Source organism: Carex rostrata, chromosome 6 (assembly GCF_964058835.1).
Source record: "Carex rostrata chromosome 6, lpCarRost1.2, whole genome shotgun sequence".
Classification (NCBI taxonomy): domain Eukaryota; kingdom Viridiplantae; phylum Streptophyta; class Magnoliopsida; order Poales; family Cyperaceae; genus Carex; species Carex rostrata.
The window spans coordinates 3,389,034-3,533,212 of NC_135923.1; the positions used below are offsets into that span (position 1 = coordinate 3,389,034).

Here is a 144,179-nt window from a genome sequence, read left to right on the forward strand (position 1 = left end):
TTTTGACATATAATTAAATTTTAGTATTTTGTTATTAGATAAAGGCATAATGAAGCCAAAAAAAAATGAAAGCATCCGAACCCAATTATGTAAATAACGTTGTTTTTTAGGCTTTGTTCAAGGGAACACAATTAAGTATTGGAGAAAGAGATTATAATATTTATTTATTGTACAAAAATACTTCATATAAAAAAAATCGCAAAGATTATCAACATTCTCATAAAATATATTTCTATCACAATATATAATATATCACAACATTTTTTACCATTTAATTTTTTTTTTCTATCATTGTGCGTTGTATAAAATGAAAGACAATTTTTGTTGTTCATATTTTCCTCTATTTTTAAAATCATATCTTTCAAATGTGGGACTTGGCTACGGTGCTATGGGTAGCTAAGAGGCCTCCCGTGCTACGGCTCAATATTCGACTTTTCAAAATTCTAACGGTCGATCCGAACCGTTCATCTTGTTCTCCATATTAATATGTGCTTGGAGACCAAATTTTACATTTTTTGGAAATTTTTTACTATTTTTTTAGATTTATTGAAAATCCCTGTTTTTCAAACAAATCTGGACCATAAAAAACAGCGATATTCAATAAATCTAAAAAAATAGTAAAAAATTTCCAAAAAATGTAAAATTTGGTCTCCAAACACATATTAATATGGAGAACAAGATGAAAGGTTTGGATCGACCGTTAGGATTTTAAAAAGTCGAATATTGAGCCGTAGCACGGGAGGCCTCTTAGCTACCCATAGCATATTAGGCAAATCCTCAAATGTGATATATACTATATTTATAGAGGAGGGTTCCAATGCCTCATTTTTTTTTATACCCCATCATACCTCATATTTTATATCTTCATTTTCATCATATTCAAAGTCTACATTGTCGATCCGAACCGTTCAACATGATATCCATACTAAAATATGGTTAGGGATGAAATTTTATAATTTTTGAAAATTGTTTACTATTTTTTAAGATGGATAGAAAATCACTGTTTTTTGAACGGTTCAAAAACAGTGATTTTGTATCTATCTTAAAAAATAGCAAAAAAATTCCAAAAGATATAAAATTTCATGTCCATGCATATTTTAGTATAAATATTTTGTTAAATGACTCGGATCGATAATTTGGACTTTGAAAACAAAAATATAAAATATGAGGTATGATGAGATATGAAAAAAAATGAGGCATTGGAACCCTCCTCATATTTATATTATACACTTGAAAATAATGAAATTTGATACACATGAATATATATAATAGTAATTGATGGAATATCAAATGACACTAAAATTATATAATATTTGACACACAGTGAATTCATAAGCAACAACATATCCATAAAAAAAATTATTTGCTAAAACTTTTTTATATTAATTAGAAATATATTGTCAAGATTGTGAAAAAAATAATTATTGTCAAGGATCTCAACCATCCGAAATTTTTTTCATATCCTCAAGGAAAAAAGAAATTTCAAAGTTGCCCTCACATATATTTTTTAAAACTACCCCTAACGCTGAATTTGCTGGAAAATCCAGCTGTGTGTGTATATATTAAAAATTTAAGAAGATGTGGCGCCATATTTTATTATATAATCATTAGTGTCTTTGTATTGAAATATTGATGAACTAGAATTAAGATTAATATATTAGGGTGTAAAATATCGGCGTATCATTAACGTATTTTTAATAAAATATCGATACATAAAAATTAACCAAGATTAATAAAACATCGATGCACTTGTGTTGGGATTAACTAGAGTATAAACATCAGTGTATCAAAGATGTTTTTGTAATAAAACATCGATACATTGTTCTAAACTTTAAATTAATTTCTGTATTAGGCATAAGTCTTTAAATGTTGGAGAAAAATATAATTCTAAGGACATCATTTAGGGCCTCAAAACTTCAATTGAAGTTGTTTCTGATTCTATGGTCCATTAATTATTCATCAAAAAAATTTATACAATAATAAACATTCTAAAATTGAGTATCAATATAAGGAGGAGCGTCATTTACTTTTTTGTTTTACTCAAACTAATACAGTATTTTTGTTATTTAGTCATAGTTATATATTATGAGGTTGATTTTCATCATTAAAAAATTAATTTATGAATAAATGTACTCCTCTATTAATCCCCCATCTATATGCTATTTGTTTGAAAAATTTTACAAAAAAAAATACACTGCTAGCTTTTCCAACAGTTGTTTATGAAGACAAGGCAACCGCTGGAAAAAGAGAGCGGTAGGGACAATTTTAAAATATATATATGTGAGGACAACTTTAAAATTTCCTTTTTCCAGAGGATATGGATAAAAATTTCGGTTCAACCATTTAATAAATATATCATAAAATAAATATGTGATGGAACTATCTTTCTTGGTAGGTTTGAACGGTTCAAACATGTCCACAACAATCAAAGGCTGATTCAACCCTAGGTATATCTTTACTAAATTAAAAAAAAAGAAAAAAAAAAGAAAAAGAAAGAAAAAGAAAGCAAAAGCTAATTCCTTTGTTAATCTAAAATTTAAGCTTAGCTGGACCAAAAATCAAAGCTGACATAGTGCCTTGCATTTAACACTTTTACTGCATTTCTCGGTTATGCTGCTCACGTTCTATCCTCTTAAATTAAAGCAAAAGCTAGCCGGCTCTTTTTTAAAAAAAAAAAAAATACCTTAAAAATATAATAATATAGGTTCGACCCAAATATACACAACCAAGATTTTGTCACAGGTGTATTTCATCATTTGCATCTTTATTTCACCTTTATACATCTTGTATTAGTATTAATCATAGTTCTAAATAACACGCTATAGCACCGTTATAACTTTTTTTTACCATAAAAACTATGATGCTATTGACATTATAGTGTGTTATTTCACAGCAATGCTATATGAGTATAGCGCTGTTTTTTTAGCCATTCAGCTATGATATGATAAATGTTATTTAAATATATATTATTAATCAATGAAAAATTGCAGTTTATTTCTGTCATTATTTTAGTTATATTTATTGGAACTTTTGGTATTTATTGGATTTTTGAAGGTTAATAACACAAAAAAGCATGAGCCTCTTGGAATATCAAAATTGAAATATTAATATTACATATGAAAAAGAAATTAAACAAACTGAAACTTAAAATATTTCCTCATGGATTGTGTTCAAAATTACATGGGGAGCATATTGAGTGTCGTGCATGCAATAAGCAAATCAACATAGTCTAATTAATTATATTTCATTAATGATTTTTAATTGTTTTCCTCTGCCCAAAACTGAATCTATCAATTATTTTATTTACATGCATTTAAATCCTTTCTCTCCTCTCCATCCTATAAAAACAAGAACACATAATTTGATTATATTTCTCAACAACAATTCATGGCTTCCTCAAGCAAAACAACAATTCTGGTTCTTTTCTTGCTTGCCATGATTGTCGCCGCCTCAGCCGGTAACCATGTTGCGAAGCGGCGATTAGATGACACCAATGTCACAGTGGGTTACATCAGTTATGGTGCACTGACTGCAGATAGTGTGCCGTGCTCAGTCACTGGCGCCTCATATTACAACTGCAAACCCGGTGCTGCTGCCAACCCGTACACCCGCAGTTGCACGGCGATCACGCAATGCCGAGACTAAACAATACTAGAAGGCAAACATAAATTATATTATTATGTTTTGGCAATCAATTGGATTTTTCGACATCGAAGTACATATCATCAAGGGGAGAGAGCTTGTACATGTTATTTGTGTTTGAGAAATGTATGTCTTATGTGCGTACGTACTTTTTTTTTTTGTTTAAAATAGTAATCAAATGCCAATAAAGAATATTTTTTGGTTGGCTATAATTTATGTTTGTTGTTATCTTTGTAATACTAATTTTGCTTTCATTGAGTTTTTTTTTTTTCATATACAAAGTAATGTAAGTTTTCAATTTTATATTTTTAATATAAATGCCTTGTAATTAAGTTTGATCATTTTGGTATATATAATGGCGTTATAAGATTTATGGGGTGTGCATTAATTACATAATTAAATATTACCATGGTGAAAATTAAGGAGCAACCAATCTCTCTCTCTCTCTCTCTCTCTTTTCTTTTTCTTTTTAAGGAAAGGAAAAATTAGGTTTATTATCTTATAAATCTCAATTAATTTTAAATTTCAAACTTGTGACTTTCTATTAAAAAAAATGTATTATATTAACCGCGAATTTATGAAGAAAAATCAATCTCTTAACCAATTACAACCTCTACTTGGAAAATATAATTGAGATATTTGCTTCAATGCAATGTGCAATAATACAATAATTAGTTTTATGAAATTTCGTTATATTATTAATTAATGTCATTTTACAAAAGCATGCAGTTATATGAACTGTGGCAGCCTCTGCCAGAAACTTCAAAAAAAAAATTAAAAAATAAATAAATAAACATGCAGTCTGAATAAGCTCATGTGAAAATTTTGAAAGACTTTTCTGATATGAATTCAGATTAGGTAAGTTACAAATCAAGTATACACGAATCATTAAGCAGATCAAACAATTTGACTGAATATCAAACTAAATTTGATCTAATGTCCATTAGACTATCCCACTCCATCAACAAATTAGTTAAAAGTTTTACTTTTTAATAATATTAAGGACATGTTCGTTCGTTTACTATGCGCGTGGAAAAAAAAAAATTCACTCAAATTTCGCAAAAATTTCATTCCTGTTCCCTTTAGATGGCGAATAGGCGCTAAATGTTTATCAAATGCAAGCTGGACTACTAAAAATTAAAATTGGAGAAATAAATTATATGGAAGCAGCTAACAGTCCTCCAACTCCAGTCCCCCAAAAATCCCCGGACTAATTCTGTAAACATCAATACTAAATCCTGTAAACATCAATACTAAATTCTGTAAACTAATTCAACAAATCCTGTCAACATAAAACTTTCAATTATGTGTGGTCCCCAATAACTTCCACTTTAACTACCACTTTAACCACCACTTTAACCACTTTAACTACTTTGATTGGGACCACTTTTAGACCTTTAACCAGGACCACATCTAGAAGATCTAACAGCTTTTCAAAACTAAAACTAACCATGACTACATTAAAACTTTGTAAACAAAAATATGTAAAAAATATTTGAGTTTTTTTTTCAAATTTTTTTTTCAAATTTTTTTTCAAAATTTTTTTCAAATTTTTTTTCAAATTTTTTTTTCAAAACTTTATATTCGAACTTTTTATTCGTAATTCTTATTTTCCAAAATTTATTTTCAAAATTTTTATTCGGAATTTCAAAACTTTTTTCAAAATTCTTTTTTGAATTTTTTCTTCAAAATTTTTTTGTCTCCTTCTAGATACTACTTTTAATTATTTTGAATTCTGTAAATCTTACTACATAATTCTGTAAACAGTTTCGTTTAATCCTATAAACCGGTAAAAAAAAATTCAATTTTTAAATTTTTTCAATATTTTATTTTATTTTTTAAAAATGTAGAAAAGAATTCGATTTTTTTTTCAAATTTTTTTTTTCCAAATTTTGTTTTCAAATCTCCTTCTAGATACACATAGTATCCTGTAAACATACACATATTATCCTGTGAACATACACATATTATCCTGTGAACATACATATATTATCCTGTGAACATATACATAGTATCCTGTGAACATACACATATTATCCTGTGAACATACACATAGTATCCTGTCAACATACACATATTATCTTGTAAACATTATCACATAACTCTGTAGAGAGTTTCATTGAATCCTATAAACTGATAAAAAAAATTCAAATTCAAATTTTTTTTCAAATTTTTTTTTTTTTTATATTTACATCTAAATGATACTTTCAATTGTTCTGAATTCTGTAAATATAATCACATAACTCTGTAGACAATTTCGTTGAATACTGTAAACCAGTAAAAAAATTTCAAATTTTTTTTGTTTAAATTTGCATCTAGACGCTACTTTCAATTATTTTAAATTCTATAAACCTTATCACATAACTCTGTAGACAGTTTCATTGAATATTGTAAACTAGTAAAAAAAATTCAATTATAATTTTTTTTTAATTCTATAAATCTTATCATATGACTCTGTAGATAGTTTCATTAAATACTGTAAACCACTAGAAAAAATTCATTTTTTTTTATTCTAGATCTAGATGCTACTTCCAATTATTTTAAATTTTATAAACCTTATTATATAACAATGTAAACTGTTTATTTGAACACTGCAAATCTAATACATGAATTCAAGTACAAGCATGTAATGGATAAATTCAAGTACAAGCATCTAATACATGAATTCAAGTACAATCTATCTAAGAAAATTATATAATAATATGATGATCCCATGTACAATTCCATCCAGAAACAAGTGACATTCAAACCTTTTAAATGGATAAATCAAATGAATACAAAACTCTGCTCCAGAAACAAAAAAATAATAAATAATTACCATTGCATTGCTCCTGTAAACTAATGGAGCAAATTTGGTAAACTTTAATACTAAATCATGTAAACTAATTAACAATTAAAGAATCATGTAGATATAATTCACCTTCATAAATAACATTTACTAACTTACTATATACAAATCAAAGCAAACATGAAAAAAATCTAACATAACACTACTTATAAAAGTATAGCATAATGATCAGGCCCAGTACATTTGACAACTCTGCATTGCCAAATAAGGCAGAAATTAAGGATACAATGAAGGATGATCATGTCAGGTCCTTGAACAAAAAATTTTACATAAAGAAAAAAACAAAAGAAAGAACAAATATTACTCAAAGTGTCGCTTCTTCCCTGCCTGGTTAGCACCTGATTCTCTAATCACCTGCCAATAAAGTAATTAGTTACTTAGCTTTCTCTCATCAAGCATAATAGACTATATTGCACCTCAGTTCTAACAGTGTTTGGAATACAGGGGCAGACTGGTAAAGTGCTGAAAAATAGTAATTTGTATTCTTAAGATGTGAATTTCCAAAATAGCTAATAAAGAGCTAGAAAATTCTATAAATGTAAAATTTGAGTCTAATTTATTTGTAAAATTTGAGAATACCAAGACCATAAATGTAAAATTTGAGTCTAATTTTGTATTCTCAGGTGGCCAGTCCAACTATCATTTCTGTTCTGGTTTCATTTGCTGGTCATTTAGGGTAGCTCTTGTTCCAGTTGGGTACTCATTATACCATACTTGTGTCAACTACAGGTACAAGCACTCAATCTTGTTTGTAGGTATGTCCAGAGGTCAATGTACACTTAATTGATCTCTGATAGTAATTGGGTTTGGTGTTTTGGGTCGGCACAACCATTTTTGACCCATAACAGTTAAGAAAAAGAAAATAAAAGGTTCAAAGATTAAGAAGAAAAAAATATCTGCAACACCAGGTAAGTACTGGTACCAGGCTGGTACCTAGTGGTAATCTTTTAGAAATATATCTTTTTTTTATTAAAACGAACAGCCACGATGGATGTAAGAAAGCTAAGCTCTCTTAGATTAGCTCCAGTTGCGGTGTTAAATAAGCATAGCCGGCGAGGTGATAATGATGGTGTCAAAGTTTGGCCTCCACCAGATAGCAACACACTCTCCAATCTGTAACAAAATACACATGACTCCTTCAAATTTTTCTAAATTTAAAAAAATTTAAACTATTTTGATAAATGAAATTACCTGCCAGTTTTGAGGAACAGAAGGAGAGTTAACAGCAAGTTTGCTACAAAGCTTTCTTTTCAAGCCCTCAATTTCTGTCCAGTAGAATGATTTTTAATTAGTTAAAAAAAATATTTACAAGCGAATTAAAAAGAAGGGCTTATGGGTAATTTTACCATTCTCTCCGGGTTTCAACCTTCCACCAGGAAGTTTGCAAAAGGTATTTCCAATCTGAAGCACTGAAAAATAATACCTGACAATACGCATTGAAAAATAATAGCATTCAAAAACGAAAATCTATTGGATTATCACAAGTTCTTGGACTGACGAGAAAATGAGAGATGAAGAAACAAATGCTGATGAGTCGGTACTTGGATTATGTTTCTTGACATGTTTTCAAGTGATGATAGCATTTATGATAATCTCATCTAAAATAACATGTCAAGAATTCTGTAAATCTAATGTATGAATTCTATAAGCCTAAGTAAAAAATTCTGTAAATATTTTGTATTTGTCGACTTTTCATCCAATTCCTCAATTTCTATAGGAAATCTTATCAACATATACCTGCACCTACTATACCAATCAAAAAGCATGACTATACCATACTAACATCAACCATTAACAGTGTATGAATCCATTCATCAATTACTGTATTAAAAAAAGTTAAATTAAGAAAAGTTTTTTTTTTTTTTTGGATCTTACATGGCCCGTAGGCCTAATTAACAAAAGTACAAACCTGAAAATGAAAGCTATTGAGACACCGAGCAATCTGCTTGAAGAGTGGGACCATGCATTTCTGAAGCTCAGCTACCTCGCATGTCGAAGGTGATGGCATGATGCCCCTTCTCGGCTAGTCCAGTGGTGATCCCAGTTTCAGCTCTGCGAGAGAGATCTTGCTCCTCTTCCTACTATCCTGTCATAGAATCACAATGCTATCCCTCAACTAGCTGTGTAATATCCACCCCTACTTAACCTTAAATTGTGAATATGTTGTCAACGAAGGTTCTGTTAAACCTTAAAACACATAATTAGCCTCAAATTACCCTCAACTATGACATCAGAACAAATACATTAATAGAATTTATGAGTATAAAATTATTGGAACTACAAGAAGCGAAGAATTCTGAAACTTACAGGCCGAGTGGTAGCAGCAGCATATAAAATAATTACCTCATAAATTTTCTAAATTTGCAAATTGCAACTCAGTGTAATTGTGCTGAAAATCACTGTCATACCATTTTTCGCTAGTTCAGCGAGTATATGACTAGCAGTCTTAGTGGCGGCCCGATCAGCGCCATGACAGGAGAAACTCCGCTCAAGCACCTCGACCTGAGCTCTGAGCTCACGCAAGATCGCCTGATGGGAGCGGCCACAATGGATCTCCCTTTCCTGTCCTTCCATTTCCTCGTCTTCCTCTTTTTCTTCCCCTTCTTCCTCTTCCTCCTCCTCCTCCTCCTCTCCCTGTTCTTCCTCCACCTCCATCGCTACTGCCAGATCCGCCGGCGGCTCCACCAAAGGAGGAAGAAGGAGAATCTTCTTCGTCTAGCTTTCGCTTCAGACCCTTTCTCCTCTGGGTTCGCTCGCACTGCTGATAATCCTCCATGGCAAGAGATAGATAGGTAGAGATAGCGAGAGGAGAATCTCAACTGAGAGAGGTTTGCTCGCACTGCTGATCGTCCTCCAAGCGCCCGACTAGCTCCGATCGAAGGTGCCCATGCTCGATTGAGATCAGCGGAGGCGGGGTATATCGATAGGAAATTTGTACGGGGAGAGATCAAAAGAGAAAACGGGAATATGGGAGAGAGATTCGAAATTTGTAAAATCAAAATCGTGCTGCGGTAAAGGAAGTTCTTATTTAAGGTAGTGTGGGAGATGAAACGCGTGAGAAAAACCGTTGCCGTTAACGTCAGTTGAAACCGCGTAAAAATAGTGGGCGGGGATTATCGGGGGACTGAAGGCCGGGGGACAATACCTTTTCTCATAAATTAATGCCTTGCATTCTACTCGTTTTAGCCTCTTTGTTGAGTGCATTTGTTGGTTGATGAGGTCCACACGTTTTTGCTCCCGTTTCAAGCAAAACAAGTAGTCTATAATAATATATATGGGTTAAAATATTATAGTTCTTTGGTTTTCTTAAATAAAATGAAATGAAATAACAAGTAATTAAGGCTACTTTAACAAAGGAAGAAGAGCTGTCTTTATCTCTTTTAATTAATGAAGGATAAAGGACCTAATCAACAGCTTCTATTAAATTTTGCAGAAGAACCCCTCAATGAAAAATTATTATATATTTGTTGGTTTATGTACACATTATTTTGTGGTAGTTTTAAATATATTTTGTTAACCAATCATTTGTTCTAAATTTTTTATTACACATTATTATTTTCAATTATTGCCAATTTGTCTATAACAATGGTCTCATCATGTTCTTAATACATTTGAATTAGAAGTACATGAAAATAGAGATAAGTGCAAATTACATATATATTATGGAACTTTTTTTTTTCTTAAACATATATTTCATTATATGATAAATTTTATTTTTGTGAAATAGAATTATAGAAGTCATCTTTATTAAACGGTTCAGAATATTGAAATCTATTGATTTTATTCCTATCCAAATAAAAAAAAAAGAAATACAAAATAATATAAATTTTAGTTTAAAATATTCCAAATGATAGATCATATCAAAATTAAAACTTGAAGCACAAACACCTGTCAATGGTGCTTTATAAAGCATCTTAACCTGCGCCTCTTTTTCTAATAAAAATACTAAGTATACAAGAAAAGCAACAAAATATAAATTAACATGCATATGTTTATATGTTTTGTGGTTTAAATCACTGTTGTAAAAGTCGTTGGCGGTAACCAAACCATTACGGATTTTTCTGATTAATCGGCTGATTATTTTCGATTATGACCGATTATTTTTTATTATTTCCGATTAATTGTTTGGCGGTACCTTGTTCGTCTGATAACCGCATCCGTTATTTACAACACTGGTTTAAACTAAGAAATTTCATACAAATTTAATAAATAAATATAGGGTATAAATATTCAAGGTTTAATTTTTGTTTCATGACCGCTCATATTTATAAGGTGTATTGAGAATTTTATTTGAGAACAACTTATCAAAAAAAGGAGAGCTTATTAGAAAGATAAGAATAGCACAAAATGCAGGGTTATACATGCTTTTTTTTGCTAACTAACAGATTCAAATTTCAAAGTCAACACGACAATGTTTTGAAACTTTCTACAAGCAAACCAACTTAAAATTTCCTCTCCAACCTCTAAACACCCATTTCAATTTTTAAATCAAACCACCCCCTCTAAATGATTTCTCTCTCTCTATAAACTTCTCTAAAACTTTCAACACCCAATTAATACTTCTTTGGAGAGAGAAATTTGATACAATAACACACAAAGGAATTCTTTCAAAAATGGCAACCACAACACATACCACCATTTGTGTTCTTCTCCTCCTAGCATTTGCCATGTACTCTGTGTCAGCCGGCGACATGGACTGGGTCAAATCGGGGCGGCGATTAGGCGATGACGCTGAGTTGGAGCTTGGTGGCATCCCCCGTCGTGCGCTTGATAGCACCAATGGCTACATCAGCTATGGCGCATTACGAGCCGACAGCGTTCCTTGCTCCGAACGTGGTGCCTCGTACTACAACTGCCAGCCCGGTGCCTCCGCTAACCCCTACACCCGTAGTTGTACCGCGCTTACTCAATGCCGCAACTAAGCATGCATTAAAATATATACAAGGTTTCTGTAGAGCTGTATTGTTTTGCTTTTTGTGTGCATTTCCTCTTTAAAATCTATAGTTAATTTGCATGAAATTCAAAAGATAATTTGATTGAAGAAACCATCAGTTGTTTGTGTATTGTGGTAGACAAATTAATTAATTTTATGAGGGTGTATATGCAAAAGGAATCTCTGTTAAATATTTGTGGAAATAAACTGAATTTATTTTGTTGTTCTGAGTATTTGGTGTTTAATTTCTTTTGTTGTATGACAATAGGTATTAATTAATTTCTTGTATCTAAAACTAAAGTGGCTTCTTATCTCATGTGATGTGCTTATGTTATTTTCAGTCTAATTTTTTTTTTTTTGCTCGGATAAATATATAAAATTGCTCTTTATATTTGCAAATTATGTTTTCTTGCTATTCACTGCAAAAGAATTTTTGTCACTATTCGTAAGAGTAAAAGTGTTTTTTTTTTTTTGTCAACGGTATTTTTACGATACTAGCTACAAGAATGGAAGAATATCCGTAAGGATAAAATTGACTATGTGCGAGGATATACCGACAAAAAGATTTTTTTTCTATTAGCGACAGTAGTATTTGTGAGGGTATACCGACAGTACTCTTGTTAGTAATACTGATACACTCAGAAATAACACTTTTTCTGTCAGTGTATCCTCACAAATATTCATTTCTTATCCTCACGGTGGTCTATTTTCGTAGTGATTTGAGCGATTGATGGAGCACAAAATCTTTTCAACATCATGTGTAGTTGAAATATTCTTTTCATATCCTGATGCGGTGCATTTGTATGGATATATAAATTTTAAACTTCAAGAGAAGGTATGGGAAGCACCACATATTTGACTTATGTTGCACCTAATTGTGAGAAAAGATATAGTCTATGGATGTATGGTTATAGAAGACTTTTTAGGTGCAATTTGTAAATATTATATTTGTCATAATAATAATAATATTTTCAAATAAAATCATACTATTGTTTTTCATTACTTCTCAAACAAATCGGCGAAGAACGAGAGTTGAATAATTTTATAAATAATTTCCGTATTATATTCAAATTATTTTAAATATATAAATTTATTCTTCGGTTTTCCCTTAACAATTTTTAAATTTAGTGTTTGTACTATATAAAATTTTCAAATTATATTTGTATTTGAATTCAAATTCCTTAAAAGAAATTGAATTCTTCTCTTTTAGTCCCTCCCTCACACAACATATACGCAATAGTCATGCCTAAATCAAAACAAAATCCACAGAAGTTGAAGGATGAAACTGCAAATATATATCGTACTAGTTTCACACTTTCACCTGGTCTGGAGATATGCAATATTAATTCAAAAATATTTTTAATTTTGCATTTGGATTCCAATTCGATCGAATAGCACGGTGTCCCCAATTCCAATGAATCTAGAAAGAAGTGCATGCTTTGGAAATTATGTTGCAGAATTTTCTATTTCTTTTTTTATAAATGAATTAATTATTTTGTCAAAAGTGAGAAAAATGAAAAAAAGTTGGATATATTAGAACTTAGAAGAACCGAATCAATAATTATATTTCTTTACCTATTTTTTAAGAAATCAAATCATTCATTGGTAAGCTTCAACTCACAGTTTGTATCACATAGACTTTGATTTTGCAACATAATTGTATTATCTTCTGGTTTTACAAAAAATTTATAATTGTATTAACCCTTAATATCTGATCCAAACTAATTCGATTCGGTTCAAAACCGACTAAACCGGACCCAATGAATCAAGGGTGGATTCATGATTTTTGTCAGGAGAGTTAAAAAAATATTGAATTGGATTTAAATAGTTAATTGAATTTAAACCCATTGAACTTGATAAAAAAAAAAAAAAACCAATGCTTTAACTTATATTTTGCAATACTCTGAATTATAATTTCTAATTTATGATGCCTTAACTTATAATTCTAATTACCAGTTATAATTCAAGAAATTTTTTTTGATTTCAACACTAAATTTAACCCGAATTACAAATCAAACATCTAGAGAGGGCAAAAAAATTTCTGAAAGGGAGGCAAAGTCGATCAGTACCAATAGATCACCACTAAAACTCGAAATTCAAAAGGGAAAAAAAAAAAAAAAAACAGCTGCCCCCGTTACATACTGGGTCCGCCCCTTTAATAAACGGAATGAAATCCGCTGCTATCCAAATTTCCTACTCTTCCTGCTATCCTCTCTATCTCTCTCTTCTTTATCTCTCTACCTTTTCTCTCCTCTCTCTCCTTCTCTTTTAAAGAGATTGATAGAGACACAAATGAAAAGCAGGAAGCTGCTATTCTTAGAAGAATAGCAATTCGTATCCGCAATGAACACCCCTAGGTCTAAGCACCGAACTTCTTATTTTTCAAATTTGGTTATCAAGTAAACATGGACAAAATAACTTAAACGAACTTGAAATAAAATTTTTTTGAAGGTCGAACTTGAAATAAATTACTTAAACCGGTCTAACTTTATACTGCAATGAGAAGCAGTTTCTTTGGATTTGTCATAACATCTAAGCAAAGATTATTATCATCTCAGGGTGGGTTGATAATTAGTCAGAACATATAGTTATAGTTAAAAGGAGAACGCACACAAAATTACAAATGTTTTCACCTCGATCAGAAGCAAAATTGGCCCACTAAAAATTTGGGCCAGTTCAGCCCACAAAAATAAAGTTTAAAAAACAAGTCCTAGTCTTGGCCCAAAACTCAAAGTTGGTTTTGTATGAGATGCTATTTTATTTTATCCAATTAAAACTGACAGTGCTTGCGGATTACCATCCACAGATTCTTTAACCAACGCAAATAGATAATATAACGTGTTATGGATTGGAAAAAATGGTAAGGCGGAGCTGGTTCTGTTACGGAATGCTGCAGTTACGGTACAAAACGGCACAACACGTGTGTCGAATATGTATTGTGATTTGCGTGTCTTGTGTCATGACTATTTTAGAAAATTTGACACGGCACGTCATGCGAAAGATCTAGTCACGGCACAACACATGGTCTACACGAGTCACGTGTAATTAGGATCGTTGGATCTTGTTCAAATGGTAAATCTTGAATAAAATAACTTAAATTATGATCAAATGATTACGCGATACACATGAGTCACGTTTGGTCGCAGCATGTTTGAGCAGGGCGTGACCATTCACGTGTTGTGACCACCCCTTGACGTTTTGATCACGGCACATGAAACATTAACTTGATAACGGTACAGAACGAGACTAAAGTCACAGTGCGTTAGTCACAGCACGGCATGCCACGTTTTTTCTACTCTATGTCTCTATTTTCTATTTTCAAAATTCAAACAGTCAATCTGAACCGTTAAACATGACCTCCATATGAAAAATATATCTCTATAACAAGTTTTACAATTTTTTGAATCTTTTTTACTATGTTCTAGATAGGTAAAAGACCACTACTTTCAAATAATGCATAATTTTTAAAACAGATAATTTTCTACCTATCTAAAAACAAATAAAATTTGATTGTTTGTAGATACATATTAATCAGTAATATGCATCTTACCGCATCCTCACTCATTTCCATTCTTTGTCACTTCATTTTTCTCGGGGAGGTAGGGTTTTAGAGTTTTGATCAATTCATGATAAATGACAAAGTTTAGTGATTTTTAACGAATTTTATTCTTAATTTTAGTTACGTAATTAAGTATTAAAAAGCAACACCTTTAAAAGGAATGCTCAGACGCTATCTTCATTGCATTCATTTGTTGTTAACTTGTTATTATTAAAACATTACTGGTTCACGATATATTTAATCCTCTGGAATCCGTTCAAAATCTCTTGTCATTAAATTTTCGGAATTTGGCCCTTTTAATATTATTTTTTTTGGTTCAAAACTAAATCAACAACTATTAAAATGAGGTAATTATCTAAGCTTTTAAACTAAATCACAACTCTTTTCAGCTCCTCTTTAATAAGATTAACAAATTCTCTCTATAGCTAATAAAAGTCTGATCCGACGGCTCACAGTTAAGATGCATGGTAATTTTAACGGCCCACATCATCGAATCCATATCCTCTAAATTCGCATCCTCTGAGATATCTCATATTTCGCATGACTTTTTAGAAAATCTCAACCGTTCAAATACGTTCTGCACGCATCTCAATGCTCAAATAATACTGGCCCCTGTGCTATCTCCGAATAGGCATCAGACACATCAGTCACGCAAAATATGAGATATCTCAGAGAGGTAACAAAATAATTCCACCAATCCGGTTGGAAGCGAGATGTATGAGACATCTTTTAATATTCGTGCAAATTTTGATCAGACGATCAAGATCTAAACAGAAACATGTTGTTAGCTTTGGTGATATGAATTCCACACCATCCACTACGAAAGTAGCAGTAATCCGAATCCAATTCCAAATCCTCTGTGATGACTGATGAAAATCGACTGAGGCTGTGTGGAACGTCACTGACATGCGGGAGGGGTGAGTAAATTGCTCATAACTCGTGAGCCGTTCATAACTCGCTCATTAAATGCTCACTTAAACTCGCTCATTTATCAACTCGCTTAAACTCGCTCATTTATTAAATGAGCGAGCATGAGCATGCCCCAACTCGCTCATTTAGGATTTGCCACATCTAATCCCTGCCACATTCAATCTCAAATAAATTTTTGTCACATCAGCCTTGCCTCATTAAATCCCGTGTAATATTCATAATTTCTGCCACGATAGCTGTTGGATTTTTATTAGTGCTGTTGTTAGTTTATGTTATATTATTCTATTTTTGTAATATGTTGATTATTGTCTATTGATGCTACTGTAAAAGTATTACACTTTGTTGGATGATACTATTAATTTTTATTATATTCTATTGTTGTTTATAGGACGATAGCTGTGAAAGTATCACTGTTTAAGTATTGATGATACTGTTGATTTTTGCAATATGATTCTATTTTTATTGAATTTTTATTATATTTTATTTAAATGAATTATGACAATTTATTAAATTTTAGTACTCATAACTCATGAGCCGCTCATAACTCGCTCATTTCCGACTCGTTCATTTATCAACTCGCTTAAACTCGCTCATTTACCAACTCGCTCATTTACTAAATGAGCGAGCATGAGCATATCCTAATTCGCTCATGCTCGCTCATTAATCACCCCTATGCGGGACCCACCTCTGAGAACGGATTTTTCCCTGATTGGCTGATTCCATTTGCGGTGCCACGCGACGTGGCCTTTCCCAAAACCAAAAAGAGGGGTAAATATTATAGAAAGAGCAGTCCTTGCTTCATACAGCGTACGAGTTATATACAGCCCTATTTTAATTGCATGGCCCCTACGCTGCATGAAGTAAAACCTACTCTGTCAATATGTAACCAAAAAGATAGGAATTCTCATTCTCTGAGATATCTCATATTTTGCGTGACTTTTTGGAAAATCTCAACCGTTCAAATACGTTCTACACGAATCTCAAATCCCAAATAATACTGGCCCCCTGCGCTATCCCGAATAGGCACCGGACACGTCGATCACGCAAAATATGAGATATCTCAGAGGAAACGCACTCAAAAGAACGGGAGAAACAAAAAGAGAACTCTGTATTGACTATTGAGAGTAGTAGATCATGAAAGCATCCCTCCCGTAAACTGTAAACTGTAAAATAAAAAAGAAATAAAGAATGCACCAACGCGAGACACGAAAACCTTTCTAAAGAGAGGTACTTTGGCGGCTGCTCCTCTCACCACCTCCTACAGTTTCTCATTTCGAGCTAATAATTTATTCTAACTTGACAGCAAATATATACTTAATTCCTACTTGCTCAAAACCCTAAAAACCCTACCTTCCCGACAAAAATGGAGGCTCCGAGCGAGTTCCCCTCCGTCACTCTCTCCGATCTCGCGGCTTCATCCTCCGCCGCGCCGGCGGATGCTGTCTTTGCCCTCGACAGCTCTGGCAAGACCCGACTGAGATTCGTACAAACGGGCTCAGTCTCAGTCGGTCCTTTGGTCGACTTCGATCTAGAAACGGCTCAGGTAGTGATAAAGTTTGATGCTTTGTTGTTTGGAATTGAGCTGAGAGACTTACACCATCTTCAATTAGCTGGCTATTGTTGTAATCTCTTATCTATAAGATCGAATTCAACGTATGTTAGAAGCATTCAGACGGCTTCACTCTGTACTGTAATTTACAATGTCCTTTCAGCTGAAATCATCCGTGGAATTTCATGTAAATTTTGCATTTATTCTTGCCGATGCAATCATATTGTGAGCCATTAGAGGTAAATGTATAATTCATAGTACAAAAATTTGGGCCCGATATTGCCAGTGTTTTGTACAGGTATTTACTTTTTTTAGTTGCAGTTAATTACAACAGTAAAGGAGCTTGCTTTTATAATGTTATAATTGGTTGTGTTTGATTATGTAGGTATTTAGAGTAGGTCCTGTTGACTTGTTGTGTGTCAGCGAAGAGTCAGAAGGCAATGCTACTGATGAGGTATTATTCTGTTGCATGTTATTATTTTGGTACCTCTCATATAGTTATAAATTTAGTATCTTTGCACAATTCAAAGTTGATGAAACCTTCAATTTAGATGAAAACAGAAGTTCTTGGAAACCCAGAGGAAGGGAAATTTGATAAGTCGATTGAACTAATACATTTCCCAATTGTTTAATTGAACAATTGCGGGATCAATTGGTTCTTCCTTTTTACTATTAAAGGTTTCTCACAAACATCTTCTTTTAATTAAGCGCGTTTATTTGTCTTTTGCCCGTTTCAGAGGTCATTTTCAAGAGCCTTTAAGGTTGGTTTTAAGACGAAGGATGAAAGCAAAGGCTTTGGTATAGCCTTTGAAAAATGGAAGAACAGGAGTTCAAAAGATGGTATGTGCTTTTTGTAAGATAAGTTATTATCCTTTCTTACCTTATTTATACAGTAATTAATTTGTTAAATCTTTCTTGCAGAGGCATTATTGGAAAATGGGTCGATAGTTCCCTCTAAAAGCAAATTCGACAGTAAAATAGAGGCCACCTCAGCCAAGATGTACTTCCATTACTATGGGCAATTATTACATCAGCAAAATATGCTGCAAGATTTTGTTAGGACAGGTTTAGAAATGTATTACTTTTTATATTTCTCTATAAGATTACTTTCAAAAGTCAATTGTTCTAACATATCCTTCTTCTTTTTTAATTTTTTCAGGTACTTATTTTGCTGCAGTAATAGAGAACAGATCGGATTTTGAAGGCCGTGTTGTGGTTGATGTTGGAGCTGGTAGTGGTATTCTTTCATTGTTTGCTGCTCAGGTAGGTAGACTCTTACATTTATTTCATGAATTTTGAGAAATATATATCGACAATGGCTGGTCTTGTATGAAGTTCAGTAAAAAAAATTATTGAGGAACTGAATTTTTTAGCTTTGTCATCCATTATGTCACATAGCTAATAAAGTATACTTGATTAAAATTACTTATTTATTTTTGTAATTTTTGTTGACTACCGGTGTAGTGTTGGTAGCATGTTATGAAAATTAAAAGTGGAAGTAAAAAAATAAACTAAAAGTATTGTAATGGAACGGGTGGCTCTCCTACTGATAATTAGAGAGTCATTTTGCAAATTTCCCAAATAGAAGGCTCACAATTTCACGGAACCAAAAACCAAGCTAGGATACAGGGTGATAGGATATTTTGAATAGGTAATAATAGTTTCCTTATTTTCATGGTTTATTCTATAAACGATACTACTTTATATGTCTTATGTTCAGGCTGGCGCAAAGCATGTATATGCTGTAGAGGCATCTGAGATGGCCGAATATGCGCAGAAGCTAATTTCTGGAAACCCTTCTTTGGGACAGCGAATCACGGTCTGGTTTAATAATTTATTGTACAATATCAAATTGATCTAAGTTATTTTATTAATTGGTGCTGATAATTTGTGGGTCTACAATAAACTTTCCAAAAGGTTATTAAGGGGAAAGTTGAGGAGGTAGAGTTGCCTGAGAAAGCTGATATTTTGATCTCTGAGCCTATGGGTATGCACTCAGACTCTTTTCTTTTCTTTTTTTATTTGCTTTCTAGTGATTTCTTTTAATCTGACAAAAGACGTTCAGACATTAAGGTTTGTGTTTCCATAAGTAGGAGTGTTTGTTGGGTCTGGTTTATTTGGTTTTCAACTGAACCAAAAAAGTTTGGTTAAATGATTCAATTTTTTGGTTTAAATGGATCGGTTCGGTTGAATTTTGAAATTACTTTGGTTTTTTATATTTGGTTCGGTTTAATATTTCAAAACCAAAAAACCCGAACCGACCGAACTCTATATGGTTTAAGTCCATGCTTTATGTATAATGTATGTAATATCAACTTGTATTTTGGTTTGGATATTATAGAACATCAACGTGTTTTGTATGGAATTGAACAATGTATGTAATGTCAACGACTTATATATATAATTCATATTTATTTCTATGATTATTAAATGTATGCATATGTATTGAGTTTTGACCTTTTAAAATTTAATCTCTCTTGTTTTGGTTCAATCAAACAAACCAAATTTTACTTTGGTTATTTTAGTTCGGTTGTTATTGTGACAAGTTTAATTCGGTTGGTTCGGTTATATTTTTGAAAACAAATTAAAATTTTGGTTTGACTATATTAATTCGGTTTTAAGCGAACTGAGAACACCCCTATCCATGAGAGCTTGTGGTATTACCCAGTTAATATGCTGATATTGCTATGTTGGTCCTGTGAATTAAACCCGTGAGATTTGTCTTTTATTCTTTGCTTAAAGTATGCATCTTTTGAACTTAATAGGAACCTTGTTAGTCAATGAAAGGATGTTGGAGTCTTATGTAATAGCAAGAGATCGATTCCTAACACCCAGTGGAAAAATGTTTCCTACACTAGGAAGGTACAATTTTGGTTACAAAACCTGAGCACAGTTAAAAAGCTGGTATACAACATCACATCGTTATACTGTTTTTCAGAAGATTTTGGACCATCCAAAAACAGTGATTTTGTACCTATCTAAAAAATTAGTAAAATATTTCCAAAAAATGTAAAATTTGGTCTCCAAGCACATTTTAATAGGGAGATCATGTTGAGCAGTTCGGATCGACTGTTTGAACTTTGAAAACAGAGATAAGGATGTGAGGCATGATAGGGGCACGAAAGTAATGGGGCTTCTTAACCCTACTAATATTATATTGCCTCTTTAATAGTTAATACTTAACAGTATACTGATATTGATCTGCATGTGTTGGTCCAGCCACTGATTGATAACTCTACATGCCTTTATGATAGGCCATCGGGTTCTGTGTTGGCACCTCTATTCTGAATTATTATGATAGGGGCATCGGGTTCTGTGTTTGCACCTCTATTCTGATTTTTATTTTGTACTGAATTGTAAGCAACTTTTTTCGAACATGTTAAACAGGATACATATGGCTCCTTTCTCTGACGAATATCTTTACGTCGAAGTTGCAAATAAGGTCACCTTTCATTTTTTTTATTTGCATGCTATTATGCCATCTTTTTGCAGCTTAAAGTTCATATCTTGAAATTATTGTTGAAATTGCAAATAAGGTCACCTTCCATCTATTTATTTGCATGGTTTTGAAACATCCTTTTGCACCTTAAAGTGTTAGGATACAAAAAGACGAACCAAACAAACTTAAAAGACCAAAATCTGGCGCTTTATCGTTCTGATGTCATGCCAGCAAAGTCTATGCTCCTGCTAAACACACTCGAGATAACATTAAGTTTCTATAATTTTGTATACAGGCCTTATTTTGGCATCAACAGAACTTTTTTGGTGTTGACCTCACCCCATTGCATGGGTCCGCTTTTCAGGGATACTTCTCTCAAGTTTGTTGCTCCCTTTATTTCTATTGTTTATTATTAGTTTGTTTCTTGATTTCTTTTTCCCATTTACACTAGTACCTATGTTGCAAAAGAAAAAAAAAATCACCCAACAATTTTCATTACAGAATTTAATGTTCAACATTCCCTTTGTCCTGCTTAAGTAACGCCCTACAATTTTGAATGTGTTTTTGTAGTAGGAAAAAATTTGAGGATGGTCTATCGTGTGACTTACCTGTTCCAGCAGTTGTTGGCTATTTTAGATATGAGTATTATAAATGGTCTCATCTTTAAAAGACTGTAAAATACTCGTTGAATTAATAGTTAAAACTATCAACAATGTCATGCAGCCTGTTGTGGATGCCTTTGACCCGAGGTTATTGGTCTCTCCGCCTATATTTCACAATTTGGATTTCACCCGTATGAAGGTAACCTTTTGTTCCAATTATGACTTGTTACGATGTGTTTTATAATTTTGTTTAACGCTCTGTTTGGTTTTGGTTAGGAGGAAGACCTTTACGAGCTCGATATACCTCTCAATTTCATAGCTTCGGTCGGAACCCGGGTGCATGGATTGGCTTGTTGGTTTGATGTATTATTTAACGGAAGGTAACTTGTGATATTCTATTGGTATCAATTGGATGGATAATGACAATGAAATACATTAAAACACCAAAACACAAAAATTCATTGTAACAGGAAATAAAACTTGAATTGAACAATAAACCAAATAAATAATAACTAATTCAATATGTATAAAAATAACACTTGAATGATGAAATGACATAGAATGACAATAAGGAAAACGACACTAACTTCTTTGATCACCAAATTTTAAGAGAAAACTATGTTCAATTATTTCAGAAATTAAGTTAAATGTATTTAATCTTACAAAAGTGTTTATCAATGATTAAAATCTAATTATGTCTAAATTAATTAAGTCAATAGAGCAGGTAACATCAGAACACGTGGATTACTTATTATTACAAAAATATACTTTGTCATGCTTACCACCCAAGGAATTTTCACATACCGATTAAAATCTCTTTCCTTGTTAACTAATGCCAAATTAAATGTATTGCTCTCTTTTATTTTTTTAATCATGTAGCTCAACTGATGCTAATTACACAAAAAACCTACAACTAGTGATGTTAATTTGTGTTTCTCATATTCTTTTAGACTTCCGGTTTAGAATATGTTAAAAAAGTGGAAAAAAGGGGAAGGTAGTTTGCAAGGAAAACTGAAATACTATGCATCACAAATTACATAACACAAAAGTATTGTTATTTTTTTTAATGCAGCACTGTGCAGAGGTGGCTAACGACATCGCCAGGATCTCCAACGACACACTGGTACCAGCTTCGGTGCGTGCTGCAGCAGCCATTGTATGTTATGGCCGGACAGCAAATCACTGGCCGGCTCCATCTTGTTGCGCACAGTGCACAGAGTTACACCATCTACCTTACCTTATCAAGTAAGTTTTCTTGGTTCTTTTTTGTTTCCTTTCGAGATTATGTCAATTGTTGAGCATAGGCCTTTGCACCATCCCTCTCACCTTATCAACCTTTCTGTTAATTCTTTGACTTTCTTTTTAATAAAATGTGAAGAAGCATTGGTCAGACTCAAACCAATACTTAAATTGGTACACACAAGAAAAAGGCCAATTCGACAGCTTTTTGTTCAATTTCACGCACAGCAAAAAAAAAAATTTGATAATTTTGTTATCATGTTTTGTTCATATATATATGAATCTAGGTTTTATATCCCAGGCCTAAATTGTTTCACAAACAGGTTAAGGATTACTGTCTTACAAACCTGTGCCATTTAGCTTATGTTCTATGTTTTATCTGCATTTAGTTGAGCTTCATGATACTAAAAATGGCCGATACCAAATTGGTCGGGTGCAGTATGGATCACAAATTACCGAACACCTCGTTGTGGTTTGTTTGCTACTTGCAAGAGCTTAGCCTAAACCAAAAGATAGCACTCTTACTGGCAGATATCATAAACATGTTGGATTTATAATTTATGATTGCCTGAAAATTGTTCTGGCTGTGTATTTTGACAAAAGCAAAAACATGGGGACCGGGAGCTGATCAAGGAGGCGTAGTGCAGACATCGACGGGTAAACTTGAGCTTAAGGAGCCATACTACCGACTGTCTCAGCCACAAGCATATGCCTCAGATGCGCAGCCGCAACAGCAACAGCCGCAGGTTGTCCAGCCACAGGTATCGTTTAGCAATTAACTTTGCTTTTCATGCTGTTCTTATTTTTGCCCTTACATTTTAACCATAACACCGCAACCCGAATGGTTTCTCTTTAAGTCTTTTCTTATTTGCTCATGGTCATGAGCAACAAGGACTAGTTTGATAAGTACTTTAAAGATTTAAAAGCAAACTGTAGAGATATTGTGGGCTTGCTTGAGAAATTACTATATATTAGTATTATCATAATGAGAAATTGCAATGGCAGCCAAAAAGAATAGGATCACAAAAGCTTAGGTGAGCTCTGTATACTGTTATATTATTAGTTTATTACTGATGCGATGTACTTCACTAGCCAAGAATTTTATGTTCTAAATTTTTATTTTTCAATTCAGTTATCAAGAAGTTCAAAGATGAATCATTTTGGTGTTTTCATTTTTGAAATTTTTTTACCTCTAGATGTTTGACAAAACTAAACTTGGAAAAATAAAAAAATTGAGCATAAATTCTTGTCTCATGAGATTTATCAAGATTGACAGTTTCTATCTGTGGTCGTCAAGTACCTTTTATTTATTTGCTGTTGCGAAATAGCTATTCTTGATTTTGTGACATCACTAAATACTTGTTTTAAATAGTATTTTTGTGGTATTGGAAATTGGTAGAAGCAAGCAAGCACCTATTATGTTTACTAGCAAACAAAGATGAAGTTGATGTTAATATTTGAAAATTTTATTTTGAACAGGATATTCACCAATTACAAGACGAGATCGATCCTTCCCTAAGCTTAGAACAACTTTAAGGTCTTTTATTTTATCAATAGCACACAGTAGTTTATCCCCAGTGTGTGGTGTAGTGTGATAAAAAAGACTGGATCTAAGTCTGATTCTTTTCAAAACACAGCTCAGATCTCTTTAACTTATTATGCCCTATGTATTGCACTTGTCACTTGTACTGTTTTAAAAAAAAGGTTTGCTATTTATTTATTGTTTGGTAGGTGTTTGTTATTTGGTTTTATCAGATTTAAGTTCATTTCATTGCTAAAACAAAATTATTTCCTTTAAAGACTTCAATTCATAGTTTCATACTACCACTGGTATGATATGGAATGATTCTCCATTTGCTATGCAATGGTTTGTAATACAAGTGCAATGGTGTCTGCGGTTTTTGATGAACTGGAGGCGAGAATTGTTGTGGGCTGTTCTTATTCGCTTGTAGAAGCGCCTCGAAAGCTCTCACAAGGTGCTTAATTTAAATGAAATAAAAGGTGAGAAGCTTCTTTCTTTCTCCTTATTTCAATTAAGGGTCTTATGTAAATACTAAATAGTGTTTTTTTAGTTTTTTCCAAGAAATAAAAATATTTATTTATATAAGTTGATTTAGATATTTAGAAACATTTAATTAAGTTATTTTTCGATAATATTTTCTTAATTGCTACTGTGAGTAAATTGCAAATAAAATATATTTCCACATATTATGTGATTTTTTCTTCCTTATTTTGTAAATTTGAGTATTTTTGTAGACATTATTTAAAATATGTGTACATCATTTTCTTTCCAATTTTAAAATTAAAAATTAGTACATATTTTTGGAACGAATTTTATTTATTTTTTAAAAGAAAGAATTTTTGTTTGCTTATTCAATTAAAAAAGAAGCTAAGAGTTTTGTCCTGTACCCCACAAAAGTCGGAGAATGTTAACTGGATACTGGTAAGTAGATAAACAACCAGTTGTTAAATAACAACATTTGCCACCTGCCACATAAAGAATCTTATTTGTTTTTTATTCTGCAATTGTGCACATCGCTTGGGGAATAACTTTTGTTTTGTGTTGGGTCGGATAATAGGACACACGAGTAGCCATTTTTCTATTTTATAAATAAATAAATAAATAAACAAACAAATTATCGGAAACAAGAATTTTTCTTTCGATTCCATAGACGAGACAGTTCGGTCTCATTAGATTTTAACAAATAATTCAAACAACTTTTTTTTTTTTAGACATGTAACAAATTTTTAAGTTAGATAATATATTATCGAATATATATTTATATATTGAAAGTGTTTATACTAATCTGCATTATAATAAAATTATTTACATGATTATATAGTACGTTATTAGAAAGATACCCTTAAATTTGTATTTTACTTTGAAAAATAGTATCATATGTTTGTTATTTTTTTAAAAAAAGATTCATTATAATAATCATATTTTGAGGAATTTAATATTTGTAATTGCGGATGAGTATATATGTATTAATTTGATGTATTGTGATTTAAATTTACAAAAATATAATTAATTTTATGTATAATCATATGATAATTATATAATGCATTAATTTGATGCATATCCATTAATTTAATGCATTATTTCTGCAAAATATGATTATTATAATGAACCTTTTTTTTTATAAAAATAACAAACATATGATTTTATTCCTCAAACAAGTAAAATATAAATTTAAGAGTTTATCTTTTTAATAACGTGATGTATAATCGTGTAAATAATTTCATTATAATGCGGATTAGTATAAACACTTTAAGAAAAAAAATATGTATTTCATATATATTATTTAACTGAAAATTTTGTTGTATGTCTGCAAATAGAGTGGAAAAATCGTGTTGTGCCGTGACTAACACGCTGTGACCAAGTTAATTTTTCACATTCCATGACTAAAATATCAAGGGGTGGTTACGGCACGCGAATGGTCATGCCACGTGAGTCACGCCGTACCAAAACGTGTTGTGAGCAAATGTGCCTCGCATGACCATTTGATCATAATTTAAGTTAGTTTATTCAAGATTCACCATTTAATCAATATCTAATGGTCTTAATTATACGTGACTCGCGTGACTATGTGACGTGCTGTGACTAGATCTTTCACGTGACGTGCCGTGTTGTGTCAAACTTTCAAAAGATGATCACGGCACACGAATGATCACGACACAGAACACGTGAGTCACGGCACGTATTTGACACGTGTACCGTTCCGTGACGGAACCAGCTCCGCTGTGCTATTTTTCCCACTCTATATGCAAATAATTTGTTATTTGAATTATATATTTTTTAAAAATATTTTATGCACTCATTAATGTCTAATGAGAAATAAGATGTCAAACTCGATGATGGTAAATAAGAGGTAGCGATAAAGCGGAGGAGGGAGGGAGAAATGAGGACTCATAAGAATATTTTGTTAATTGTTTTAGAGAGATATTTTGTTTGAAAATTTTAAAAAATAGAACAATTTGTAAAATTTCTCTAAAAATTATGAAATTAGCAGGATTCTTCTCTTCTTTTCTCTCTTCTATTAAGACTCTCACTGGCGAGAGGCTAATTGCACAAATGATTTTTTCACACTGTGTGATTGTTGATATGGTAAATGTTAAAATTGATGAGATCAAAGCTCTTTGGTCTCATTAACTTGCTCCTTCTGGTATCAATTGTTCAGTTCCATATATTTTTTGAATAAAAAAAAACAATTAATCTGATCATTTGAATTTTTAATTTTTATGAACAAAAATGCTGAGTCGTGACATATCCTACTTTATCTGTCAGCCGTACAGGTGTTTATCAAACCCGTAATTATAGAATCATCGCCTAAAACAGCATTTTTATCACTCTCTAGTCGCTTCTCGTGTAAAAGAGATCCTCAACTGGATTAAATGAGGCTGTAGCATGTAGCCTCCACTGTATACGGGACCGAAACTTCTAGATTTTCCATGTAAATTCTACCTCCGAATTGGAATTATCTGGTGACAATATAATTTTTAAGAGGACTCAAATGTTTCATTGCTTTATGTTCTAATTAAGGTTCTAAATAGCGTGTGATAGCGGCGCTATAGCGCCGTTATAGTAATTTTGGACCATAAAAGTTATGGCACTATCAGTATTATAGCGCGCTATTTCACGCTATATAGCCATAGCGCTATTTTTTTAACCATGCCGCTATGACGTGATAAACGCTATTTAAACTTTTGGTTCTAATTGTACTTTGATATTTTTATTTTTAATTTGAAAGTTGAAATGAAAGATATAAAATGTTCAACATGATATTTACATTAAAATATATTTAGAGATCAAATTTTATATTTTTTGAAACTTTTTTTATTATTTTTTAAGATAGATGCAAAATTAATATTTTTCAGAAAATCTAAACCTTATAAAATAATAAATAATTTCTAAAAAATATAAAATTTTATCTCTAAACACATTTTAACGTGGATATTATGTTGAGTGGTTCAGATTTTTTGTTTGAACTTTATAATCAAAGATAAAAATATTAAAGTATGATTGAGAAATGAAACAATAAATATTTGAACCATACTCAATTATTAATTAAATAAGACAACAGAAAACAATTATTAATTAAATAAGACAACAAAAAAACAAAAATAGGGTAAATGTATGACAAAACTGAATGCAAACTTGTGGCTAAATGAGGGCATTCGTGTACTTTAATTAATGGAGAAAAACAAACCGACAGCTTTAGCTGTCTTTTCTTGGGAATTTGTTTTTTTGAAGACAATGATATATGAATTTAAAATTATGCTAAGCTAATTTATGATTAGAAAAAAAAATATATGAATCGCCTTTTTCTCGTACATAATATTTTTACCCAAATTGCTATGTTTCATCTTAAAAATTGTTTATTCCTTTTCTTTTGTATTTTTGTTTAATTGTATATGGCTTTTTCTACTCACAGATGCAAAGAACTTGCAATGACATTTCAAATTGAAATATTAAATATAGCATTGAATTTATTCAAATAAATATCTTAAAAACAATATATTTTGTATGGAATGGCACAAATTTTGAAATTTGAACGGAAAGTCCTTTATAAATATTTAAAGATTAAATATTTGCTTATTTTAATTTTGATTTTTTTTTTAAATTAGTGACTTTAAATGTCTACTGACGATTTCATTGATAGAAAACATATTTATAGCGAGTTAAACAATCTTTCTTTCTAGATCTAAACTCTTTTATTCTCATAAAATAATCTAAACTACTTTAATTATATAATCATATACACTCCCAAACATTATATTATTTCATTTCCCACAGTGTTGCAAAATGCGGTTCTATGCGGCGCATATGCGGCCGCATATGCGTATGCGGTTGGAAACCGCATAGGAAAAAACATATGCGGTTCTGCATATGCGGCCGCATATTCGGCCGCATAGAACCGCATTATGTTTGTATGCTATGAAATTTATGTATTATGCTGTGATAACTGAGTTGTGTGATAACTGACTTGTGAGTTGTGGCCTGTGATAACTAATATGTTGACTACAGCTATTCACTATTTCACATTTATGTTTGTATTTTTATTTTTGTTGTGAGATTATGCATATAATGGTACAAATTATATATAAATTCTTATTTTAAAATCCGCATATATTAGTCCGCATAAAAATCCGCATACCTTCCGCATACCTTCCGCATATATTAGTCCGCATAAAAATCCGTATATGCGGTATGCGGTGCCCTTCCGCATACCTTCCGCATACCGCATTTTGCAACACTGAATTTTCCCATCTCTCTTCACCACCGGATTAGCTTTCATTCGATAGCCGCCACATTCTGAAGGCTGGATCTATTCATCGCCATGCTCCGATCTAAAATGAGAGTAGTGGTTCTATGCTTCGAGCTCTGACAATACTGCTCTCTTGATCAGCCCAACTCCCTCCCATCTCTTTTATTCTCCTCTCCATTTGAGAAGATCAAGACGAGAGAAAGATACCGCTTTGTCAGATGTGAAGTCTAAAAGAAGTGAGAGAGACAAAATAGAGGGATAGATAAGGTGGGAGGCAACTAGGGTTTGGAGCGCCGGATAATGCAATTTTATGCCACTTATATGTTAATCAGCTCTCTTGACTTTAAATTTGGCAATTTCCGGTATCAGTGAAAAAATGTAACCTATATTCCTGGGTAGGAAAGTTGAAATCAAACTTCAACAATTGTGATATGCATTGTTGCATTTTTGGATGCCCTCTAGAATAACTACTATTTGAGAATAGTATATAATAATAGCATTAATTTTGATGATAAGATAATAGTACTAACTCAAAGCTATTCAAAATAAGTTAAAAAGTTGTTTGGATGCACTATTTAAAATAGAGTTTGAAGGGAACAAATAGAGTAGAGGATTTGAAGCTATTCTTACTTTTTGTTGGAACAATCGACGCTATTTTGCTTGTTCCGAATTACAACTAAGATTGTTTGGATGACTCTAATTTAAAATATCACTGCTATTCTAAGAATAACAATTCTCATACCATCCAAACATACGAATTAAAAACTAGTTGGGTGACTATTCATAAATTTCTTCTTCATCTTGGTATGTTTGGTTGCAATGAGAATAGGCTATTCCTAAGAACAATATATTTGGTGTTTGATTGGATTATAATAGTTAAAACAGAGAATCAAACTTATTTGTTTTATTAGAACAAGTTATTTTCACAAAAAGTTGAAACAAGCTATTATAATAAGACAAACACTAATTTTGTTATTCTAGTTTATTCTAATATTGCAACCAAACATATATTTATAACTAACAGCCCTCGTCACATTACTAAAAATACTTTAATTTTATAAAATTTAAAATTTGTAGATCTGTTTTTATTTATGAGTATGTTATTGCACGTACACACATAAATAGATGAAAGAAGGGAGTTAGGCTAGAATGTTTTGGATCTTTAGCTCCATTAAAAAATTCCTAATTTTTTAAATTTAAAATAACTGCTTTAAGACGCTAAACATGATCAATTATTGGAATCTTAAATGAAAATTAAAAATTCAATTTTTCTAAAGTTTTTTTTTTTTTTTTTACTTCTTAGATAAAGAGAAAACTTGTTGATTTAAAAGTTCTGAATCATCTATTCGTAATAATTTTTTTCTATTAGAAAATTTAAGAAAGGTTCTACAAATAAAAGTTTCCCTTTACTAGAAACTATATGAAATGAAAATTATAATAATGAAGGTTGGAGATCAAAGTACTGGTCTTTTATGATATTTAATTTAAAGTTTTATGGAGTGTGCACAGAAAACAAGTTCATTGATTTACAAAGTGACAATATACGCGTTTAATTCGCGTATTAAATATTTTTTTAACGTTTTCAAATTAAATTCCGAATAAAATGTACAGAAACGTATAATACGTTTTATTCGTGAATAAAACGTGAGTCAGGAACTATTCAAGATAAAAAACGCGAAAAAATGCGAATTTTTTTTTGGGGATTCTTTTTTTGGATTTTTTTTGCTTCCTTATTGTACTAAATCATTTCTAATTTAAAATCCGTGATTCATTCACGAACTATTATTTTTTTTTTAAAAATCCGTGATTTATGGAGGGACTCCTATCTAATTTAAAATTTTACGGTGTGTGCAAAAAAAAAAGTCCATTGATGTTCCCAGTAGACCAGTAGAGAAAGTTTACAGGAAATCATCGCATGAATTCACTCCTAAGATCTCATTGGATCCCAGAAACAACCAACATTTTTATTTTTTACCATTTTCTAATATATTTTATTAAAAATAACCAAGGTTTGATTTTTTTTTTAAAATACCCAAGTCGCAGAAAATTCCTGAGACTTGAGTATTTTTTTTTACTTTTGTGCACTATAAATATTGGAGGTTTCTCTCTCCTCCCTCACAAATTCAACAGAAATCATTCGGAGAAAGAGAAGAAGAGAAAGAGAAGGCAATTTCGGAGGCGAAAAAGGGCAATTTCTGAAGTGATTTTTGGGTATTTTTTTTCCTGCAACTGCTACAATTGAAATTAGTAAATTGACAAAATATTTACCATTTACGAATGTAGTTTATTGGCCATGTCTATTGCCATTTCAGTACATTTTGGAGGAAAGTTTATAACTGACCAATGTGGAGTACATTACTCCAAACCTTCAGTAAATTCTATTGGGTTGAGAAAAATTTCTCATTTGAGGAGTTGTAATCGCTTATTTACAAAGCAAGCGGTTACAATAGGAATCATTAGGACTTAGAAATAATAAGTCGAATGGTCCAAAATAGAAGGTATGTCAGAGTCACATTGGGAGATGAAAGGGGATTGAGAAGCCTGATCGTGCAGGTTGTGAGGTCCGGCAATAATGGCTTCGAAGTTTTTGCCCGCAAAAGTTGCAGAGAGTCAGGAGCTGGAAGTTCAACCCAAAATTCAGTTACAGAAAATTATTAACCAAATTATGAACCACGCACTCCTTTATTTGTACTCGGACCAATGCCAGTACCAAAACTAGAAATATACAGATTCACCCCCACAATCTTCACCTTTTATCTCACCTATATCCGTGTATAGGTGTCCTTCATCCTTACCTATGCCTGAACCAAATCCTCACCCCAAACCGCCACTAGTACAGGAAGATCCAACCGAGTTTGATTTTGAATTTATGAACGAAATTTCGGAGGAGACTCTACAAACTTGGGATGAATGGGCGGAAGGAGCCTGTGACTCTGATGATGAAGAAGATGATTTTGATGCAGAAGATGACACACAGCCCAGTTTGAGGCAAAATAGAAATATGCCGTTAAGTGGCCGTTCTGCGACTCACCTGTTCGTAAACTTCAATGGCACATTTGCTTTTCGAGAAGCAGATGTTTCTTATTATAGTCATCAGATTGAATATAGGAGTGAGCTCACTCCAGACCAATACTTCGAAAACAAAGATAAACTGACGAAGAAGATCAGAGAGTATCATGTTGGCAAGAACCAGGAGATATATACGAAGAGAAGTGACACAAAGCGACCGGACAGAGGCGGACCTAATGTAGTCCAGGGGGCAACTGCCCCTCTGGATTTTCAAAAATAGTGAAAAATAGGTTGATTTCGATTTTGCCCCCCGTGAAAATTAGATTGCCCCTCTTTGGAGAAAAAGGGTCAAGTTCTTTCTCTTGATTGCTGATAAGAATAAGCCACTATTTCTCTTGAATTTTGTTGTTCTAAAAATCATATTCTTTAGGCCAATTTTCATGTATTGGTCTATGATGGTGTGGTGTACGCAAAATGAAGGGATCACATTAAATGAGGAGCGCAAATTAATTCAAATGGTGGCTCTATGATAGTGGGCCCCACTGGTCGGATTGCCATCTAACACACCCAAATATGCGTTAAATCTTGTAAAATCCATATAAAATCAACCGTTTGGAGGCTTTTCGCATTCTTCATATCGAAATTCTCGGTTTAATGCGTAGAACATTATTATATATTTTATTTTCAATAAATCCAAATCTCATTTTTGTGAATTTAAAAAAAATAGATTTTAAGACATTAAATCAACCCGATAAGCTAATGGGTTTGAACCCGATAAGATATTTGAATCTAATTTCTGCCCCTCCCTAGCAAAAATCATGCATCTGCCCCGGCGGCTGAAAGTTAAATGCAAGACTCCGGGTTGTCACTTCGTTCTTAAGGCAAAAACAACGGGTTATAGAGATGCATGGATGATAATTGAGCAAGACACGCACGCCTTATACATGCATGTCTGAGTACTCAAGGACCGACCATGTACAACTCACGACATCAATCATCGAGGATTGCATAAAGAAAGACCCTTGTATGAGCATCTAGAGTATCCCAAACTGCATAAGGGTCGCGTATAACACTATAACCCCGAAGTATAACTAACTTTGGAGGGATCGTGAGCTTGCAATAGCCCGACAATTTATACTATATACAACTCCATCAGGAAGTTTTTTTCTCCCAAAATATACACAATAATTTTACAATATTCACAAAACAAGCAGACAATTTTGATCTGTACAATAATGTTCAGCACATTATTATATTAAAACAAACAACAGTACAAAAATGATCTAATTTCCCTGACTTTCTATGTTATTTACCATTTTTTTCTCTTAGTACGACCTGAAAATTAACATGTCTATTTGAGGTTTTAAAAAAAGCAAAAAAGAAAAAAAAATTAGCCTTATTCCAAATCGCAGGACTGCAACTTGGGTATTTTAAAAAAAATATATATAAAATTTTGGTTATTTTTAATAAAATATATTAGAAAATAGTTAAAAAATAAAGAGAAATTTGAATATATGTTCATCATAACGTCATCAATTAGATATTAACTCATTAAAACTTTAAAATTAGTTATTCCCCATTCAAACTCATTGATTTTATTAATATACTCATTTCTTGATTTAATCTATTTAAAATACTGATTAATATTAATAAAAAGATAAAATGACAATATTTTCCTTCTCTTCAAACTACATGTGCGGTGATCCCGTCATCACCCCCCCCCCCCCCCCCCCCCCCACCACACACACACACACATTATTTTTCAACATTACAATTATAATTCAGATTATTTTGATTTCTTTGAGAAACTACGTTTTGATGGGAAACACTGTCAATATCTTTACCCACCTTTTGGCTCGTTTCAGCTTTTTTCTCATCTCTCTAGCGCACGAAGATGCATGCTAGTGTTGATTTGAGAGAGAACATTGCTGGAGTAGGAAAGCTTCATGCACGAAGTGATTGAAATAAATATTTTATTAATTTTTGTTAGTACTACATGTACAAATAAGATGTTATCTTTAATCACTGTGTTTAACAACTCTAACAATCTCCAAAATGTTTTAATTATCGTACAATAAAAATATTTCTAACAATCTCATATATAGTCTTGGACTGTAGCCAAATAAATTCCTAACCTTCTTACTCAGAGAAAAATTTGTCTGAAGCAATGGGAAATTTCATTTTTTGAAGAAAAGAGAGGAGAAAGGATGAGGGGATCACTGCACATAGTTTGACGGGAAGGGCAATATTATCATTTTATATTTTTATGAATATTAATCAGTACTTTAAAATAGGTTAAATCAAGAAATGGATATATTAATAAAATCAATGAGTTTGAATGGAAAAATAATTAATTTTAAAATTTTGATGGATAAATATCTAATTCATCTAGTTATGGTGAGCATATATCCAAATTTCTCAAAAATAAAAATGTCGGCAGAAACGAGATGCTCAAGTCCGAGGAATAATACTCACCTTTTGAGTTTGAATCCGATACGTTCGTTATATATTGACACAAATCTTAAAGTGATCCAGGCTTTAAAGTTTTGATCCGGATTCAAATTCAAATGGTAAGGTAATGCTGAGGATCCGACTCGGTCGAGAGGTTCGTTCATTAAAGTCTTAAAGACAGCGGCTCGTCGTACGAATTCGCATCCTCTGAGATATCTCAAACTTTGAGTGTTTTATATAAAATCTCAACTGTTTAAATACGTTATACACGAATCTCAAAGCAGATATAATATTGGTCCCTTTTTTGGTAAAATATTGGCCCCTTGCGCTATCCCGGAATAGGCACCGTACACGTGGGTCCCGCAAAAGTTGAGATATCTCGGAGGATACGCACTCCCGTCGTACTCTCTCGGGCTCTCCTTCTTTTAATTTCAATTGGATTTTATTCAAAAGGGTTTGGACAAATTTTATCCAGTCGTTTAAACACCGTCTGATATGCTCTGCCATCTGTTCGTACAAATTCCGATGCAGATTGAACGGTTGAGATTCGTTTTGGATAAGAATTTGTCCGAAGGGTTTGGACCAAAATCCAGTCCTTTTTAATTTTCCATCTAATAAGTGATCCCCTCTTTCTAGATTCTTCCCTCTCATTCGTTACTTTCTTGTCTTCTTTCGTATTTGAAGGTTTTAAAGGTTCCCTTTTTTTCAATCTTCATTTCTCAATTTCACGAAACTCACTGCAGAGTTCTTCTTCTCAGAGATGGCCGAAGCAGTTTACGTTACGGTAATGGATTGTTTTCTCCTCTGTTCTTATCACAAATCTCGATTCATTAATCGATTTTCGCTTATTAGTATGGTTTGGGTGACTTGTTTTGTTCCGTTTGAGAGAGAGAGAGAGAGAGAGAGAGAGAGAGAGAGAGAGAGAGAGAAAATTAGCTGTTTTATTTATGGTTTAAGAAATCTGAATCCTGATCTTCTCAAAATCATGAAAAAGGAAAATTCTTCTTGGCAAAGGATTTACTTTTCGTAACCTATTTTATCTTTTAATGTAGAAGAAACAGGAGCTGAAGTATCTCGATTTCCTCCATGTGGCCGCGGTTCAAGCCATACTATGCATAGCGAGTCTGTACGAGCTGGCTAAGGAGAAATCTGGGCCACTGAAGGGTGGGGTCCAGACAGTGGAGAGCACCGTCAAGTCCATCGTGGCCCCGGTTTACAATCGCTTTCACGATCTTCCCCTCGATCTCCTCTGCTTGGCTGATCGCAAGGTCAGTACAATTGTCTCTATCTCTGAGCGCATCTTAGCGCGATACTTGAATATTCTTCTTACAGTGGAGATCTCGACATCTCGTAAAAGTTCGACTTTAGCGCATGTTAGCATTATAATAGATCGGGATGGTGCCATGTTAGGGGGAACAGTACATTGTCCCTCTCACGTGCTCAGGTCCCTGCTCAGTGCTCAGCATCCTCACGCTCATGTGGCCATCGGATATTTTATTGGCGCACGATAGCAAGTGTGGCTATCGTGCGCCGAATATCTTTTCTTTTAGTCTTTTATTTTTATTTTTTTTGGGAATAATTAAATTATATATATTTTTTTTTTCTATGAAACACTACATCATTTTAATTATTATTATTATTTTTTTTTTTTTGACAAAACTGGGTATCTCCCCCACCTGTTTCATATTGAAACAATAACAGTTCATACAAAATTCAATGGAATAAGGATTCCATTGTGCAAAATAACCTAATCAACTATAGAAACTAGGAACAACATAGGATAAGCAGTAGAAATAGGCATATTACAAAACATAGCTAGAAGTCACTACTAGAGGAACATGTAGAACAAGCCATGTAATCATCGGAAGAGGGAGAACCAGGAACAGAAGAAGTAGATGCAAAATCAGAAGGCAGGAAACTAGAGGAGTCAGCCCTGGTTCTCAGATAATCATTTTCGTTACTTAGTACTATTGGAGTATGTAGACACTATTTATTTACCAGTTAGGAATAAACTTAGCAGTAGATTGCCTTGCTCGGTAGAAAGCTTTGGAAACAATCCTGTTTTTACTTTTGACTTCTTTTATTTTAAGGTCATCCGTGCTGTGCAGATAAGCTTTATCTTTCAAGAGTTGGTAATCAAAAGATTATTTTTTTTCTTGATCTAATTAATTATATTTTAATTTGTGTGAAGTAGCCTATATGAGGTATCTGGTTTTCTAGAAGAACACAGAATTCAGTACTCAGGGCCACTGAATTGACATCTGCAGGGAAACAGATAAGCTTGGAAAGGAATTTGGAATTTGGAGGTTCTTTATTTTACTGTGGCAAACTATTTAATTTATTATTGAAAATTGCATCAAAGGAGATAATTAATTAAATATATCTAGCTGAAACGTAGTAGGTCTAGCCCTTGTTCGTAATTTCAAGAAAACATTATTAAATTTGTTTGTCTACCAAACATTAATAATTAAATTTTCTTCTTTGTAGGTCACGCTAAACAAATGCTACAACCGTTTTTTCCTTTGCTTCCTTGTTTTGCTTTGAGTTGAAGCTATAATTTCTATTGGATTCCATTAACTTCTTGCTAGCTACCTATTCCAAAATAATCTAAATTAATTGAGAATATATATGATCTTTAATTATATATGTTGCAGAGAGAATGAAAGAATATTGAAGTTCATGGGATGCTGGTCGTTGCTGTGGGACCAGTGGGGGAACAAGTCTAAAAGACAAAACCAACACCAAACCCAATTTCAATTTCAATTTCATAATAAAGAAGAAAATTCAAAAGGCACAAAAAAGTAGATAGCAATATATATACTAATAAATAAATAGTACTACTGGTGGTTGGGCTGGATCTTCAGTGGCCCTGAATTGACTAGTTTCTCTTGTTCTATTCAGGGACTAATAGATATGTCGTTAGCTTGTTTTGACACTTTCTCTTGTTACTGCAGATGTTAATAGTTATTTTATTTTAGTGTAGTAGTTATAACTTGTTTGAGATTCTGCTTTATTAGTGTATATAATTAATTCTTCGTTTGATTTGTTCATTTCTAGAGAAGCCTTCTTGTGGAATTTCAATAAAAATATTTTTTTTTTCTAAGATAAGACTTGAAATTAAAGGTCAAACCATTGAAGTATCAAGATATCCTAATACCAAGCACAGTTTGATTAGTTCAAACGTATGCTTTTATATCTAAATCAAACATATGATTTATATCTTAAGATGCAAATAATCTAATATTATTATTTGGTTGTTTTATTTTTTCCAAGGGACCTGGCCACTGGCAAATAAGACTGTAGCTTTTAAGAAGTAATTCCACAATGCTGCTTCTATGACACAGCAGTTGGTAAACAAAACTGAGATATTTTATTGTGTAACAGGTTGATTCTGTTCTGGGTGTGGTTGAACAACACGTGCCAGCTACAATTAAGACTGTCACATTCCATGTCTACACAGCATTGGTAGGGTTCACTGTGGCACTGTGTGAATTCTTGAGTGATGCACGCAACTCAGGTCTACGTGCTGCATCGAAGGCTGCAGGTGACCGCTACAAGCCGGTTGCTGTTGAACTGTACAAGGACTATGAACCAACTGCTGAGCAATATGCTGTTGCCATCTGGCAGTACCTCAATCATCTACCCCTTTTCCCTCAGGTACTTACTTTCCCGGTACAATCGTGGAACTTGTTTTCTGAATGGAAATTAGAAGTACTGTTACTGCAGTCCTTCCTATAGAGGTGTCAACAGGTTCGATACGGGTCGGGTAGAAACATTTTCATATCTGCACCCGCAGAGTTAACGAAATTTTTTTTTATCTTCACCGGTACCCAATAAGCTAACAAAATAAAAACTTCACCCATTCCCTCAGCAAATATGGTACGGGTTGGGTAAATGGATAAAAGGGTGCCATTGACACCCTTACCTTGCTAAGTGTAAATATAACTACAGCAATTTAATTTTTATTAAGTTTAATTCTGCATCAACATGTTATATTTTTTCTGGGTAATAATAGGCTGCACACTTGGTGATCCCGACGGCTGCTCACTTGGCTGAGAAGTACAACCATGCTGTGGAGTCAGCAGGTGGACGTGGCATTGTAGTTGTGCAATACTTGCCTGAGATACCAATTGAGAAAATCGCCAAGGTGTTTAGTGGCAACAGTGTGAAGAAAGAGTGTACGGCTGTGGCCAAGCCCGAGGATTCCACTGACGAAAGCACAACCATTGCCGAGCGGGAGGTTGAAGTGGATCAACCAGCTCCTGAGGTGGTTGACCGTTCGGATGAGTAAGATGGAGAGTGCTAAGGTAATATGGGGCTTTTGCCAGGGTACTGAGCAAAAGAAGTTCCGAATAGTTTCCTTTTTACATCTGTGCTCTGTTAACTAGTTTGTTGTGTCAGGGTTTAGCTGAACCTGTGCTTCTGGTTTGTAAATAATGTAAGCACTTACCATCATTTTATAAAAATGAAAGTAAAATCTGTGCCAGTTTGTGTTTGGCTTTTCAATTGGCTTGTGTAGGAAAGTTACTTGGTAGGCATCTCTTTATATACGGTAGTGTTTGGCAACCATGGCTTAGAGCTCCTTAGTGCTCTAAGGAGTCTTAAGCTCATCGAACGGGTGCCCTTTATCAAGCTTAATGCTACCTCCTTAGTGCTCCTTTTGCTCACTTTTCTTAAGCTTGTTCAAGTTTTTAAGTTATGGTTTCACATGGCTTAAGCATCTTGTCAAGCTTAAAAGCTTTTTTAAGAAAATTACTTTTTAACTTTATTGCTGAAAGGGTGTCCCTTAGTGCAGCTTAAAATTAAGCTTCATATGGTTGTCGAACACGAAAGGTCCTGGTTCGAGCCTGGGCAGCACCACTTTTTATTTTATTTTTTATTTGTTGCAAATCGACTGATGACTGCCTCTAGTTCTTCTTTTGTTGATTACATGCTCTCATGGAACCATTTTTTGAACATCTTTTAGTTACAATTCACTCATTGTATTAAGTATCTGCTTAATTTATTATTAGATTAAAGAGGTAATAAGTCTTAATGGCCTAATAAATCTTATTATATATCACTTAATTGTTTGTTACTCTTAATTTCTATCTTCAACAAGAAATATATTATTCCATTTCATGTAAAACAGAAATTGGTTTCTCTATTTCTGAATCTGAACAACTAACTACAAACAATAAAACAAGAACGGCCTAATTGGTTTGGCTGATTGGTCTAATTAGTTATCTTCCATCATGCAGAAAATTCAATAAAAAAAAGATAAGGAAATGCTTCTCAGAAGGATTTGTTCTTCACAAACTTAGCATTGTTTACCAAACTTGTCCTTGTATTGGAAATGTTTTCTATAATTAAGCCTATTAATCACTGATAGTATATATAATATTGTAACAAAAAAATTACAAAATATGATAACAAAATGGGAAATTAATGCAACAATGAACCATGCTTTCTAAATTAAGTAGTATCTAATGCAACCATGGTTTTGAGTGGTGTCGAATAATTGCAAAACAAGCAAGAATCCAACATGATCCTTTGAATTATGCTTCCATTCTCCACCGTCATACCTCGACTTTCCCGGTTCCATAAATGCACCGCAAAGCTTTCTTTCTGAATCCAATGAAGCTTTTCTTTCATCCACTGTGACTCATTATTTGACTGTGATCCGGGTCCCCGAAACAACCCCTCAATCCGACTCCATATCAGCGGGTAAAATGCAATTGGTGGCAACACAACCAATTGATGATTGGTGTCATTGTAAGTACTGTTAATTACTCTACTGACAACTCTTGAGACGAGATAAGGCCCGTTATGACCCCATTTGTTGCCATCAAATGTTGAAGCAAATTCTCTTATAAACTCTAACACAACAGGATGCTTCTTGTCGAATATCATCACTGCATTGTTTAATCGGGTCCAATTATGCGTCACGCCATTTTCTGTTTGTGCACCAATACAGTTTTTTAAACTATAGAAGCTTTTCAACACTATCACATCTGTGTCTATATAGATACCACCATATTTATACAATACCAGTAAACGGATCAAATTCGACAGGTTTTGCCCGCTACTTCCCCCGGGTCCACCTCCCCTTTTCTCAGCTGTTCCAACCATGTCTCAGCCAGCGTGCCCTTGACAAGGTACTCGTAGTCGGGTGACAATGCAGCAACCCGAAACCCGTTATCTAAGAAAGGTCTTAAGAGCTCGGCACCTTTCGATGAATCCATTGTAGTAGAAATTATCAATAAGCACGCGTTCTGATGCCACTTGAACAAACTCTCTATGGAAAACAGTTCCCTTTTGCCAAAATATTCCAAAGGAGAGATCCAGGTCATGAAAAAAGTAAGGTTACAAGTTGCATTATTGTTTGAAATAAGGGGACTAAAGAATTCAGTGGCCCTCTGTGCAAATTGTTTCGAACGAGCACTGGGACGAAGAATCTTCAAAGAGATTCGCTTCTTTCGTGACATCTTGCGAGAAATGGCTGAGTGATATAAAGTTTGGTTTCTTTGGGGTACTGGTACAGGTACCTGTACCAGGATTGACGATGAGAGGAAAATGCTGGTTTTCAGATGTGAATTTTCTTCTACGTAACTGCAGATTGCGCGATTTTTGGTGCAAAGGAGATGAAGCTCTCCATTGCAAAAGAAAAGAAGAAATATGAGAGAAATAGTTAGTAAGAAAAGAGGAAGAAGGAAGAGGAAGGAGAAAAGCTTCTTGCTCTTTTGCTTAGGCATAATCAATTGATTTGACAATGTGCTTCTTTCTTTGATTTGATTTTCATCCAAGGTTTGTATTAAATGTGCGTGTGTCTATATACATACATATATATATAAATATGATATGATACACCATGCGACAATTAATTTTGTATATGTTTTTTTTTAATAGGGGAACGGATTAGTTAGACGTGCTATCCTATCACCTGTGTTCCATTTTAAATCTTGAGTCGTATATCTTTTTTTTTAAAATTTTAAAAAATCGAAGAGAATCCTATTTACAAACATACTATTTAATTATCTATTAATTAAGAATTCATTTTTTATGTTATTGCAATATGAGTATATGACTAAATGGAGTGCTTTCTGTACAGACATCAAGATAAATAAAGTAAATTATATGGAAACTATTATAATATACAGTTGGAGAGGATTCAAATCATGTGCAAAATTAAATATTGATCTACTAGTAGTACTCATAATAATTTAAATAACGGATATATTTTTAAAATCAAGCCCTATCTATTTTGATTGAGAATATTTGACATCTCAGATCAAAACGAAATAATCAAATAAAAGTAGCACCTCAAGAAATCGGATAATTCATAAATGAAATTATTTAGAAATTCAGGTTAAAATTCATGAAATAAAAAAAAAAAATTATGAATGTGTGTGTGTTTTTGATAGATGTTGTACTAAAGATAGCCTATTGGTTAAATATTCAACTAGTGAAAGGGTGCAATTAAATCATTCAATAAGAAAGAAAGTACTGAAAAAGTGGGCATTGAAATGTGTTTTAAATAAGGTTCTAAATAGCGATTATAGCGACACGCCGATATAGCGGGGAGAAAAAAAAACTATTGCGAATAGCGTAGCTACAGCGGACAGTGTTTTAAAATGCGGTCGCATAAACCGCATATGCTTATGCAATCGGTAGCCGTGCTCAGAATCCCATGCAACCCCTCCCATGCAGTTTTGAGCATGCGATCCGAATATGCGGATATGCACATTAAAAACGTAATATGCAGCGCATGTAATTAAAACTTCATATGGATTATGCGGAGTTTTACTATCCCATCTCAAATTCAAATCGAATCGCCTCTCATATGGTTGTAGTTGGCGTATTTGTTTGTGCTTGGTTAATTTGATAATTTGATTGTATTTTAATTAGAATTTATATGAAAAAATTATTGTATTTTTTATATACAATATGCACATTTCATGTTGGTTATGTGGAATAAATTCAAATATATGAATATGAATATATATACGTGAATTTTTATTTTAAAATCCGCATTCAAATCCGCATATGCGTCAGTGGCCTTCCGCATGCATGAATAAAACCTCATTTTAAAATATTGATAGCAGAAGCTATCATACATAGCGTTTTTTCCTTTTTCAAATTTTATATTCTATATTTCTACTGATTATCAACATAATTAATATTGGAGAATTGAGATAACAACTAAATGACAACTAATCTAAGTCTATATTTTTTATCAATTACGCAAATAAGAAGGAAAAAACATTATTTAATAGTTCATACTTTATATTGTTATATATTATAATAGACGAAGAACAATTAATTTTATAAGGTAAATGAAGTTAGTATATATATTTAAATATTTTATTTATTATAATAATAATCACAATCAGCTTTCAATTGAAACGAACAATAATAATTTTACAAATGAATACTATACAAAGAGCAATCAAAATGAAGAATTAATATTTGAATATTTCTCGATATAGAATGAGAGAATAAATCACAATATTTGAATATTTCTCCTTATAGAATGAGAGGATAAATCGCAAATAAAAACAGAAGTACCATAGTTTGGTTTAGCATACTTATCGTAGAAGACTATGTAACATTAAAAATAAGAGTAGAAGTATAGAAGTCCATATAAATTGCAAAAAAAAAAAAATCTCATGTAGCATAGCAGTAGCAATAGCGCCTCGCACATAGCGGTAATAGCAGTCAGCTATTACAGCTATAGTGCTCGTAGTTGAGTTAGCGCACTTTTATCTCATAGCTTAGCGTTTATGGTCCGGAAATTAATATATTTTTTGTTGAAGATAGAAATGGAATGGAATAATATATTTCTTGTTGAAGATAGAAATTAAGAGCAACAAACAATTAAGTGATATATAATAAGATTTATTAGGCCATTAAGACTTATTACCTCTTTTATCTAGTAATAAATTAAGCAGATACTTAATACAATGAGTGAATTGTAATTAAAAGATGTTCAAAAAATGATTCCATGAGAGCATGCAATCAACAAAAGAAGAACTAGAGGCAGTCATCGGTCGATTTGCAACAAATAAAAAAAAAAAAAAAATTGGTGCCGCCCAGGCTCGAACCGGGAACCTTTAGTGTTCGGCAACTATATGAAGCTTAAATTTTAAGCTGTACTAAGGAGCACCCGTTCGACAATAAAGTTAAAATGTAATTTTCTTAAGAAAGCTTTAAGTTTGACAAAATGCTTAAGCCATGTGAAACCATGGCTTAAAAACTTGAACAAGCTTGAGAAAAGTGGACAAAAGAAACACTAAGGAGGTAGCATTAAGCTTGATAAAGGAGCACCCGTTCGGTAAGCTTAAGATTTCTTAGAACACTAAAGAGCACTAAAGAGCTCTAAGTCATGGTTGTCAAACACTGCAAATATCATGATTAGTTTGTTGCAAAGGTAAAAATAATAGCTCGGTACGATTGCTGTATGTATTTTGTATATAAAATAAGTTTGAATCTTAATTAAACGTTATATTTGAGTGTAAATCATATTATATTCATATTGTGCATGGAGACATGATCGTATTTGATGATACTTTATAATAGTTTATATTTTGTTACGACATATCATATTACATTAAATCTACATCTTATAAAGGTAGCGGAATATTAAAACTATTTTAGTACTATTATGTCCATCTAATCGTTTGATCTTTTTTTATTTTTATTTTTATTGAGCTTGATTATCTTATCGAGGAGCCCAAATCGTTATATAAATTTTCATAACCAATTGTTACATAACAAGTTGGAGAATTTTTGGAGCCATATTTCGACACCAATTAAAGTAGGGGAGCAAACGGGTCGGATATTATCCGACCGTATCCGCATTCATATTCGAAAATTACGCACTGATATTTGATACGGATACATATATGATTTTGAATTTTAATTATCCGTATCTGAATAGTAGATATGTGTCATATAATTTACCATAAATTATGAAAATATTTATGCATATATCTATGGCCGGATATCTGATATCCGATCCATATCCGTATATATCTGCCTAATATCTGATCCGTATCCATATCCGAATATTAAAAGCGGATACGGATATGGTTTAAACACTATATATCTGATCCATATCCAATCCGTTTGCACCCTTAAATTAAAGTAAAATCCAAGAAATACAACAATTTCTATTCTTTTTTTTTTTTTACAAAAGTGGAGTCTTCCCATCGATTTTTTCTTAAATCGTAATAGAAAATAATAAGAAAGCAAGATGACTTTATATATTGCAAGAAACATAAGCAGTGTAACAAGGGTTCGGTACACCCAATGTTTTAAAATGCAGTTTTTATTCGGTATTTGAAAGACCACTATATACCGCATATGTGGTATGCGGCTGTATATGCGAATTTTTATTCGGATTTATATATGCGGTATATATCTAAATTTTTTCTTAATTAATTAACTTAATTGATGAATTAAACATGTACTGATGAATGAATGAATTACTCATTTCCTGATAAAGAATAAGATGGGTTTTACCAGTGGGACCCACACGCAAATCACACAAATCAGAATTAATATCAGAGAAGTTGCTCAATTTGTATTAAGTAGGAGTGTTAATAGAATTGTAAATAATTAATACATAGCGACGTGGCAGGAAGGAAGGCATCAAGGGAGTATTCGTCGGCCCAATATTCTCAGGCCCGCTACCATTTATTAATAAAATAATGAATCTATTGAAGAAGGAAAGAAACCGTCCGATATAATCAATGGGTTTTAGTCCCACAATGTCAAACCAAAACAGAAGCATCGGACAGGAGCCTATAAAACCAGCGCTAGGGGTCGGAAAGTAAATAAAAAATCAAGTAACTGGTCTAAAGTTTAGATAAGGATTGGAAACCGAATTTCGAATCATATTCAATGTTTAATCTGTATAAAATTTGTACGGAACCGAATATTCAACCGAATAGATTATTTCTATTCGGATTTCTACTGAATACGTATATACGGACAAATATACGGCCGAAAACACTGGGTACACCTCATGCCACACGGTACACTAAAAATCACAAAATTTAGAAAAACAAATGAGTATACCGGAATATAAATTCTATGTACACTCCTTTGGTCGAATTGGTTAAAAATCACATTAGAGGAAGAAAAATACAACTAAAGCAAGATTAAAGCAAGATTAAAGACAAGAAGTAGAATATGAGAAACAACCAGTATAACATGAATGAAAGACAACCAGTACAAAATAAAACGCAACTAAAAATAATGAAAGATAATTAGTAAAACATAAAAAATAACCAGTACAATGAAATACAATTAGAAGAAAATGAAATACAACTAGAAGATAAAATAAACGAAAGACAACCAGTAGAACGTAAAAGACAACCAATACAAAATTAAAGACATCTAGAAGAAGATAAAATACAAATAAAAAAATAAGAAATACAATTAGAAGAAAATAAAATCCAACAAGTAGTACATGAAAGACAACAAGTAAAACATGAAACACAACCGGTAAATGATGAAAAAAAAAACTAGAAAATGATAAAAAAAAAACTAGAAAATGATAAAAAAAACAACTAGTAAAACATGAAAAACAACTAGTAGAAGATGTAAGACAATCATAAAAAGATGAAAACAAATAGTAGAAGATGAAAGACAACCAAAAGAAAAAAAAACAATAAGTAGAAGATGAAAAATAACTAGTACAAGATGAAAGACAACCAATAGAATGTGAAAGACAACTAGAAGAAGATGAAATACAATTAGATGTAGAAGAAATACAACTAGAAGAAGATAAAAAAATAATAAATAGAACGTGAAAGACAACCAGTAGTAGATTAAAGACAACAAGTAGAACGTGAAATACAACTAGAAGAAGATGATAAAAGACAACTAGAAGAAGAAGAAATAAAACTATAAGAAAATAAAATACCACCAATAGTAGATGAAATACAATTAATAGAAGATGAAAGACAAACAGTAGGTGATGAAAGACAACCAGTAGATATTGAAAGACAACCAATAGAAGATGAAAAACAACCAATAGAAGATGAAAGACAACTAGAAGAAGATGAAAGAAAACTAGTACAAAATGAAAGACAACTAGTACAGGATGAAAGACATATAGAAGAAATACCCACTGCTGGTGGTTGTGTTGTGGCATGGTGACACATGGGTCATTATTGAGTGGTGGGGGCAAGGGGTTTGACACTAGCTCCATTGTTGAGAGGTGAAAAGACATTGCGCCAGTCGTTCTCGCCTATCAGAGGATTGCGATGGTCATTCGCACGATCCTCCAACTCAAATTCTTCGTCCGACGGCATCTCGAGTTATGTATTTGTAGCCATTATTGTCTTTTGCTCTTCAGGAACGGTCTGAGGAACGGACCGGGATGGAGACGCATTGGATGAATTCTTCTGGCTTTGGCTTCTTGTCACTTGTGGCATGCGGTGCTTGCAACCTATAAGAGAGCAAAGTAGAAGAGTTAGCTTCAAAAAAAATACAAAATAAGGAAAAATAATAATTTAAATAAGAAAGAAGATGAAAAACAACTAGAGATAAAAGAAAGACAACGAATAAAAGATTAAAAAAAAATTAAAAGATGAAATAAAATAAGTAGAAGATGAAAGATAACTAGAAAAAAATGAAAAACAACTAGTAGATGATGAAAGACAACTAGAAAAATATAAAACACAACCAGTAAAACATTAAAGACAACAAGTACAAGATGAAAGACTACTAGAAGAAGATGAAATAGAACTAGAGATAGAAGAAAGACAACCAGTTGAAGGTGAAACTTAACCAGCAAAACATTAAAGATAACCAATAGAAAATAAAAGACAACTAGAAAAAGATGATATACAAGAAGTGCAAGATGAAATACACCTAGAAGAAGAACAAATGCAACTACAAAAAGATGAAAGACAACCAGTAGAACATGAAAAATAACCAATACAAGATAGAAGACAACTAAAAGAAGATGAAATATAACCTACTAGATGAAAAATAACTGGCACAATAAGAAAGACAACCAGTACAACATGAAAGACAACTAAAAGAAGATAAAATACAATTAGTAGTAGATAAAAGACAACAACTAGAATGTGAAAGACAACTAGTAGAACATAGAACACAACCAGCAAACGATGAAAAACAACTGGAATAAGATGAAGACAACTAGAAGAATATAAAAGACAACCAGTAGAATATGAAAGACTAGTAAAAGATGAAAGAGTACTAGAAGAAGATAAAATACAACTAAAGATAGAAGAAAGACAACCAGTAGAAGATTAAAAATAATTAGTAGATGATGAATGACAACTAGAAAAAGATGAAAGACAACATGTAGAATATGAAAGACAAACAATACAAGATGAAAGACTACTAAAAGAAGATGAAATACAACTAGAAGAAAGAAGAAAGACAACCAGTTGAAAATGAAAGTTAACTAGTAAAACATGAAAGACAATGAAAAGAAGATGAAACACAAGTAGTACAAGTTAACCAGAAGAAGATGAAATACAACAAGTAAAAAATGAAATACAACCAGTAGAAGATGAAAAATAACTAATAGAAGATGAAACACAACCAGACGCTGATGAAAGACAACCAGTACAAGATGAAAGACAACCAATACAAGATGAAAGATAACTAGAAGAAGATGAAATATAACCATTAGTAGATGAAAGACAACTAGTTAAACATGAAAGACAACCAGTACAACGTGAAACACAAGCAGTACAAGATGAATGAAAACTAGAAGAAGATGAATGACAACAAGTAGAACATGCAAAACAACCGGTACAAGATGAAAGATAGATAGAAGAAGATGAAATACATCCAGTATTAGATGAAAAACCACCGGTACAACATGAAAGACAATCGGTACAATATGAAAGTCAACTAGAAGAAGATGAAATACAATCAGTAATAGATAAAAGAAAACATTAGAATGTGAAAGACAACTAGTAGAATGTGAAACACAACCAGTACACGATGAAATACAACTAGAAGAAGATGAAAGACAACTATAAAAAGATGAAAGACAACTAAAAAAAGATGAAAGACAACCAGTAAAAGATGAAAGAATACTAGAAGAAGATGAAATACAACTAGAGATAGAAGAAAGAAAATAAATAGAAGATGAAAAACAACTAGAAAAAAAAATATGAAATACAACAAATAGAAGATGAAATTGTCACACCTCGCGGCCACGGGTCGTAACAGTCCCCCGCCGTAAGCATACAACGCCGTGTATGTTTACAAGGAAATTAACAATTTAATTCAAAACAACAAGCAATATAAAACAAGTTTCTAATATATAATCAGAGTACACAGTTTGGACAGAAAATAATACAACAAAAGTATCTCATCCGGATACCAACCATGAGGCCTACCCTATCTATACAACAAAACATATCTAGGGTCATGTAATGGTAAGCTACTAAGGCCTACTACTCTCGTGCCTCTCCGAAATCAGTCGCACCAGTACCTGTAAAGTAACCCGAAGGGTGGGGGTGGGAATAAATTCTCAGTGCGAAATTTGCCACAGTTTAGATTATTGGACTTGCAATCATACTCCATATTCAACAATGAAACCCAAACCAAAACAATTGAAACAGATATAATTTCATAAATAACAGAATGCCAATGCTCGACAACAATTAATCAGATGAATCACAGTTAACGGAATTTCCAAGATGAATTTCAAACACAACACATATTTTGGCTTAACTCGATTCATTAGGGCTTGTAGCAATTACAGATGTTCTTTCGAGCTGGACCCTTTTATCAAACCCTCGTCTATAGGGTTACTGACACCTACAGACGTTCCACCGAACTTGACCCTTTATCTGACACCCATCTGCAATCGCCTGGCTTAACAGTTATTAAGGTCTGGTTCAAATCACATAAAGAAAATTCTCTTTAGAATCGTTTCCAATATTCGTATTATTCAATTGACCGTCCAAATGCATTAACACGTAGGAGAATGCCACCGAGCCACATACGTTACACACTAGTCACCCATGATTCCAATTCACACATCATAACATAATCACCCTCCCTCGTCCCAACCGGTACTGGGAAACATTGAGGGCCGTTCACCTAAGGCCATTTAGGATCCTGAGAATCAAAGCCAGCATACAGCCCGACTTTGCAAATTCATTGGATCCAAGTGCTTAACTTCGTAAATCCATTCACATACATAGTTCGTGGTGACTTTCAATCAAAATCAGATCATAATAGATCGACACAACCAACAACCATACCAGCATGCAAATCACTTAAGTCACATAAATTCGAGTTTAATTTGATTGGGCTATGCAAATGCTTTACACAATTCAATGATGCAATCAATGATATTCAACATGACAAACGAATAAACAGTTTAATTCCTGAAAATAAAGTATCAAACAAGTCCAAGAATCCCGCACCTGGTTACGACGAGCGTACCGCTTAATTAAGGATCGGACGTCTCGAATTGTCCCGCGAAGTCTTGCTCGACCGAGCCTACACCTATATTACACGTATACTAGGTTTAACCTTGGTTCATGATCGAGAGGTTTACTCGAGTTATATTAGGCTTACACCTTAACTAATCTCCTATCCTTTGGTACCAATTCGTTCGATTTCTTATTTCTTTACCAACCTTCTCTAAAATCACCCACAATTCCATCTAGGTCCTCTGGACCATATAAACTCTCACTTTGGTAACACTTCACTTATCAGTTCACTATTTTGGTTCTCGTAACAATTCGATTTACCGATTGGTTAAACCCTAATTTGGTCAAAACCTCAAATTAACCGTTAAACGTTCTAGAAATCCAAGATCAAGAGATAACCCTACCGATTACAAGTCTAATCGGTTGGATTAAACAAATCAATTCACGATTATGCCCGATTTCAGTTTTGGCACGAAACCCTAGAAATCAAAATCCACAAATCGGAAGGAAATCGGGAAAAAGATTGACAAATAAACAAGCAAGGAGTGTAGAGGAACTAGTCCACGAGCAATTCGAACACAAATCTCGGGTTTAAAACGAAAACCCGAGAAATCGAGAAAATTTGAGGTTTCGAAAGAGAGAAGGAGAGAAAGGAATACCGAATCGGAGAGTTAGGAGAGATCCACGGCCGCTTGCTCGGTTCCAACTTTGATTTCTCGCAACAATCGGGGCTTGAGCGGGAAAGGAAGCTCTCACGCTCGTTTTCTTCTCTCTTGGGCGAAAATCACATAAAAATGGGGAAAGTGGGCTGTGGGGAGAGAGAGAAGGTTCGATTTGAGTTTTAGGGTTAAAAATACCCTGAGTGTGGACGCACTCAATTCAGTGCGGGTCGGTCACCCGCACTCAGCACTTGGAACATATTTTCAGCAGTTGAAAATACACAGAAATATACACGAGTGCGGATGCACTCATTTTCAGTGCGGGTCGATCACCCGCACTCAATACTTGGCAGAATTTCGGCAGCTTGAAAACACAGAAAAGAATACTCCAGTGCGGACGCACTCAGTCCAGTGCGGACGCACTCAGTACTTAGTCAAATTTTCATGAAAACGACACTGAACAAGGGAAATGTCTGAGCGTAATGCGGACGCACTCAATTTCAATGCGGGTCGGTCACCCGCACTCAGTACTTAGACGGGTTTTGGAAAGAAATTCAATCAACACAGAAGAATACTCCAGTGTGGACGCACTGAGAAGAAATTCAGAAAACAACTAAGGAAAACAGAATCCAGTGCGGGTCAGTCACCCGCACTCACCACCAGTGCGGACGCACTGGACCTATAAAGGTTCAGAAATTCGAAATTCCGACGCGGTTTCGATTCATACTTAATTTACTTATTTAGGGGAACCTCAATTAAGGTTTAAACTTCCATTTTGTTAACACGATTTTCGATTCTTACCTTTAAATCATTAAAAATTAATTGTAAAAGTTTCGTAACGTAACATAAATACAACCAGAAAAAGATGAAAAACAATTAGTTGATGATGAAAGACAACTAGAAGAAGATGAAAGATAACCAGTAAACCGTGAAAGACAACTAGTACAAGATGAAAGACATTAGAAGAAGATGAAAAATAATTACAAGAAGATGAAAGACAATAAGTAAAAGATAAAATACAACTAGTAAAAGATAGAAAACAACTAGTAGAATGTGAATGACAAATAGAAGAGCATGAAATACAACCATTAGTAAATGAAAGACAATCACTAGAACATGAAAGACAACCAGTACTTGATGAAAAACAACTAGAAAAATATGAAAAAAAATTAGTACAAGATGAAATACAACTAATGGAACATGAAACACAACTAGTATAAGATGAAAAACTACTAGAAGAAGATGAAATGTAATTAGAGATAGAAGAAAGACAACCATTAGAACATAAAAGACAACCAGAAGAAAATAAAAGACAATGAATAGAAGATGAAAGACAACCAGAAGAAGATGAAAGACAGCCAAAAGAAGATGAAAAACAACCAGTAAAAGATGAAAAACTAGTAGATGATGAAAATCAACTAGTAGCACATAAAAGACAACAAGAAGAAGATGAAAAAAATAATTAGAACATGAAAGAAAACCAATACTAGATGAAAGAAAACTAGAATATGAAATACAATCAGTAGTAGACAAAAGACAACCAATACATCATGATAGACAACTATTACAAGATGAAAAAGAACTAGGAGAAAATGATATACAACCAGTAGTAGATGAAAAACAACCAGTAAAATGTGAAAGACAACTAGTATGACATGAAACATAAGCAGTACCAGATGAAAGACAATGATATCTCGTTATTTGATCCATGTTTCGATCAAATTTTATACCAAAACCTGTGTCTAAAACTACCAAATCGTGTCTATTTCATTGAATATCTATAGAATGTGGTACTGCTGCGTTTTTATTCTTATTTTGCAAAATACGGGCAAAATCAAGGAAGAATGTAGAATTTGAAGGTCTTCACACGGGTCGCGTCACATCTGATGCGGGCCATATCACACCCTGACCCGACCACTGACGCGACCTGTATATGATACTGAAATTTCAGGACCTGAACTTAAAACGATCATAACTTTTGACTCGTAACTCTGTTTTGAGTGTATGACCACTTTTTGGAAATCTTGCGAGAAGATCTACAATCTTAGCCAGAGACATAGGAATGCGGGCTGCGTCACATCTAATGCGGACCGTGTCAAGCATTTTCGGAAACAGATCCAAAATTTGGAAATAAGGCTAATTGAAGGAAGGTCGGCCAGGAAAGCTTATAAGCGGAATTTCTTGCATCTGAGAGCTCATTCTGGAGCTAAGGAACATTGCTAGGGTTTAGGGAAGACGGCTTGGCTTGGAGAAGAAGAAGAGATACCATCAATAGGATTGTATACTTGCAGTCTGAGTCACAGTGTAGTCCAGGTTAAAATGTATAGCTTATTATACTGAAACTTTGTTCTATACTTAGTGCAAATTTTCATGTTTTAATTTCAATATGTTATTTATATTTTTATTGTTAGGCCTTAATTTATAATTTTATCAAATTAAGGAGGAGTGCATGAATTGAGAGGGCCTCTCTTCGTTTTTAACATAAATATGTTCTATTTTCAACCCTTTTGACCATTTTCAAAAAAAGGAGAGGAATATTACAAGTTCATGCTATATTGGTATTCCATGACATATGACACACACACAAACACAAAAACAAGGGAAAAACAAAAAAAAATTCAAATTTTCTGTACTTTGTGGGAATAACCAATTTGTGCACTCACTTGATATGCATGTTTTGCAAATCGTCAAAAGGGAGAGATTATTGGTCTTGGGAGCCCTCGACTTATCCGTCAAAAGGAAGAGATTGTTTTGCAAAATATACATAATTGTATTTTACAGTTTTTCTTCTTGAGACTTTGTGCAGGTTCACAACCAATTTATGCACTCACTTGATATGCATGTTTTGCAAATCGTCAAAAGGAAGAGATTATTGGTCTTGAGAGCCCTCGACTTATCCGTCAAAAGGAAGAGAACCCTCTTCCAAGATACTTGACCGAAAATTTCGGAACCAAATCTGCTGCTTTTCTCATAAAAGCATGAATATGTATTTTTTTTTATATCCCAACTGTTCAAATGTGTTTTAATAGTTCAATTTGAAGATAAAATATGTTTCTTTTCTCTTCACTTCAAAATCTGAATGGTTGAAAATGTTTGAATGGTTGGATGAAGAAAAGTAGAAACCTGCTTTCTTGAAAGAAGAGTAACAAATCCTCATCCAAAAGTTTCACGAATGAACATATTATAAGATCTCCTAGTTAATAATTTAATATGATATGGTCTTAAGTACTTTGCCAAAAAATTTGGTACATATTTTCTACATTTATACTTGTAGGTTCTTTTTAATGATGTCTTATTAGTAAAAGTTGGAGATCAAATTATTTAAATATTAAATATTCACAGAAGTTTCTCATCTAGATCTCGAACATGCGACATCTCCTACAAATAGTATTATTTTTTAAACTAGATCAAAAGTTGTGTTTGTGTGTGTGTGTTTTTTTAAACTACAAAAATAACATATTATCAAAATTAACAGAGAAAGTATATGGTAATGTATTGCAAGTTTTTGCTTTGAAATTAATGCAATGCATGATTAAGCCGGTTAGTTAGCTGCATGGAGATAATTGTCCTATACTTTTGAGGCAGCGATGTGGTTTCAAGTCTCCATCACATTGGCTGTTCTATGTATATGCCAACTGAAAAAAATCCCTCATGAATAGACAATTAAAGAAGTAAAATAAAATAAAATAAAAGACTTGTGTTTACACATCTAACTAGATTCATGCTTGACTTAATTAATTAATGTTCCATTATGAAAGTGAAACCTCGTTAGATGTTATTGAATATGAAAATATTGCATCTTTCTTGTCATTCTTGGTTTAAGTTACTGAGCCTTAGCTACAACTTTTTTTAAGCACCACATTTAACCATCCAACTTAATTATCTCAAAAATAATACTTATAATTTTTCTTTTTCTTTTTTTAACGAAGTTTCCCCCAAAAACTAGTACCTAGTTCATCACATTGGCTGTTCTATGTATATGCTAATTGAAAAAAATCCTTCATGAATAGACAATTAAAGAAGTAAAAAAAATAAAAATAAAAGACTTGTGTTTACACATCTAACTAGATTCATGCTTGACTTAATTAATTAATTAATTAATGTTTTAAGGCCTTTTCTTTTATGAGACAAATCTGTGCTGGTAGTTTTCAATATTTAATATCCAAAAAAAAATGTCGCTACAATTTTCTAGGATCTATTTCCCAGCATAGCAATATTCATACTCTCTTTCTTTAGCTCGGAAAATGACTATATATATGTCTATACGCAACTGCAACAACCGAAAGGGGAACGAATCTGAGATCCGGTGTAGAAGTTGTATGATTAGTAATTTATGAATGATTCAAGCGACCCGTTATGTATGCAGTGCCACAGGAGACACAAAAGGGGTCTATATCATTTTAATTAATTAATTAATGTTCCATTATGAAAGTGAAACCTCGTTAGATGTTGTTGAATATGAAAATATTGCATCTTTCTTGCCATTCTTGGTTTAAGTTATTGAGCCTTAGCTACAACTTTTTTTTAAGCACCACATTTAACCATCCAACTTAATTATCTCAAAAATAATACTTATAATTTATCTTTTTCTTATTTAATGAAGTTTCCCCCAAAAACCAGTACTAGTTCATCACACACTAGCTAGTGTGCCAATCGTATAAAATTTTATAGTACCATGATATTTTTTTTTGCTGATAATGAAAGTTAATTTTATAGTATCATGAATTTTACTTTAAATTATATAAAAGCCATCCATATATGTATAAAAAGAAAAAGAAATGAGGATCAATTAACCCCATTATATATTGAAGATATTTATATTGAAACTTATAATGCATCAATAATAGAAACTTATATTGAAGTTCACTACTAAAAAATCAGAAGTCGGAAAAGAATTAACAAATCAAAAGAGAAAAAAAAAATTCCAGATAGGCAGCTGACTACTCCTGAGGCACTGTGGCTCCGCCACTATTTGAGATAATACCAAAAACCAGCATACTTGTCTATATATTTTTCAAAGTTTTCATATATTAATGAAAAGTGTCTATATCGTACTGATTGGAAGAAAAAATAGGTCGCGCCAAAATAACCATATGGTATAAAACATGGGCCGGATATTATTTATTGATAATTGAAACATCTGTTTCCTAGAAGTTACGACAGAGTTAGACCACACAGTTCAAAATCAGACGGTGCCGATCTGATTAAAAAATTCTGGTATCAAATATTATTTGGAATGTTAATTATTTGATCGGATGATCAGCTTACAGCTAAGGCATTCACTGATTCACGCTGCATCACTTTAATGTGCTATACTGCTAATTAATAATGACTCACATTTCGCCTATGGTTGTTGTAACATGGTACAGTAATGGCACTAGCTACCGGCATTATGCCATCCGTGCCAGTTTAAATATCACGTCCGTTAAAATATCCTTCCTATCAGCATGATCTGACGCATTCAGTTCAAATCGGACGGTTTTCATCACATCACATGACATATATAGTAGCAAACTATATATGGTTACATGCAGATACGGACCCGGTTGCCAAAAAAATTAAACTAGCCAAATTATGCATGGAACAATTAAATGCTTTAAACCATAAAGGCGGCGCCTATATATCATTTGAGCCCTTAAACACACTACTGTTACACTGTACCACCCTTGCACTAGCATTCCATCACTACTATATAAACTAATCCATATGCACCCAGTACCTCTTCATCTCACTACTCCTTCCTATTCTAGTTTCTGTCTTCATTAATTAAGCTGTTTTGATGGGGACACAGAGGATGAAACAAAACCTATTATTTGGGTTTTGTTTCGTGACATTGGCTTTTGGAATTGTCAGGGCAGAAAAGACCGTGACGGTGGTCGGCTCAACCGAATGTGTGGATTGCGTTGAGAAGAACATCAAAGTTGAACAAGCTTTCAAAGGTAGATATAGTAAATTTCTCATGCACAAGCTAGCATATGTCTGACAAGAATAAACATGTGCTCAGACTTATAAATCCAACCTTATATATATGTTTTCTATTAATTATTTAATAATGTAGGTCTTAGAGTTGCAATCAAGTGCAAATCAGCCAACGGCCAATATGAGACCAAGGGAGTGAGCCAGCTTGATAAATCAGGCAACTTCCACGTAAACCTTCCCATCGACCTCCTCCACGAAGAATCCGAAGGCATCACTACTCTCAAACCGGCATGCCTAGCCGAGCTAAGGGACCAATCCAACAAGGCGTGTCCCAAAGCCGACCCGTTAACCATAACTTTAGCATCAAAAGAGAAAGACCAGCACACATTCACCGTGGGTCAAGATGGAAAATTGCAAATCCACTCCGGCATTTGCAATTCTGCGACCTTCTGGCCACCTAAGTGGGACCTATTCCACAAGAAACCTTTCTTTTCCCATCCTTTCTTTACACCACCTGTACCAGAGCCACCCAAGCCACCTAAGCCACCTAAGCCACCTAAGCCAACTCCTGATGAGAAGCCAACTCCTGATGAGCCAGTGCATCCATGGTTCCAACCCCACCCGAAATTTGGTTTCCCTCCTATTGACAAGAAGCCACATCCTTGGGCCAAGTATTTTCAAAAGAAGCCTTTTTTCCCTCCTGCTGATACTAAGAACTAAATCGAGGTTATCAAAAAATGCAATTAAATGTGCTCTTTAGACTATCTAAAAAGGATGCATGGAATTGCAGATTTGATAACTAATTGCTTTTGAAGGGTCCTACTTAAGGGCTTCTATATATTATGGATTGTTGTGCAGTTGAAGGTGCTATTACTTATTAGTCTGATAAGGTTTATATATATATATATCTCTCTCTTGTGTATTTGGGCAAGTTGTATATTGCAATTTGTATTTGTAATTTTGCTATAGTTCATCTATTTTGAAGTTGATATATATATAGATCATTGTGTATTTGTATTTGTATTTGTATTTATATTTGTATTTGGATTCTGGAAAAAAAAAACAATTTTATTGTTCTAGTTTTTATTTGATTATATATAATTTCTGCCAAATACTGGACGGTCAAAATATACCAAACAAATCAATCAGATGCAGTCTGAAAGAACGTAAATGGTGTCAATTATGACAGAAATTTTTGGATTTATCTTGGGAATAATAAATATTACAATTAAAATTGAAAGGTACTGGCATTAACAGGGCAAGTTGCTCTTTATGGAATTTTGTCGAAGACCTCACATGTACAATAGAATATTAATTTTTCAGTTCAAGGACAGTACAAGAATTAGAGAGTACAAAATAGAAACGAAGAAACCAATAAGCGTTCCCTGAAGTAAAGATTGTAGCCAATTGTAAATGGAAAATACTGGAAAGTAAACTTCCAAGTTATGAGATTCTCGGAAGTATTTGAAGTTTTGAGATATTTACGGCACTACCACAAAGCTTCACACCAAATGCATGAACTTTTCCAGCTTCAACGTTTAAAAGTTTCTCGGAAACAGGGGCAGACCCAGGGCGATGTATTGTAAAATTTTATAGAAATTTACAGGATCAACTTTGTTCTTTTTAAAATTTTAAATGCGATGCAATTAAGCTACGATCATGCAATTTAATTTAGAGAAATATACACACACATATAGAGAGTGACTAATATGTATTCTGTAGCATATGGGCCGAAGTGCTACCGGTTCAAATTTGAAATTTCAAAATTAAAAAAATTTGATCTAAACCGTTCATCTTGTTCTCTATATTAATATGTGCTTGGAGGCCAAATTTTATATTTTGCTGAATTTTGTTACTATTTATTAAGCCACTCTAAAAATTGTTGATCCAACGGTGGCTCAACAAAGCAGTAAAATCAGCAGCCACCGTTGGATCAACAATTTTCAAAGTGACTTAATAAATAGTAAAAAAATTCAGCCAAATGTAAAATTTGGTCTCCAAGCACATATTAATATGGAGAACAAGATGAACGATTTAGATCGACTTTTTGGATTTTGAAATTTCAAATTTGAATCGGTAGCACTTCGGCCCATATGCTACCGAATGCATATTAGTCACTATATATAGAGTGAGTCTATGGTACTATGCATATTACGATTTGACACCGTGCTATGGCTCTATATTCGAGTTTTCAAATCCTAACGGTCGATCCGAACCGTTCATCTTGTTCTTCATATTAATATGTGTTTGGAGACCAAATTTTACATTTTTTGAAATTTTTTTACTATTTTTTTAGATTTATTGAAAATCACTGTTTTTGGATCGTCCGGAATTTTCAGATCAAGTGTTGGGGGTTTTATATTCTACTGATCTATGTTGGGGGTTTTATATTCTATTTAGTGCTGTTGTAAATTTAAATATTCGTATTCTCATTTTTATGTAACCTTGTTTAGTTGGAGGTTTTACTACTATGTGATTACTCTACATATTTTCCATCTTTTAATATGATTGTTAGTCGGCAATTGTCACTAACTTTAAAAAAATATCTAAATTATAAAGTTTTGATGGGCATATATCTAAATTTCTCTTTTTTTGGGTGTTTTGTACAGTATGAGATAATAACCAGTTTCGTACCAGTTCTTCAGTTTTGTATTTTGTGTTGTTTCTCTTGTGCTGTATAAATGAAAGATAAAAGTATAGATGCGCTATTTGAATAGATGAGGGACAAATGAATATCTTAGTTGTTAATTAATAAAGTTAGATGCTCTATTGTTTTTTCCATGATAATATTTTGTTATATGTATTTGTGGGACAAATAATAACAAGAATAAAAGTGTCATTTTTACTCGACTGAAATTATTTCTTTTCTAATATATAGACTTTTCAATCAAAAATTTGAGATGAATTGAATTCTTATTCATTTTAATGTCGATTAACAAAATTCAATTGAAAATCATCTCTATTGAATTCTATTGAATTGAAATCAATGGAACTCTAAAAACAATTGGTTCCGATCACAGCCTCCGTATAGAAGAGCGAATATAGTAAATTCATTGTTTGATGTACGAAAGCGATATGTTATGTCTACGGACACTATTACATGTTCAATCTTACATACTGACATTGGTATTTCTAGATATAGTAAATTCATCGGCTGTTCAAATGTGTTTTAATAGTTCAATTTGAAGATAAAATCTGTTTCTTTTCTCTTCACTTCAAAATCTGAACGGTTGAAAATGTTTGAATGGTTGGATGAAGAAAAGTAGAAACCTGCTTTCTTGAAAGAAGAGTAACAGATCCTCATCCAAAAGTTTCACGAATGAACATATTATAAGATAATTACTCCTAGTTAATAATTTAATATGATATGGTCTTAAGTACTTTGCCAAAAAAAATTGGTACATATTTTCCACATTTGTACTTGTAGGTTCTTTTTAATGATGTCTTATTAGTAAAAGTCGGAGATCAAACCATTTAAATATTAAATATTCACAAAAGTTTTTCTTCTAGATTTCGAACATGCGACATCTCCTACAAATAGTATTATTTTTGAAACTAGATCAAAAGTTGTGTTTTTGTGTGTGTGCTTTTTTTTTTAAACTACAAAAATAACATATTATAAGATAATTACTCCTAGTTAATAATTTAATACCGATATGGTCTTAAGTACTTCGCAAAAAAAATTGGTACATATTTTCCATATTTGCACTTGTAGGTTCTTTTTAATGATGTCTTATTAGTAAAGGTCTGACATCAAACCATTTAAATATTAAATATTTACAAAAGTTTTTCATCCAAATCTCGAACATGCGACATCTCATACAAATAGTATTATTTTTGAAACTAGATCAAAAGTTGTGTTTTTTTTAAACTACAAAAATAACATATTATCAAAATTAACAGAGAAAGTATATGGTAATGTAATGCAAGTTTTTGCTGTGAAATTAATGCAATGCATGATTAAGCCGGTTAGTTAGCTGCATGGAGATAATTGTCCTATACTTTTGAGGCAGCGATGTGGTTTCAAGTCTCCATCACATTGTCTGTGATCTATGTATATGCCAACTGAAAAAAATCCCTCATGAATAGACAATTAAAGAAGTAAAATAAAATAAAATAAAAGACTTGTGTTTACACATCTAACTAGATTCATGCTTGACTTAATTAATTAATTAATGTTTTAAGGCCTTTTCTTTTATGAGACAAATCTGTGCTGGTAGTTTTCAATATTTAATATCCAAAAAAAAAATGTCGCTACAATTTTATAGGATCTATTTCCCAGCATAGCAATATTCATACTCTCTTTCTTTAGCTCGGAAAATGACTATATATATGTCTATACGCAACTGCAACAACCGAAAGGGGAACGAATCTGAGATCCGGTGTAGAAGTTGTATGATTAGTAATTTATGAATGATTCAAGCGACCCGTTATGTATGCAGTGCCACAGGAGACACAAAAGGGGTCTATATCATTTTAATTAATTAATTAATGTTCCATTATGAAAGTGAAACCTCGTTAGATGTTGTTGAATATGAAAATATTGCATCTTTCTTGCCATTCTTGGTTTAAGTTACTGAGCCTTAGCTACAACTTTTTTTTAAGCACCACATTTAACCATCCAGCTTAATTATCTCAAAAATAATACTTATAATTTATCTTTTTCTTATTTAATGAAGTTTCCCCGAAAAACCAGTACTAGTTCATCACACACTAGCTAGTGTGCCAATCGTATAAAATTTTATAGTACCATGATATTTTTTTTTGCTGATAATGAAAGTTAATTTTATAGTATCATGAATTTTACTTTAAATTATATAAAAGCCATCCATATATGTATAAAAAGAAAAAGAAATGAGGATCAATTAACCCCATTATATATTGAAGATATTTATATTGAAACTTATATTGAAGTTCAGTACTAAAAAATCAGAAGTCAGAAAAGAATTAACAAATCAAAAGAGAAAAAAAAAATTCCAAATAGGCAGCTGCCTACCCCTGAAGCACTGTGGCTCCGCCGAGACAACACCGAAAACCAGCATACTTGTCTATTTTTTTTCAAAGTTTTCATATATTAATGAAAAGTGTCTATATCGTACTGATTGGAAGAAAAAATAGGTGGCGCCAAAATAACCATATGGTATAAAACATGGGCCGGATATTATTTATTGATAATTGAAACATCTGTTTCCTAGAAGTTACGACAGAGTTAGACCACACAGTTCAAAATCAGACGGTGCCGATCTGATTAAAAAATTCTGGTATCAAATATTATTTGGAAAGTTAATTATTTGATCGGATGATCAGCTTACAGCTAAGGCATTCACTGATTCACGCTGCATCACTTTAATGTGCTATACTGCTAATTAATAATGACTCACATTTCGCCTATGGTTGTTGTAACATGGTACAGTAATGGCACTAGCTACCGGCATTATGCCATCCGTGCCAGTTTAAATATCACGTCCGTTAAAATATCCTTCCTATCAGCATGATCTGACGCATTCAGTTCAAATCGGACGGTTTTCATCACATGACATATATATAGTAGCAAACTATATATGGTTACATGCAGATACGGACACGGTTGCCAAAAAAATTAAACTAGCCAAATTATGGAACAATTAAATGCTTTAAACCATAAAGGCGGCGCCTATATATCATTTGAGCCCTTAAACACACTACTGTTACACTGTACCACCCTTGCACTAGCATTCCATCACTACTATATAAACTAATCCATATGCACCCAGTACCTCTTCATCTCACTACTCCTTCCTATTCTAGTTTCTGTCTTCATTAATTAAGCTGTTTTGATGGGGACACAGAGGATGAAACAAAACCTATTATTTGGGTTTTGTTTCGTGACATTGGCTTTTGGAATTGTCAGGGCAGAAAAGACCGTGACGGTGGTCGGCTCAACCGAATGTGTGGATTGCGTTGAGAAGAACATCAAAGTTGAACAAGCTTTCAAAGGTAGATATAGTAAATTTCTCATGCACAAGCTAGCATATGTCTGACAAGAATAAACATGTGCTCAGACTTATAAATCCAACCTTATATATATGTTTTGTATTAATTATTTAATAATGTAGGTCTTAGAGTTGCAATCAAGTGCAAATCAGCCAACGGCCAATATGAGACCAAGGGAGTGAGCCAGCTTGATAAATCAGGCAACTTCCACGTAAACCTTCCCATCGACCTCCTCCACGAAGAATCCGAAGGCATCACTACTCTCAAACCGGCATGCCTAGCCGAGCTAAGGGACCAATCCAACAAGGCGTGTCCCAAAGCCGACCCGTTAACCATAACTTTAGCATCAAAAGAGAAAGACCAGCACACATTCACCGTGGGTCAAGATGGAAAATTGCAAATCCACTCCGGCATTTGCAATTCTGCGACCTTCTGGCCACCTAAGTGGGACCTATTCCACAAGAAACCTTTCTTTTCCCATCCTTTCTTTACACCACCTGTACCAGAGCCACCCAAGCCACCTAAGCCACCTAAGCCACCTAAGCCAACTCCTGATGAGAAGCCAACTCCTGATGAGCCAGTGCATCCATGGTTCCAACCCCACCCGAAATTTGGTTTCCCTCCTATTGACAAGAAGCCACATCCTTGGGCCAAGTATTTTCAAAAGAAGCCTTTTTTCCCTCCTGCTGATACTAAGAACTAAATCGAGGTTATCAAAAAATGCAATTAAATGTGCTCTTTAGACTATCTAAAAAGAATGCATGGAATTGCAGATTTGATAACTAATTGCTTTTGAAGGGTCCTACTTAAGGGCTTCTATATATTATGGATTGTTGTGCAGTTGAAGGTGCTATTACTTATTAGTCTGATAAGATTTATATATATATATATATTGTGTATTTGGGCTTGTTGTATATTGCAATTTGTATTTGTAATTTTGCTATGGTTCATCTATTTTGAAGTTGATATATATATAGATTACTGTGTATTTGTATTTGTATTTATATCTATAGATCATTGTGTATTTGTAATTTATATATAGACATTATTTGTTGGATTATGGAAAAAAACAAGTTTATTGTGCTAGTTTTTATTTGATTATATATAATTTCTGCCAAATACTGGACGGTGGACGGTTAAAATATACCAAACAAATCAATCAGATGCAGTCTTAAAGAACATAAATGGTGTCAATTATGACAGAAATTTTGGATTTATCTTGGGAATAATAAATATTACAATTAAAAACTAAAGGTACTGGCATTAACAGAGCAAGTTGCTCTTTATGGAATTTTGTCAAAGACGGTACCTCACATGTACAATAGAATATTAATTTTTCAGTTCAAGGACAGTACAAGAATTAGAGAGTACAAAATAGAAACGAAGAAACCAATAAGCGTTCCCCGAAGTAAAGATTGTAGCCAATTGTAAATGGAAAATACTGGAAAGTAAACTTCCAAGTTATGAGATTCTCGGAAGTATTTGAAGTTTTGAGATATGAGGAGGGTTCAAATGCCTCCATGTTTTTGTGCCTCCATCTCTTTCCATCATTTTCAAAGTTCAAACAGTCGATCCGAACCGCTCAACCTAACCTTCATACTAAAATATGTTTGGAGACCAAATTTTATATTTTTAGGAATTTTTTTACTATTTTTTTAGATAGGTACAAAAATACTGTTTTTAGATGGTTCAGATTTACTGATTTTGTACCTATCTAAAAAAATAGTAAAAAAAATTCTAAAAATATAAAATTTGGTCTCCAAATATATTTTAGTATGGAGGTTAGGTTGAGCGATTCGGATCGACTGTTTGAATTTTGAAAATAATAGAGAGATGGAGGCATGATGGAGGCACAAAAACATGAAGGCATTTGAACCCTCCTCTTGAGATATTTATGGCACTACCATAAGGGCGTGTTCGGATGTCACGGGATTACGAAATGGGAATAGGAATGGGAATGGGAACTCACTTTTGAAAAAGCGGGAACCCACGGGTACAAAATGTATGGGATTAATTATGGGAATATGAGAAAATGAGTGTTCGTTTGTACCATGGGATTAATTGTGGGAAATCTTTATTTATTTTTAAATATGTATATTTATTTAATTGTTTTAGTTTAGTTTAGTTTAGTTATAAATGATTTTTATTTAATTATTATTTTTGAATAGTATAGCGTTCTCTTCTGTATTGATTTTAACTAATTAAGTTAAAGTTAGCTTAATATAAAAAAGTAATTAAATATAAAATTATAATGAACAAAAAATATGCCATCATCTATTTATTTAGACCAATAATATATTGTAAATTTAATATTTTAACGGATTGTAAATTGTAACATTTGGTAAACATAATTTTTTCTTAAATTATATTAATGAAATTAAATAAAATTGATTAAATAATAATATTAAAAAGATGAACTATTTCTAATGAAAAATATTACTAGAATGGTACAAATAAAATAAGAAAATATTTATAAATAAATTAAAAATAAAAAAACAACAATTAAAAACACTTACAAAAAATAAACATTTAAAAACATTTACAAAAAAATAAACATTTAAAAATATTTACAAAAAAATAAACATTTATAAACAAACAAATGACACGTTCGATTGTCACTAAAGTTTTGTATATAGTTGCTCCAACATGCACTTTAATCTATTTTAAGTTTTGATTACAAATTGAGATGTAAGAAAAAATAGAAAATAGAATGTCTGGTTTCGGAAGATAGTCCCACAAGCCCCAGTGAAATTAAGAAAGAGGTATACATATATAACTTTCTCCATGTTCAAAAAATGTTACGTGCAATGAGAAAGGCCACGTGGAGAGAGAAGGAAACAGTCAGCCCATGTGATGAGAGAGAAGATTGGGAAAATGAAAATTGAGTCTGAGCTCATTTTTTTGTTCCCATAAAAATACACAGGTTTGGAACGTTCTTGGAAAAAAATGTGGGAAGTAATTGGGAAAAAACATGTCATCCGAACAGGGTAGGGAAAAAGTTGGGGAACCCAATCCGATACCCACCAAATTCCTATAATTTAGGTGCAGCCGAACAGGGCCTAAAGATTTTTTGTTCCCATAAAAATACACAGGTTTGGAACGTTCTTGGGAAAAAATGTGGGAAGTAATTGGGAAAAAACATGTCATCCGAACAGGGTAGGGAAAAAGTTGGGGAACCCAATCCGATACCCACCAAATTCCTATAATTTAGGTGCAGCCGAACAGGGCCTAAAGCTTCACACCAAATGCATAAACTTTTCCAACTCCCCAGTTTAATTTTTTCAAATCTTCCTCCGCATCTCTTGTTTGTTTTCTTCTCCATTAAGGAATTGGCATGCACACTTCCATTTTAATCCTTTTTTATTTTCTGGTTTGCTTTTTAATTTTCTTAATCTTGTTAATTGATATTTGTATCTTAAAACTTGTAGGACAAAATTATCTGATCATTATATCTAATATTTTTCATAATAAATTTGTTGGATACAAAACATATATCATAGTACCAAAATAGTAGTCACTATTCATCTCATAATGTTATATTGTTAATCAGAATATATCAATTCAAGATCAATAATTTTTTTTCTAAGCATATACACTACAACAGAACAAATATACTGTGACCGGTATCAGCGACCGGGTCTAACGCCGGTCGCAGATAATCATTTTTCCAAAAAAAAAAATACAAAAAACCAAATGCGACGACGCACTATCAGCGACAGTATCTGCGACCGGCGCCTTCACCGGTCACAGAAAATTCCACAGAACTAACAGATGAATCAAAAGAAAATAAGATGGTAAACAATAATTACATAAATATTATCTGTTCTGTTGATGAATCTGTATTAATGATCTTTGGTGATATGACCATTGCTAAGGATATGTGGGATGCTATTGTATACAAATTCGAGGGTAATGCCCAGATAAAGCAAACCAAACTCATTGGTCTTGAAACTAGATTTGAAACCTTTGATATAGGAGATAATGAATCAATTCAGGATATGTACAATAGGTTTTTACAAATGCAAAATGAATTTGTTGAATTGGGAGAACCTATTTCTAATAGTAAAATTGTATGAAAGATTTTGTGTGTGATGCTTAGAAAACCAAAATGGGTGTCAATGTTAAGTGCTCTTGAAGTTCTCTCGAGAGTACAACCTTTCTCTCCAGAAGAGCTATTCGCACATTTTCGCAGTTGTGAAGGAAAACTCCGTCAATCTGCTGAAATAGAACACAACTCTAAAACCATTGCTCTCCCTGCACAAAAACAAACCTTCCAATCACAAAAACCCTATACCTATCAAAATACATCTTCCTTTAATGATAACTTCGTAAATAAAATTAACCAAGAAACTTCCATAGACCCTCTTGTTATGTCCAAAATTATTCAAGAAATGCTTGAATTTGAACAACAGTACAACAAGAAAAGAGAAGAGAAGAGAAGAGCAAACACATTATGTGCATAGTTTGTCACATGGAAGGGCATACAATGAAAAATTTCTATAAACTCTTCCCAAGAGACAAGATTGAAGGAGGAAAGCAAGATAAGTGGCCGAGGTCCTCAACAAATAGATTCCAAGGTAAGAAAGTATTGAAAGCATTGCAGGCATTAACAAATGAAGGTTCCCACATGAGTAACGAGATAAGTCTGATACTAAGACAAGCAATGAGCAAGAAACCAACTTAGCTTTGATGGCTAACTGATGACTCTAAATGAGTACTACTAACTTTTAGTATATAAAATATATACTTAGTTACCCTAATTCTACTATGTCGGATTACAAGCGCATAATCCTACTGTGTAGTAGTGTCGGGTGTCGATCCACAGGGATAGATCTATTAAATGATTAACAACTTAGCACTAGTCCAGGTTCTTTGGTTTGTTTGGTTGTGTGACTTTTAATTAATGAATAATAATAATGGTGTGTAGGTTGATTTTACAGTTTACTCTGACAGATTGATAGGTGGAGATGCTAATTGCTGTAAGCCAAAGAATAGCAAGCCTCTAGGGTTTTAGATGAAATCCTTCTAATTATCTCAATACATATTTATGGCACTCATGTCTACCCGTATACAGCCTTCTGTCACTACCGCATACGGACCCGCATATGGTACTGTCACTACCGCATGCGGTATAAACCACCCCGCAGATAGAGCCGCATACCGATACTATTATTCTCTATGGATGCCTTGGTTCGGTTCTATGCGTATTTGAAAGGTTCTCCGACTCTAAGGTCGGCTTATGGGGAACAATTTTGGTTGTCACATGATGTAATATAATTAAACCACTCACACTAATCTAATTAATCACATTCCCCTATTACTCGCTAAGTAATAACCTAAACCCTACTATTACAAGTAATAAATAAATTTCTAATTATAAATCAAGATGAGATCTATTCTATATCCTTCCAAGGAAACCCACTGGGTTCTAATCCTAGTCTTTGAACCACTGTCAAGCCTCGTTAGCCGAAGTGCTCGGTACTTACTCATATACGTCTGTTACCAATATGTATGTGGAAGACATTGGAACATAGTATACAGAACTATGTATGCAAGAATATATTTCAATAACATTCAAAGAATAACGAAATCTCAAATAGACATAAAAAAACAATATAATAAAGAGATAATATAGAATTCATTACATCCAAACCCTAGAGAGGAGAAGCTTAGCTACTCAAAGCCATGACAAAATAAAAGAAATTATATAAGAAAGATATAACCTAAAACCTAGAGAAAAATACAAAAATACAAGGTAGCCCTAAACAAATTATTTCAATACCTTTAGTGTCATTATCAGCACCCTTTACAAAAATACAGTAGTCCTAAACAAAATTCATAAAGATATGATTGTTTCCATTTTTATTGTTGAAACTATAAAGGGTAAGGATAATGAAACAAAGGAAACAAAGAAATAAGGAAATAATTTAATTGCACGAATCAAACATAGCTATAAAGAGAAATAAGGAATCAGATTGCTAGAGATTCATTCAATTTTAATTGTGACAGACTATGTAGCAGACTGTGTGGCGAGTATATTTTTAACTAAATTTAGACTTCTACACATAAAATAGATGTATTTGATCAAAAGAAGACAAATTATGTAATTGGAGGGCTGATATTCAATTTAAAAATTCATCTTTCAATCTCAGTTGTTGATGGATCAGAACAACTACGTGCATAATATAAGAATGGATATATATATATAGGATTTGGCTAATATGCTATGGGTAGCTAAGAGGCCTCCCGTGCTACGGCTCAATATTCGACTTTTCAAAATCCTAATGGTCGATCCGAACCGTTCATCTTGTTCTCCATATTAATATGTGTTTGGAGACCAAATTTTACATTTTTTGGAAATTCTTTACTATTTTTTTAGATTTATTGAATATCGCTGTTTTTTATGGTCCAGATTTGTCTGAAAAACAGCGATTTTCAATAAATCTAAAAAAATAGTAAAAAATTTCCAAAAAATGTAAAATTTGGTCTCCAAGCACATATTAATATGGAGAACAAGATGAACGGTTCGGATCGACCGTTAGGATTTTGAAAAGTCGAATATTGAGCCGTAGCACGGGAGGCCTCTTAGCTACCCATAGCACCGTAGCCAAGTCCTATATATATATATATATATATGAGCAAAGCTAGGGTGTGATGTGCTCACCAAGAGGGTTTGATGAGCACAACTCCAAAAGTATATCGGATCAACTTCAAATGCTCAATCCAAACCGTTGAAATCTATGTACTTTATGAGTGATGCATGCGCATATAAAATTTTGAAACTTTCGAATTTATTTGCTACAAGATCAAGCAGTCAAAGAAATAAACCTTATATAAGTTAATTAATAAATTGTTTTATATATTAAATTTTTATCATTTCTTTAATACCAGAATTTAAACAGTCCAAATAATATTTGATACCAGAATTTTTTAATCAGATCGATCGGCACGGTCTGATTTTGAACTGTGTGGCCCAACTCTGTCCTAACTTCTAGCTAGGAAACAGAACAGATATTTCAATTATCAATAAATAATATCCCATGTTTTATACCATATGGTTATTTTGGCGCCACCTATTTTTTCTTCCAATTAGTACGATATAGATACTTTTCATTAATATATGAAAACTTTGAAAAATATATAGACAAGTATGCTGGTTTTTGGCGTTGTCTCAAGCGAGCCATAGTGCTTCAGGAGTAGGCAGCTGTCTACTTGGAATTTTTTTTTCTCTTTTGATTTGTTAATTCTTTTCAGACTTCTGATCTTTTAGTAGTGAACTTCAATATAAGTTTCTATTATTGATGCATTATAAGTTTCAATACAAATATCTTCAATATATAATGACCGGATACGAATAGTAAATAGATATTAAAATTCAAAATTAAATCCGTCTTAAACGGATATAGATACAGAATAGATAGTCCACGGATACGGATATAAAACGAATAATGATCAGATAATTTTGTCATACAAGTTTTAAGATACAAATATCAATTAACAAGATTAAGAAAATTAAAAAGCAAATCAGAAAATAAAAAAGGATTAAAATGGAGGTGTACAAGCCCATTCCTTAATGGAGAAGAAAACAAACAAGAGGTGCGGAAGAAGAATTGAAAAAAAGTAAACTGGGGAGTTGGCAATGTTTATGCATTTGATTCAGTGTTTTAAAATGCGGTTTTGTTCATGCATGCGGAAGGTCACTGCATACCGCATATGAGGTATGCGGACACATATGCGGATTTTCATGTGGATTTTAAAATAAAAATTCACGTATATATATATATATTCATATTCATATATTTAAATTTATTTTCACATAATAACATAACCAACAATAATTTTTTAATTTTTTTAATATAAATTTTAATTAAAATACAATCAAATTATCAAAACCGCATGGCAAGACTGCATGACCGCTTATTTCAGTCCGCATGGCCGCATATTTAGACTGCATGGCCGAATTTTTAATCCGCATGACCGCATATTCGGACCGCATATGCGGTCGCATAGAAAAACCGGATGGGCATTCTGAACACGGCCACCAACCTCATACGCATATGCGGCCACATTTTAAAACACTGATTTGATGTGAAGCTTTATGCATGGTAGTGCCATAAATATCTCAAAACTTCAAATACTTCTGAGAATCTCATAACTTGGAATTTACTTTCCAGTATTTTCCATTTACAATTGGCTTCAATCTTTACTTCAGGGAACGCTTATTGGTTTCTTCGTTTCTATTTTGTACTCTCTAATTCTTGTACTGTCCTTGAACTGAAAAATTAATATTCTATTGTACATGTGAGGTCTTCGACAAAATTCCATAAAGAGCAACTTGCTCTGTCAATGCCAGTACCTTTCAATTTTAATTGTAATATTTATTATTCCCAAGATAAATCCAAAAATTTCTGTCATAATTGACACCATTTATGTTCTTTAAGACTGCATCTGATTGATTTGTTTGGTATATTTTAACCGTCCAGTATTTGGCAGAAATTATATATAATCAAATAAAAACTAGCACAATAAAATTGTTTTTTTCCAGAATCCAACAAATAATCTCTATATATAAATTACAAATACACAATGATCTATAGATATAAATACAAATACAAATACAAATACAAATACAAATACAAATACAAATACAAATACAAATATAAATACAAATACAAATACAAATACAAATACAAATACAAATACAAATACAAATTTAAATACAAATACAAATACAAATATAAATACAAATACAAATATAAATACAAATACAAATACAAATACAAATTTAAATACAAATACAAATACAAATATAAATACAAATACAAATACAAATACACAATGATCTATATATATATCAACTTCAAAATAGATGAACCATAGCAAAATTACAAATACAAATTGCAATATACAACAAGCCCAAATACACAATATATATATATATATATATATATATAGCCATATATATATATATATATAAACCTTATCTCACTAATAAGTAATAGCACCTTCAACTGCACAACAATCCATAATATATAGAAGCCATTAAGTAGGACCCTTCAAAAGCAATTAGTTATCAAATCTGCAATTCCATGCATCCTTTTTAGATAGTCTAAAGAACACATTTAATTGCATTTTTTGATAACCTCGATTTAGTTCTTAGTATCAGCAGGAGGGGAAAAATGCTTCTTTTGAAAATACTTCGTCCAAGTATGTGGCTTCTTGTAAATAGGAGGGAAACCAAATTTCGGGTGGGGATGGAACCATGCACTAGTACAAAAAACCCCTTCACCGACTGTTAAAATACCCCTACACCGACTGTTATAGCGACATCAGTAAAGCCGGTGCCAGTGAAGGTTACCTTTTACCGACGCTTGAAAAAGAGTCAGTGTTGAGCACAACACTGACTGTTTTTAGAGCGTCAGTGTTGGTGTTTAACACTGACGGTTTTTTAAGCGTCGGTGTTGAACCCAACACTGACGGTTTTTTAAGCGTCGGTGTTGGTGTTTAACACCGACGCTTAAAAAACCGTCAGTGTTGGCGTTCAACACTGACGCTTAAAAAACCGTCAGTGTTGGTATTCAACACCGACGCTTAAAAAACCGTCAGTGTTGGGTTCAACACTGACGCTTGAAAAAGAGTCGGTGTTGATGTTAAAAATGTCAGTATATATATATTAAAAACAGTCGTTATTAGCTTTATAACCGTCAGTGTTGATATAAAAATTTCGGCATGGTTCTGTTTATATTTGGGCTAGCCTCCATATTTTTGCTAGCCATATATTACTATTTAACATTTATTGATGTTAAACAATGTATCATACAAATAATTTAGACAACATAATATATTCATTCACCAAAAGACACACAACATAATAGATTCATTCACCAGAAAACACGCAAATATGAAAAAAAATATACAACTAAACTATGAACAAAATATGCAAATATAACAAAATTTACATGACAAATATGAACAAAATATACAACTAAACTATGAACAAAATATGCAAATATAACAAAATTTATCAAGCATTACATGCCTTGTAAATAGATTAGTAGTTGTCCAAGAAAAATCTACACCATTGTCTTGTTATTGCATGAAGTTGCGTCGATGTATATTTTTTTGTCGGTAAATCACACTACATGAGTACATATTAAGTTAATTTTATCCAAGTTATATGAAAATTGAATCAAGTTCAATTGTAAAATACATACATCAGGAAAAACATCAAATTGCGTAGTGACTAGGTCTTGCATGTGTTTCATGACGTAAAATCCACACACCTTCCCACCTTCTTGCTTAGGGCTCTGAAATGGTCAATGTAAGTAAAAGCAAGCAATAAAAGAGGTTCTTCACCATATATGAAGTTTCAACATAAGTAAATTTAAACACATTAAGGGGCGTATAGATAACTGTATAAATTTGACTTTCAAAATTTACTGTTCTTTTTTTCTAACCACTTTAAACCACACCGGTCATGACTAAACCTCATGATATATCTCACACTTGTGCAACTATGCATATAAAATCATTACAATTAAAAGTCGTCATATCCAATGAGTTATTATGCATTATGCAATAAATAGACAGACTTAGATGTGAGCAGGATACAATTCAATTGGATCAGATCTGGTACTGATAAGCAGGCCAAATCTGGTAAGGATAAACAGGTTGAGGTCCATTTATCTTATTTTCTTAATAAAAGGAAGTTGAGTGGTGAAATTTTTTTATCACAACAAGCATAGACAAAAAAAAGGCTGGTACCACCACTCTGTACTTGTACAAAACACAAAGCAAGTGAACATAACCTATTTATTACAGTCTTAGAAATATACTATATTAAAAGTTCAGAATTCGAAGCATTGTCTGACAAGAGGAGAGAATTCCTCAATTCTGTTCCAGACATTATTTCTGCCTCTGTTATTTGCAAATCTGCCCCAGCCGAATGCATAGTGTCATAAGATCACATAAGGGTTAATCTGAAAAAAAAAAAAAATCCTGATTTCTGCTTTTGACACCAGAAAATTCACTGCTAGAAACAGCAAGTTCAAGAGTTATCATAAACAATGAGTATATACCCCTACCGGCGACAGTAGCTCACTGGATGCTTGCTGGCAGCCAGCCATTTTTGGTTTGTAAATCATGTTCAAACAATTGTAAAACATCTAATTGTTGCTATGGAATAAACTGTAATCATCCAGGAAATCCCACCCTTCAATTTCCCTTTCGTGGTCTCTTTGCACATACTTACATGTAAAACTAGGTGATCTTTTAAGAACTTCTAACCTTATTTCTGCAAGTGCCCTCCAGTCGATATTTGTTGGGGGTTCGAAGTGATCTCCTTCTTTCCCTTTTGCCTCCTTCACTGTTATCGGAAGCTGGAGCCGGGGTAGGCTGAGGCGGGGTAGGGGTAGGGTTTGTGCTCGGGGCGAGGGAGGCTGAGGCGGGGTAGGGTTTGAGCTCGGGGCGACGGAGGCTGAGAGCAAGGGTTGAAATCCCCGACGGAGGCTGAGGCGGGGTAGGGTTTGAGCTCGGGGCGACGGAGACTGAGAGCAAGGGTTGAAATCCCCGACGGAGGCTGAGGCGGGGTAGGGCTTGTGCTTGGGGCGACGGAGGTTGAGGCGGCCGGGGTAGGGTTTGAGCTCGGAGAGACAGCAAGGCGAAGGCGGAGAGCTTTGTGCTCGGGGCAAGGGAGTCTGAGGCGGGAGAGAGATAGCAAGGCAGATAGGTTTTGGGTTTACGAAGAGGGAAATCAAAATTATAAGGGGAAATGCTTCGCGTCAAGCTACCCGGGAAATGAAATTCACAATTTTAACTCTATCAAACTTTCTATTTATTTTTAAATGGGAAATAAAATCACTGACGGTTCACAACAAAACAGTCAGTAAATGGATAACACTGACGGCTTTAAAATAAACAGTCGGTGCTGGTTATCAACACCGACGGTTTTTAAAGCGTCAGTGTTGACACCTAACACTGACGCTTTAAAAACCGTCGGTGTTGATAACCAGCACTGACTGTTTTTTCAAGCGTCAGTGTTGATTATCAACACCGACGGTTTTTAAAGCGTCAGTGTTAGGTGTCAACACTGACGCTTTAAAAACCGTCGGTGTTGATAACCAGCACTGACTGTTTTTTCAAGCGTCAGTGTTGAAAAACAACACTGACTGTTATTTAATAAAAGCGTCGGTGTAGAAGTGTGCTACACTGACGCTTCGGTGAAAACAGTCGGTGGTTAAGGGTCGGTGAAGGGATTTTTTATATCTGGCTAATTAATTGCTTAAGAGTTAATAAAGCTGACATGCATGTTCATTTTGTTTTTTATTAATTGTTCGATAAAGACGAAAACCTGATCAAATAATTGTCTCTCATACAAATTTTCTCTCATAGATTTAAATAATCTAATTAGGATTTATTTTCCATAAAGATAAAGAATAAAATAATATATGACTTAAGATAACTTGATTGGAATACCTAAAAAAAAATATGCACATAGATAAATAACTAAAAAAAAATGAGGAAATCAGTTATCTTAGTAATAACTAAAAAAAATATGTACATAGAATAAAATAAAATATGCATGTTCACTTAGTATTTTCAATTAACTAGCGTTGCATAAGAATAATTTTCAACAAATATAGAAATTGCAACTGTTGCCATAATATTAACTAGCGTTACATAAGAATATCTTCACTTAGCGTTACATAAGCGGAAATTAAGGAGGCAGAGAGAGAGAGCTGAAAGGAGGTGAAGAGAGAGAGCTGAAAGGAGGCTGAGGCTAAGCAGAAAGGAGGCGAAGAGCGAAATAAAATTTACAAGCAGCTGACCTAGTTATACAGGGAAGAGGATAGCTTATAAGCGAAATAAAATCACTGACGGTTCCGTAACAAAACAGTCAGTAAATACCCAACACTGACGCCTCCCAAAAAACAGTCAGTAAATTTACTAACACTGACGGTTTTACAACAATCAGTGTTGCTAGTCAACAGTGACGCTCTAAAAACCGTCAGTGTTGGTAACCAACACTGACGGTTTTTAGAGCGTCACTGTTGACTAGCAACACCGACGGTTTTATAAAAAACAGTCAGTGTTGGTTATCAACACTGACGGTTTTTAAAGCGTAACTGTTGAATACAATTACTGACGCTTGAAAAACAGTCAGTGTTGGTGGCCAACACTGACGCTTTAAAAACCGTCAGTGTTGACAACCAACACTGACTGTTTTTTGTAAAAACCGTCGGTGTTGAGAATAAACACTGACTTCTTTTCAAGCGGCAGTGTTGAGAAATAATACTGACTGTTATTTAATAAAATGGTCAGTGTAGGGGTAGCAACACTGATGCTTCAGTTAAAACAGTCGGTGATGAAGGGTCGGTGAAGGGGATTTTTGTACTAGTGATGGATGCGCTGGCTCAGGAGTTGGCTTAGGTGGCTTAGCTGGCTTAGCTGCCTTAGGTGGCTTAGCTGCCTTAGGTGGCTTAGCTGGCTTAGCTGCCTTAGGTGGCTTAGGTGGATGCTTTTGCCCTGGCTTAGGAGTTGGCTTAGGTTGGTCCACAGGAACTGGTGGTGTTGGTGTAGGCTTGTACACTGGTACAGGAGTCTGGTAACCAGGTTGTGGGGGATTGTAAACTGGGACTGGTGGCTGGTAAGGTGTTGTAGGAGGCTTATACTCTGGTACAGTTGGTGTTGTAGGGGTTTGTAAACTGGAACTGGTGGCTGGTGCAGGTGTTGAAAGCTTGTGCATGAGAAATTTACTATATCTACCTTTGAAAGCTTGTTCAACTTTGATGTTCTTCTCAGCGCAATCCACACATTCGGTTGAGCCGACCACCGTCACAGACTTTTCTGCCCTGACAATTCCAAAAGCCAATGTCACCAAACAAAACCCAAATAATAGGCTTTGTTTCATCCTCTGTGTCCCCATCAAAGCAGCTTAATTAATGAAGAAAGAAAGTAGAATAGGAAGGAGTACTGAGATGAAGTGGTACTGAGTCCATATGGATGAGTTTATATATATAGTAGTGATGGAATGCTAGTGCAGTACTGGTGGTACAGTAGTGTGTTTACGGGCTCACATGGAGGTGCACTGAGAAAGAACAGCAGAGACAAATGATATATAGGCGCCGCCTTTATGGTTTAAAGCATTTAATTGTTCCATGCATAATTTGGGTAGTTTAATTTTTTTGGCAACCGGGTCCGTATCTGCATGTAACCATATATAGTTTGCTACTATATATATGTCATGTGATGAAAACCGTCCGATTTGAACTGAATGCGTCAGATCATGCTGATAGGAAGGATATTTTTAAACTGGATGGCATAATGCAGGTAGTGCCATTACTGTACCCAGAGGCGGAGCTACACTCATTCAGTTGTGTTGAGTATATGGAAATTGATCCGTTGCTTGCTTCAGATAAGCGTCGTTGCCTACCCTTATAAAAATTTCACAGCTTATATTTCGCACTTGTGTCGATATGTTGTTTCAGGGAGGAAGGAATGAAAAAGAACAACAATAGAAGGTGATTCTGACAAGTGGGGTCAATTTTACATGATTCAAGGGAATGGGCCGAATCTTATGGGCCTGAAGAATAGAGGATTAAAAGAAGTATGGAGTACAGTGATTTGCACAACAATTAGCTCTACTCAACTCCGTATTAAAATAAGTATTATATATAGTATAGTGGTTTGCTGCAAACCACTTTTAGGGCTTGAATAAAGAAAAAAATAGATAAATAAATGAGAAAATATTTATTTACCAAAATAAATGTATTATATTATATTGTGATTTTTTTGGAGCTAATATAATTTTACGACAAAATATTTTTTTATAATATTTTTCCTTTCTTTTAGTATAAAATAAAACAAGAGTTCTTCGGAAAAAATATCTATTTTTATTCAATTTGTTCAATTCCTACTAATTTTAATTATGATTTTCAAAACTATGATTCTAGATTTTTTACACCGGCATCTCGACTCATGCTTGACTGTAGCGCTCTAACATAAACCCTAATCCGCAAAAAAAAATTCTCACTAGGCAACATATATATTGTGTTATCTCATAACCTCTTTTTTTTGTATTCAATTTCTCACTGTCTAAGAAAGAAAAATCATGAGTTGCGCCTGTATATGTGCAAAGATGAGCTGGCAAATCTCTAGTTGTAACTGTTTTTTGCTTACTCCAGATGAAAATTCTGACTACGCCACTGACTGTACCATGTTACAACAACCTTAGACGAAATGTGAGTCATTATTAATTAGCAGTATATATAGCACATTAAGGTGATGCAGCGTGAATCAGTGAATGCCTTAGCTGTAAGCTGATCATCCGATCAAATAATTAACATTCCAAATAATATTTGATACCAGAATTTTTTAATCAGATCGGCACCGTCTGATTTTGAACTGTGTGGCCCAACTCTGTCGTAACTTTAAGAAACAGATGTTTCAATTATCAATAAATAATATCCCATGTTTTATATCATATGGTTATTTTGGCGCCACCTATTTTTTCTTCCAATCAGTACGATATAGACACTTTTCATTAATATTTGAAAACTTTGAAAAATAGACAAGTATGCTGGTTTTGGCGTTGTCTCAATAGTACATGTTTTTATATCTAACTAGGTGTCTTTTGGAAAAAGTTTTCTATCATCTGAAGTAGGGAAGAGTCTCTAAAAAAATATGTAAAATTATGTCTGTACCAAATACATAATTATTTTCTTGAGCAAAACCAGTTACAAACCCCGAACAAGTACAAAAGAAGCATCATCAATAATTTCCCACAGGAAATTACACAAACTTAATTAATTAGGACTTGCATGGAAAGAAAACTGCTTAACTTGGAGATTGTTAGGCCAGATGGTCAACATGCAACATGTTATATATACAACCTCAAAATAATATTGGCTGCAATCATCATGATATTAATATTTTTTTTTAACTCTGAGGATTATGTTCAACGAGGTGTAAGTGTACTGTGCTTTTGAAACTGGTGATCTCTTTCATCATACAAAATTGTTTTATGGAAAATTAATATAATTTAATTATTGATGGTTATACTAAGCAAAATCTTCAATTCAAATCAAATATTTCATCATAATTCTGATGGCCTAAAAGGAAATATAGCAAATAAATATATAGTATATATGGCTAATATATATACTTTTGTAAGCACTTAGGTCAAAATGCTTACGGATCAAATTTAAAAATTTTACATTCAAAACGTTGGATTATGTAGCTCATTAAATTGGTTATATATTAAACTTGTAGAATACCAATTTTTACTATTTTTTAGAATTTTTGAAAGATGCATGGTCCTTTTTGACATACCAACAACACATGCATCAATATGCGCACAAATCTTATTTAGATGGATTTTGAATTGAAAACATATGGGCTGAAATGCTACTAAAAGCATATTAGCCGGATATATATATATAAACCCAAGGGGTTATCTGTAAAAATAGTTTGGAGATCCGTTCCCAGATGGTAAGTGTTTTTTTATTATTTATTTGCAGAAAAAATGCCCTTAGTAGGGATGCAAACGGATCGGATACGGATCGGATAGTGGTAAAACCATATCCATATCCGTTTTCATTTTCCGGATATGGATACAGATCGGATATTAGACGGATACAGATACGAATCGGATATTAACCGGATACGGATACGAATATCCGCTTTTTATAATAGTGAATAACATAATTTTGTTCATAATACATATTAAATTATATAATATATATCTACTATTCGGATACGGATAATTAAAATTCAAAACCATATCCGTATCCGTATCCGCACGGATATTCGGATATTGGATATCTCTATTAAATTTTTGGATACAGAGTCGAATACGGTCGGATAATATCCAACCCGTTTGCACCCCTAGCCCTTAGGCTAATGGTAAATGTTTTAACCAGAGACAATAGGTATGTATCATGTATGTATCCGTATAAAGACTTTTTTTTTTTTTGGAGGAAAGACCCGTAGGTTTTGCATTAATTAATTAAAAAGAGAAGTTCAACAACTTAGCGTTACATTTTCCTACTTGCCTTAAGAATAAAATAAACGTTGCAGTTAAAGAAACAAAAGCATAAAAGAAAATTTAAATCCTATGTCTACATCTAAGAGCCCAATTAAGCGCGAGATGGCCCGTCCCTTCTAATTTGTAAAAATGGAATAGATCAGGGGTCTCCAAGTAACTATCCTTTTGAGCTTCTGACAAATCCTTCTCGCCTTACCATTGTGTAGACATTTTTTGTGTATAGCTAATGTTTAGGAATTTTTTCAATTATTTTCTAAGTGATGTTGTGTGAGAATATTTTTAGTAATCATAAATCCTAGTTTTTACTTAGTTTGTTCGAGGACAAACAAAGGCTTAAAACTTGACGGGGTGTGATAACGCCTATTTATATAGCGAAAATTACTAATTTTTAGTATGGAAAATGATGGAAAAATGTATGCAAAGTATCTATTTTTTTGAATTATTCAATGCAAACGTGTTTTTAGGTTATTTTGACAGATTTTGGAGAAAGTTGCGAATTTAGACCGAAAATATAGCAAAAACGTTATATTTAGGTCAATTACGAAGGAAACATCAAAATAGAACATCACATGAAGTATGCAAACACCTCACACGAAGTGCACAACATGCAACATAGTGAAATTCACTGAAATTCAGCTAAATCAGAGCCCGTATGGTATAAGCTATACCATATGCAGGTAAAATGCTTATGCCGCATGGGCACACGGATCCAATCCGTGGATTGTCTAGTTTGAATGAAATCTCGGTCGTTAAGCAACAACCTTCTAGAAGGACGAACCTACAAATGTGGCAGGCCTTGCTATGATTGGAAGTCTACTTTTAGCACTTCATTTATGGAAGAAATCTATGATTAGAACCTCCAAATATGGCATGTGAGACAATAATAGCCATGTAAATTCTATAATTGGCCTTCATGCTCTCCATGACTACACACTTAGGATTACTATATAAACCCCTCATATAATAGGATTGAATGTGCATGTTTCAGTTATGTAAGTCCATACATTAGAGTAGAATAGTGCGTGTAAATTCTGGAGTTGGAGAAGGGAAAGCGCTCGAAGTCCAAGGCGGAAGATGTTTATCTAGGTTTTAGGTTATATCTTTCTTATTTAGTTTCTTTTATTTTGTCATGGCTTTGAGTAGCTAAGTTTCTCCTCTCTAGGGTTTGGATGTAATGAATTCTATATTATCTCTTTATTATATTTATTTTTCTTTTATATCTATTTGAGATTTCGTTATTCTTTGAATGTTATTGAAATATATCCTTGCATACATAGTTCTGTATACTATATTCCAATGTCTTCCACATACCTATAGGTCTAAGGCCATCGTATATGGTAACAGACGTATACGAGTAAGTACCAAGCACTTCGGCTAACGAGGCTTGGCAGCGGTTCAAAGATTAAGGTTAGAACCCAGTGGGTTTCCTTGAAAGGATATAGAATAGATCTCATCTTGAATTATAATTAAAAATGTATTTATTACTTGTAATAAGTAGGGTTTAGGGTTATTACTTAACGAGTAATAGGGGAATGCGATTAATTAGATTAGTGTGAGTGATTTAATTATATTACATCCTGTGGCAACCAAAATTATTCCCACAAGCCGACCTTAGAGTCGAAGAACCTTTCAAATACGCATAGAACCGAACCAAGGCATCCGTAGGGAATAATAGTATCGGTATGCGGTTCTGTCTACGGGGTGGTTTATACCGCATATGGTAGTGACAGTACCATGTGCGGGTCCGTATGAAGCAGTGACAGAAGGCTGTATATGGGTAGACATGAGTGTCATAAATATGTATTGAGATAATTAGAAGGATTTCATCTAAAACCCTAAATGCTCCCTATTCTTTAGCTTACAACAATTAGCATCTCCACCTATCAATCTGCCAGAGTAAACTGTAAAATCAACCTACACACCATTATTATTATTCATTAATTAAAAGTCATGCAACCAAACAAACTGAAGAACCTAGACTAGTGCTAAGTTGTTAATCATTTAATAGATCTATCCCTGTGGATGGACACCCGACACTACTACACAGTAGGATTATGCGCTTGTAATCCGACATAGTAGAATTAGGATAACTAAGTATATATTTTATATACTAAAATTTAGTAGTACTCATTTAGAGTCATCAGTTACCCATCAAAGCTAAGTTGGTTTCTTGCTCATCACTTGTCTTAGTATCAAACTCATCTCGTTACTCATGTCGGAACCTTCATTTGTTAATGCCTGCAATGCTTTCAATACTTTCTTACCTTGGAATCTATTTGTTGAGGACCTCGGCCACTTATCTTGCTTTCCTCCTTCAACCTTGTCTCTTGGGAAGAGTTTATAGCAAGTTTTCATTGTATGCCCTTCCATGTGACAGACTATGCACATAATGCGTTTGCTCTTCTCTTGTTGTACTGTTGTTCAAATTCAAGCATTCCTTGGATAATTTTGGACATAACAAGAGGGTCTATGGAAGTTTCTTGGTTAATTTTATTTACGAAGTGATCATTAGAGGAAGATGTATTTTGATAGGTATAGGGTTTTTGTGATTGGAAGGTTTGTTTCTGTGCAGGGAGAGCAATGGTTTTAGATTTGTGTTCTATTTCAGCAGATTGACGGAGTTTTCCTTCACAACTGCGGAGATGTGCGAATAGCTCTCCTGGAGAGAAAGGTTGTACACCCGAGAGAACTTCAAGAGCGTTTAACATTGACACCCATTTTGGTTTTCTAACCATCACACACAAAATCTTTCATACAATTTTACTATTAGAAATAGGTTCTCCCAATTCAACAAATTCATTTTGCATTTGTAACATCCTATTGTACATATCCTCAATTGATTCATTATCTCCTATATCAAAGGTTTCAAATCTAGTTTCAAGACCAGTGAGTTTGGTTTGCTTTATCTGGGCATTACCCTCAAATTTGTATACAATAGCATCCCACATACCCTTAGCAATGGTCATATCACCAAAGATCATTGATATAGATTCATCAACAGAACTATAGATAATATTTATGGCATTATCGTTTACCATCTTATTTTCTTTTGATTCATTTGTTAGTTCAATGGAATTTTCTTTGGCAGTGGGAGTATATCCAGTTGCAACAATAACCCAAAGGTCAATTACATTTAGGTAGTTCATCATTCGTCTCTTCCAATGACTAAAGTTCCTGGTAGAGTTGGTTAACTTGGTTGGTTCTCTAACATGACTGATTAGTGCCATTATAGGATCTAATACAATAATCAAATTAAGTGTATCTTAATTTGATTTTCCTGCTCTGATACCACTTGTTGATCCCAAATGCACTTAGACGGGGTAAATAGGGTTTTTTTTAAACTTTTAATCTAAGTTATAAGTCCCTAGTGTGTCTTATAGTTATTCTTGACGAAAATTAGAATAACTTGGTTCTAAACTAATTTAATAAACAATAAACAAAAGAGTAGAGTTTAGAGACACTTGACACAAGAGTTGTTTACAGAGTTTGGCACTAACGCTTATGTCTCTGGGGTCTCCGACCTTCGAGATGGCGCACCTTTCTTTACCCAATGAGAAAGGAATACAAGGTGGAACCGATGAGCCCTTATAATCTTCTGAAAAATCACACGACCCGCGCACGGAATCAACTCACAAGCACTAAAGGTTTAAAGAAAACAATATGAGCAACAAAGGGCTCAAGGGTTACAAGGTGAGCAACAAGGCTCAAGGTAATAGTTGATTTGATCTCATAGGATCACTCTATGAGTTATTGTATTGATTGAATAAGCTTGAGATTGATTGTGAGTATTGAAGTTTGAGTGCACAAGCAACAACGACATTTTTTTAGATCTGGAAATTCGAAATATTGAAGTTGGAGGCGACTAGAGTAATTTTCTAAACCTTGGTATAGCTTCTATTTATAGAGAGCTGATAAAAATGAATTATGTGGTGCTGATCGTTGCAACAGTACAGGGACCGTTACAACGGTAGGTTAATTTGAGCAGACTTGGATTGAGGGAATCATAACGGTGGGAAAACTATGCATAATGGTGGATTCCGTTGGCAACGGTCTCTTCAACGGTAATCCTCTGGAATGCCGACCGTTAGGTGATGGTTCCGATCGATTTAAACCATCACAGACTCAGCTGGGGATTTATTTATTCTGTTGCAATGATAAGCCTCACTTAGATCATTCTCAAACTTATTTTACCAATTTTACATATTAAATATCCTTAATCTTGAGATGATGTTTCTACTGTCCAATTTCTTGTGCTTCATGACTACAACCTTGATATCATATTGCAATTCATTAATTCGTCCTTGATGTGTATTCATTGAATCTTCAGTTGTCATGAACCTGCACAATATCTCAAGAAGAAAAACTATAAAATGCAATTTATATATGTTTTGCAAATCTAGTCAAACAGACAAGTAGATTATAGCACAAGTCAACAGTTTAATCTTGATCAAACGATGAATTCTAAATAAATTAACTTTAATTATGAAAAATAGTTAAATGTGACCGACGTGACTAATGTGTTACGATCATCTTTTCAAATTTGATCACCATATGACATAACACGTAAAAATATAACATGATAATGGCATGGCACAACATGTATTTAGATCCCTACATATACCAATAAATTGGTATGGAACAAAACCAATACCAACATGAGGTCTATAGACCTTACAAAAAAAGTGACACAAAGCCTCCTCAAGTGCCACAAGGAGACCACGAGCTGCAAGGCCACACAAGGTGCCAGTGCCACAAGGAGAACAGGTTTTAGTTCATCATTTGTTTGTGAACACAAGATGATTTTGTTGGCTAATATGCACGTAAAACTGTGCCATCCTACAAAAGACTGGTACTTTTCGTGAGGATAAAAAGTGACTTTTCGCGACGGAGTACCATCATAAATGTGTTTTTTCTATCCCGAAAAGTGCCTACTTTGTTGTTGGCCATGTTTAGTTCCTTAATAGAAAATTGGATCGACATGGGATGGGCCTTGTGCTAGTTGAAATTAATTGGGAGTAGATTTCATATCAAGTATAACTAAATGAAAGAAAGTGTTCTTCCTGATGAACATTCAAGTACGGTAAATAACATTTGATTTGTTTACGGAACCAAGAATCAAAATTCCTTAATTTTTTTTTGTGTGTGTAATCGATCATCGATCAGCTCATTTTTATACCTAATCAGAACAGAATTGACAATAGAATCATCCTATGTGCTGAATTACAATTTACAGCTAGTGCATAATATATACCACTTGTATACACCAGGACAAGCTCAAATCAGACAGAAGGCACAAAGTTGTCATGATAAAGGAAAATGCCATACGAAGATGTTTCAAGCACCAACTATTTTTTATGAGTTGATTTTATGTGAAGATGCTCGTAATATACCCCTTCTTTAACTTTAGCTCCTAATTGTTACCATCCCAAGCTGCATCTGATAAGAAGGTGGATTTGGTGTAGAGATCGAAAAGTGGTCCATTTCCTGTAGCGAAGTTCTTGTTTTGCAAAAGCGAGAAGTCATTGCTTAGAAAATTCAAAATATATCATCAGAGAAGGATCCATGATCGCAGATAACAACCCAGAAGAAATGGGCTGCAAAACTAAAGAGAGAGTGAATCTTGGAAATCCTGCGCTGAGATCTTGATATTCCGAGCAGAAGTTGGCGCAAGAGTGAAAAATGATTTATTGACGGCCATATATATAGAGAGAGAGAGAAGGGGGGTTAAAATGCACCATCCCCTCATATTTTCATTTTCAAAGTTTAAATAGTCACTAGTGGAAAAACTGGAATCAAGATCAGCCTATCTGGATCGGTTATATGAGACAACCGATCCTAATAAGTACATGGATCGGTTTTCTTAAAAAAATGGATCCTAATAACTATTCAGATCGGGTTTTATTATCAACCGATCCTAATTTATGAACTATTAGGATCGGTTTTTTGTGGGAACCGATCCTGATACCCGATCCTAATACATAATTTACTTTTGGAAAGTAATACATATTTTGTTAAGAAACTAGAAAGATAATTTTTTTTGTATTCCTAGAATAAACATATGAGTTTACTGCTGCAATTGAAGAAGTTAAGAAGGGATCACTGGAGTGGATGGGGTCCCATAGAGAGGCTAGAGGTATAAACAACCGATCCTAATATTTCATTAATTAGGATTGGTTGTTAATATAGCCGATCCTAATTCCAGTTATTTTATAAATTACTTTATAAATTAGTTTAATAAATTATGTTATAAATTATTTCGATGTAGCATTTGGCAAACTAGAAGAAGAAAGAGATACATTTCCAGATAATAGTAACATTGAAAAAGAAATTAGTTGATTAACTGGAGAGTACATAAGATTGAAGCAAATTGAGCACTCCAGGAAGTCGGTATGGATTGTGGCTATCTCATTTTCTTCTCCAGTCTCGTTTTGAGGAGATGTAGGATTCAAAGTCTTTCATCCCTTGGTTTTACTCTAAGATGGAGGATTCAAAGTCCTTACTTCTTTGATTTTACTCTGAGAAGACGGAATATTCAAAGTCTTTCCTCCTTCGTTAGTCTTTCTCCGCTTGGCCATTTCGCCTTCGCCTTCTATGTCGTCCAAGGATAATTTCGTCATTGCAACCATTCAGAGTGTGGAGAGAGAGAAAGCAAATGAAATATGTGATACCGACCTTGGTTCATATGTTTATTCTATGGAATCAAAAAAAATTATATCTTTCTAGTTTCTTAAAAAAATATGTATTATTTTCCAAAAAGTACAATTGCAGAATTTTTATTAGGATCGGTTGTTGCTCCCAACCGATCCTGATACACTAGACAGTGAGAAGCGTGCAAGTTATTCTTCGAAATTTGTTGTAGCTTATTTCTATTCATGTTGAATGTAGATTTTTTAGCTTATTTTTTAATTTGTAAAGTCATTTTTCCATGTAGCTTACTTTATTTCATGTTATAACTAATTTCGAAGATAATATACTAAAATCTATTTTTTAAATATACAAAAATAATTTATTAAAATAAATTTTAAAATGTCATACACATACACATTAAATTATTTTAAAATGCCATACACATAAATAAATTTTAAAATGTCATCCACATAAAATTATTTACAATAACTTTTTTTTAACTCATCTAGATCGGTTGTTGACTAAATAACTGATCCAGATTGTTTTAAATTATATTTTTATCTTTATTTTTTAATTATCTGGATCGGTTTAACATTAAATAACCGATCCAGATAATATCTGGATCGATTTTATTGCTAATAACCGATCCAGATAGTATCTGGATCAGTTATTTAGTCAACAACCGATCTAGATGGGTTAAAAAAAAGGGAGCACCTAGCTATCCCCCCCGTAACAATCCCTCATTTATCCCCCAGTCATTAACTACTTGAATAACTACTAACTACCTAGGGGGACCACTTACTATTTGAGGACCATCTAATATTTGAAAGATTTTACAACTAGCGCGTGCAAGTATTCATCTATAATGCATTAAGTATTCATCTATAACACATCAAGTATTCATACCTAAGATATCAAGTATTTAAAAAAAAAACTGGACACGTTTTTAGAGGTGGTTTTTTTTTCTCCGTTCAATTTAATCAATATTTTTTACGATCGGTGAGGAATTTTGCAAATCTAAAACCACGAATGTTTTCTACATAATTTTATCTTTCAAATGAGATCCATGATGAAATACTTTCGAGTTGTCCGTTGCACAAGTATTCATTCTCATCGAGAAAGTATTCATCCTCATTGTGCAAGTGCAAATAGAAAAACTTAACACATCACTCATCCATCTTTTACACGTTTTTAGAGGTGATTTTTTTTTCTCCGTTCAATCTAACCAATATTTATGACGATCTGTGATGAATTTTGCAAATTTAAAACCACAAATGTTTTTTACATAATTTTATCTTTCAAATGATATCCATGATGACATACTTTCGAGTTATCCGTTACACAAGTATTCATATCTCATCACGCAAATATTCTTATCTCATCGCAAATATTCTTATCTCATCGTGAAAGTATTCATCCTCATCGTGCAAGTGTAAATACAAAAATTGGATACATCACTCATCCATCTTTTACACATTTTTAGATATGGTTTTTTCTTCTCTGTTCAATTTAAATAATATTTCTGACGATTTGTGATAAATTTTGCAAATCTAAAATCACGAATGTTTTCTACACAATTTTATCTTTCAAATGAGATACATGATGATATACTTTCGAGTTATCCGTCGCACAAGTATTCATATCTTGTCACACAAATATTCATACCTAAGATATTAAGTATTCATTCATACGCATTGAAGTATTCATTCTAAGACATCAAGTATTCATTCGTATACCTCTATTTTTTTTTCAAAAAAAAAATTATATCATTTGTTAGTACACAGTAGCATAATTCATCATTAATAAAGTTTTATTCTTTGCAAATAACTCTCTACTTTATGAGGAAAGAGAACATAGACATGAAGAGATTAATTCCATCCACATATACAAAAATATTTTGATACGGTCGGCAGTAGTGGATCTGACCCGACAGAGGCATGCTCAAGTATTCATTCATACACGTTGAAGTATTCATTCATACATGTTGAAGTATTCAATCCCGGTAGAGGCGTGCTTGATTGGGATGAAGTGATGGATGATCTCCGGCAGAACATCCGTTGAAGCGGGAGCTGCAGGCATAGATGGAAAAAATGGAGGCGGAGGCGGAGGTGGAGGTGGAGGTATGAGAGGGAGGGAGCTTATCGTATTTACTATTTTGAGGTGGGAGAGGGTGGGAGGTGGGAGAGGGAGAGAGTTTATCGATGAAAAAACGGAGGCGGAGGCAGAGGTGGGAGAGGGAGGTAGAGGCAGAGACAGAGGTGGGAGAGGGAGGTAGAGGCGGAGGTAGGAGAGAGAGGTGGAGGCATAGGTGGGACAGGGAGGCGGAGGTGGAGGTGGGAGAGGGAGGTGGGAGAAGAAGGTGGAGGTGGAAAAGGAAGATGAAGGTGGAAGAGGAAGAGAGAAAGAGGAAAGAAATAAAGGTTGTTAGAAATTGTAGTTATAGTTAAAATAGAAAGTTAGTTAATTGGGGGATGAATGGGGGATGGATAGGTGGGGGATATTATGTTACACTTAGGGGCACCTCTAATTGCTCAAAAACTGAAATTAAATTGCAATTGAAAGTAAATAGATGAGTTTAGAGAAATTTGACACGCGGGATGATAACGGAGTTCGGCAAAACAAAGGCCTACGTCTCCGGGGCTTCGCAACCTTGTGTGGTGCGCCTTTCTATTACCCAATACGAAAGGATTACAACTTGTGAACCGTTGAGCCCTTACACACCAAGCGGGAAGTCAAACGGCCAACTCAAAGAGATGAGAACAAGGTCTCGATTGTCTAGAAACACAAGAGAAACACTCAATAGATCACTCTAACCTAATCTATATCAAGATTAGTGAAGTAGGTTTGAGGTTGCTTGAGGGATTTTGAAGTTTTAAGCTCTCACAACAATGGAGTAGGCTAAGCTCTCAGAAAATCGCTTTTAAAATGATTAGGGTCGACTGAGATCATTTGGGAAGAGATCCCATCACTCTATTTATAGTGTCAGCTCAAAAATGAGCTATTTGACATAAAACGTTACCAACGTTTTATAAAACGTTACAACGTTTAATTCAAATGTGATTTTAGGGTTTTAATTTTCTGACAGCTTAGCAAAACGTTATAACGTTTGCAAAACGTTATGACGTTTTAACCTGTAAAAACTTGATCAAAATAGAAGTTATTTGAAGCTTAAATATACTTGAAACGTTACAACGTTTTATAAACGTTACAACGTTTCATGTTGGTACAGTACAGCTGTGCTTCAGTAGTTCTGTAGCTATTAAACGTTACAACGTTTGTATAACGTTATGACGTTTGTAAAACGTCACAACGGTTGTATAACGTTATAACTTGATTCTTCTTCTTTTGATCAGTTTGTTGTTTCTGACCAATATAAAACGTTACAACGTTTTGAAAATGTTACCAACGTTGTATCACAATTTAATTAACCTCACACATACTTTACCAAGTTTCTGATTTTACAATTTGTATTCTTGATAAAAGTATTCATGATTTCTTTAGTCCAAGCATATTATACTGCAGTTCTTACTCTTCTTGGACCTACATAATCTCAAAATAGAAGAAATCGTAAAATTCAATAATTGTATGTTTTTGCAAATTAGTCAAATAGACGTAAAAGATTATTGTATGAACAACATATTATAATTACCCTAAAAAAAAGTTATTGTAAATAATTTTATGTGGATGACATTTTAAATTTTATGTGGATGACATTCTAGATAGTATCTGGATCGGTTATTAGCAATAAAACTGATCCATATAGTTATTTTATATATTTTTCAACTTATTCATCTGGTTTTGTTTAAATAGAATATAAAAAAGAATTATTTAAAAATTACATATTATAAAATAAGTAATTTATTTGATAATTTTGTTAATTTATTTATTTTTAAATAAATTACATACAAAAATTATTTTATAAATTGGTTTATAAATTATTTTATAAATAATTAGAATATAAAAAGTTAATAAATTATCTTGTTAAATATAACCTACAAAAAATTGGTAACATAAAATAAGTTTTTAAAAAATAAGATATGAAAAATAAATTTATAAATTACATACAAAAATTACTTTATAAATTACATGAAAAATTATTTTATAAATTGGTTATAATTATTTTACAAATATTACATACAAAAATTTTATATTTATACAATATTTAATTATCATTTCATATTCTATTTTAAACATCATATATGTATTTATTTAAACATAACCATCCAGATAATTTGAAAATTTTATAGCATAACCATTTGGATCAGTTTTATTGCTAATAACCATCCAGATACTATTTGGATCGGTTATTAGCAATAAAACCGATCCAAATATTTTGAAAAATTTTATAACATTACCATCTGGATCGGTTTTATTGCTAATAACCGATCCAGATAGTATCTGGGATCCAGATAGTATCTGGGATCGGGATAGTATCTGGATCGGTTATTAGCAATAAAACCGATCCATATGGTTATGTTATAAAATTTTCAAATTATCCAGATGGTTATGTTTAAATAGAACATAAAAAAATAAGTATTTAAAAATTACATATTAAAAATAAGATATTTATTTAATAAAATATTTATAAATTAGAATATAGAAAGTTAATAAATTATCTTAAAATTGAAGCTAATAAATTATTAAATCTTACAAATTATTTCTAAAAAATGGGTTTTTTTTTTTAATAAATGATCTTGTTAAATATAAGAACCAAAAAAATGTGTAAAATTATTTTAAATTATTCAATTAACCGAGGACAGTATCAAGGTCGGTTGTATGACAAAAATCAATCCATATAACTATCTGGATCGGTTTTGTAGGGTTTAGGGTCTAGAAAACTATTTTTAATAAAAAAAATCTCAAAAAATATATCAAGATCGGTTTTATGGTTTTTAAAAAAACCGATCTAGAAAACTATTTTTAATAAAAAAAAATCTCAAAAATAATATCAATATCGGTTTTGTTGTAAAATCGATCCAGATGCTAAACTATCATAATCAGTTGTACATACAAACCGATCTTGATAGTTTAGTATCTGGATCGGTTTTATTGTAAAACCGATCTTGATAGTGTACAATATGGATCAGATTTTGTTTTTAAATTAAAACTGATACTAATTATTTTTTTAATGGGTATTAAAAAATGGGAGGAAAAACTATTAGGATCGGTTCTCAAATATAACCGATCCAGATAAGTGTCTATTAAGATCGGTTGGTTAAAAAATAAAAACCGATCCTGATAGTATCAGTATCGCCTTCATCAGGATCGGTTGTATTCCGATACTAATATGCCTATATAACCGATCCTGATTCCATATTTTCCACTAGTGAGTTGATTCGAACCTTCCAACGTGTTCTTCATATTAAAATGTGCTTAGAGACCAAATTTTACATTTTTTGAATTTTTTTTACTATTTTTGCAGATTTTTTGAAAATCATCACTTTGCTTAGAGTGTGCATTTTAACCATCCTCATATATATATATATGAGGAGGGATCCGATTACACCCTTTTTTGGTGACACCGGATTACACCCTATGTATACAAAATCCAAACAGTCGATCCAAACAGTTCAACTTATTGGATATGTTAAAATGTGCTTGGAGATCAAATTTTATATTTTTCTGAATTTTTTTACTATTTATTAATATGGGTACAAAAATTCAACGGTCTGAATATAGCAATTTTGTTAAATACTTAATAAATAGTAAAAAAATTTCAAATCAATGTAAAATTTGATCTGCAAGCACATTTTAACATATCCAACAAGTTGAACAGTTTGGATCGACTGTTTGGACTTTGTAAACTTTGAAAATAGATAGTGTAATTCGGTGTCACCAAAAAAGGGTGTAATCGGATCCCTCCTCTATATATATATATATAGAGAGAGAGAGAGAGAGAGAGTTAGGCTGGGGTGCTATGGATAGCATAGTGGCCTCTATGCTACGGCTCAATATTCGAGTTTTCAAAATCCAAACGGTCGATCCGAACCGTTCATCTTATTCTCCATATTAATATCTGCTTGGAGACCAAATTTTACATTTTTTTGAATTTTTTTACTATTTATTAAGTATTTTACAAAATTGTTGATCCAAAGGTGGCTGCACAAAACAGTAAAACCAAGTGGCTTAATAAATAGTAAAAAAATTCAGAAAATTATAAAATTTGGTGTCCAAGCAGATATTAATATGAAGAATAAGATGAACGGCTCGGATCGACCGTTTGGATTTTGAAAACTCGAATATTGAGCCGTAGCACGGGAGGCCACTATGCTATCCATAGCACCCCAGCCTAAGAGTTAGGCTGGGGTGCTATGGATAGCATAGTGGCCTCCCGTGCTACGGCTCAATATTCGAGTTTTCAAAATCCAAACGGTCGATCCGAGCCGTTCATCTTATTCTTCATATTAATATCTGCTTGGACACCAAATTTTATAATTTTCTGAATTTTTTTACTATTTATTAAGCCACTTTGAAAATCGCTAATCCAACGGTTTTACTGTTTTGTGCAGCCACCGTTGGATCAACAATTTTGTAAAATACTTAATAAATAGTAAAACAATTCATAAAAATGTAAAATTTGGTCTCCAAGCAGATATTAATATGGAGAATAAGATGAACGGTTCGGATCGACCATTTGGATTTTGAAAACTCGAATATTGAGCCGTAGCATAGAGACCACTATGCTATCCATAGCACCCCAGCCTAACTCTATATATATATATATATATAGTGACTAATATGCATTCGGTAGCATATGGGCCGAAGTGCTACCGGTCCAAATTTAAAATTTCAAAATCCAAAAAGTTGATCTGAATCGCTCATCTTGTTCTCCATATTAATATGTGCTTGGAGACCAAATTTTATATTTTTCTGAATTTGATTACTATTTATTAAGACACTTTGAAAATTGTTGATCCAACGGTGGCTGCTGATTTTATTGTTTTGTTAAGTCACCGTTGAATCAACAATTTTTAGAGTGGTTTAATAAATAGTAAAAAAATTCAGAAAAATGTAAAATTTGGTCTCCAAGCACATATTAATATGGAGAACAAGATGAACGGTTCAAATCAACTTTTTGGATTTTGAAATTTCAAATTTGAACCGGTAGCACTTCGGCCCATATGCTACCGAATACATATTAGTCACTCTCTATATGTGTATGTGTGTATGTGTGTGTGTGTGCGCGCGTATATATGAGGGTTCAAATGCACCCAAATTTTTGTGCACCCAAATGCACCATATCTTTCAAATCCTTTTTCTCCGTTTTCAAAGTCTGAATAGTCAATCCGAACCATTAGATGCGATCTATATATTAAGATGTGCTTGGAGACCAAATTTTACATTTTTTGGAATTTTTTTACTATTTATTAAGCCACTTTGAAAATCGCTGATTTTACATTTTCTGGACCATTGGATCAGCAATTTTCAAAGTGGCTTAATAAATAGTAAAAAAATTCCAAAAAATGTAATATTTGGTCTCCAAGCACATCTTAATATATAGATCGCATCTAATGGTTCGGATTGACTATTCGGACTTTAAAAACAGAGAAAAATGATAGGATGCATTTGGGTGCACAAAAATTTGAGTGCATTTGAACCCTCCTCTATATATATATATATATTTCTCTAAATTAAATTGCATGATCGTAGCTTAATTGCATCGCATTTAAAATTTTAAAAAGAACAAAGTTGATCCTAATCTGTAAATTTCTATAAAATTTTAAAATACATCGCCCCCGCTCTTACTGGATCCGCCCCTGTTTCCGAGAAACTTTTAAACGTTGAAGCTGGAAAAGTTTCTGCATTTGGTGTGAAGCTTTGTGGTAGTACCGTAAATATCTCAAAACTTCAAATACTTTCGAGAATCTCATAACTTCGAAGTTTACTTTCCATTTACAATTGGCTACAATCTTTACTTCAGAACGCATATTTGGTTTCTTCGTTTCTATTCTGTACTCTCTAATTCTTGTACTGTCCTTGAACTGAAAAATTAATATTCTATTGTACATGTGAGGTCTTCGACAAAATTCCATAAAGAGCAACTTGCTCTGTTAATGCCAGTACCTTTCAATTTTAATTGTAATATTTATTATTCCCAAGATAAATCCAAAAATTTCTGTCATAATTGACACCATTTATATTCTTTCAGACTGCATCTGATTGATTTGTTTGGTATATTTTGACCGTCCAGTATTTGGCAGAAATTATATATAATCAAATAAAAACTAGAACAATAAAATTGTTTTTTTTCCAGAATCCAAATACAAATATAAATACAAATACAAATACACAATGATCTATATATATATCAACTTCAAAATAGATGAACTATAGCAAAATTACAAATACAAATTGCAATATACAACTAGCCCAAATACACAAGAGAGATATATATATATATATATAAACCTTATCAGACTAATAAGTAATAGCACCTTCAACTGCACAACAATCCATAATATATAGAATCCCTTAAGTAGGACCCTTCAAAAGCAATTAGTTATCAAATCTGCAATTCCATGCATCCTTTTTAGATAGTCTAAAGAGCACATTTAATTGCATTTTTTGATAACCTCGATTTAGTTCTTAGTATCAGCAGGAGGGAAAAAAGGCTTCTTTTGAAAATACTTCGCCCAAGGATGTGGCTTCTTGTCAATAGGAGGGAAACCAAATTTCGGGTGGGGTTGGAACCATGGATGCACTGGCTCATCAGGAGTTGGCTTAGGTGGCTTAGGTGGCTTAGGTGGCTTGGGTGGCTCTGGTACAGGTGGTGTAAAGAAAGGTTTCTTGTGGAATAGGTCCCACTTAGGTGGCCAGAAGGTCGCAGAATTGCAAATGCCGGAGAGGATTTGCAATTTTCCATCTTGACCCACGGTGAATGTGTGCTGGTCTTTCTCTTTTGATGCTAAAGTTATGGTTAACGGGTCGGCTTTGGGACACGCCTTGTTGGATTGGTCCCTTAGCTCGGCTAGGCATGCCGGTTTGAGAGTAGTGATGCCTTCGGATTCTTCGTGGAGGAGGTCGATGGGAAGGTTTACGTGGAAGTTGCCTGATTTATCAAGCTGGCTCACTCCCTTGGTCTCATATTGGCCGTTGGCTGATTTGCACTTGATTGCAACTCTAAGACCTACATTATTAAATAATTAATACAAAACATATATATAAGGTTGGATTTATAAGTCTGAGCACATGTTTATTCTTGTCAGACATATGCTAGCTTGTGCATCAGAAATTTACTATATCTACCTTTGAAAGCTTGTTCAACTTTGATGTTCTTCTCAACGCAATCCACACATTCGGTTGAGCCGACCACCGTCACGGTCTTTTCTGCCCTGACAATTCCAAGAGCCAATGTTACGAAACAAAACCCAAATAATAGGTTTTGTTTCATCCTCTGTGTCCCCATCAAAACAGCTTAATTAATGAAGACAGAAACTAGAATAGGAAGGAGTAGTGAGATGAAGAGGTACTGGGTGCATATGGATTAGTTTATATAGTAGTGATGGAATGCTAGTGCAAGGGTGGTACAGTGTAACAGTAGTGTGTTTAAGGGCTCAAATGATATATAGGCGCCGCCTTTATGGTTTAAAGCATTTAATTGTTCCATAATTTGGCTAGTTTAATTTTTTTGGCAACCGTGTCCGTATCTGCATGTAACCATATATAGTTTGCTACTATATATATGTCATGTGATGAAAACCGTCCGATTTGAACTGAATGCGTCAGATCATGCTGATAGGAAGGATATTTTAACGGACGTGATATTTAAACTGGCACGGATGGCATAATGCCGGTAGCTAGTGCCATTACTGTACCATGTTACAACAACCATAGGCGAAATGTGAGTCATTATTAATTAGCAGTATAGCACATTAAAGTGATGCAGCGTGAATCAGTGAATGCCTTAGCTGTAAGCTGATCATCCGATCAAATAATTAACATTCCAAATAATATTTGATACCAGAATTTTTTAATCAGATCGGCACCGTCTGATTTTGAACTGTGTGGTCTAACTCTGTCGTAACTTCTAGGAAACAGATGTTTCAATTATCAATAAATAATATCCGGCCCATGTTTTATACAATATGGTTATTTTGGCGCCACCTATTTTTTCTTCCAATCAGTACGATATAGACACTTTTCATTAATATATGAAAACTTTGAAAAAAAAATAGACAAGTATGCTGGTTTTTGGCGTTGTCTCATTCATTTAGTGGTTCGTGCTCATCAATGCATACAGACACACACACACACAAGGCTAGAGGGACCCTTTTTCTTTGGAGAAAAAATTTAGTGGGTTTCGATTTAAGAAATTAAAAAAACATTAATTAATAGAACAGTTTGGTGTATAAGTTACTCTTAATTTTGCGTTAATCATCCAAATAAGGAAGAGGTATGCACAGAAAAACGCACTATGTTATTCATTACTGTTTATTTGATTTGTTAATTCTTTTCAGACTTCTGATTTTTTAGTAGTGAACTTCAATCTAAGTTTCTATTATTGATGCATTATAAGTTTCAATACAAATATCTTTAATATATAATGGGGTTAATTAATTCTCATTTCTTTCTTTTTTTATAAATATATGGATGGCTTTTTATATAATTTAAGAAAAATTCATGATACTATAAAATTAACCTTCATTCTCAGCAGAAAAAAAATATCATAGTACTATAAAATTTTATACGCTTGGCACACTAGTGTCTGATGAACTAGGTACTAGTTTTTGGAGGAAACTTCGTTAAAAAAAGAAAAAGAAAAATTATAAGCATTATTTTTGGAAAACATCTAATTGTCCACAGCTTGTTGTCCACAGTTTGTCCACAAAAAACTGTCATTTGACTTGCGCCAATCCTGCAAAATTACTAATTCAATGCTGTAACTTGTATAACAAATCTTATAAAAAACACACTTTAAATTTCAAACATTCAGCGGGACCACTTTGTGTACTTGCAACTTGCACAACTTGTCAAACTAACTGTACTTGATGCGGGACCACTTGATGTACTTCTCTAACTTACAGTTAATGACAGTTTTAAAACCTTCTAAAACATTTTAAAATTGAACCACTTCTCAAACTTGCAGTTTTTTCAAAATAATCCCGAAAATTATACAAAATTATTTTTTTGCATCAAAATTAATTTTTTTGAATCAAAATTAATTTTTTTGAATCAAATTTTCTTTTTCAAAATTAAAATTAATTTTAATTTTTTTTCCTCAATTATTAACATTTATATATGCATCTATATCCTATAAATTAAAACTACACATGCTGTAAAACATAAATATGAAAACTATAGAATTTCAATACTATAAAATTTTCAAATGTAAACTATAAAACTAACAGATGCAAACTATAAAACTGTAAATCTGAAAACTAAAACACTATAAAACTGAGATAAATACACTGCAAAATTCAAAACTATAAATTTAAAATATGTAAACAGTAAAACTAACAGATGCAAACTATAAATCATCAGTACATCAAATATCACAACCACATTGTTAAACATTAGTAACTGTTCACAAGATTAATACTGTAAAATCATAAGATGAATACTGTAATATTAACTGGGTGAATACTGTAAAATGACAAGATCAATACTCCATACCGCCTCTTTATCATCTCTTTCCTCTAGATTTTTATAAGATGAATACTATAAAATTACAAGATGAATACTATAAAATTAACATGGTGAATACTGTAAAATGATAAGATCAATACTCCACATCGCCTCTCTATCATCTCTTTCCTCCAGATTTTCACAAGATGAATACCGTAAATTACAAGATGAATATTGTAAAATTAACAGGGTGAATACTGTAAAATGACAAGATCAATACTCCATATAGCCTCTCTATTATCTCTTTCCTCCAGATTTCCACAAGATGAATACTGTAAAATTACAAGGTTAATAATGTAAAATTAACAGGATGAATACTGTAAAATGACAAAATCAATACTCCATATCATCTCTCTATCATCTCTTTCCTCCAGATTCCACAAGATGAATACTGTAAAATTATAAGATGAATACTCTAAAAAAATTTAAGGTGAATACTGTAAAATGACAAGATCAATACTCCATATCGCCTCTCTATCATCTCTTTTCTCCAGATTTCCACAAGATGAATACCGTAAAATTATAAGATGAATATTGTAAAATTACTTGCATCTTGGAAAATTTAAATCCGTAAATAACTCACTCAATTTAAATTTCGCCGCTGCTCTTCAATTCAAATCGCAAATGATGAAGATAAGAGCTGATTCGTCGTGTTCTTCTTTCGAAAATGAAATCAAATATTGTAAAACAAAATATCGAATACTGTAAGTTCTTAAATCAGAAAATTCAAATCGACGACATTACAAAAACGATCTATGTAATTTTGAATTAAAATATTAAATTCAAAACAAAAAATTCAAATCAGACACGATCGTAATCAGATAGATCGTTTTTGTATTTTTTTTATTCAAATAATAAAATTAGTTACCTCCTATATATAAATCGCATAAAACGATCTGAGTCATAAAACGATCAGAGTTAGAGTCAGATCCGGTCAAATAAATCACATAAAACGAGGATATATGCTATCTGATCTAGTCAACTTCAACATAAATCACATCGCAATAAGATAGCATGGATAGTAAAAAATTCAAATAAAAAAGTCACGAATCTTCAAATCGCATAGATCGATCCTGTAATTTCTCATTCATGTTGAAGTTAAAAGTCTCGAATCTGTACATCTTTGTGAGAAATCAGAGCAGTTACTGCCGTCAAGGTCGCCGCTGCCGTCGCTGCTAAATTCGGGTCGATAAATGATCGGAGATGTTTCTAGGAGAAAGAGAAAAAGGTCAATTTTAAGATGGAGCGGCAGCGAGGGTTTAGGCTTTAAAGAGAGATGGAGACTAGATTTTGTCTTGATCGTAGGAAAAGGAAATAGAGACAGAGGTTGTTAAAATTAGTTAAACGAAGAGCGGATAAGGTATGTGGACAGATCGTGGACAAATGTGTGTGGATGAAAACCTTTTCTCTTATTTTTGAGATAATTAATTAAGTTGGATGGTTAAATATGGTGCTTAAAAAAAGTTGTAGCTAAGGCTCAGTATCTTAAACCAAGAATGGCAAGAAAGATGCAATATTTTCATATTCAACAACATCTAACGAGGTTTCATGCACTTTCATAATGGAACATTAATTAATTAAGTCAAGCATGAATCTAGTTAGATGTGTAAACACAAGTCTTTTATGTTATTTTTTTTTACTTCTTTAATTGATTTTCTGGTAAACTAAACTCTATATTATCCCAATTGAATTGTCTATTCATGAGGGTTTTTTACTTTTTTTTTCAGTTAGCATATACATAGAACAGCCAATGTGATGGAGACTTGAAACCACATCGCTGCCTTAAAAGTATGGGACAATTATCTCCATGCAGCTAACTAACCGGCTTAATCATGCATTGCATTAATTTCACAGCAAAAACTTGCATTACATTACCATATACTTTCTCTGTTAATTTTGATAATATGTTATTTTTGTAGTTTAAAGAAAAACACACACAAAAACACAACTTTTGATCTAGTTTCAAAAATAATACTATTTGTAGGAGATGTCGCATGTTCGAGATCTAGATGAAAAACTTTTGTGAATATTTAATATTTAAATGGTTTGATCTCCGACTTTTACTAATAAGACATCATTAAAAAGAACCTACAAGCAGGGCCGGTCCTAAAAATTTTGAAGCCCGGAACGGAATAAAAATTTGAGTTATTTATATAGGGGTGTAAATGAATCAGATATTATCTGATTTCGTTCGGATCTAAATTCGGAAAATTACTTAAATTATCTTATTTGTATTCGTATCCAAGATTATCGGAATTTGTATCCATATCCGAAAAGTTATAACGAATAAGACCGGGATATTGTTTAATAATTAACTATCTATATCTGCATCCGTATTCATATCCAAAAAGTTACAACGGATAAGGATACGATACTTTAATAATTAACTATTTGTAACTATATGTATCTAACCGTTTACACCTCTACTCCACAAAAAATGATTTGTTAAATACCAATGATTTATTACTTCTATTTTAGTTGCATAGTATTGATATATGATCGTTAATGGAGCTGGTTCAAGACTCTCTTTGTTTTTTTTTTTTTTGTTCTATATGCTTAGAAAAAAAAAAATTATTGATCTTCAATTGATATATTCTGATTAACAATATAATATTATGAGATGAATAGTGACTACTATTTTGGTACTATGATATATGTTTTGTATCTGACAAATTTATTATGAAAAATATTAGATATAATGATCAGATAATTTTTTCATACAAGTTTTAAGATACAAATATCAATTAACAAGATTAAGAAAATTAAAAAGCAAATCAGAAAATAAAAAAGGATTAAAATGGAGGTGTGCATGCCAATTCCTTAATGGAGAAGAAAACAAACAAGAGATGCGGAGGAAGATTTGCAAAAATTAAACTGGGGAGTTGGAAAAGTTTATGCATTTCGTGTGAAGCTTTATGGTAGTGCCATAAATATCTCAAAACTTCAAATACTTCCGAGAATCTCAGAACTTGAAAGTTTACTTTCCAGTATTTTCCATTTACAATTGGCTACAATCTTTACTTCAGGGAACGCTTATTGGTTTCTTCGTTTCTATTTTGTACTCTCTAATTCTTGTACTGTCCTTGAACTGAAAAATTAATATTCTATTGTACATGTGTGGTCTTCGACAAAATTCCGTAAAGAGCAACTTGCTCTGTTAATGCCAGTACCTTTCAATTTTAATTGTAATATTTATTATTCCCAAGATAAATCCAAAAATTTCTGTCATAATTGACACCATTTATGTTCTTTAAGACTGCATCTGATTGATTTGTTTCACTACTAGAATTCCCAGTAATGGCAACGGTGGGATTGGGCTTGTTGCAACGGCTTACCCTTGCTATAGGCCCCAAAAACGCCATTTGCAAGCGTTACGCTTGCAATAACTACCGTTGCTTTAAACCTCCATGCAAATGCTCAATTTCTGACTTTTTGCAAGCGCCTACGCTTGCTAAAATATTTCCCTAGACTTTCTGCGTGGTCAACTGAGTATTAGCAAGCATACGTATCGTAGGCCCCACTTAGTATTTGAAAGGATGTCCCTCGTGGGTCCCACCTAGTTATTAGCAAGGATATCATTTGTGGGTCCCACTTATTATTTGCAAGGATGTCACGCATGGGTTCCACCAGATTATTAGCAAGGTTATCAAACATGGGCCCCACCTGACTATTTGCAAAGACATAATTAATACTTTTTGCATGCTCTAATTCTATAATCTTCCCTCATTGTATCAATCTGGTACCACCCCGATACCAACCCAGTACCAACCCAATAAACTGTTACAATTCCATTGAACCAAATTTACATAAACACATTTAAATATAAAGATATAACATTTAATAAACATTAATCAATATAGTACAATTATTATACATTGTACCAATATACATTACAACAACAGTAATGAAATGAACTTCTAAATATGCCCAAAATACATCGACCACCCATTTAACAATTTTTACAAAATAAATTACAGTCAAGAAATTAGTTGCATAATTCTGAAATTTGCCATTAGCACCAATCATCAGAAGCAGCATTTAAGAATGTTCAAAATAGTCTTCGCAATCAAATACCTAATGAAATAAACAATCAAAATATTTAATAAGTGCTAAAAGTGACATCACTGATATATATCTTTTATAAGATAAAATTTTCAATTGAACCTTATTAAATGAACAAAGACAACATATTTTCTTCTTTTACCTTCTATCGTGAACAGAAGCAAGCATTTGATTGTCATGGTTCAATGAAACATCACGGGTACCAACTTCATTTCCTTCTTTTGTAGCACTTTCCATATAAATCACATAAACCTTGTGTTTCAAGAAAAATAATTAATGTTAATTAAGTAGAGAAATGATAAAGATTTCTGAGTAATAATGTGGTTACCTTAAATGGTTGCATAACTCATAAAATGGTTTCATTATGTGATTGAATATGTCAAGTTGAAACAATTATATATCCAAACACAAACCTTTAGACAAATAGAGATGTGGGGTGGTTTGCTTTGATTCTATCAAACGCTTTGCAATGGCACACGACATAGCCACTGTCTGCTAGTCCAAGAAAAAAAGAAGTCACAGAATACATGTAGGTTTCACTTGGCTCGGTTTTTTGGAAATCACAGAATCAGATAAGGTAGAAAAGGCACATGTAGGTTTCACTTGCATACATGCCTCTACCATGCATTAATCCAACAGATCGGTCTCACTTGCATTAATCCAACAGATCGGTCTCACTTGCAATGGCACACGACATGACCATATATGGTTACAGGATTGATGACAAATTGAATCTAGGTTGATTTAAGTTGATGATTAGTTACATACTTGAGAACAATTTAGAAGTCATTTGGGCTTAAATGAATTGCAATTACACAACTAACAAGAAAGTTCAAATGCAACGTAGTGAAGTAGTTGATCGATTAAAGAATTTGGGGGGCAATTTCAATTAGTCTGGTATGCATGAAGAATTTGGGGCTTACGATACTATGAATGGATGAGCCCGTCAACTGCTTGTAGAAAAGCATCTTTGAGAAATTCCTGCAATCGAGTTGCAACCTTAATTCCTACAAATCTGTTATGCAATGGTTTTAGTAAATAGTTTGATTAATCAATAAAAATTCAGGCAGTAATTATTCTAGAAAAATAATTAAGGAAAAAAATGTGAAGGCATACCTCAATGTGCTCGTCAGCCCCGTACCTCGTCAACCGACCAGCCCCGCACGCCCAAATCTAGCCTCGCCTGAGCACATGCTGCACGTCCGCACCAGGCCAGCGATCGCACCACCTGAGCCGCCTCCAGCCTCGCACGAGGGTTTGGTGGTTGGATTATATGTGTGCGGGGGGAGGCAATGAAAGAGGGGGCGTGAGCGCGTCTTTGCTGTGATCAATGCTAATAGGCGCCGATCTGAGGCATTAGAGCGAAAGAGCGAAAGAGCGAAAGAGAGAAAGAGAGAAAGAGAGATGGCGGAGAGCTTTTAGAGAGTTAGATTTTACCGTAATAAGGAGAATCTGAATTTTTAGGAGGGAAATGAAAATTTAGGAAGGAGCCGAAATGAATGTTTGGAGAGAAATGAAAATAAACCCTAAGTTCCCCAAGTCCACAACAGAGAAGAAAAATAGAAGATGCTCTGTATCGTAATATACTCCAAGGTAACATAATATTTTTGTTTAAATCAGGATCGTCTAAGAAGAGTTTTGCACGAATATTAAAACATCTGGTGTATCATTTAAAACCGCATCTAAAAAGCAATATTATATTACCTCAGAGAATAGGGACTTCTTACCCACAATCTCTAAAATAAAGACATCAAGACCATTCATTATCTATCGAACGGTTTAGAGTTTGATATTTACTAATTGGATAATTTATGTACAACAAATAATATTTAAAAAATTCAAAAAAAATAAATTTTAATTATTTCCATCTTATATAGCCAAATAATACTTATTATTATCATTTTTATATACATTCATCATTATATGTCCCTTCAAATTTAGAAAACATTTTCGGACCATTCATTTTCACGCGGAAAATCAACGGTCGATCTGTAATAAAATCTTTCCAAATTTGTTTTAAAATGATCAAGGGAGAACAATAAACGGAACCAACATAAAAGTTTGGAAGTTTTATTATGTATGGTCTTCGATCCAACACGAAGTGTTTATGGCCATACGATACTTCAATTTTCAATTAACTAGATGGATGGGTAAATAAAAACAAAATTTTATCAAACTTAGATACAAGACAATAAATGTAGTGTTTTTTAATTTAAACGGTTCCGATCGACCATCGGTGACATATTCTCGTGCATCTTCATTAACTCACGAAACAAGAGTTTATGTTTCATGTTCATACATAGAAGATATGAGTCAAGTAAGCAACATGCATGTAATGCTATACAATTTAATGTGTCAAAATCAAATAATTAAGTAATAAATATGTTATAACATTAATTGTTGCATAAATTTCATAAATAAATTTCATTTTTTTAATATTATTTGTTGTACTTTTAATTTTATCTGACCAGAGAAACCATAAAAATTTTAAAAATATTTTTTTCATATTATTTGTCGTGCGTGAATTACCTAATTATATTTTGTTTCATTTTCATAATATTTTCTAAAAAATTGTTTTTCTGAAAAATATTTTGATTTAAAAAAAGTCACTCAACTTAATTTATTTTATCAAGTATCAATTTTTTTAGAAAAGCGGTAAGGATTTAAAAAACCACTCAACTTAATTTTAATCTATGCATATGTAAATCATAGAAAAATAGTAAGGATTTTAAAATCTTCTTTTTAATTATCTTATATTATTTTGTAGTATATGTTTTATCTAATCTATACATATGTAAATCATAAAAATTATTTTGTTAACTTTTAATTTTATTCTGACTTTAATAATTTGACCTTGTAAAATACCACTCAACTTAATATATTTTGCAATAAATTTTAAATATACAAGTGAAATAATTTTAATTTCTTCTCAAGACTAATATGAAATTTATCTGCAATTTAAATTCAAGACTAATATGAAATTTCAGATTGAGTTCCAATATCTGTCGTGTAGAGCCTTAACTTGTTTTTATTTTCTCTTCTTACCACCCGCCTTCTCCTTTTTCTGGTGGAGGAGTTTATCGAACTCAAAATTTTGATTCCCTCCTCTCAAATTTCACTTCTCCCTCTCTGAACTTTTGTGAAAATTTATTTCCCTCTCAATTTTCACTAGATACTTCTCTCCAACCAAGCCCTAAATCCCCACCAAACCATCCCCGCCAATACCTTTTACAGTTTTGAATTTGTAGCACTCACTTCCCGACAGCCCCGATAATTCATCCAAAGAAGCAATTAGACGATTCTCAATGGTGCCTTTCCCTCTTCAGGCTGCACCCCACTTCCCCAATCAATCTCACCCTCCCCTCTTCAGGTTGCGGAGCCCAGATAAGATATCTGAGCTTAATCCCCTTTGGTCCTCCTGCTAAGGATACACAAATTGGTGAGTAGTAAATTCAAGATCAACTAAAATTAATTGGTTAATTGAATTTCTTTGTTACTGTTGTTGTTAATTTGGCTACACTTCCACTATACTCACGAGGTGTTTGATGAAATGCCCCGTTGAATCATGTGCATTCTTAAGTCTGAGTGGTTACATGATAAACTTGCTGAGAAGTACAAGGTCAAGGTATAGTGCATTGACAGTGATGCTGTGGTACTTAACTGGTATCAACCTTGTGAGACCAACATCTGCACAAAATTCTCACAAGCTTTAATTATACTTTGAGAATTTAGGTTTCTACAATCTAATTTCATGCTTCTCTTTGCCAAATAGGGAACCGAGGCTCTGGCCAGACCCCACTAAACTGGGAGACTCGAGCTAACATCACCCTGGTAGTCTCCCGTAGACTCCACCACATCCACTCAGGGGGACTGTTGGAGAAATTAATACACTAATGTCTACTGGTACAGTATTTTCTATGACCAGTCCAGATTCTGAGAAATTATGGACTGTTGGAGAAATGTGTACAAAAACAGATGTTACCTTTCTTATTTTTACTTGATATTTTGTGGAATTACATTAGATATATATGGGAGGGTTATGTAAAATTTTGAAGGGGTACTGTGTGGGAAAAATGTGAGACAAAGCAATTTGAACTGGCACACCAGCTGCTGTTCAGAAAGCTGCAGCAGGTTGCGTCAAGTTCGAAGGCTCCAAAACTGAGTCTCCCAAAGACGCATGACCATAAAACTTTCTGAGAAACTGGGATTGAAGTTTACATTGTGGTAATGTTTTATTGTTTCTCCAAACTGGTGCGATATACAAACATAGAAGCCCTTTATGTTATTTTTTTTTATTGTTTCTCTGTTACATATGGACAGTATTTTTTCTTATTGTTATCGTACCAGTTGTATATATGGTCAGTATTTGTCTCAAATACATTAATCTCCTGTCTCAAATACATACATTAATCTGAAAGTATGGTGAATTTACTATCGATTCAAATGAAGATAATCATGGGGGGGCTATTCTATTAATTTGTGGGTTGTATACAATACATTAACTTCATATGTACACAGTGGGTACTCAACAAAAAGAAAATCAAATTTTTAATTGGTAAATCAATACATGTATGTGTTGTGGCAATTTGGTGAATTATTTGTGTATCTCAATTACTTTGTAAAGTAGGATGTAATATTTTTTGTTTTTTTTCCTTCCATATATATATTTTTTTATGGAATCCTGTGTAATATTGAAAAAAAATATATTACCACCTCTAATCCAGTGTAATATTGTTTTGTGTTAATGCATCCAGATTCTTCATTTATCTAATATCATTTACCTTCTATACAAGTAAATGAATACAATATTGAACTGTTGACCTTTTGATGAGCCTTCAACTACACAACCACTGGGATATATACACCTTGTTTTATTTTAATTTGTAGTCTCATTAGTTATAGGATAATACTAATTTTTGTTGTCTCCGTACAAGGGTGTCTCTCTGGATAATACTAATTAACGTCTTTTACAATAAAATAATATAAAATGCACCTTACAAAACATTAGCAAGGGTGCCTCCTGCAAATAGTTAGGACCTTCACAACTCAAAAACAATTGCAACGGCCCCCCTTGCAAATAATAATGACCTGCACAATAAAATAATGTAAACAGAACCCTTTATTTTATTTGCAACGGTGCCCCTTGCAACTAGTGTGTTGTGACCGTCTGGGACTAATTTGCAAGTACAATAGGAGACATTAGCAAGGGTAAGTATAAGACATTAGCAAGCATGCTTATTTGCAAGGGGCTGCCGTTGCAAATATATTAATTTATTCGGAAGAAATCAGAATCTCAATTTCTATTGCAAGGGCTCTTATTACCCTTGCTAAAACCACCTAGTACCGTTGCCATTACCGGGAATTCTAGTAGTGTTTGGTATATTTTAACCGTCCAGTATTTGACAGAAATTATATATAATCAAATAAAAACTAGAACAATAAAATTGTTTTTTTTCCAGAATCCAAATACAAATATAAATACAAATACAAATACAAATACACAATGATCTATATATATATATATCAACTTCAAAATAGATGAACTATAGCAAAATTACAAATACAAATTGCAATATACAACTAGCCCAAATACACAAGAGAGATATATATATATATATAAACCTTATCAGACTAATAAGTAATAGCACCTTCAACTGCACAACAATCCATAATATATAGAAGCCCTTAAGTAGGACCCTTCAAAAGCAATTAGTTATCAAACTGCAATTCCATGCATCCTTTTTAGATAGTCTAAAGAGCACATTTAATTGCATTTTTTGATAACCTCGATTTAGTTCTTAGTATCAGCAGGAGGGAAAAAAGGCTTCTTTTGAAAATACTTCGCCCAAGGATGTGGCTTCTTGTCAATAGGAGGGAAACCAAATTTCGGGTGGGGTTGGAACCATGGATGCACTGGCTCATCAGGAGTTGGCTTCTCATCAGGAGTTGGCTTAGGTGGCTTAGGTGGCTTAGGTGGCTTGGGTGGCTCTGGTACAGGTGGTGTAAAGAAAGGTTTCTTGTGGAATAGGTCCCACTTAGGTGGCCAGAAGGTCGCAGAATTGCAAATGCCGGAGAGGATTTGCAATTTTCCATCTTGACCCACGGTGAATGTGTGCTGGTCTTTCTCTTTTGATGCTAAAGTTATGGTTAACGGGTCGGCTTTGGGACACGCCTTGTTGGATTGGTCCCTTAGCTCGGCTAGGCATGCCGGTTTGAGAGTAGTGATGCCTTCGGATTCTTCGTGGAGGAGGTCGATGGGAAGGTTTACGTGGAAGTTGCCTGATTTATCAAGCTGGCTCACTCCCTTGGTCTCATATTGGCCGTTGGCTGATTTGCACTTGATTGCAACTCTAAGACCTACATTATTAAATAATTAATACAAAACATATATATAAGGTTGGATTTATAAGTCTGAGCACATGTTTATTCTTGTCAGACATATGCTAGCTTGTGCATCAGAAATTTACTATATCTACCTTTGAAAGCTTGTTCAACTTTGATATTCTTCTCAACGCAATCCACACATTCGGTTGAGCCGACCACCGTCACGGTCTTTTCTGCCCTGACAATTCCAAAAGCCAATGTCACGAAACAAAACCCAAATAATAGGTTTTGTTTCATCCTCTGTGTCCCCATCAAAACAGCTTAATTAATGAAGACAGAAACTAGAATAGGAAGGAGTAGTGAGATGAAGAGGTACTGGGTGCATATGGATTAGTTTATATAGTAGTGATGGAATGCTAGTGCAAGGGTGGTACAGTGTAACAGTAGTGTGTTTAAGGGCTCAAATGATATATAGGCGCCGCATTTATGGTTTAAAGCATTTAATTGTTCCATAATTTGGCTAGTTAATTTAATTTTTTTGGCAACCGGATCCGTATCTCTAACCATATATAGTTTGCTACTATATATGTCATGTGATGTGATGAAAACCGTCCGATTTGAACTGAATGCGTCAGATCATGCTGATAGGAAGGATATTTTTAAACTGGATGGCATAATGCCGGTAGCTAGTGTCATTACTGTACCATGTTACAACAACCATAGACGAAATGTGAGTCATTAATTATTAAGCAGTATAGCACATTAAGGTAATGCAGCGTGAATCAGTGAATGCCTTAACTGTGGCCTAACTCTGTCGTAACTTCTAGGAAACAGATATTTCAATTATCAATAAATAATATCCCATGTTTTATATATACCATATGGTTATTTTGGCGCCACCTATTTTTCCTTCCAATCAGTACGATATAGACACTTTTCATTAATATATGAAAACTTTGAAAAATATATAGACAAGTATGCTGGTTTTTGGTGTTGTCTCATTCATTTAGTGGTTCGTGCTCATCAATGCATACAGACACACACACACACACACAAGGCTAGAGGGACCCTTTTTCTTTGGAGAAAAAATTTAGTGGGTTTCGATTTAAGAAATTAAAGAAACATTAATTAATAGAACAGTTTGGTGTATAAGTTACTCTTAATTTTGCGTTAATTATCCAAATAAGGAAGAGGTATGCACAGAAAAACGCACTATGTTATTCATTGCGGTTTATTTGATTTGTTAATTCTTTTCAGACTTCTGATTTTTTAGTAGTGAACTTCAATATAAGTTTCTATTATTGATGCATTATAAGTTTCAATACAAATATCTTTAATATATAATGGGGTTAATTAATCCTCATTTCTTTCTTTTTTTTATAAATATATGGATGGCTTTTTATATAATTTAAGAAAAATTCATGATACTATAAAATTAACCTTCATTCTCAGCAGAAAAAAATATCATAGTACTATAAAATTTTATACGCTTGGCACACTAGTGTCTGATGATGAACTAGGTACTAGTTTTTGGAGGAAACTTCGTTAAAAAAAGAAAAAGAAAAATTATAAGCATTATTTTTGGGAAGCATCTAATTGTCCACAGCTTGTTGTCCACAGTTTGTCCACAGAAAAACTGTCATTTGACTTGCGCCAATCCTGCAAAATTACTAATTCAATGCTGTAACTTGTATAACAAATCTTATAAAAAACACACTTTAAATTTCAAACATTCAGCGGGACCACTTTGTGTACTTGCAACTTGCACAACTTGTCAAACTAACTGTACTTGATGCGGGACTACTTGATATACTTCTCTAACTTACAGTTAATGACAGTTTTAAAATCTTCTAGAACATTTTAAAATTGAACCACTTCTCAAACTTGCAGTTTTTTCAAAATAATCCCAGAAATTATACAAAATTATTTTTTTGCATCAAAATTAATTTTTTTGAATCAAATTTTCTTTTTCAAAATTAAAATTAATTTTAATTTTTTTTCCTCAATTATTAACATTTATATATGCATCTATATCCTATAAATTAAAACTACACATGCTGTAAAACATAAATATGCAAACTATAGAATTTCAATACTATAAAATTTTCAAATGTAAACTATAAAACTAACAGATGCAAACTATAAAACTGTAAATCTGAAAACTAAAACACTATAAAACTGAGATAAATACACTGCAAAATTCAAAACTATAAATTTAAAAGATGTAAACAGTCAAACTAACAGATGCAAACTATAAATCATCAGTACATCAAATATCACAACCACATTGTTAAACATTAGTAATTGTTCACAAGATTAATACTGTAAAATCATAAGATGAATACTGTAATATTAACTGGGTGAATACTGTAAAATGACAAGATCAATACTCCATACCGCCTCTTTATCATCTCTTTCCTCCAGATTTTTACAAGATGAATACTATAAAATTACAAGATGAATACTATAAAATTAACATGGTGAATACTGTAAAATGATAAGATAAATACTCCACATCGCCTCTCTATCATCTCTTTCCTCCAGATTTTCACAAGATGAATACCGTAAATTACAAGATGAATATTGTAAAATTAACAGGGTGAATACTGTAAAATGACAAGATCAATACTCCATATAGCCTCTCTATTATCTCTTTCCTCCAGATTTCCACAAGATGAATACTGTAAAATTACAAGGTTAATACTGTAAAATTAACAGGATGAATACTGTAAAATGACAAAATCAATACTCCATATCATCTCTCTATCATCTCTTTCCTCCATATTCCACAAGATGAATACTGTAAAATTATAAGATGAATACTGTAAAAAAATTTAAAGTGAATACTATAAAATGACAAGATCAATACTCCATATCGCCTCTCTATCATCTCTTTTCTCCAGATTTCCACAAGATGAATACCGTAAAATTATAAGATGAATATTGTAAAATTACTTGCATCTTGGAAAATTTAAATCCGTAAATAACTCAATCAATTTAAATTTTGCCGCTGCTCTTCAATTCAAATCGCAAATGATGAAGATAAGAGCTGATTCGTCGTGTTCTTCTTTCGAAAATGAAATCAAATATTGTAAAACAAAATATCGAATACTGTAAGTTCTTAAATCAGAAAATTCAAATCGACGACATTACAAAAACGATCTATGTAATTTTGAATTAAAATATTAAATTCAAAACAAAAAATTCAAATCAGACACGATCGTAATCAGATAGATCGTTTTTGTATTTTTTTATTCAAATAATAAAATTAGTTACCTCCTATATATAAATCGCATAAAACGATCTGAGTCATAAAACGATCAGAGTTAGAGTCAGATCCGGTCAAATAAATCGCATAAAACGAGGATATATGCTATCTGATCTAGTCAACTTCAACATAAATCACATCGCAATAAGATAGCATGGATAGTAAAAAATTCAAATAAAAAAGTCACGAATCTTCAAATCGCATAGATCGATCCTGTAATTTCTCATTCATGTTGAAGTTAAAAGTCTCGAATCCGTACATCTTTGTGAGAAATCAGAGCAGTTACTGCCGTCGAGGTCGCCGCTGCCGTCGCTGCTAAATTCGGGTCGATAAATGATCGGAGATGTTTCTAGGAGAAAGAGAAAAAGGTCAATTTTAAGATGGAGCGGAAGCGAGGGTTTAGGCTTTAAAGAGAGATGGAGACTAGATTTTGTCTTGATCGTAGGAAAAGGAAATAGAGACAGAGGTTGTTAAAATTAGTTAAACGAAGAGCGGATAAGGTATGTGGACAGATCGTGGACAAATGTGTGTGGATGAAAACTTTTTCTCTTATTTTTGAGATAATTAATTAAGTTGGATGGTTAAATATGGTGCTTAAAAAAAGTTGTAGCTAAGGCTCAGTATCTTAAACCAAGAATGGCAAGAAAGATGCAATATTTTCATATTCAACAACATCTAACGAGGTTTCATGCACTTTCATAATGGAACATTAATTAATTAAGTCAAGCATGAATCTAGTTAGATGTGTAAACACAAGTCTTTTATGTTATTTTTTTTTTACTTCTTTAATTGATTTTCTGGTAAACTAAACTCTATATTATCCCAATTGAATTGTCTATTCATGAGGGTTTTTTACTTTTTTTTTCAGTTAGCATATACATAGAACAGCCAATGTGATTGAGACTTGAAACCACATCGCTGCCTTAAAAGTTTGGGACAATTATCTCCATGCAGCTAACTAACCGGCTTAATCATGCATTGCATTAATTTCACAGCAAAAACTTGCATTACATTACCATATACTTTCTCTGTTAATTTTGATAATATGTTATTTTTGTAGTTTAGAAAAAAACACACACAAAAACACAACTTTTGATCTAGTTTCAAAAATAATACTATTTGTAGGAGATGTCGCATGTTCGAGATCTAGATGAAAAACTTTTGTGAATATTTAATATTTAAATGGTTTGATCTCCGACTTTTACTAATAAGACATCATTAAAAAGAACCTACAAGCAGGGCCGGTCCTGAAAATTTTGAAGCCCGGAACGGAATAAAATTTGAGTTCTTTATATAGGGTTGTAAATGAATCAGATATTATCTGATTTCGTTCGGATCTAAATTCGGAAAATTACTTAAATTATCTTATCTGTATTCGTATCCAAGATTATCGGAATTTGTATCCATATCCGAAAAGTTATAACGAATAAGACCGGGATATTGTTTAATAATTAACTATCTATATCTGCATCCGTATTCATATCCAAAAAGTTACAACGGATAAGGATACGGTACTTTAATAATTAACTATCTGTAACTATATGTATCTAACCGTTTACACCTCTACTCCACAAAAAATGATTTGTTAAATACCAATGATTTATTACTTATATTTTAGTTGCATAGTATTGATATATGATCGTTAATGGAGCTGGTTCAAGACTCTCTTTGTTTTTTTTTTTTTTGTTCTATATGCTTAGAAAAAAAAAAATTATTGATCTTCAATTGATATATTCTGATTAACAATATAATATTATGAGATGAATAGTGACTACTATTTTGGTACTATGATATATGTTTTGTATCTGACAAATTTATTATGAAAAATATTAGATATAATGATCAGATATTTTTTTCATACAAGTTTTAAGATACAAATATCAATTAACAAGATTAAGAAAATTAAAAAGCAAATCAGAAAATAAAAAAGGATTAAAATGGAGGTGTGCATGCCAATTCCTTAATGGAGAAGAAAACAAACAAGAGATGCGGAGGAAGATTTGCAAAAATTAAACTGGGGAGTTGGAAAAGTTTATGCATTTGGTGTGAAGCTTTATGGTAGTGCCATAAATATCTCAAAACTTCAAATACTTCCGAGAATCTCATAACTTGGAAGTTTACTTTCCAGTATTTTCCATTTACAATTGGCTTCAATCTTTACTTCAGGGAACGCTTATTGGTTTCTTCGTTTCTATTTTGTACTCTCTAATTCTTGTACTGTCCTTGAACTGAAAAATTAATATTCTATTGTACATGTGAGGTCTTCGACAAAATTCCATAAAGAGCAATTTGCTCTGTTAATGCCAGTATCTTTAGTTTTTAATTGTAATATTTATTATTCCCAAGATAAATCCAAAAATTTCTGTCATAATTGACACCATTTATGTTCTTTAAGACTGCATCTGATTGATTTGTTTGGTATATTTTAACCGTCCAGTATTTGACAGAAATTATATATAATCAAATAAAAACTAGAACAATAAAATTGTTTTTTTTCCAGAATCCAAATACAAATATAAATACAAATACAAATACACAATGATCTATATATATATCAACTTCAAAATAGATGAACTATAGCAAAATTACAAATACAAATTGCAATATACAACTAGCCCAAATACACAAGAGAGATATATATATATATATATAAACCTTATCAGACTAATAAGTAATAGCACCTTCAACTGCACAACAATCCATAATATATAGAAGCCCTTAAGTAGGACCCTTCAAAAGCAATTAGTTATCAAATCTGCAATTCCATGCATCCTTTTTAGATAGTCTAAAGAATACATTTAATTGCATTTTTTGATAACCTCGATTTAGTTCTTAGTATCAGCAGGAGGGAAAAAAGGCTTCTTTTGAAAATACTTGGCCCAAGGATGTGGCTTCTTGTCAATAGGAGGGAAACCAAATTTCGGGTGGGGTTGGAACCATGGATGCACTGGCTCATCAGGAGTTGGCTTCTCATCAGGAGTTGGCTTAGGTGGCTTAGGTGGCTTAGGTGGCTTGGGTGGCTCTGGTACAGGTGGTGTAAAGAAAGGATGGGAAAAGAAAGGTTTCTTGTGGAATAGGTCCCACTTAGGTGGCCAGAAGGTCGCAGAATTGCAAATGCCGGAGTGGATTTGCAATTTTCCATCTTGACCCAGGGTGAATCTGTGCTGGTCTTTCTCTTTTGATGCTAAAGTTATGGTTAACGGGTCGGCTTTGGGACACGCCTTGTTGGATTGGTCCCTTAGCTCGGCTAGGCATGCCGGTTTGAGAGTAGTGATGCCTTCGGATTCTTCGTGGAGGAGGTCGATGGGAAGGTTTACGTGGAAGTTGCCTGATTTATCAAGCTGGCTCACTCCCTTGGTCTCATATTGGCCGTTGGCTGATTTGCACTTGATTGCAACTCTAAGACCTACATTATTAAATAATTAATAGAAAACATATATATAAGGTTGGATTTATAAGTCTGAGCACATGTTTATTCTTGTCAGACATATGCTAGCTTGTGCATCAGAAATTTACTATATCTACCTTTGAAAGCTTGTTCAACTTTGATGTTCTTCTCAACGCAATCCACACATTCGGTTGAGCCGACCACCGTCACGGTCTTTTCTGCCCTGACAATTCCAAGAGCCAATGTTACGAAACAAAACCCAAATAATAGGTTTTGTTTCATCCTCTGTGTCCCCATCAAAACAGCTTAATTAATGAAGACAGAAACTAGAATAGGAAGGAGTAGTGAGATGAAGAGGTACTGGGTGCATATGGATTAGTTTATATAGTAGTGATGGAATGCTAGTGCAAGGGTGGTACAGTGTAACAGTAGTGTGTTTAAGGGCTCAAATGATATATAGGCGCCGCCTTTATGGTTTAAAGCATTTAATTGTTCCATAATTTGGCTAGTTAATTTAATTTAATTTCAGTTAGCATATACATAGAATAGCCAATGTGATGGAGACTTGAAACCACATCGCTGCCTCAAAAGTATAGGACAATTATCTCCATGCAGCTAACTAACCGGCTTAATCATGCATTGCATTAATTTCACAGCAAAAACTTGCATTACATTACCATATACTTTCTCTGTTAATTTTGATAATATGCTATTTTTGTAGTTTAAAAAAAACACACACACAAAAACACAACTTTTGATCTAGTTTCAAAAATAATACTATTTGTAGGAGATGTCGAATGTTCGAGATTTAGATGAAAAACTTTTGTGAATATTTAATATTTAAATGGTTTGATCTCCGACTTTTACTAATAAGACATCATTAAAATTAAAGAACCTACAAGTACAAATGTGGAAAATATGTACCAAATTTTTTGGCAAAGTACTTAAGACCATATCATATTAAATTATTAACTAGGAGTAATTATCTTATAGTATGTTCATTCGTGAAACTTTTGGATGAGGATTTGTTACTCTTCTTTCAAGAAAGCAGGTTTCTAATTTTCTTCATCCAACCATTCAAACATTTTCAACCATTCAGATTTTGAAGTGAAGAGAAAAGAAACAGATTTTATCTTCAAATTGAACTGTTAAAACACATTTGAACAGCCGATGAATTTACTATATCTAGAAATACCAATGTCAGTATGTAAGATTGAACATGTAATAGTGTCTGTAGACGTAACATATCGCTTTCGTACATCAAACAATGAATTTACTATATTCGCTCTTCTATACGGAGGCTGTGATCGGAACCAATTGTTTTTAGAATTCAATAGACGAGATGATTTTCAATTGAACTTTATTGATCGACATTAAAATGAATAAGAATTCAATTAATCTCAAATTTTTGATTGAAAAGTCCATATATTAGAAAAAGAAATAATTTCAGTCAAGTAAAAATGACCCGATTTTTTTATTTATATCCAAAAAAAAATATAAATTTAAAAAACTAACCCAACTGCCTGTTAATTTCCAAATCTACTCAAACCGGAAAAAAAAATTTCTGGTTTCAATACCAATTTCGGGAAAAAAAATTTCCGGAAATTGGATCCTAAATCCGGATTGGGTAGATTTGGAAATTAACAGGCAGTTGGGTTAGTTTTTTAAATTTATATATTTTTTTTATATAAATAAAAAAATCGGAAAAATGACACTTTTATTCTGGTTATTATTTGTCCCACAAATACATATACTTATAACAAAATACTATCATGGAAAAAACAATAGAGCATCTAACTTTATTAATTAACAACTAAGATATTCATTTGTCCCTCATCTATTCAAATAGCGCATCTATACTTTTATCTTTCATTTTTACAGCACAAGAGAAACAACACAATCAAATACAAAACTGAAGAACTGGTACGAAACTGGTTATTATCTCATACTGTACAAAACACCAAGAAAAAAGAGAAATTTAGATGTATGCCCATCAAAACTTTATAATTTAGATATTTTTTTAAAGTTAGTGACAATTGCCGACTAACAATCATATTAAAAGATGGAAAATATGTAGAGTAATCACATAGTAGTAAAACCTCCAACTAAACAAGGTTACATAAAAATGAGAATACGAATATTTAAATTTACAACAGCACTAAATAGAATATAAAACCCCCAACATAGATCAGTAGATGCTAGCAAAGGCTCCTCTAATTCGACCTGTTAGTGCCATGCTAGCTCTTGTCGCTACAGGAGCAATAGCCACTGTTGCACTTGTTTACTGGTTTCATGAATCAGGGTGTGCACTGTGCACCACCTTGCTTTTTTTCCATGAGAAGATTTTCCGTAGGAGAATTTACTATATTCGCTCTCAGACACAAAATCTTGATTGGACGAGATCACAGCTGGTGGGGCCCACGCAACCGGTACTTGCCAGCTCACGCGTGCTAATCACCCAATCCCTCTCCTCTTGTGCGGGCTTGTCTACGGACTATTTCTAACAATTATGATAACTCGAGTCAGTTTTGTACCCGTCAGTTCTCAACGGTTAACCCGTTACACCATGGAATACATAACCTGTCAACAGAATATCAAAATTGTCGAGATTACATCTCCAATTCAATACCATCCTGTTTGCACTGCAACCACAATCTAAGCTGAGATTATGAAAAATAAATTTAATGAAACGAGCAAGAGAAGAGGGTTGGTTTTGGTAGAACCGATGGGTACGAGGATCATTTCGTTTGAGCATACCATCACATACCTTGCCCCATATAATAATACAAAAATCAAGGACTTATATGCTTTTTAAGACATTAAATCTCATTCCACTAAAGCTTGCATAGTTTAGGTCACCGACTGCACTTGTATACCATTCGCCCAATAATCCTATTGTCATATCAATATCATGCCCAACAAAATTAGCACATATATATAAAGCTTATTCTTTAACAACACAGATATATAAAGATATATAAAGTTGTTTTTGTCCGATATATCGTACAGGTATGGATCTATTATTTTACTATTTATTTATTAAGATGGTTTGAAAATCGTTATTTTTCAATGATATAGAATTTTAATAAAAACAGAGATTTTCAAATCATATTAATAAATAGTAAAATAATTCCAAAAAATATAAAATTTAGTCTCCAAGTACATTTTAATATAGATTAAACATCTAATGGTTTGGATCAACTGTTTGGATTTTGAAAATCGGAAAACCGAGTCGTTTGTTCCGGGACTAGAAAAAAACGTTTTGAGCTTAGTCATTCTTTGTATATATATATGTACATATCTATATGTATAACTCTTTTAAATTACTAAAATCTGTGAAGCAAATTTAGTCAAGTACTTGATCGAAGTATTGACTCAGTTTCCAGATGACTTCTTACAATTACACAAGAGAAAAAATGTGAAAGAAAAGGAAAATGTGATGTGCAAAATATATACCTATACAGTACGTGTAATATAATTGAGTTCTTACAATGTTCCTACAACTCGATTTGTGATCTCTTGAGTTTGGTCTCCTCCAAAGAGTCTAGCCACACCAAAGTCGGATATCTTTGGGTTCATCTCTGCATCAAGCAAGATATTGCTTGCCTTCAGATCTCGGTGAATAATTCTTAGTTGAGAATCCTCATGTAGATATAAAAGCCCTCTTGCAATTCCACAAACGATCTTGTACCTTTTTCCCCAGTCTAGTAGGTGCCGCTTCTCAGAATCTACAAAAGCAGATGTCGAGGACCTTATTTAGGACTAGCAATGTAATTTTTTCCAATATTTTCAACTACTATACATATATGAGGGTTCAAATGCCTCCATTTTTTGTGCCTCCGTTATGCCTCCATTTTTTTTTAACTTTAATAACTCAAAATTTAAAACTTAAAAGTCAAAATAAAACTGTTAGATGTGATCTATGTTATTTTCTCTATGTTCTCATAAAATATTATCATATTTCAATTTTGTTTTTATATGAATCAATAAGTTCAAAAATCAACGTCTAGAAATCATCCACAATAGTGCATTTTTTACAAGCTCTTGATGACAATCAAAATAAAATTGAAATGTCATAATTTTTCACACATGCATAGATAAAATGATGTAGATCATATCCAATGGTTTTATTTTGACTTTTAAGTTTTAAATTTTGAATTATTAAAGTTTTTAAAAATAGAGGCATGATGGAGACACAAAACTGTTACTGTTACTGCTTACTGTTGATTACTTAGCGTTTAGTTCTTTGTTTTCTCGTTTTCTTTTAAGACATGGGACTTCCTATGGTCTTCTCCAACCTTTTTTGTAAATAACTCTTTTTTATATATATATATCTATCAATCTGTTGGCGACACTTCGCCACCAACCATCAAAAAAAAAAAAAGATGGAGACACAAAAAATGAAGGCATTTGAACCCTCCTCTACATATATATAGCTATCTATAATTTATAGAGTATATGATGTATATATGCCCAAAACTCTGCATTTCCAAATAATTAAAGCCAATAATGACAATCTGGGAAACGAAATTAACAAAAAGACAGTATCTACAGAGTTGGTTGGTATGGGACTAAGGATTAGGTTTAACTATTTTTGTCAACGTTAATATACAGTACTAATTGGTTTGAGCAATTGGATCAAACCTAAGCAAAAACTGAAAATTCACCAAACAGTACTTCAGATTATTAACGATATGGCTGTTGAGCGGTAGTCTGACAACTGACATACTGAGCAAGAACCGGGCCAGAGATGGTGGATTTGAGCCAACCTAGCAAGAACCGGTCTTGCTGATGCCTGGTGAGGAACGCCGGATTGGTCATGGACCGATTGTCAACGGTAATTTGGCTAGGAGGAGGATCAACGGAAGCATCAAGGTAAGTCGTAAGATCATATCCATCAATGATAGGCTCGATTTGAGAGCGCCAAGTAAGAAAGTTAGTCCTGTCGAGCTTCGTGGAGATGGGAACAGTGATGTGAACCACCGATGCTGATCCAATTGGGGTAGAGGGGTTGAGGAGGGAAGTTTGTGAAGCTTGAGACATGTTGTCAGACTTGAAAAGAAGAATGGATCAGGGGCTCTGATACCATGAAAGGACTAGAGATAGAAGAAGAGATAGAATGATACAAATGGTATTTTCATTAAGGACGCTGATAACAATCCCCGCAGCCTCCACCCCGCATTTATCCCCGCAGATATTGTCAAAAAAAATATGGGGGGACCGCTCAATCATTAATGAGCGTTTAAAAAACTGCGGGTATTTAACTTGAAGCATCAAAGTATTTACCTTGAATTTGTCAGGTATTAAACCCTCTGCAATGATCTCTATTTATGAAAGAATAAATCAATCCATTAATTGTCCCCACACAAAATTTTCTTTTTTTTTTGAATCGTCCCCGCACAACTGGTGACCATTAAACATAGGGGGACCGCTCAATCATTAATGAGTGTTTAAAAAACTGCAAGTATTTAACTTGAAGCATCAAAGTATTTAACTTAAATTTGTCAGGTATTAAACCCTATGCAATGATCTCTATTTATGAAAGAATAAATCAATTCATTAATTGTCCCCGTACAAAATTTTCTTTTTTTTTAATCGTCCCCGCACAACTGGAAACCATTAAATAAACAATCCCCTCATCCAATGATAAATACTCTGAGACATAATGATAAATATTTTATGTTACATAGGTAAATACTTTACATTATATGGATAAATACTTTGTGTTACATGGATAAATACTTCTCAGGCATACTTGCAACTTTCAGTAAAACATCCATGATAAATATTCTATGTTACATGGATAAATACTCTATGTTACAAGGGTAAATACTTCTCAGAAATAATGATAAATATTTTTTTGAATATCAATTAACAGATAAGCATTTATTAACGGAGATTGTTATTAGATAACAGTATAATTAATGCGGAGATTGTTTTTAAAGGAATAATTAGTGCGGGAATTGTTATTAGAGGAATGCATAATTAATGCAGGGATTGGTATTAAATGACAGTCTAATTTAATGTGGGGATAAAAGGAAAATTTTAACGAAATTAGTGGGGAGATATATGGCAATTAAGGAATAGAGAGAGTGTGGGAAAAATGGGGGATGAGAGTGGGGGGTTTCATATAATTATTCTTTCATTAATTGATTATTAACTGTTACAAAGTCGCACAGTACATGTATATGTAGGAAAATATAAAGCTACAGCTAACCAACTGATTTGTGTAACTAATTACTGTTACAACTAATCCTCTCTATTACTCTGTTACAAAAATGTTTGACTGAGTCAAACCTATCCTATTCTATTATACACCATTTTTTTATACGGCTCAACCGAATTTTTTTCAAATAATAAAATTAATATGAAATTAAGTTATAAGAACTTTTATTATTTGAAAAAAAAAAATAAAGGGCGGGCTTGCTAAATCAGTATATTGTTTTCTAACAAAGAAAAAAGGTTTGATTGAAAATGAGATTTTCACGACCATTATTCCTATTTTAGCAATCAGCATGTTTCGTTAATTATTTTATTTCAATAAAAAAAAAAAGTTAGTTATTTTATGATTAAATATTTAAAATGCATCAGAGTATTTATGATAATAATAAAGTTTACACCATCTTACTTAAAAAAGACATACAAAATTGTTAATTAATGCTGCGGCAGAAATTATTAAATCGGTATGTCACTGCATATCTATAAATAAAATTACAAAATGTGTATTTGAAAACTTAAAAAATTGATGAAAAAAGTACGGAAGGTATTTCACAAAAAACATATCCCTTAATGACATCTGAATAAAATATTGATGACATGTTTATAATTTTAGTGTTAAATTTTAATAACTTTTAGTATAAATTGTCACAACTGTGAAAGTATTTGATGACAAACTATCAATACTATTCCAAATTGATTTATGAGGAGGGATCCACTTACAGCATTTGAAAGTTACAACATCTTAACACAATTTAGTTTTGCAATTTTTAAAATCTAAATAGTCGATCCGAACCGTTCAGCATGTAATCTTTATTAAAATGTGCTTGAAGATCAATTTTAAAAATTTTATAAATTTTTTTACTATTTATTAAGTATTTTACAAAACTGTTACTTTTAGATAATTCTGAACCACTGAAAAACAACAGTTTTATAAAATACTCAATAAATAGTAAAAAATTCAAAAAAATGTAAAATTTGATATTCAAACACATGTTAGTACATGTTACATGTTGAACGGTTTGGATCGACTATTTAGACTTTAAAAATCGCAAAACCGAGTTGTGATAAGATGTTATAATCTTTTGTAAGTGGATCTCTCTTGATATATTTGGGCTGTTTGCTTTTCTTTTTGAAAATGAAAATGAAATCCAACCAGATATCTGGGCTATACTGGGCTGAAAATCTATGTAAGATGTATGTTCGTTAAAGGCCCGCAAAAAATATCTAGTTTGTGGAGGTCTGTTACGAAAAAAGCTCATCCCTTTGGAGTTGTCTGACTTTGAGTGCTAACCCCTCCCAAGTAAAACCCTTTTGAAAGTAAGGAGAGGCGCTACACTGCGCTACTCTGCTAGTCTGCTATAGCCATGGCGACTGGCTCAGCTCTAACCCTCCGCCACGTGTCACTTCCACCTTCCATCTCCACCTCTCCTTCCCCTTCTCTCTCATTCTCTCCTCATTCTCCATCATCCAAGAGACGACCTCGGAGCTCATTAATGGTGTCAGACTCGCGAACACCTATCACTCCAGTTCAACTCAATAGCCCGTTTATGCCAAGTCTCAGTTCAGACGATTCGTTTGACCTCTCTCCCAAATCGCGAAAAGCTCCCGACAATTTGCCTCTTCTTGACGTAGTTGCGAGCTCCACCTTCAACTCTAGTTTAACTCGCTCAAGAAAATCTGTCGAGGTAAATTGATGGCAATTGCAATGGCCTGGTTTAATTACTGCATCTGTTCCAAAATCAGTAGATTTGTAAACTAGACTAGAAAAAAACTTGGTTACTTTTTGTTTATAGAATTTTCCCTTCTAGGAGCTAATATTTTTATTTTTTTGGGTTTTATGTAAAAGTTTCACGTTTGCCTACAAAACCTACATTCGTGTGTGAACTGAGATTTATCATCTTTGCCCCTTTAAACCATAGTGACAAATGAATTATTCGGGTTCCGTTCGGCGAGGTCAAAACTTCGTGATTCGGGAATAATTCGGTTATAATTCAGGAATGATCCGGAATTATTCAAAACAGAGATCTCAGTCCTATAAGGAAGAAAAAAAAATGTTCTGGTAAAAATTCGGGAAAAGTTTGTATTATTTGGGAATAATTCGGTCAACGTTTGGTCAACCGAATAATTTGGCATTCGGTTTGTCATCACCAAAAAAATGAATTATTCGCGAATCTTGTGACTGTGCTTTAAACAGGAGGAAATAAACCTATATCCATAGCCTGTTTTTTGATGTAGTATGTCTTGTTTCTCTTTCATTAAGTAGAGAGAAAAAATAGAGATACCGTGCTATTGTTTCTCTTTCATTAAGCAGATGCTAAATATAATATTTTCGTCTCCTTTTTAAACTTAAATCTTTGTGCAGGGAAGTTTTTTTTATTTTTGTTATAATCATAAGATAAGAGGTTGTTTTAAAAAAGAAATGTTCTTGTTTCTCTTTCAATCAATGTTATCAGAACCGGACCGTACATTGAATGGTTTATTGGTCGAACCGGTAAACCGATTGGTTCAACCGCTAGTTTTTTAAAATAGTTATAAATTATTATTTCAAAGTCCATCTAGATATACTTACATTCTCATCTAACTCTTCTAATGATAAATAATGAGAATATGCATTGTCTTAGATAAAACATACAACTCTACCTAAGAATAACATGTCAGTAGTGTATCAGTGCTTCGCCGGAAATGTTCAGTTAAGCATTTTGTCAAACACAGCACTAGTAAATACTAACACTAAGTGTTAATCAAATACGAGTAGTTCAACTATCATATACAAACATAAATTCATCAATTAGTGTTAGTATTTACTTGAGAACTTACAGATTGGGCTTTTGGCTAACGATATGGACCATTGTTGCTTCAGCTTGAGTAGTCTTTTTAGGTTTTTTGCTTGAACTTTGAACCTTATTGAGAATCTGAGTTGGTCCATGTGCTTGTGGTGGGGATCATGTCTCCGTGAGTCTTTCCAATTATTTGCATATTTTGATCTCTTTCCAATCGCATGAAAGAAGAGAAAGGAAAGAGTCAAATGAAATGAGATTTTCGCGAGGAGATATAAAGTTTTTTGGCTCAGTTGAGAACCGATTTTTTAAACACGGTTTTACTAGGTTTTTATTCAAAAGTCGTTAAAATGACCCGGATTTTAACGGTTCTGATGCTTATATGGTCTAATTAAAGAACCAAACCGGAACTACGGTTCCGGTTTTTTCTGGCCGAACTGGCCGGTCCGGTCCGGTTTTGATAACACTGCTTTCAATAAGTAGAGAGAGAAATATGTATATTGTGCTATTGTTTTTAAATTTTTTTTGTGAACAGCATAGGGAAAGGAGGATGTTTCTGATGCTTATAATGTTTTATAGGTTGAGCAGGATATTTCTTATTGTTAAATGTGTATATGTAATATATTTCAGATTTTGTATGGCATTCTTATGAAATTACTCTTTTTATATTATAACTGATTAGTTGTCTTTTCTAGGTAGTAACACGTACTCGTCCTCGTATTGATGAATATAAGCATTTAAGCATGCCCCCACCTGATCTTGATTCTGATCTTCTCTATCACCGTGTCGTGTACCTCAACTTACCGGTAAGAGAGAGAGAGAGAGCAATAAAATTTGTGTTGCATCTTTTCTTATGAATCAATTGGTTCGGTTCTGATACCTGTACTGCACCAAATAAATTTGCCATCAAACCCAAAATCTTTTAGCCTATAGTGATTTGATTTATTTGTGAAATCTCTCTCTCCATCTATCTATCTCTCGCAGTTAGTACCAGCTGTCACTGAACTGATAGTGTCAAGTTTTCTGTACCTTCAAGCAATGGACCCAAATGAACCAATCTACTTGTACATCAGTTTCTCAACTGGTACATTAAATGAAGATTACGAACCAGTGAGTAAATTCTTTTATTTATTATTTTTATTCTTGATTTTCTGACGTTAATTTCCTCTTATTAATGTTCTCAAGTATATGTGGCATATCAGATTGCACTAGAGTCCGAGGGTTTTGCAATTTATGACTGTATGATGAGTTTAACAAATGAGGTATTTGTTTAATCATTATAGGCTTACAATATACTTTTATTAATACAAAATGAAAAATGTTCTTTATGGATATCGTAGCTGGGCTTTATTATTATGGTTCATTATTTCACCAGTATAGCGCATTACTGTGCCAATAATATATGGAATCTACAGTTGGTTGTTGGCTATACAAATAACTACGAGGGGAGGGTAAATTTTAAGTCATTTTTTTTACGTGTGTTAGTCATAAGGGTGTTTATTGGGTCCAGTTTATTTGGTATTCAACTGAACCAAAAAAGTTTGGATTAAATGGTTCGGTTTTTCTGTTTTAATGGATCGGTTCGGTTGAATTTTTGAATTACTTCAATTTTTCATATTTGGTTCAGTTTAGATTTTTTAAAACCAAAAAGACTGAACCGACCGATGTGTAATGTCAACTACTTGTATATATTTGGTTCAATTTATATTTGGTTCGGTTTTTTATATTTGGTTCGTGTTTTTTTTATGGAATTGAACAATGTGTGTAATGTCAACAACTTGTACATAATAATTCATATTTATTTATGTGATTATTAAATGTATTTGTGTATGTATTGAGTTTTGACCTTTTATAATTAAATCTCTCTTATTCCGGTTCAACAAATCAAACGAAATTTACTTTGGTTATTTTGGTTCGGTTGTTATTCGGTTGGTTTGGTTATATTTTTGAAAACCAAATAAAAATTTTGTTTGACTATATTTAATTCGGTTTTAACCGTAATGACCCAATGAACACCCCTAGTGTTAGAGATACAGTAGGAGCTGTATGGTTAGAGATGTTGTTAAACACAATGAAATAAGAATACAATCATTTTATTCATTCCTTTTCAACAAATATCACGTGATTTGTCTTCATATAACTAAATATTTAAATGATGATATGTGATTTATATTGTAGGTGCATACTGTGCTACTTGGTACAGCAGTTGGCCATTCATCTCTCCTTCTTGCAGCAGGAACTAAGGGAAAACGTTACATGATGCCCCATGTAAGAGGTGAGAGCATAAACAAGGCCAACATCTTTTTTGGCTGACATTTTACTTAAAATGGCAAAAATTGAATCTTATTTAGCTTGTATTTTTTTGTATTTGTTAAAATTTCTTGGTTGACTATTATGTGTCTCAGCTTTCCTTCAACAACCACGCATGCCAGCATATGGGGAGATGCCAGCTGCTGATTTAGTTAGACGCACTAGAGAGGTCTTTACTATTGTTTAATTTATATGACTATATTTGTTGGGTCTTTTTGCAAGGAAAATTTGCAAAAAGAGGCCTCTGCATTACAGTGTTAAAAAACTGGTATGGACCTGTTGATGTGAACTTAGTAGTGACTTTTGCATTTCTCCATGCCCAGGGGTGAATCTTAAGGTAGTGTAGGGGGGTGCTTTGCGACTCCCCTGATTTAAATTTTTTTTTTAATCATGTGTATACAAGTTAAATTGAAATTTAATTTTTTTTAAGTTTTTAGATAGTTCAGCCCCTTCATAAAATGTTAAATGTGTGCTTGTAGCATAGTGGTGAAAATTTCACTTTGTGGCTGTGGAGACTTTCTAATTCCAGTGACAACATATTTTGCATTTTTACATTTCAGTCCCCATATAAATTTTTTTGTTCCGTCACTGTGCATGCCGCTACTACAGCTTAAAATTTTTAAAATTCTTGTTTCTTAATGCAGGCCTTGATTCAAAGAAATAAGTTGATAGAACTTCTAGCGAAGCACACCGGAAATGTTTGTGTTTCTCTTTAAAATACTTTCATGTCTACAGTTATCATGAAATTTATTTGTTCTATTAATCTATTTTACATGAACTTGATTGCTGTCATGTTTCAGTCATTTGAGAAAGTAGAGAAAGTGATGCGGCAAACCTACTCAATGTACTTCGAGGAGGCAAAGGAGTTCGGCTTAGTAGACAAGGTATCATCACTTAACAGAAATCCTTCAATTAGATGAAATTTTCAATTAACGGGTCCTTGTTAGTAATTATGGATGTTATACCCGATATTTTAGTGTCTGGTGCGTGGTGACAAAATAAGGGCTGCTAGGCCGACTAAGAAGCAAATGCTCCAGCGGGCCAAGATCATTGAAAAAACACAATCCTGAGTTTAAATTATAGGGCATTGGATATTCCTTTTTATTATAACATAATACTTATTTTTATTTTCAATTGGTTTTTATTGCCTGTTGTCTCATTAAGTAGTTGAACTTTCGAATAATTGAAATATGTTAAAATCCTTTTGTTTGTAATTTTTGTGATTCCTTCTCTTGTTAATTTTGCTAGTTGGTTAATGGTTTTAAAAATGGAAACAAATAATGTCTCCTAGACAGTGGTGTATGGTTGAGGCCTAAACTGTGAAATAAGGGATTTGGCTTCGTCCCTGAATAAATAGACATAAAATCGAAATTGCACCAGTTAAATCTAGAGATGAACAAAACTTAAGCCATCTAGACAGATGATTTGAGTTCAGTTCATCTCTAGGTCTAACTTTTGCAATTTTGATTTTATGTCGATTTATTCGGGGGCGAAGCTAAATTTCAAACTATGCTAGTTAAATGTGAATAGAGCTAATTATATAATTTTTTTATACTATGAATGGAAGTCAATTTTACCACATATAAACACAAATTTTGAATAAAAAAATAATGGAGTTCAATTGACCCTGATATGTTGTTAGTACTTTTTGGATTTATTTTTTTCATATCCTCTCACAACTTCGTAGAAGCTACGGAGATTTTCAAAAAAAAAAAAAAAAGACTTCCTTGACCTTATAACCTTGACCAATCAGTTAGGGGAGAAAAGGGGACACGTATCCTCTGCATTAACGTACCGTTTGAGTTAATTTCTGAACCGTACAATCAGAATTCAGACCAATCTGGCCCAAGCCTATAACGCACGGGACCTTTAATATTAGTACAGATCTCAATCGAACGGTCCACATTTTAACTCAAAATTTGATTTAATGCAGAAGATATGAATTCGATAAAAGGCGTCTCTAAAGACCGATAGGCATGTGGCCTGGACATGATAATAATTAATTGTACCTTTAAACAATATTTTAAGGGATTCAGGGGACAATTCAACACTCGTAGACCGAGTTTATCCATTTTGTTTCCCAGGGTTGGATTGTTGCTCCCTTTGGTGGTAATTTATGTGTAGCCAGATAGACACCACCAATAGATGATCAACAAGTTTTAAAATCTTCTGTGGATGGATCTGTGGAGCCAAAATGTTGCAACTAAGGAGAAAGAGAAATGACCCATTCTATGCGAATACTAAAATAGAAATGGCTTAACTTTTTACATTGAAAATCAGTATTTTCAAACTTTTATTATATTCTAAAAAGAAATTAATGGTTCAATATTTTATATAAAAAAATAGATAACAGGTAACTGTTTTATATTTATTTATTTATTTTTGAAGAAATTTAGAGGTTGAGCTTGAGCCTTCACTCTCTGTGATAGAGCTTTGCGCCCGTAACTATTAAATTATTTTTTAAAATTAAAAATGAGGAGCTTGCTCCACCCACAATGATGAATATCAAGAAAATTTGATCCTTTAATTTTTGAACTTACATATTACTTAATACATAGATCAAATAAGTAACTGACAATTTCTTAGGAGTTAATTTAGATTGTTTTGTAACACTGGAACTTCTGTACTACTTTTATTTAATTATCAATACTTACGGTTTAAAGAAAAAAAAAATTGTCCGAGTTCAAAACCTTTCATACAAAGGACATTGTCTTTACTAGATCAGAAACTAATATTTAGATATTGAATCTTAGCACACAAAAATTGTTCAGGTGACATCTTAGGTGGAAATAAATAGTTATAAAAGACATTTCTTTCCTTGAGTTGCTGTACGAATTGCCATACAAATTTTAGTACAGAGAATCCGTATGAATAATCATCTTCAACGTTGAACCATAAAAAACACTACTTCAGATCCAACCAAAAGAATTGGAGCTTAAAATAATTTTTGCGTCAGTTTCTTTGCCACTTTTTGCATAGATGGCTGGTTTGGGAAGTTTGGAAGCTCTCGCTTGCAACCCGTATTTTCTAGACGGTACCGGACCGTGTACAATACTTTCAGCCGAACTACAGTGAATTTTTTTATAAACCATAATTAGATAAAGGGCTTTTATGAAACCAACATTATTTTTTTTTTACAAAAATCATAAAAGCCGAAATGTCATTTCAGTTCCGAAATAATTTTTTTTTGGAACCGAAATGATAATTCGGTCCTGTATATTTTTACAATTTTTCAACGTATTTTTTTCTCGAAATCTATGAAAACGGCTGGAATGACATTTCGGTTCTTACAGTTTTTGTAAAATAAAAAATAATTATGTTGGTTTCATAAAAAAAAATATATAATTATGGTTTATAAAAAAAATTCAATTACAGTTGCATGAGTGCATATTTATTAGAATATAAAGAGGATTTATTTTGAAATTCATGTCAGATTAACAACTCATATTTCATTCTAATCAGTACGGTACTGCACTGGATCTGAATTCCTTTTGCTTACTCAGTGGAGGATGTCTGAATAGTGAATATAGATGGCCATGCTGTAATCACAGGACCTATTTGAGGTGTTATGTCCATTATTGGACACACACATATGGCCCTTCTAAGGAATTTTGAAGGCATTTTCTTCAAAAAAAAAAAAAAAAAAATTCAGGGCCAAATAGACCTACTGATACTTTTTATAAGAGATGGATTTAGTTTTTCTTCTGTATTGCTCAGCATAGTCATAAGGTTCGCGAATTATATCTAAAGAATTTGTTTTTTGGTGATACCGAACTGAACGCCGAATTATTCTGTTAACCAAAATTTGACCGAATTAAACCCGAATAATTTGTGAATTTTTATCAAATTTTACGAATTATTCGCGAATTTTTCCCGAATTTTTCACATAACATTTTTTTTTTTGGATTTTTTTTTTGCTCTATTGCAGGACTGAGATCTCTGGTCTAGATAATTCTGAATCATTCTCGAATTATATCCAAATTATTCTCGAATTACGAATTTTTGACCTCGCTAAACCGAAACTGAATAATTCATTTGTTACTATGGTGCTCAGGACATCAAGTTAGCAACAAAGTCCTAAAAAAAAGCATTCAATTGTGATGAATATATTTAGCAACAAATAAATTTCTCAACTTTCATAATAAATAATAATTATATGAATCCCCCACTCCCATCCCCCTATAATTCTTCTATCTTTTAAACCTCCATTTATGTGGAATTTTGCAAATGTCATCCACATTTTTCACGATTTATGTGGAATTTTGAGAATCTAAAACCACGAACGTATTTTACACAATTTTATCTTTCAAATGAGATCCATTGTGACATACTTTCGGGCATCGTCACACAAGTATTCATACCTCATCGTGCAAATATTTATACCTATATTTATAAGTATTTATCCCCAATAGTGTTTAACTTCCATAAACTAACTTAACTAACTAGTTTAATTAAATTTATTTAAAATACTGTGGTCTTCCAAGTTTAATTAAATTCATAAGTATAAATACTTGAAAGATAATAAATTAATACTTGCAAACTAATATATTAATACTTGTATGTTTAACTTGATATGACTATATGGGGGGGACCACTCAAACTACATGGGAAGAATAATCATACATGTTTTTAGAAGTGAGTTTTTTTCTTTTTTCAATGTCGTCCACATTTTTTACGATCTATGAGGAATTTTGCGAATCTAAAACCACGAACGTATTCTACGCAATTTTATCTTTCAAATGAGATCCATTATGATATACTTTCGGACTAATCGTCACACAAATATTTATACCTCATCGTGCAAGTATTTATACCTATAGTTGTAAGTATTTATCCCCAGTCGTGGATCCCGCATCTCCGCATCAATCTTTTTCAATCGTCCCTGCGTCAGCCTTTCTCTAACAAAAATAACTGATCACATAGGTATAAATACTTCAGTGCATAGGTATATTTGATATTAATACTTTTAAATGTCAACAGTGTCATATGTGTAAAATACTATGTATAAATACTTAAATGACGATGTATAAATACTTGCGTGATGACGAGCTCGAAAGTATGTCATCATGGATCTCATTTGAAAGATAAAATTGCGTAGAAGACGTTCGTGGTTTTAGATTCGCAAAATTCCTTATAGATCATGAGAAATGTGGACGAGATTGAACAAATAAAATTGGAGAGATAATGGGGGGATGAGAGTGAGGAGACAATTATCATGTCCCAATAAAATAATGGCCACTAATTGCTTCTGTAATTTGCTACAACAAATATTTTCACAAATAATATTACTAATGAAAAAAAAAATTGTTGCACAATGTTCTTTTATTGTGGTAATAACCTTATCACTAATTTATAATCAACGTTGATGAGATAAATTATCACATTTTCAGTTGCTATAAAAATATTTGGTCGAGTTATCATTTAGTGGTATTTTCATAAAAACCTATTTAAATATATTTGAATTTTGTATGACCATTTCATTTTATCCCTCTCGCAATCGGAGATGTGACTTCAAAAAATTTTGTTTATAGAAATTATTAGAAAATAATACAAGGAAATAGATCGACTGCCTGGAATTTTGATCTCATAGAAGGAGTTGATTTTTTCTATTTTTTTAGACGATTTTATGTGACGTCGGTTGGGTGATCCGATTTTTTTTGTCACCATCTTCTAAAAATAAACAAACTAAGTTGACATAGTATTTAAAAAAAAAAAGTGAAAGTCATTGATAACGCGCTCTTTGTTTTTTTTTTTAACAAGTCATATTTTTGAAATCTTCTTAAAAGCGGAGCATATTTAATCTATGTTTATTTTCTAGGTGAGGTGCATATTAAATATGCATTCCTCGTATCTTTACAAAAATTGAAAAAACGATGTCAACTTTGTTTATTAATTTGTAGCAGATGGTAACAGAAAAAACCGAATTGAAAAACGATGTCAACTTTTCGTTTTTTAGAATTGCCTGAAAAAACTGTAATTTTTTTCCAGTTTTTCTATAGGATCAAAATTTTCAGGCAATCCATCTATAATTCTATATTATTTTATATAATTTCTATAAATAAAAAAATTCTATGTGGCTCTGGCTTGAACAAAATAAAAATAATTAATGAAGGCTGTAACCTGGAGATGTACCTTCCTCATGTCAATGTTCCAATCCCAATCATTGTACTTTGTACAAGTCAGCAGTACAATTGGCAAATAGCAGCGTGTTTTTATCACCTAATTTTCAATCTCCCTCCATTTCAAAAATCAGTGACATCTCCAGTTCAAATAGATACCTACATCTGAAATTTTTTTATAACCCATAATTAGAAAAAAGATTTTTATGAAGCTAACATGATTACTTTTTTTTACAAAAATTATAAGAACCGAAATGTCATTTCGGTCTCTTTTTTATTGGGACCGAAATGAGATTTCGGTCCCAGCCGTTTTCACAAATTTTGAGAAAAAATACGTTGAAAAATTGTAAAAATACCTAGGACCGAGTTGTCATTTCGGTAAAAAAAAATAATAATAATTCGGGACCGAAATGACATTTCAGTGCTTATGATTTTTGTAAAAAAAAAAATAATCATGTTGATTTCATAAAAATTGTTTTTCTAAATATGGTTTATAAAAAAAATTCCCTACATCTTGCTTGCTTTTTCTGGACTTTTTGTTGAAAATATTGTTTTTGTAGTTATGGTTGAATGAAATCTGGAGATGTGAACAGCACATGCGGCTAGATTTTGTAGCAATCATTTATTGTTTATTGATTAATAATTTAATATGTGGTAGGTTTGGTTTGATGATTAGTACAGATTAATTTAAATTCAGATATTTGTAATGGAAACTTGACAAGTGCAAATATTTGAGCCTTTTGAGGTCTACAGTGCTTGAAAGGGTATAGATAAGGTACTGATTCAACTTTCAACGCTACCCAATCAGCTATCAGTATTTTTGTTCTTGAAATTTATATTAATATCCAAAATTAATAATTAATTTTAAAACATATCTTCTTTTGTGCTGGAATTCGAAATTTATCCAAACCGGTACTATTTTTCTCGGTTTCTAGTTAACTTTTTGACAAAAAAATTTCCAGTTTGAAACTAGTCAAAACTCAAAACTGGTGAAAATCTCACCGGATTCTAACACCGGCAATTTTATTGTCGGTTATTAAGTTTTTTTTTTTTTTAAAATGTTATAATTTATTTATTTTTTGTATTGAAATATTAGAAATATTTAATATATTTCTTTGAAAATAAATGAAATACTATACAATTTGATTTATTAGAAAGACTTCGATAAATAACTTGGATCAACACTTTTCAAGACGGATTTTTCGTGGTTGTAAAAAATATTAATATATTTTTTTGTGTGTTATTAAAAAATAAAATAAAAAATACTTGAATTATGAGTTGTTGATTCCAGTTCAAAAGTTACTTCTAGGTAAATACAAAAAATATTATAATCCTTCTATTTTTGAAGAAACCAAAAAGTCTCTAACCAATCAAGATATTAAATAACTAAAAGTTTTTGGTTTTTTCAAAAATAAAAGGATCACAGTATTTTTTGAATAAAATAGAAGACATGCACTGAATAAAATTCCATGGTAAAAATTCAGAAAGGAGAGAAATTAAGTCATTGCCTAATCTCGGTGCACAACATGATAATAAATTCTCCGCTTACGTGGCATGGTATTTTTAATTTAACACCAACCTCTTGAATATAATTTACACGCAATTAGCGATGGCGTAATCTTGTATTATATGCAGAAATCATTTGTCGATGATATTTGTGATTACTTTTACGTGCCTAAATATCTCGTGCATTGTCTTGTCAACGTGATTTGATCACTAATGCAAAATTAAATAATTGCTAAAATCCGATTTAATTTAGTGAGGAAATTAACGGGTCCGGATCCCTTAAAGCGACCCAATATTTGGGTTTTGGATCAGGACCGTCCGATTCGAATCCCAAAGCGATCCGTCGCTCGGGGTCACTTTGAGATTTGAATATGTCGCTTGAGATGTGTGCACTCCACTTCGGATGGATTGTCGTGGATTCGAATCGAATGGTCTCAATCTAAAACCCAAAAATTTGGTTACTTCACTGAATTTGAATTCAAAATTAACTGCATTGCTATTGGTTTTATCACAGTTAGTCATGATATGTCACATCACGTATGGGGGTCATATAATATGATATATGTGCTGCCTCACATTTTCATTTGCACTAAAAATAACACGTGTTTTCCTCTGACCTAAAATAATATGTCATGGCACGTCACGCAAATTGATTCGGTTACGTTAGATGACAAACCTTTTCAACATTGTTTCCTTATTTTAATTTATTTTGTAATAGTTTCTTATTTTTTTAACATTCTTTTTAGTTTTTTTTTTCTATAAACTAATAAATACCTGAGAGAAAAAAAATGATATGTCATGTCACGGTAACACTGATGTGATCATTATTGTGATGTAACTGCTTTTCACCATTTTAATCGCATCATGTAAAATAACATTTTAATTATGTGTCGTGTCATAATCAAATCACAACGTATTAATCACTCCGCCTTACGTCACTCCACATTTTTCCTTCACTGCTCTAAATAAATGGTTTTATTGTATTTTTTTTCTCCTCACACAGTCACACATAGAGGTTTGCTAAACCCCTAACGGGTGGAGCCCGTTTTGCCCGGCCCGTACCCGTTACCCGTGGTACCCGTACCCGTTGCCCGGGTACAAACGGGTAGACGGGTAGACGGGTACGGGTAATAAACGGACCGGACACCCCTATTTTGAAATAAACCCATTGTACCCGTACCCGTCTACCCGCCAACCCGTACCCGCCTACCCGTACCCCTATACCCGCCTACCCGTACCCGTACCCCTTTACCCGTACCCGTATCCCTTTACCCGGTTGCCCGTACCCGTTACCCGTTACCCGTACCCGTTATCCGTTACCCGTACCCGATCCGTACCGCAAAATTCAAATTTTTTTGAATTTTCCGCCGGTTCAAGACGGGGCCCGGGCCAGGTCAAATCAAACCCGGCCGGACCCACCCGGGTCACCTCAACCGGTGGTTTTTTTTTTTTTTTTTTTTTTTTTTTTTTAATTTCAAATTTTATTCCCTCTCCAATTTTTTTCTTTAAATACACCCCTCTAATCCTCTTCCTCTCCACACTCAAATTTTCAATCTCTCAAACTCAATCTCAAATTCTCATTTTTCATTATTCTAAATTTTTAAATTTATTGTTTGAAAAACATATGGTTGTAATTTAATTCATTTTACAAATACGCAAACGGAATTAGAGGTTCGCTAAACCCGTGACGAAATTACGAAGGTATCGAAATTACAAAGTTGTGCACCTCCCGCAAGATTTCTCCGCGAAATTTAAAGGTTAGATTTATTTTATGTTAGATTAATTTATTTTTGTAGAGTAATTTAAAATTTCATATTAGATTAATTAATTTTTGTAGAGTAATTTATTGTTGTAGATAAATGTATAATTTAAATTGAATGTTAGATTTAGTTTATGTTAGATTTGTTACATTTATTTAATTTATGTTAGATTTGTTAGATTTATTGAATGTTACATTTATTTAATTTATGTTAGATTTATTAGATGTGATTATGTGAACTTGTGAAATAATTAGATTTATTTTGAATATGTTAGATTTTATTTTTGAAATTCGGATTTATTTTTAATAGGTTAAAAAAATATGTTAGATTCATTTTTGTGAATATGTGAAATATTTTGAATATGTTAGATTTATTTTATGTTAGATTAATTGATTTTTGTAGAGTAATTTAAAATTTCATATTAGATTTATTGTTGTAGATAAATGTATAATTTAAATTGAATGTTAGATTTACTTTATGTTAGATTTGTTACATTTATTTAATTTATGTTAGATTTATTAGATGTGATTATGTGAACTTGTGAAATAATTAGATTTATTTTGAATATGTTAGATTTTATTTTTGAAATTCGGATTTATTTTTTATAGGTTAAAAAAATATGTTAGATTCATTTTTGTGAATATGTGAAATATTTTGAATATGTTAGATTTATTTTTGAAAATGATAGATTTATTTTGAATAAGTTATATTTTTTGAATATGTTAAGTAATTGTATTTATTTTTGAATATGTTAGATTTTTTTTAAAATAGATTAGATTTTATTTTTGTTTTTTCCGGATTTTTTTAATTTTATTTTTTTCTGTTTTTTTTAAAAGAAGTTGTATTTGAAATTCATTATATAACTAGGTTAGATTTATTTGTTGAATATGGTAAGTAATTGTATTTATTTTTGAATATGTTATATTTATTTTTAAATAGATTATATTTTTTTTCTGTTTTTTCCAGATTTTTTTAATTTTATTTTTTTCTGTTTTTTTTAAAAATAAGTTGTATTTGAAATTCATTTTATAACTAGGTTAGATTTATTTGTTGAATATGGTAAGTAATTGTATTTATTTTTGAATATGTTATATTTATTTTTAAATAGATTATATTTTTTTCTGTTTTTTCCGGATTTTTTTAATTTTATTTTTTTCTGTTTTTTTTTAAAAGAAGTTGTATTTGAAATTCATTATATAACTAGGTTAGATTTATTTGTTGAATATGGTAAGTAATTGTATTTATTTTTGAATATGTTATATTTATTTTTAAATAGATTATATTTTTTTCTGTTTTTTTTTCTGTTTTTTCCAGATTTTTTTAATTTTATTTTTTTCTGTTTTTTTTAAAAGAAGTTGTATTTGAAATTCATTATATAACTAGGTTAGATTTATTTGTTGAATATGGTAAGTAATTGTATTTATTTTTGAATATGTTATATTTATTTTTAAATAGATTATATTTTTTTTTCTGTTTTTTCCAGATTTTTTTAATTTTATTTTTTTCTGTTTTTTTTTAAAATAAGTTGTATTTGAAATTCATTTTATAACTAGGTTAGATTTATTTGTTGAATATGGTAAGTAATTGTATTTATTTTTAAATAGATTATAATTTTGAATAAATATACATTATGCTTTTAATCTTTATTATTTATAATATCTACATTATTTGTCCACTAATTTTTTTTTATTTTTTAATAGTTCCACTTTCAGGAGCACTAGCAGTAGTGGATTGTTAGCAGATTTTCAATCAGATGGCGAACCGCACGCATCCACAAACGAGTTAGTGAGCTATTTGAATATGCGCAACGAAAATGAAAACGTTGACATCATGACGTGGTGGAAGAGGAATCAAAGGTCTTATCCAACACTGGCGATGATGGCCCGCGACGTCTTTGCCGTACCCGTGTCAACCGTCCCTTCAGAAAGTTGTTTTAGTTCGGCGAACAGGATCCTCTCCGACAAACGTAGTAAATTGGGTCCACATGTTTTTGAAAGACTTGTGTGCTTGAAAGATTGGATTAATGCTGACGAGCGCAACCAACATCAAGCTCAAGAATCATCTTCTGCAGCTGATACTGAAGAAAGCGTTACCGAGCCTCAGCCTCAACCTAATTCAGATTCAGACGGTGCGGAAGAAAACGAACAATGGTATATGAATCCAAACTACTAGATAGGTAGTGTCGGTATAATTTTCTAACCTCTTTTAATATTTATGGTTATTTTAAAAATTATAATTTCTAAACATTTCAATTAGTTTTTAAATTATTCATTTTAAAGAACAATTACTAACAAAAAAAAAAGTTAGAACTCCGCCTATGTTATTTTACATAGCCGGTCCCAAGCCCGGAATAAAGGAGGAGGGTAACTTTTATTTTTTAATCTATTGTTTTCAAATTATTCATAATTATTTTTAATGTAATAAATTAATTTAAGATATTATTATTTATATTTTATTGTTTTAATTATAATGAGAATTTGAAAATAAAATAAAATGACTTGCTTAAAGAAATAAATAAATAGATTTGTACTTAGCCGTATAAATATACAAATTTTCGTACGAATAATTTTTATATATAAGGTACAAATTTTATTCATTTATAAATTATAAAGACGCGAGTTGATAATTTCATGTATATATATACTCTATTTGATATCGAACTATTCATATTATAAAAATTGAATTATAAACACGTAATAATATTTATACGACACTGTAAAAAAAACAGAAAAAAAATATTTAAACAAAACAGAAAAAAAAAACAGAAACAAAGACAGAAAAAAAAAAAACGGAAAAACAAAACAGAAAAAAAAAAAAAAAAAAAAAAAAAAAAACTGACAAAAAAAACAGACAAAAACCGGAAAGAAAAACAGAAAAAAAAAACGGAAAAAAAAACGGAAAGAAAAACAGAAAAAAAAAGGAAAAAACAGAAAAAAAAAAAAAAAAACCGGGCGGACCGGACCCGTACCCGGATACCCGGACCCGTACCCGCGGTACCCGTACCCGTCAACCCGCAACGGGTACGGGTAATAAACGGACCGGATATATGTTTTGGGAGTTTTACCCGTCTACCCGTTACGGGTTTTACCCGTACCCGTTGTACCCCTTTACCCGTCCTACCCGTTACCCGTAACGGGTTACCCGGAACGGGTCACGGGTAACCCGTTAGCAATTGTCTAGTCACACATCATATTTTTTTTTCAGGTGGGTTCTTCATATTTCCTGTTCAAAATACACTCTCATAGTATAGAGAGAGAGAGAGAGATAGAGAGAGGGGGAATAGATGGTTTTTTTTTTTTTTTTTGGTGTGATCTTAAGAGTTTAATGACAGATGATTAAGGAATGGAGGCAGAAGAGATGGTAGAGGAGGACAAATATAATATAGAAAGAATGATTTGGAATAGAGAGGACCACTTTGCCTAATAAAAATGCACTTATTATATAGGCATTTTTGGCAAATGTTTTGGGTCTTTTGCTTGTGTGTTGTGTTTAGTTTCTAAGTGATGTAATGATGAAGTAGCTCTAGGGACTTTTTAGTTAATTGTACAAGGTGTGCTTGCTGTAAAGACCTATAGATGTAGGACTAGTTAATGAGTAAAGCTAGCGTGTGACATGCTCACCAAGAAAGTTTGGTGAGCATAACTCCAAAAGTATATCGGATCGACGTCAAATGTCAAATCCAAACCGTTGAAATCCATGTACTTCATGAGTGATGCATATACATGCAAAGTTTTGAAAGTTTCGAGTTTATTTGCTACACGGTCAAGTGGTCAAAGAAATAATAAAAATTGAATATATAAAATAACTTATAATAAAATGTTCATTTCTTTGACCACTTGACCGTGTAGCAAATAAACTCGAAACTTCCAAAATTTTGCATATATATGCATCACTCATGAAGTACATGGATTTCAACGGTTTGGATTTGGTATTTGACGTCGATCCGATATACTTTTGGAGTTATGCTCACCAAACTTTCTTGGTGAGCATGTCACACGCTAGCTTTACTCCTAGTTAATTGGTACCCAAATTTTTATTAATACCATTCTGAAAAAAAAAAAAAAAAAAACCGCAAATTTTGGAGAATTTGATATGAGCGAGTCTATGGTACTATGCATATTACGATTTGGCCTGTGCTACAGCTCAATATTTGACTTTTCAAAATTCTAACAGTCGATCCGAACCGTTCATCCTGTTCTCCATATTAATATGTGTTTGGAGACCAAATTTTACATTTTTTGAAATTTTTTTAGATTTATTGAAAATCACTGTTTTTGGATGGTCCATAATTTTCAGATCAAGTGATTTTCTAAATATCTAAAAAAATAGTAAAGATTTTTCAAAAAATGTAAAATTTGGTCTCCAAACACATATTAATATGGAGAACAAGATGAACAGTTCAAATCGACCATTATAATTTTGAAAACTCAAATATTGAGCCGTAGCACGGACCAACCCGTGATATGCATAGTACCATAGACTCACTCATTTGATATTTACTAGGGACATTTTTGGAGCCTGCCATTTATCATTGCGGCCCCTCAAAAACTAAAAAATAGACTATTATATGATGAGTTTTTGGGTTTTTGAGGGGCTGCAACGACAAATGGCGGTTCCAAGAATGGAGTCCCCATTTGTTGTTGAGGCCCTAATAAATATCAAATTTCTCAGTTTCAGTAGTCTTTTGTTTGTTTTGTTTTTTTTGAAACTGTATTAATAAGAACTTCGGTAATTGGTACCATATTTTCTACTTCTTTTGTATTTTAATAGAAATCGGTGGGATAAAATCCACTTTTATATAAAAAAATGCGTCTGATCACATATAGATATTCCGAGCAATATTCTAATATAATTATGTATTTATATAGAATTTTGTTATAAATTTCCGCATATTTGCAGATAGTGGTAATATTGTTTGATAAAAATAACTAATATATTAATTTTTTGCAAATTTACATAATTTAATTTCCGAGTTATACTATTTAGGTTGGAGGTTTCCACAATAAGTTGATTTTAATTAGATGTATTAATTTAATCCTTCACGTCGACTTGGACGGTCTAAATCTCAAATAGATATTAAATATTCAGTTCATTGGAATAAAATTTTGATAAAAACAATCAATTTAAAATAAATGAACTATAAATATATATTAAATATCATTAAAGTATCATGAGAACAATGCACCTCTCAATTAGTGTTCACCTTGCGTCTACTCTTGAATACATTAAATTCTATTTTTTTTTTGTTTAATGGATACATACGCTCTACTTTTAACATTTAGATAATTAGCTTCAACACCAAGCAATAGTTATGAAAAATATGATTGTGTATTTTTAATTTATTTTTAATAATATTAAAAGGATCATTCTTAACAAAATATTATTTTTGTAAACATCTAAACTACTAAACTTAATCTTATTTAACATTTTTGATATCCTTTTAACACAAATAATTACATTTTTTCGTATACAAAATAAATTCTTGAGTTGTTCTACGTTTTTTTGAAGGGTTTTATGTTGGAGTTTATTACTTTCCAATCACGTGAATTGACAGTTATTTTTTAGAAGTATTAATTTTATTTTTGAAAGCTTCGCAGAAGTTGTGAATTTTGAAAGTATTAATCACATACTTCGAATTTGACGATTCAATTTATCGATATATACCTAATATGTATTATTATATTGATTTGAAATTAAAAAAAATCAAATTTATACAAAAATCACCTAGTAAAATATACAATTTCACACCTAATAATGCAAAGATATCGCGTTTATAATAACTATTGAAGAGTGAGACTATTGCAACATGTATATTACATATTAACTTGTACTATGAATTTTTATTTTTATTTTTAAAGTTCAAATAATTGATATGAATTGTTAAACATGATCTCCATATAAAAATGTACTTATAAATCAAATTTTACAATTTTTTAGATTTTTATTTTTATTTTTTAAGATAAAAATCACTCCATTTAAAAAATCTTGACCATCCGAAATCACGATAATTTTTTATTTATTCATATATTATCTCAGCTAATATTGAAAATTAAGAAGGAATTCAATTACACTCTTATTTGATGACAATGAATTACATCTTACATTTTCAAAATCCAAACAGTCGATCTAAATTGTTCAACATAATGAATATATAAAAATATACTTGTAGATAAAATTATTCATTTTTTTTGAATTTTTTTACTATTCATTAAGATGGGTACACAAATTCAATGGTTTGAAAACAACGATTTTGTAAAATACTTAATAAATAGTAAAAAAAATTCAAAAAAAATATAAAATTTGATATGCAAGAACACTTTTATATATCTATCATGTTAAACGGTTTGAATCAACTATTTGAACTTTGGAAACATAGAGTGTAATTTAGCGTCATAATAAAAAGAGCAAAATTAGGATGTGATGTGCTCACCAATAGGGGTTGGTGAGCACATCTCGAAAAAACTATAGGATTGACTTCGAACTATGAATCAAAACCGTTGAAATCCAAGTAGTTCGTGAGTGATACATGTACATGTAAAAAAATGATGAAAAATTAATATATAAAACAATTAAAAAAATAACTTATAAAATATTTATTGTTTTGACCGCTTGACCATGTGCTAAATAAATTCAAAACTTTAAAATTTTTACATGTACATGCATCACTCACGAAATACTTGAATTTCAACGATTTAGATTAATAGTTCGAAGTCAATCTGATAGTCTTTTCAGAGGTGTGCTTACCAATCCCTCCTGATAAGCACGTAACATCCTACTTTTGCTCAGAAAAAAAAGTGTAAGTGGATGATCCCTCTTGAAAATTTGATGGCACCACTTCAAAATTTGAACTATTCTAAATTAATTAACAGGGAAGTGCAAGCGCCGCATTTAAATCGTTTTTTGGTTGGTCCAAACATTAAATGCACCACTTAATATGACTTGCACGGTTGAGACGGTGTCGACTGTCGAGAATATGAATCCTACACCGCGCTGTATCCAATCAATCGACAACGCATCTTATTATTTTTATACTCACACTTTGCTGATGCTCCAGGAGCAAGCAACAATTTTTTTTAACAATGCAACAAGAAAATTGGGAAAACTGCTTATTTCCCTCCGGTTCAGTTAAACTGGAGAGATGCATTCACATTAACTCAGTCCACGTGTGCACGTAAAGGCAAGTCTCCGCTTTGACATGTAGACCATCGATTCTGTTGTAGCCAATGACGTGTCATCACATCAGTAATGGAATTCTCAAGTGATTTAGAACTGGAGAGGATAACTTAATATCAGGCGGCGCATATAGAAATCACTCCTTTCATTCCTCTCTCTTTCTTCCATTTCTCTCACAGCTTTCTTTTTCTCTTTCTATACCCCGTCTCTCCTCTCACCTCTCTCAACCGATCCGAAATTTCTCGTCGAGAGAAAGCGCGTAAAAGGAGCGAAATAAGGGAGAGAGGGAGAGAGATGGTGGAAACTAGACGGAGTACAGCGGCGGCAGCGGCCGCAGGGACGTCGGGAGCAGCGGCGGCGCCACCTCCCGCTACTTCTCCCTCCCGACGCCGCACAAAAAGAATCAAGGTAAGAGGAAGAGGAAGAGGAAGATCCTGATCTCTTCTTGAACGGGAATTATTTTTCTGTGTTCTCTCTTTTCCTGTTTTTGGATTGACTCTCGCTTCTGTCCCTCTTCCATTTGGTGGGGAAACAGAAGACTTCCCTCGACCCTCAGCAGTAATCTCGTTGCTTTTTGAATAGAGGGAACCTTTGAGAAATTAGGCTTTTCCGATCACTATATTGTACAGTGGGGTTGCACATGCAGAGACCTGTTCAGCTGTTCTCCGGTTCTGTATGTACAGTGGGGTTAGCTCAGTAATTGCTATTCTCTGCGTTCGTTTGCTTATGTAAATGTTTTTTTTTTTTTTTTTTTTTTTTTCTGTTTTAAATACAGGTAGAGAGACAAGGGCCCGGGACTGGTGAACCAGTGCCAGATGATGCAGTTGAGGAGCAGCCTCCAGTTACGAAAGCACATGGTGAGTTTTTTTAATATCCAGTGATCTGTACTTTAATAATTCTACTCTTTGTTTTCCTCTAACATATGAATATTCAACATCAATTAATATCAACTGCATAAAAAGTACGGTGGTAATTTGTTTAGTGAGTTGGACTTGTCGATTTTTGCTGCCCTTAGCCTGTCAATTCTTTGCGGGGCCCAAATTGCAGGGAATTTCAAGAATTGTTTTCAAAATTACGGAACCCAAATGGGTTCATGTTCGAAATAGTACCTATTGGTGCTGTTTGCTGAGAATTGTAACTTTTGCAACTTCATTATATTCTGAATAGAATTTTTGGGGTTAAATACAGAGAGTGTAGAGACAGAGGCATCGGTGAAGAGTGCGGAGCCACTACAATTGACTAAGAAGAGAAATAACAAGCCGCAACCTAAGGCAGCATCCCCACTGGCATGGGGCAAGCTCCTTTCGCAGTGCTCTCAGGTATACGCTCGCAACTTAAAATCTTTTCGAAAGATTCCCTTTATACCCCTCTGTTCTCCTTTTTTTAACAGAATATAGTAGCAGAGAGGGTTGCATTGGATTTTGTTTTATTTCTTGGAATAAAGGGAACAACAAGGGGTTAGATAAGATTATGAGGCATACAGTTTACTTGGTCAATGAAGCATGTTTTTGATACTTTGCATGGGTGCATATGA

At 32.8% G+C, this 144,179-nt stretch overlaps 11 protein-coding genes, 1 long non-coding RNA gene and 1 pseudogene across 14 annotated transcripts in view; 7 read left to right on the top strand and 6 right to left on the bottom strand.

Moving 5' to 3' along the window:
- Window positions 1-11,103: 11,103 nt before the first annotated feature.
- Window positions 11,104-11,412, top strand: LOC144555275 (rapid alkalinization factor-like). Its single transcript, XM_078303557.1, has one exon. It carries the CDS (start codon window positions 11,104-11,106, stop codon window positions 11,410-11,412), a length of 309 nt encoding a protein of 102 aa, XP_078159683.1.
- Window positions 11,413-17,036: 5,624 nt separating this feature from the next.
- Window positions 17,037-24,466, top strand: LOC144556195 (putative histone-arginine methyltransferase CARM1). The gene is made up of 15 exons (XM_078304700.1): window positions 17,037-17,455; window positions 17,847-17,915; window positions 18,199-18,301; window positions 18,383-18,526; window positions 18,621-18,724; window positions 19,182-19,280; window positions 19,379-19,448; window positions 20,227-20,323; window positions 20,849-20,903; window positions 21,196-21,279; window positions 21,624-21,701; window positions 21,779-21,882; window positions 22,575-22,747; window positions 23,345-23,502; window positions 24,221-24,466. The coding sequence occupies exons 1-15, from the start codon at window positions 17,276-17,278 to the stop codon at window positions 24,275-24,277; spliced, it is 1,575 nt and encodes a 524-aa protein (XP_078160826.1). The 5' UTR covers window positions 17,037-17,275; the 3' UTR covers window positions 24,278-24,466.
- A 10,630-nt stretch (window positions 24,467-35,096) lies between these two features.
- LOC144555500 (stress-related protein-like) lies at window positions 35,097-38,956 on the top strand. 2 transcript variants are annotated; one of them, XM_078303855.1, is made up of 4 exons: window positions 35,097-35,254; window positions 35,523-35,738; window positions 37,855-38,127; window positions 38,486-38,956. In XM_078303855.1, exons 1-4 carry the CDS (start codon window positions 35,231-35,233, stop codon window positions 38,759-38,761), a joined length of 789 nt encoding a protein of 262 aa, XP_078159981.1. In that variant the 5' UTR covers window positions 35,097-35,230; the 3' UTR covers window positions 38,762-38,956. The 2 variants fall into 2 exon arrangements, with proteins under 2 accessions (XP_078159981.1, XP_078159983.1); XM_078303857.1 differs by having other exon boundaries at window positions 35,122-35,254; window positions 35,526-35,738.
- Window positions 38,957-39,924: 968 nt separating this feature from the next.
- Window positions 39,925-41,204, bottom strand: LOC144555276 (uncharacterized protein At4g19900-like; annotated as a pseudogene).
- A 15,051-nt stretch (window positions 41,205-56,255) lies between these two features.
- LOC144555679 (proline-rich protein 2-like) lies at window positions 56,256-57,290 on the top strand. Its single transcript, XM_078304082.1, has 2 exons — window positions 56,256-56,490; window positions 56,610-57,290. Exons 1-2 carry the CDS (start codon window positions 56,331-56,333, stop codon window positions 57,188-57,190), a joined length of 741 nt encoding a protein of 246 aa, XP_078160208.1. The 5' UTR covers window positions 56,256-56,330; the 3' UTR covers window positions 57,191-57,290.
- Window positions 57,291-62,211: 4,921 nt separating this feature from the next.
- LOC144555687 (proline-rich protein 2-like) lies at window positions 62,212-63,413 on the top strand. Its single transcript, XM_078304090.1, has 2 exons — window positions 62,212-62,446; window positions 62,566-63,413. The coding sequence occupies exons 1-2, from the start codon at window positions 62,287-62,289 to the stop codon at window positions 63,144-63,146; spliced, it is 741 nt and encodes a 246-aa protein (XP_078160216.1). The 5' UTR covers window positions 62,212-62,286; the 3' UTR covers window positions 63,147-63,413.
- Window positions 63,414-70,928: 7,515 nt separating this feature from the next.
- Window positions 70,929-71,702, bottom strand: LOC144556021 (uncharacterized). The gene is made up of 2 exons (XR_013512177.1): window positions 71,281-71,702; window positions 70,929-71,003 (listed from the first exon to the last, which is right to left on the bottom strand). It is a non-coding gene; the product is annotated as an uncharacterized LOC144556021 (long non-coding RNA).
- Window positions 71,703-82,237: 10,535 nt separating this feature from the next.
- LOC144555277 (uncharacterized) lies at window positions 82,238-82,714 on the bottom strand. Its single transcript, XM_078303558.1, has one exon. It carries the CDS (start codon window positions 82,712-82,714, stop codon window positions 82,238-82,240), a length of 477 nt encoding a protein of 158 aa, XP_078159684.1.
- A 12,147-nt stretch (window positions 82,715-94,861) lies between these two features.
- On the bottom strand, window positions 94,862-95,593 carry LOC144555184 (proline-rich protein 2-like; the record flags this gene model as incomplete). Its single annotated transcript, XM_078303428.1, has 2 exons — window positions 95,361-95,593; window positions 94,862-95,241 (listed from the first exon to the last, which is right to left on the bottom strand). Coding segments are annotated over exons 1-2 (540 nt in total), but the record flags the coding sequence as incomplete, so codon positions are not given.
- Window positions 95,594-107,592: 11,999 nt separating this feature from the next.
- Window positions 107,593-108,514, bottom strand: LOC144555185 (proline-rich protein 2-like). The gene is made up of 2 exons (XM_078303429.1): window positions 108,278-108,514; window positions 107,593-108,158 (listed from the first exon to the last, which is right to left on the bottom strand). Exons 1-2 carry the CDS (start codon window positions 108,435-108,437, stop codon window positions 107,593-107,595), a joined length of 726 nt encoding a protein of 241 aa, XP_078159555.1. The 5' UTR covers window positions 108,438-108,514.
- Window positions 108,515-113,968: 5,454 nt separating this feature from the next.
- LOC144555047 (proline-rich protein 2-like) lies at window positions 113,969-115,155 on the bottom strand. The gene is made up of 2 exons (XM_078303247.1): window positions 114,919-115,155; window positions 113,969-114,799 (listed from the first exon to the last, which is right to left on the bottom strand). The coding sequence occupies exons 1-2, from the start codon at window positions 115,076-115,078 to the stop codon at window positions 114,219-114,221; spliced, it is 741 nt and encodes a 246-aa protein (XP_078159373.1). The 5' UTR covers window positions 115,079-115,155; the 3' UTR covers window positions 113,969-114,218.
- Window positions 115,156-122,247: 7,092 nt separating this feature from the next.
- Window positions 122,248-127,313, top strand: LOC144556196 (ATP-dependent caseinolytic (Clp) protease/crotonase family protein). The gene is made up of 9 exons (XM_078304701.1): window positions 122,248-122,685; window positions 124,473-124,583; window positions 124,762-124,887; window positions 124,980-125,039; window positions 125,956-126,052; window positions 126,183-126,256; window positions 126,732-126,785; window positions 126,888-126,971; window positions 127,065-127,313. Exons 1-9 carry the CDS (start codon window positions 122,365-122,367, stop codon window positions 127,155-127,157), a joined length of 1,020 nt encoding a protein of 339 aa, XP_078160827.1. The 5' UTR covers window positions 122,248-122,364; the 3' UTR covers window positions 127,158-127,313.
- A 15,459-nt stretch (window positions 127,314-142,772) lies between these two features.
- LOC144555446 (uncharacterized) overlaps window positions 142,773-144,179 on the top strand; it is a 15,091-nt gene continuing 13,684 nt past the window's right edge. Inside the window, exons 1-3 of one of the 2 annotated variants that reach the window (XM_078303780.1) lie at window positions 142,773-143,053; window positions 143,421-143,502; window positions 143,813-143,964. In XM_078303780.1, coding sequence (XP_078159906.1) covers window positions 142,940-143,053; window positions 143,421-143,502; window positions 143,813-143,964 — 348 coding nt within the window. In that variant the 5' untranslated portion in view covers window positions 142,773-142,939. The remainder of the gene's footprint in view (window positions 143,054-143,420; window positions 143,503-143,812; window positions 143,965-144,179) is intronic. The other variant, XM_078303779.1, reaches the window with a different exon arrangement.

What these genes read in the sequence shown, in the direction of transcription:
- LOC144555047 (XM_078303247.1), bottom strand. Translation starts at nt 115,078, where the DNA reads ATGGGGACACAGAGGATGAAACAAAACCTATTATTTGGGTTTTGTTTC. An exon ending in AGTTGAACAAGCTTTCAAAG is followed by an intron (nt 114,800 to 114,918) that starts GTAGATATAGTA and finishes TTAATAATGTAG; the next exon opens with GTCTTAGAGTTGCAATCAAG.
- LOC144556196 (XM_078304701.1), top strand. Translation starts at nt 122,365, where the DNA reads ATGGCGACTGGCTCAGCTCTAACCCTCCGCCACGTGTCACTTCCACCT. An exon ending in TCGTGTACCTCAACTTACCG is followed by an intron (nt 124,584 to 124,761) that starts GTAAGAGAGAGA and finishes TATCTCTCGCAG; the next exon opens with TTAGTACCAGCTGTCACTGA. An exon ending in AGTTCGGCTTAGTAGACAAG is followed by an intron (nt 126,972 to 127,064) that starts GTATCATCACTT and finishes CCGATATTTTAG; the next exon opens with TGTCTGGTGCGTGGTGACAA.
- LOC144556195 (XM_078304700.1), top strand. Translation starts at nt 17,276, where the DNA reads ATGGAGGCTCCGAGCGAGTTCCCCTCCGTCACTCTCTCCGATCTCGCG. An exon ending in CTTTGGGACAGCGAATCACG is followed by an intron (nt 19,281 to 19,378) that starts GTCTGGTTTAAT and finishes ACTTTCCAAAAG; the next exon opens with GTTATTAAGGGGAAAGTTGA. An exon ending in ACGTCGAAGTTGCAAATAAG is followed by an intron (nt 20,904 to 21,195) that starts GTCACCTTTCAT and finishes TTTTGTATACAG; the next exon opens with GCCTTATTTTGGCATCAACA.
- LOC144555500 (XM_078303855.1), top strand. Translation starts at nt 35,231, where the DNA reads ATGGCCGAAGCAGTTTACGTTACG. An exon ending in CCGAAGCAGTTTACGTTACG is followed by an intron (nt 35,255 to 35,522) that starts GTAATGGATTGT and finishes CTTTTAATGTAG; the next exon opens with AAGAAACAGGAGCTGAAGTA. An exon ending in TCTGCTTGGCTGATCGCAAG is followed by an intron (nt 35,739 to 37,854) that starts GTCAGTACAATT and finishes ATTGTGTAACAG; the next exon opens with GTTGATTCTGTTCTGGGTGT.
- LOC144555679 (XM_078304082.1), top strand. Translation starts at nt 56,331, where the DNA reads ATGGGGACACAGAGGATGAAACAAAACCTATTATTTGGGTTTTGTTTC. An exon ending in AGTTGAACAAGCTTTCAAAG is followed by an intron (nt 56,491 to 56,609) that starts GTAGATATAGTA and finishes TTAATAATGTAG; the next exon opens with GTCTTAGAGTTGCAATCAAG.
- LOC144555277 (XM_078303558.1), bottom strand. Translation starts at nt 82,714, where the DNA reads ATGGCACTAATCAGTCATGTTAGAGAACCAACCAAGTTAACCAACTCT.
- LOC144555275 (XM_078303557.1), top strand. Translation starts at nt 11,104, where the DNA reads ATGGCAACCACAACACATACCACCATTTGTGTTCTTCTCCTCCTAGCA.
- LOC144555185 (XM_078303429.1), bottom strand. Translation starts at nt 108,437, where the DNA reads ATGGGGACACAGAGGATGAAACAAAACCTATTATTTGGGTTTTGTTTC. An exon ending in AGTTGAACAAGCTTTCAAAG is followed by an intron (nt 108,159 to 108,277) that starts GTAGATATAGTA and finishes TTAATAATGTAG; the next exon opens with GTCTTAGAGTTGCAATCAAG.
- LOC144555687 (XM_078304090.1), top strand. Translation starts at nt 62,287, where the DNA reads ATGGGGACACAGAGGATGAAACAAAACCTATTATTTGGGTTTTGTTTC. An exon ending in AGTTGAACAAGCTTTCAAAG is followed by an intron (nt 62,447 to 62,565) that starts GTAGATATAGTA and finishes TTAATAATGTAG; the next exon opens with GTCTTAGAGTTGCAATCAAG.